A 144,179-nucleotide genomic window follows, 5' to 3' on the forward strand; every position below is an offset into this window, starting at 1 on the left:
AGTAATTTCAACTGAATGTGAATGGGATGAGCTCTCTTATAAAATAGAAGTGTATAGCAATTTGGATTAAAAGTCCGGAATCCTACAATATATTGTTTACAAGAAACACATTTATAGCAGAATGATATATTTAGAGTAAAGGTAAAAGGCTAGAGCAGAATCTATTATGCTTCAGCTGAATTTAAAAAAACAGAGGGAGTGGTCCTGATCTCAGATCAAGCAAAAACAAAAATAGATCTAATTAAAAGAGACAATAAAAAACTACATCTTGCTAAAGGGTATCATAGACAACCAAGTAATATCAATACTAAGCACCAAATAATAAGCATCCAGATTCCTGCAGGAGAAGTTAAGAGAGCTGCAAGAAGAATTAGACAGCAAAACTATACTAGTGGGAGATCTCAACCTTACTCTCTCAGAACTAGATAAATCAAACTATAAAATAAATAAGAAAGATGTTAAGGAAATAAATAAAATTTTAGAAGAGTTAAGTATGATAGACCTTTGTAGAAAATTTAATGGAGACAGAAAGGAATATACTTTTATCTTGGCAGTTCATGGAACTTACACAAATATTGATCATATATCAGGGCATGAAAACTTCAAAATAAAATGCACAAAGATAGGAATAGTAAATGCATTTTTTCAGATCATGATGCAATAAAAATGCAGGGAGAACTAGACCAAATATTAACTGGAAACTAAATAACCTAATCCTAAAGAATGAGTGGGTGAAACAACAAATGAATAAACACAACTGATGATGTCATCCAAGAGAATGACAATAATGTGAGAACATACCAAATTTTTTGGATGCAGCCCAAACAGTTGTTAGGAGAAATTTTATTTCTATAGATGCTTACTTGCATAAAATAGAGAAAGAGAAGATCAATGAATTAGTCATGCAACTAAAAAAGCTAGAAAAAGAACAAATTAAATACCCCCAAATAAATACTAAATTTGAAATTCTGAAAATAAAAGGGGAAATTAATAAAATTGAAAGTAAGAAAACTATTGAATTAGTAAACAGAACTAAGTTGGTTTTATTAAAAAAAACAATAAATTGATAAATCTTTAGTCAATTTGATTAGAAAAAGGAAAGAAGAAAATCAAATTGTTAGTATCAAAAATTAAAAGGGTGAAATTTCCACCATTGAAGAAGAAATTATAGCAATAATTGAAAGGTATTTTGCCCAACTATATGTCAATCAATCTGATAATCTAAGTGAAATGGTGAATACTTACAAAAATATAGATTGCCCAGATTAACAGAAAATGAAATAAATTACTCAAATAATCTCATTTTAGAAAAAATAAATTGAACAAGCTATTAATCATCTCCCTAAGAAAAAAATCTCTAGGGTCAGATGAATTTACATGTGCATTCTACTAAATAGTTAAACAAAGAAAGTTTTTTATGTAACTGGGGAAAATAAAAATATTAAAATAAAAAATAAAAAGAATTCAACTATCAACAAGTTTCTAGTAGAATGTAAGCTCTGTGAGCACAGGGATCATTGAATTTTTAATAATTATCTTATTGGTGCTTGGCACAGTGCAGTCTTATTAATGTTTTTTGTTGAATTGTAAAGTTATCAATGGGATTTTAATATAAAAGTATGTTTTTAACCATTATCAAACATTCTAAAAATCTGTGTCCTTGGGGACCTTTTATAAACCTGACCATAGTCACTTAGGCAAAGAGACAAGATTCTAATTTTACCAAAGCTTTTTTTAATGTAGACTATGGGGTGCTGTACCCAACACAATGATTTTTGCACAAAGGAAGAACTTAACAAGAGTTTGCTGTATTGAGTTTATATTTTTTATTTTATTGGGCCCCTTTTCCATCCTGTGGCTTAACTATAATTGGCAAGTGTAAAATAAAATTAACATGAATTATGGAGTTCTCTGACAAGTAGGCTATTTCTGAACTCTTAAGAAGTTTTAATGCCTTCTTATATGCCTTATGCAAGTAAGGCTTAAATCAGCATTTGTTACTCCTTGTAGACCTAAGGTTATTAAATTTGTGTTAAATATTTTACAATACCTAGATAGCTTCCAAATTTTACTTTATTCTGTCTGTCCACAAAAGCCTTGTACTTGTTTGCTGTAATGCTGTACACAAAGAGTGAACCTGTCCAGTAATATGATCCAGGAGCTCCCATGACAATTAAATCCTAGAAAGAAAATAAAGCACTTTATTATCAATGGTAAAGTGTTTTCACCACCCAGACTGAAACAAACAAATTTTATGTGGATATTTAATACATTGGGGGTGGGGAAAGGATGGTTTTAATTCCAAAGAATTTATTAAAAATAAGGAATATAGTGAAGCCATGCAAGATGGCTACTAAGGTTTCAGTTCATTCAAAAGGCTTCTGGAGAAAACTCTAAGAATAAGCTAGTAAATGACAAGTAAAAGTAACTTGAGTGAATTTAAATTTATTTAAATTTTTGCTTAATTTTTTTAAAAAAGTAAATTACTAGTTAAACTAGTAAAGATCTTTTTTTTCTCTATTCACTTTTACATCAGAAAAGCCAGAGGCTTCTAAAATAAAGGATTACTCAAGATGTATCATAGACCAGAGAGAAAGGTATTTTGGAAAACACAGAGTTGGGAGAAACACCCCTTTCTCATTGAATAAATGATTAGTGATGTACCCACAAAACAAATTTCCTCATAATTTTATAGACCACTTCTATTTCCTCTCAGGTTCACACTTTAAGATGGATGTTCTCATTTGGGTCTTGCCTTAAATAGTAGTTTATCCCTTTGTCTTGATCTTTTCCATATTCTTGTTATTCTCATAAGCAGAACACCAAATTAAACAAATTTTGTTCTAAGAGAAATTTTATTAATGGTAAAAATGTAGTTTTACAACTCCTACAATTTGTAACTAATTTTAAAATATTTGGGTAGTTATGTTTTAAATATGGATTCTATAAAATGTAAAAAATTACCCTTTAGTGAATTGAAATCTTGATGTATTCAATAATATTACTTTTTAAAGAAGACCATTCAGGATAAGACATTCTTTGCATTGAATTTATTTATTAGAACTTTCTCAATATATAAATTTAATTTAAAAAATGAAGATTATAATTTAGGCTACTCTAGGAAAAAAAAACATTTTATGCTAAACCTGGCACTTTTTACAATGTCAAAAAGTATGATTAGTTATATAAATAATTTAAGTTATTCATGAGGATTCTGTAATTCTAAAAGGATTGTTTTTTAATATTGTTAATACTTACTTCTGTGTGAAAACTAGATATTCCAGCTTGACATGATGTATACTGTTCTCCAAATTTTTTTAGATGATCTAAAGAAAAATAAAAGGAAAATAATTTGTGAACTATTTTTAAAATAGTACATTGACTATATGTGACTTTATAAACCGCTAATGTTAAAAATTTTAAAGGCATAGCCTTTTGTTATCTGATGTTTTTTAACAAGAATACTACATCAATACCTTTAAAGTTATAAGCCCCTAGGGATTGTTTCCTTCATTGAATTTATAGCTTCAGCACCCATCTGTCTAGCTTAGTGTTCTGTCTCTGGAATTGTGATGAAGATGGAAAAGGTCGATAGAAAGGCAGCAAAATAGTTAAGACAATACAAAGGCAGGACGAAAATAAGGATTTCAATTTCAAAAGGCAAAAGCTAAGGGAAATAAAACTGAAGTCTATAAAATTTTGAAGAAATTGACATGTTTTATGATTGCATCCCTCATTATTTATTCAATTGGCACATAGTAGGTACTTTAAATATTTGTTGATTATCCAACAGATCATTGTTGTTTGAAAAATTCAAAACTATTTTACATTCAATAACATAGGGAGAAGCAGATTATGGATGGACCTCAAATATCCAAACTCTAGTTTTCATGATATTCTACACTATATTACACATGATATTCTCCCTCAAACCCCTTCAATCTTGTCATTTGTAAAGTGAGAGAATGGATAATGTGATTTGAGTAAGGCCCTTCCAGCTATGATATTTAGAGCTCCCAACTTTCATTCTTGCAGAAGGCATAGATTTCATTTTCAGGAGAAGAAAATGAAGTGCCTTCTCCTTAAATTATTTGTATGTGGTCTCATGGTTTATAAGTGAAAGTTTTTAAGTAAATTATTCAAGATTATTATTTAAGATCCCCAATTCCCATTTCCCTTCCACTGAAGAGTACATTCTGTTCTAAATTACTATTTTAACTGAAATTTTAACAGCTATAGCAGATATATTGGGTGATGATTTTTATCTTATGATATTGATCATTTCACTAAACATAAATTACCCCTCACCAATCTAAATGCAATATATTGCAGGCTTAAGGAAGCTTAAAGAAATATAGGTTTCTAGCACTCTATGCCTATTTCAGTATATTAGAAAAATGAGAAATCAAACCATAGGAAAAGAATCCAATCAATTTTACCTTTAAAAATAAGGCAAATGGGACATTTGCTATCATGTTAATAAAAAAAAAAATCAGATGTCCAAATTCTTAGTTTCAACTATTTGCAATGAGTACAAAATAATTCTGGGTCACAAGTCTTTCATGAAATGCAATATTTGCTATTTTAAGCAACATTTTTAATAGGGAGAAGAAGGAATGTAAAAGACAATAGAAAGAGAAGACTTTGAGTGTATGTATGTGTGTTTATATCATATATAAAGGAGTGTGAAAGAGAGGTGGAATTGGTAGATTGTGGATAGAAAGATGACCAGACCAGAATTCTGGTTGAAGAGAAGTTTCAAGGGTGTCCCAAAAGGTCATATATACATTGTTTTTAGTATAAGGACAACCTATATAAGAACTATATTGGGACCATTGTAGAGGAGAGAGCTACAATGTTTCTCTGTGTATTGACTCTTGTATGGCACAATGGCAAAACTATAAGTTAGAGTGCAGCTATATATTCATTTGAAAAACCTGCAACATTATTTCTTCCTATCCTCCACATCTATAAAATAGGATCTGTTTTAAAGTACAAAGCAACATGCTAGGCACTTTAGGTCAATGGTGTCATATACAAATAGAAATAAGGACCATTAAATCCCTGAAGGCTGCATATTGATATAGAAAATCACATATTAACATGATCTATGTACTACTATATATTTTATTTTTATAAATTTTCCTAATTACATTTTAATTTCACTCAGAGTAATATTGGCTGCATGTGGCCTACAACAGTCCTTGCTACACAAAAGCTTCATCATTAATTGAATGAATTAGTAAAAAATAACTCTAGTTACAGAAGGATGACTATAAGTTATGGTTCCTGCCCTCAAGGAATATATAATCTTTACTTCAGCTAGCTTCTTTGAATGTTGGGAGAATTGTTCTGGAGCCATGTAATAATTTTTAACTTTTGGGGAAAAAAAAAACTATCATAAAAATCTTAAACACTACTATTAACATAATTGTTATTTAAATAGAATAACAATATAAGATGTGTTTTGCCCATTATTATGTATGTCCTTTGGACTCCAGAAAGAAAACATTATTGTTAAGTGTTACCAGTTTTTAATTTTCTAAATATTAATGAGTAATGAATCTTTTATGCAGCAAATATTGCTTTCAATATCATGTTGACATTAGTATCTACTCAACTTATTTAAGCTCTGTGTTTGTATTTTCACTTCACTTGTTGACTACAATTCCTATAAGCTGCCTGCATCATAGCTGGATCAAAAAGGAAAAGCTTTTCAACTTTCACTTGAAACTTTCACTTATTTATACTTCTATATACAAGACAGTAAATGAAACAGAAGAAGCAAAGACAGAGATGATGAAAGAGAGAGAGAAAGAAGAGGAGATACAGAGAGACTATACAAGTGAAATTTGCTTAGACTCTAAAGCATTTTGAAAAGTATTGAGATGAGGGGAAAATTAAACAGAGTAATTTTCACGGAAGAGCTTTTCTATTTTGTTAGATGGGCAATGAATTTCCAGAATATTGGAAACACTTATTTTTTAATATAAACTACAGAGAACATATTTTTCTCCACAAAATTAAATATAAATGACACTTAGTTATCCACTTTATTGGCAGAACTCATCCCCTATCCAAATAGAAAAGAGTTGACTATAATAATTATTTTTTCCTTAAGTAAATAAATTGCATTAATTATTCAGAGCTAACTCTACTAGCTACAGAGTATAAAATGAAAGAGAAATAATCTAGGAGTTAAAACAATTTTTAAAAAATTAAATAACTGGTGAAAATGTAGGACCAATTTATTTATATATAAGAAACAATAATTTTCAACATGAGAATCATGAACCAATATGCATCTACATTTTAAAGCAACATGTATTTGCTTTTTGTGATCCAGTATTACAATCTCACCTCACCTTGATAACAGGGAGCCATTCTTTTACTGTGCTCTGTTCTCAAGTCAGGAGGCATTAGATAACAAACACCACTAGGAAGCTTATATTCATTTTTCATATAATATATATTTTTCCATCTATGTCCACAAGCCTGTATGAAACACAAATACAAAGTATGTAACAGACATATCCATGCCATAAATGTTTGTACAATATGGACAAAATCGTCACTACATACCACAATAGTTCCATTGTCTTTTGGCTGTCTGGAAAGACTGACTCCCAACCATTGATTATCTCTTTCTCCTAAACATGTCTTTCCACAGTAGTCTCCAGCAGGGCTGCCTATAGAATGTACAAAAAGATCACCTTCCATAGTTATCTTGGAAAAATATTATGCTACATCAGCTAATAAAAATAGGTATACAAATTTAAGAAATCACATGTTAAATTAAACTCTTTGTTTTTCCATTCTGTGTTCAGTGTTTATAAGACTTCAGGGTTAGATAAAACAGTTTAGAGAAAGAAAAAAACAAATATGGTGTAGTAAGAGGTACTATAATGTATTAACTATAGTGATAGATCTGGTATCTTGCTGACACTGCTTAATTCAAACCCTGCCTTTGACATCTACTAATTGTGTGGTCATGAGTCACTCTGAGCCTCAGTTTCTTAATCTGGAAAATGAAGGGCTTGGACTAGATACCCTCTGAAGCCCCTTTAGTTGCCAAAGTAAAGGTCTAACTATATTACTTCTTCACTCAACAATGTTATAGCTTCAAGTATGTCCCTTTCAAATTACTTTGTATTTAACTGATTTTCATGTATTTATTTCAGCAACTAGATGGTACAATGGATAGAATGCTGGTCCTACAGTCAAAATGACTTGAATTCAAATTCAGCCTCAGATACCTACTAGCTGTGTGACTGTCGACAAGTCATTTAATCCTGTTTGCCTCATCTATAAAGTGAATTGGAGAAAGAAACGGCAAGCTACTCCAATATCTTTGCCAAGAAAACTCCAAATGGAGTCATGAAGAGTAGGTTCCAACTGAAATGACTCAACAACAAATATATTTGTTTACCCATTTTATGTTTATGCAGTATATATTTATATATGTACACAATTTGTCCCTCATAATAATGTAAGCCCCTTGTAAGTAGGAATTGTTTCTTGCTTTATCATATGTTCCTAGTGTCTGGTGCATAGGAAGTACTTAATAAATGCAAGTCCATTGATTCTTCTTTCTCTTTAAATTCCAGAGGAAAAAAAAAAAGAATGAGTTATCATAGGAAGACTCAGCATACTGTGAGCTTTGGTTATTGGAGTTTTTAACTTAGTTTTTATATCATATTGATCCATTTTTTTTTGCTCACCTCATTTAAATTTCAATGTATGTGAATCATTACATTAACCATACTGGAGTCACTTTCCCTATAAACCTGGCCATTTACTTAAGCAAGGCTTCTTAATCTAAGGTCCATGAACAGATTTTGGAGGCTCCATGAAACCTTTCTCTTGGATAGGGAAAATTTTTTTGCATCTCTTTATTTTCACTAAGCTCCAGGTGAAACTGAGCATTTCCTTCAATTATTTCAAAACAATTTTCTTCAAAAGGGTGCTAGGTTTCCACCAGAATGTCAAGGAAATCCACAAAGGACAGACACACAGAAAAAGGTGAAGAATCCCTGGATTCTAAAGGAAAAATCCACATTCACAGGACTTGATTACATGTTTAAGGCTAATATACAAGATATGTGATTCCTTCACATGCTTTTTCATCTCCCATCTCCACGCAGGAGCATAATCTTGCAGTTCGAAGACTGAGGGATAAGCTTGTATTTGTTTGTTCTACAAAAAAGATGTCAAGGGAAAACAACTAAACCATCAAACACAGCTGCCCTGAGCAAACAGCACACAAAAGCCAATCATGTAGCCATCAAGGAACAATGCAGTATGGTTTTACAACAGCATTGTTACATAAGTAAATAGGTAGGAGAGTCCATATGCAGGCAGAAGCTGTATTAATCATTTATTCCTATGCCATTCAGATATTTCCCCAAAGACGGTGCATAATTTTTATTTAGCATAGCATGGAAAAATGCAAAAAAAATGCATTTGAAGGGATATAGTTTAAAGGAAACATTTTCATTTTACTTTTCTACAAAGAGCAATATTCTACAAAGAGCAAAATGGAAACAATCTCTTTATTAAAATCAAGAATGGCAAATAGTAATGAAACATTTTCTGGTTTAGGCAAAAATTTCAAATATAGAAAATTGTAACTAAAGTTTATGGCTGTATCTACCTGATGCCAAAAACAAAACTATCTAGATGGTGTCCAATTTCTAGTAGCCTGATTTGTTCATTCAGTTACCCATTTGTTTGATTCTCAAGAAGATACAATTTAATGTAAAAACTATTACATTAGTCATGTCACCTCATAATATATACATATATATCTATTTATCTATATATAAAAAGAGATTTATATCTATCTCTACACACACACACACACACACACACACACACACACACAATGGGATAATTTGACCCCTTTGTTTTATAGCAATAAAGCAGTTTGTTATAGCAGGAAAAAAAAATCACTGACTCTGAAACAGGAGACTTTGATTAAAATCTCAACTCTGAGTTCCTGGGGAACAGCAACTGTTTCACATCTTGTTATTTGTAGTTCCTGTTCCTGTTCCATAGTAAGTATTTAATAAATGCATATTGATTTATTTGTTTGACTCTGAGGAAGTCATTTAATTGTGATAGATCTCAATATCCCATCCTGCAAAATAAGGAAATTAGACTAGATGGTTGCTAAGACCTTGTCCAATTCTAGGTCTAGGATCCCATGAAAGTGAGACTCTGAAAAGTTGTTAATTTACCTCAAACCACAAGTACCACACAAGTATCCAGTGGTAAGACTTGGTCCTACAATTTTACACAGAACTCTTCCCCATTATACCAGCCTCCTCCCCTCCTCCCTTATACTTCAACTACTTTAAAGATACTTTAAGGATGTCTTTCCCTCAGGATCTCAAGACCTTTTAGATGAAAATCAAGACATCACCCATGATGACATTGCTCTTTTTTGAAAATGAAGAATGAATAACAATCTTTATAAGAAATATACAAGAGTGAGATCACCACTCAACACACCCAATTTTTATCAAAAATATGATTGGTAAGATTAAAAAACACTTTAAAACTTCATTTTATTTAGTAGGAGGAAAGTTTTGAGTATAATTAGAGTCACCTAATTAGGGACACTCATTTTTTAACCTGAAATACATTACATAAGCATGGAAACAGGATAGCATTCTAAGAAATCAATGCAAGACCCTCAAAGGCAAGAATTATTTTTTTCTTTTCTGTTTCTGTTTCTAGCACATAGAAGGAGCTTAAGAAATGCTTGCTGAAGTTTTGGCCCCAATGAAGAAATGTGAGAATATATCTCCCTCTCTTCCTTGAAAAGGTTGGAGCCTATGGTTATGGAACACTGCAGATACCATCAAACTCAAGTAATGTACTGAATCATTTTGCTGAACTGCTTCAACCACCACTCTATTTTCTTCCTTTTTTAAAGGAAGGGGTTCAAAACCTTTCTGTGAGTTGCAGACCCCTTTTGCAATGTGCTGAAGCCCACAGATCCCTTCTCAGAAGGATGTTTTTAAATGCATAAAAATAAAATGTATGGGATCAAAAAGAAACTAATTATACTGAAAAACAGTTATCAAACTATTTTTAAAAAATTCCAAGTTAAGGAATTCTGTCTGAAAGTATGGTTCTCTGGAAAAAGGGACCTGGAAATAAATGAAATCAATAAAAACTTTAAAAATACAAATTGAATTGCATTTATTTAGATACTAAAATATGCTGGCATCAATCATCTTTTTTCATGCAAAAAAGAAATGGACATTTTCATTCTCATGATTATAGGTGTATTTTTATGCAATAGGATCCTCCACATTTCTAGAGTTTGAGGATAATGGCCAAGTCCATTTTCAAATTTTATCGATTTAAAAAGCCTTATTCTAGTTTGAAAGTTGTTATATTTATAGATCTTTATCCTTGGTTTCAACCAGAATGAAAAGTAGAAGCCAAACATTAAAAAGAATGATATTCATGTGGCAATATAGTACTTCTGATTTGGCCAAATCTGAAGATTATTGGAAATGTCAAGAGAAAGCTAATTCTGTTATTTTTTTTCTGACAAAGGAACATAAGTAAATTCAGATTATCTTCATATTTTATCCAAATTCCATACTGAAATGCTTTATAACATGATTTTCAATTCAGTTCATACTTTACCCTATTAACTCCTAATAAATCAAATCAGTTTTATAATTTTAAAAGTACTTTCTATGGCTTAACATAAAAGAGGTCAGCAGGAATTAACATGTAATAACTTTCCCTGCTTTTATGGAACTGAAATGACTAATTCTAAGCAAAGCTGAATATAGTTCCCTAATGGAAAAAGTCACATAGAACTATATTCTCCTCAGTTCATGCTGTAGATAAATCTCAAAGAGTCTCATTTCTCCTTTGGAAAAAGAAAATGTGAAATTGTTTATTTAATACTTGAGCTTTTTCTCCACTGTCTTGTTCAAATCTATGCAAGTACTTTGGGTAAACATTTCTGAGAAACAAAATATAAAAGTATGTTACTCTTCTGGCAGCTTCTGGGAAGTTTTGTCTCATGGTTAGCTAGAAGCTCTAGATTTCAAGGCAGTTATAAACTTTGTGGATACCAGTTTTCTAATTCATTAAGTAAATCTATTCAATTAGATATCTAAATTGCTTCTATCTCCAAACTCCTCATGCCATCATAGAGAATGTAAATTATAGCAGAACATAAAACTCCTTGAGTACCAGAACTATTTCACATTTGTCTTTATATTTACAGAATCTATCACAGTGTCTATAAATGGCAGATGTTTAATAAGTGTTCAATTACTGATTTATATTCATTAAACAATTAATTTATTATTAATTATTATTATTATAATCATTAAAAATTAATTTAATGAAATAAAATAAATATTTATTGATTGGCATGCTTTCTTATACTTTGCTATTAAAAAGCTTTATATTAAAACAGGACAGACCACTAAGATGAATCTATGTATAATGGAGGGTTTATTTACTATTTTCAAAATTCTTTCTTATGATTTTTTTCTTCTGTTTGCTCCAAATACATCAATGGTATCATTTCATTTTTCAGCCTGGTTGAACTTCTCTTGGATTCTTCTGACTTTTCCACTATGCCCCAGGAAGCTCATTATTAGGAAATCTCATCCATCATCCTGCAAAACTCTATCAATTTTGGCACTCTATCTCATCATCACCTTCCGTCATTCTCATTAGGATGTGGAGCCATGAATGCCCAAACCTCTACTTAAGGAAGGAACTAAGTTCAGATATCTTCTCATTTCTCATTTGATTATACTACTCAGGGACTTTATGCTTCTTCTCCTCAGATTTTGCTACTCTCTGACTTTATGCTTCATGTCTTTGTGTCAGATATCTCTCACCATCCCCACCCCCACATCTCCTGCTTTTCAGCCTTTTGTGGGTAGTATCCTTCCCCCTCCTCTAAATTAGATTGTAAGCTCCTTGAGGGCATAGATTGCCCCAAGTTCCAGTAAAATAAAGAATAATGATGATCTCCAATTGAATGTAAGATCCTTGAGGGCAGGAATGGTTTCATTTTTGTCTTTGTATTTCCTAATATCCAGTACATTAACAAATGCTTATTAAATGTGTGATTGATCCTCATTTCCAAATATCTAGTTCATTTTAAAATAATATTAAGGTTTGATTTTATTAACACCTATGGCTTCTAAATGTTTATTCCAATTTTTTTTATCAATATATCAACAAACGGGTATTAACAGAGGGAAGCTATTCTTATTTCATATTTTTCATGAAGTTCACCACTCAAAATAGTCTTATATGGAGAGGCAATGAAGATACTTGTTGAGAGAAAAATACACTTTGTATTGGCCCGAGTCTTTATTCTTTTCTTTCTACAAGTCCACAGTTGCGCTCATCAGAAAAAAATCTGCCTAAGGCTACACAAGTTGACTTTCTGACAGATGAAATCAAATAACAGTATCTTGTTACTAAATAGCCAGCAGAGGGAGCTCTCGGTGTTGTAAGAATAGGCAACATTTATGACCTCAAATAATAACCTGTATGTTAATATGACCCTCCTGGAAAGTCTTAGCTTTTTTTCCTAATCCACTCTTTCTCTTTAACCTTAACTTCTTAATCATTTTAACTTTGGATGTTTCCTTCACCTAATAAAACATTTTAGCAATAGATAGATGAGAGATGTGTTGATAATTAACTCAAACTAAAATATGTAGTGAACATCAAAAGAAACTATGTTATGTAGAAAAAATATAATTTCCAAGTTGAGGGAGTTACATAGGAAATGACTGAACTTTTTATTAAACTACAATTTTAAAATTCTTTTTCTTTAGCTTGGCTATTTGCTAACAAGATTTTAAATATACTATAGAAAGTGGTCAAGCAACAACTATAAATCATGTATTCTCTAACAATGATTGTCAATGGATTTTGGTGCATTCAAAGAATGACAAATTATAGACCATTTACTGGTTAAAGATACTAAATTTACATGAGCTAAATTTCTTATCAACACAATACTATATAATATAGTCACGTAATTTATTCTATTATTTGCAGCCAGAACTTTAAATATTTCCCAAAAAAACCTCACCATTCTCTCCTATTTAGAGAAGGCTATTCTGGATTTAGCAAACCTTTCTCTATATGGTTCAAATAGAATTCTATCTTTTATCTCCATAAGTTTCCAGTGGTAATTCTACATTTTGGAGTATGTATCTTTTTCATCTGTATCTCGTAAGATCCCTCTTATTGACTCAACCCTCAAGTATTACATTCTACAAAAATAATCTCTGATCATTTAATTTTGATTACCCAACCAGTCCTACCTTACTCATTACTTTGTACTTAACAAACTTGTATTTATTCTCTTAACACACTTATATATGTACTTTTATATGTATTTGTTCTCTCCTCCCTCCACATCCCCACTCTCCAAGAGAGTGTTAGCTCCTTTAATTGATAGATTCTTTTGTTTTTGTATCTCTAGTGCCCAGCACATACTATTACTACCACTACTACTACTATTACACCACACACATACACACACCCACACACCCACACATACAAACACCTATTATTTGAGCTATTGAAATAATATAATAATTTCCAATCCTAGGAAAAAAGGGGTCAAGTTCTTAATGCTTAGGATACTTTAGATTTAAGCCTTTTTTGAAACTAAATTAAATATAATACAAAAAAATTTATAAAAAAATTCAAAAGTATGCCATATTTTTGGTGTCCTTGAAATAATCATGATCAGACTTTTAATTTTGACTTGTCTGTTGGTATTATTAAATAGAAGGAAGCCCTTACTTAAAATATTATGCAAAATTTGTGAATCTATAATTTAAGAGTAACATAAGGAGTCTGGGCAGCAAATCTGTAGTGGGAATTCAAGAAAAAGGATATAGTTTAAAGCACTGGACATCTAAAAGCCTGCTTAGATCTCAACATCACTCTGGGACTTTGCCCCACCATTCTTTATTAGTGTGGAATCAATCAAGTTATAAATGCCCTGAGACTCAGACTGAGATGAAGAACACTGGTATCATCTGAACCTTTTCAGCTAGCACTCTGACATACTCAGGCATGGAGCAGAGGGAAAGTAGAGGGTGAGGAGGCTGAACATGCAATGATGTGATCATAAATATTTTTTTCAAATTCTCTGTTAAAACAGATTCAAAGAACTAACAAAAGAAAGCTCTACTCTAGAAGACTATTAGAGTAATACAACTTTAAGTTGAGAAAAATCTTAAAATAATGGGATTAAGCTGACACAAGAATAATATTATCTTTTCAAGAGTGTTTGATTTAAACAAATTATTTCCAATCTCCAAGGTATAACCATCATAAACTTCCCCACAGAAGATGCTTTAACTAAAAGAGAGAGAGAGAGAGACTATATGTGTATATATAAATATACACTTATGCATGTGAATAGTATATATGTGTCCATGTAGTATGTATAGTTTATATGAATATGTATGTTCATTCATGTTCTGACACTAAAAATTCTAAGGACTCAACTGTAGTTATTTCCTCCAATGACCAGGATACAAGCTACCCATGCCTACCTATTCTGTGCAAATTTTATCCATGTCTTCCTATGGGGAGAGTACTTATCCAATATATTGGGAGTCATACTTGTGTATTATAATGATATTATTATATTATAATGATCTCCATCCATTACTTACTGCCTTCTTAAGGCTGATTCAGTTCCATCTTTCTTGGTTCACATCCACAATCTTCTTCAAATGCTTTATTCTGTCTTATATCCTTCTACTCTCCCTTTCTACAACTGACATACATACACATCCAATTAATTATCAGCATTTGTAAATTCTACCTCCATAACATTTCTTCTTTCCTCTCACATGCCCTCTCTATTAGTTTACACTCTCATTATTCCTAACCTAAATTGTAATAGTCCTTAGGCCTCCCTGTTTCTTAGCCCCCTTTATAATTTCTTCTTCTCTAACATATCAAAGAGATGTTCTTAAAATGATGGCCTGACCATGCCATTCCCTTGCTCAAAAAGTTTTAGTGACTCTGTTTTGATTCTACAATAAAATATAGGTTTCTCTACATGCCATTGAAAATCTTTCACAATCGGTCTGCAATCTATCTTTCTAGGCTTTTAAAAAATTACTTCCTCTTATTTACTTTATTTTCCATCTGAATATTCCATTTCCTTCTTTTTTTGTCTTTGTTCAGAGTGTCCTCCATACAAAGAATGCTCTTATATACTTCACTTCTGCCTCTGAGAATCCTTATCTCCTTTCAAAGTTCAGTTTAGGTATAATCTGTAAAAGGTATGTCAGATCAGATCCTCCCAAATGGTGATGTTCCTCTTCCTCAATTTATTTTCTACATATTTTATATTCGCTTATCAATATACATATCGTTTGCCCCTTGAAGAATAGAGGATGCTTGAAGACCCAGTATTTGATCTTTATGGCTCTAGCTAGCACTTAGCAGAGTAACTACTATGTTTTCTGTACTTAATAAAATATATGTTGAATTAAGTCATACTGATTGCCTCTCTCAGTGATAAAATCTGTTTCTAAGTACTCTGAGGTTTTCATATGATATTAGGATGTCAGAACTGGAAAGAAACATTAGAGATTATTTGTTACAGAGGCAAATCTCTGCCCCTCTTCATTCAGATTCCCCCTCTGTTGTTTGGCTTATGTAGTTTGGCAAGGGGGCCTTCATTACCCAGAACTGATTTGGTTTTATTTACAGGTACTGCCAGCTCCCAAGCATTCATTCCAAACACAAGAAACTTGGACAGAACTGATCCAGATACATGACCACAATGAGTTAGATATCAGTTCCTCAATATTTAGCTTCATGATTTTGCCAAAAAGATTTATTTCTTAATTATCAAGGATGTCATCCAAAGTACAAAGGAATGATCAAGCCAGTATTAGGCAAAAGGTGGAATCTGAAATGGATTATAGAAAACTACCAACAGAAAACTAAAAGGAATGGAAATCCCTTGAAAGCCATAACTTGATAAATTGCTAGAAAGCAATAAACTCAGTGAGTTATGCTACTCTAATAAATGAAGATATTAATGGTACTCTAGACTTTAGGATGGATGACTTTCAAAGTGACATTTATAGGAGTCATGGGTCATTTCATTTCTTAAAAGAAATAAAAACAGATGAGAGTTTTCAAAAGGAACATGTGTGGAATTCCCACAGCAAGATATTTGCCTTTTAGTGACAGAGTTAGCAAAGATAATCAGACAAATGATTATTGCTTTAGTAGTGCAAATATATTCTATTATATAAACCAAAAGTTTAGTTTGGAGAATAAAATTTCTAGAGAGGAAGGCAGTGGAGAAAGAAAATAATAAAGGGTACCTTCTAATAGATCATAATTCATGATTTTAGGGCTGGAAAGGTCATTAGTTACTTTGTTCATAAGTATTTATTATGTACTTACCACATCTTCATTCCAATCAGAAAAGGTTAAGTTTATATAGGGATACTGGAGTAAGCAGTAAAAAGGTAAGACTTCTATGCACATGAAGGTCAGGAAAAGTTCCTGTAAGAATGTTTTCATATTGATTGATAAATTCCTATTTACTCAGAGGACAATAATCAAAAAAGTTCATATGACTACAACTATTCTCACAATGTATTTTAGGGTAACTGAATTCTACAGTCACAAACCTGAAGTACAATAAGATGCTAATGTTGTTTTTGAATCATCAAATAAAAGTTAAACTGCATTCAGTCTTAATTCCCATGATGGATACATTTTACTATAACTGAATTCTTTAAAAATTGTCAATCCACACATAGCATGTAAGTTAACTCTCATCTAGCTAAAACATTCCATTTAACATTATCAGAGTCAATAAATCTAGAAACAGTGCTTCTCTGAACAAATACTCTGGTGAGAAGTGAAGAAAATTCTGATCTTGGCAATGGACTATCAGCAATGTCACGTGAGGACAGCAATAGAGTTAATGGTTCTACTTATGGCAGACCCAAGCCTCAGTATTACTAAGACAATCATCTAAAAGTTTAAGGTTACTGTTGTTCAGACACTTCAGTTATATCTAATACTTTGTCTCCCCATATAGGTTTTTTTGGCAAGGATACAGGCATGGTTTTCCATTTCCTTCCCTAGTTCATTTTACAGATGAGAAAATTGAGGTGGCAGCAGATAGAGCGGTGGGTCTGGACTTTAAAAAAAAAAAAAAAAAAAAAAAACCTCATCTTCCTGAGTTCAAATCAGACGCTAGCTATGTGACCCTGGACAACTCATTTAACCCTTTTTACCTCAGTTTCCTCATTGTAAAATAAGCTTGAGAAGGAAATGTTAAAATATTCCAGTACTATTAAAAAAAAAAAATCTCATATTGGCTCACAAAGAGAAAGTCAAACATAATTGAAATGACTGAATAAGAACAAATTGAGACAAACAGGGTTAAATGACTTGTCCAGGGTCACAAAAAGACACTAATAAGTGTCTGAGATCAGATTTGAACTCAAGTCTTCCTGCCTCCAGGCCTCTAGGCTACTGTACAACAAAGAAGAAAAGAACATTAATTAATAAATTATTTAGCTAAAATGATTTTTTATTAATTGTATCCCCAGAATTTAGCACAGTGTCTGGCACATAGTAGGCATTCAATTCATATTTACTGGATTGGATTGAATTAGACAAACTGGGGCATATCATTGGGCACAAACTATCCTGGAAGAGGCATAAAATTCCCAAATGTGTTACAAGCACTAGGAATCTGGAGCTCCCTTTGCTTATAGATAAGGGAAGATGGAAATAAGGAAGATAGAAAGAATCCTTCTCCCAGAATGCATATCTATAATCTATGATAATTTTACTCTTGATATTGAAATATGCACTAGTGGAATCACAGAATTTAAGTAAAAATGATGTTGAAATGGATGAATTTGTTTGAGTCATCCTTCCCCTCTCATTTTACAGATGAGATAGATAAGAGAAGTAAGATTCACCCATTTACAGGATGGTTTAGTGACAGACTGGAGTTTCTCAGTCTCAAAATATGTGTATTTAATATGTGAATTCTAGGACTGGAAGGAGGCTTTAGGATAAGGAGTAGGGATATGGTAGAAAAAGCCCAGAGGAAGTACCCTCTACACTTGTTACCTCCTTCTCTGACTGGATAGCTTCTTGAAGAGCCCTCATTTTGTAAGGATGCCCAATTCAGTTATGTTTCATTGCTTTCCAAGCTGTACTTTGGACTTTTTCTATCAAATATCCATAGCAGTACCTCTGATGCCCCATTTTCAGATTCTACTTATGCAATATCTATAAGCTTCCCACTTCTGTTTGTATTGTTAACTGCTAAACACAGTGCCTATCATAGAGGACTTTTTAATATTTTATTTTATTTTATAATAACTTTATATTGACAGAATCCATGCCAGGGTAATTTTTTTTTACAACATCATCTCTTGCACTCGCTTCTGTTCCGATTTTTCCCCTCCCTCCCTCCACCTCATCCCCTAGATGGCAAGCAGTCCTATATATGTTAAATATGTTGCAGTATATCCTAGATACAATATATGTATGCAGAACCGAACAGTTCTCTTGTTGCACAGGGAGAATTGGATTCAGAAGGTAAAAACAACTCGGAAAGAAAAACAAATAGTTCACATTCGTTTCCCAGTGTTCTTTCTTTGGGTGTAGCTGCTTCTGTCCATCATTTATCAATTGAAACTGAGTCTTTGTCAAAGAAATCCACATCCATCAGAATACATCCTCATACAATATCGTTGTTGAAGTGTAAAGTGATCTCCTGGTTCTGCTCATTTCACTTAGCATCAGTTCATGTAAGTCTCGCCAGTCCTCTCTGTATTCATCCTGCTGGTCATTTCTTACAGAACAATAATATTCCATAACATTCATATACCACAATTTACCCAGCCATTCTCCAATTGATGGGCATCCATTCAATTTCCAGTTTCTAGCCACTACAAACAGGGCTGCCACAAACATTTTAGCACGTACAGGTCCCTTTCCCTTCTTTAGTATTTCTTTGGGATATGAGCCCAATAGAAACACTGCTGGATCAAAGGGTATATCATAGAGGACTTAATCAATTCTTATTGATTATATTGACAGAAACATATTTGGAAGCATGAAACAGCAGAAAGTACAACGGCTCAAAAGTAAGAGGACTTGAGTTTAAATCCTTCTTCTTATTTACATGATCTCAAGTTTCAATCTTCCTAAGGCTCAGTTTGATGATTATAGGCTATTATGTAAAATGCAGAAGCTCAGTAAATTGATCTGAGGTGGCTATTCCTTTGTGCTGGGCCCAAAGCTAAGTGTCACAAGGGCAAGACTACATTGCATCAGAAATGAAAAGATGTCTCAGGATGCTAACTGTTCCATGCTTCCACTTTAAACCAACTGGCCCATTTTAAAAGGGAAATCTTGATGCTAGTTTCATGATTACTGATAGATACTATGACAGTTTGTATTATGCTGAGAATAACATATTTCTCATTTATGGTATATTTCAAATGCTGTTTTTATTTATAATTCTATTTTTTTTTTACTTCTGTTCTCTACCTTTACTTGTTAAAAAGAAAAAAAGTGGCATGGAAAATACAGTTTTTATGGTTTAGTGGAGAAGCCTGGAATTAAGCCCTATTATCTAGCCAGTTTTTTTAGGGAGGATACACTCAAGTCTTGCTAAAAAACGTGGATTAAGTCTACCACTAAAATAGGAGTGGTTCAGTGTTTCACTCTCAAGAAACTCTTCCTTGTATTTCAGCAGGAACCTTTCACAGCACATGATAAGAATGTTACTTCTTTTTCTGACCTTAGTCAAAATGTTGCATTATAATAAGAAAAGATATTTTGTTTAAAGGTTACATGATAATTGATTTCACTTAAGTACAATAAAACTTTTAAGTTAACGGATTAAGAAATACTTTCTATTTTTAATTAATTAAATAGAAAATTCATGTATTTATCCTTTTAGGAGACAAATGGCAACTTTGTTCAAAGCCTCAAAGTAAAGCTTCAATATTTAATGAGTTAAATAAACAGGAATAATAATAATTGATTTTTTAAACACTTTGTATATATTGAAAAATCACAACAATTTTGTGAGGTAGATACTGTGGATATTGGTTATCTACAGTGTACAGGTAAAGAAACTGAGATTCAAAAGGGTACCTGGTTTGTAATAGCCTTTTGGTCATAAACAATTGTATCACGATAGGATTCAAAGCCAGATCTTTTTGGTTCCAGGTATACATAGAACTCATTCCCTTAATATACTACTCTGGGCTGCTTCACATTCATTCACATATTTCAATCAATATCCTTCATTTATTGACAGTAGCATAAGAGGTCAAAAAATTCCATCTTTGACTCTGCATCTCCACTAGAAACTGAGGCTGGTGACTTTGCACAGTTCATCCTCACCTAAATCCAATTTACTTGTTTGTCATGGCATTACCTCCCTAATATCATGGTCTTCTTTGAGAATGAAGGACAAACAACAATGTTTTGAGCCTAGTACTTCATGTTGACTAAATTGTGTAGTTAAGTAAATAAATTCACTCCAGAAAAACACTCCAGAAGTAAATGAAACTTCCAAAAAGGTGGGTAAAATGCTCATAACTAGGAACAAGTTCAAACTGAAATATCTACAAGAATCCCTCTGTGGTGTATTAAGCTACCATTGCTTTCCCCTAATCTCCCACTTTCTCAGCTAAAGGTCATGATCCTGACTGAAGAGGAGGATGAGAGGACTTAAGAGGGAAAACAAGATATGGTACTCTTAAATATTGTCACTAGCATGGCTGGGTACCCTGCCCAATTCTTAAAGCTTAGAGGGGAAATGTGAGCAAAAATTCCTGACTAATACACAAACCACTGCTTTCTTAAGCAGAAGAATTCAACACCTCACTATGTGAAGTAATATTACTTTTAAATGAAATATGGATCACGTTGACCTATACTTTTCACAGTTCTTGAAAATATATTAACTGGTCAAAGAAAAAAAAAACAATTTAAAATGTTTCTTGGCTGATTTTAAAACCAGAATATTCAATTATATTAGAATACTAATATTGGCAACAATAGAGTTGTTATTGTGAAAAAGGGAGAATAGTGTCTTCTGTACTATTACTGACTATCCTTCAAGGCAAGGCAGACTGTGGAAGCAACAATTCTGAACAGTAAATAAGTTTCCCAAATTGTGTTATTGGGTTTACTTTAAGTTAATTCTTTTCTTTTTCTAATCATAACAGAAGCTTATTCCTAGGCAAAAATAAACCCTTTATTCCAGTAAATTGGCTCCCTTCTCAAAAGGGGGGAAAGGAAATTTCACAAAAGCATTGTCATTAGTCCCTCTCTGTCCCTTTTAAAAATCTATAAAAATTCCACTCTTATCATAGAAATCACATTTTGGTGATACCTTAGGTTTCAGTAAAAATACTCAATAATTCACTTGACTTATAACTGATGAAAGTTGATCATATTAAGTGGGAAGAAAATTCAGGGCAATTATAATTCAGGTTTCCTGGGCCTACTTCTCCCAACATTCATAACCAGAAGGTTAAAGAACTTCCATGATTCTAGGATCTCTTTAATTGGCATTTTTGGCCATTCTTTCTCTCCTTTTTTTTTTTTTTAAGTTAAACTTGATTTTTTTGTTTTGGCAATTGGGGTTAAGTGACTTGCCCAGGATGACACAACTAGGATTTGAACTCAGGTTCTCCTGACTTCAGGACTGGTGCTTTATCCATCCACTATGCCACATAGCTACCCCAGTTAAATTTCTATTGATACCTGTTGTAATTATGTCACCTCATTTCTAAATATATTTTTTTCTTGCTAGCCAATGAACCATTGTATATAACAAAGAGTAATAAAAAAAAGAAAACAACACAAAAGAAAACAAAACAAAATAAGGGAAGTTCATTAAGTAAAACTAGCCAACATATCAACAGAGTGTGACACAATATAAAACTTGTCATATTCAGAATCTTATACTACTGGAAAAAGGAGGCAAGTAGAGGGAGGTGGCACATTTAAAAAATTTTTTTGCATGTGTCATTTTTTTTGCAAGGCTTAAAATTCTTTGTCCATTTGCATGAATTAATCTTTACCTCATCCCTGACCAAATTATAATAGTAAAAATAAATATTTTATTTCATCATTATTATTACAAAGTAAACTTAATAATGTACTCTGATCAGGTTTTTTTTCTCTGATTCCAGGAAATATCATCTATCTCTGAATAGAGTTACAAAAACATCCAATAAATCATTCTCAATTTTTTTTTTCTACCAAGGCTCCCTTTTGGCATTTGATCAACTTTACAAAACCTTTTACATTTCTATTACTTCTTCCTGTTCTAGACTAGGTTGCTTTACCTTTTTTATATTCCTCAAACATCATTTTAAAGTTCTTTCCCTTCTCTCCACCAATTGCCCCCCCATTTTTTTCCTCCTCATATGCATTTTGATTACCATCTCGATCTTGATAGTCCATATTCCAGTTCTCTTCTACTGGATAAATATTTTGTAGGTTCTGGCCTTTAAAGGACAATTTTTTGTCCCTCTAAAATAAAGCCCTCTTATATCCTGCATATATGAGCATAAATCTCACTTGGAAAATAAATCCTCAAACAAGACACAGAGCTTATTTGTGGCCAAAGACAATCTTGTTGACTTTTTATCACTTGTTATCAGTTTCAGACCTGTAATACTTTTATTCGTGTGTCTCACTCTTTCCTAGTCATTCTCTCTCTAACCTAATCTAGAAGAGCTAAAAGTTAGAGAGAAACTTAACAAATAATACCTTCATCTGATTTCCAATGAAGCACTTTTCTTCAAAATGTTCTGATGTGTGTATCTATCTTCAGCCTCTTCTTTAATACTTTCAGTATAGTGTAATTATAGTGTAATCCATTTCAATTTTTATGTCACAGTTATTTATATTGAGCCATAATGTGCTTCACTATAATTTCTACCCAGTTGTCCAGGTTATGTCCTAAGGAGGTATTCAGAACACTTCCATTCCTTGATATGACAGCCCATTAATTATATTAGAAAAATGATCATGTTTCTCTATCACTTTTTTTTCTTTTCCTGGTTAAATATTCCCAATTGGGGATATAGTTTTTAATAACAGAGTAGAAAGACAGCAAATTTAAAGTCCATATATTAGGATCAAAATCCCAGTTCTGCCACAACTACCAGTATGGTCATGGGCACACTTGACCTTTCTAGACCTCAGTTTCCTCATGTATAATAAATGACCCCTGAGTTCTCTGCTCTTTCATTCTATGATCCTTCATTAGGCTCCTATATGCTATGAGGGAAAGAAAGAAGGAGATAAGGAAGAAGCATAAATGAAGGAAGAATAAAGGTGAGGAAAAAGGATGGAAAGAGAATGGGAGAGAAAAGGAAAAGAGAGAAGGAAGGAGGAAAAGTAGAATGGGAGGAAGGAAGGAAAGATTTATAAAGCACTACTACTATGTGCTTAGTAAATAGTAAAGTTACTATTCTATTTCCATTTGCTATTTACGATTTCTTAATAAGTAGTAATGGAGAGTTTTCTAGAATTCTAGGATTTCTTTGCTTGGGATTTGATTCTCTTTCCTTCCTCTGTTCCTTTCTCTTTTCCCTCTCCTCTTCCCCTCTCCCTTCCTTCCTCCATCCTTACCTTTCTTTCCCTCCATCACACTTTCCTTTCTTCTTCCCTCCTCTTCCTTCTTCTCCTTTTCCCTGTCCCTCTCTTAAAAAAGTCAAACTTATACTGATACCTTTTCTTTTTATATCACCTCATTTCTAAATATCTTTTCCTCCTACTACCCTATGAAACATTCCTTGTTACAAAAAAAAGCAATTAAAGAAAAAAAAGAAGTTCATCAAAACTAAGTGAACACATCACTAAAGTGTGACAATATAAAATGCTTCACATTCATAGTCTCATGACACTGGGAAAAAAGGAGTGTGTGTGTGTGTGTGTGTGTGTGTGTGTGTGTGTGCGCGTGTGTGTGTGTGTGTGTGTGTGAATTTTTCAACTTTTCCTTTTGCATTTTTGAATGCTATGTTTGAAGGGCTTAAAGCACTTTCTTCACTTATATGAATTAATCTTCACCTCATCCCTGACCAATATTCTTGCCCCCTACTATTTCATTATTATTATTACCAGGTAAACTTAATATTGTATTCTGAGCATTTTTCTTTCTGATTCTAGGAAACATCACCTATCTATGAATGACTCTACAAAAACACTCATAAACCATTCTCCACTTTTTTTTTCTATCAAACCTCTCAACCAGCATTTAATCAAACCTTACAATATCCCTTACATTCCTGTGCCTTCTAAACTTAAATCCTCCCTCCTTTCTTTTCTTCTTCCCTTCTCCCTCTCCTTTTCCCTCTCTCTTTTTTCCCTCTTCCCTTACCTTAAAAGAATGCTACTATTCTAAGAGCTTTACAAATATCACTTCATTGATTCTCATGGGAGGTACCATGATGATACCTGTTTTATTACTAAAAAAGCTGTATAACATAGACATCAGGCAGTTTACTCAGGGTCAAACAGCTACCAAATGTCTGAAACTGACTTTGAACTCAGGTCTCCCTGACTTCAAGGCCCAGAGACCCAGAACTCTCTTTCCTATTTCACCAGCTGTCTCATTTTATTTATAGGGATTGTTTAGGAACTCAACCAAAACTCAAAAAGTGGTCTAACAAATGTAGATAATTTTGGGACCAATGATAAAACTGGTTTAACAAATAATAATACTTACACAGTCAGAAATATGTCTCTCCTTTTATAGAAGTCACTTTGAAATGCTATAAACTTATAAAGGAAGAGGATGAGAAACTAAGACAATGCTATTTCAAGAATTTGGGGGAACTTTTCTTTTGAAATTGCCTTAGGGCCTATGACACACTCTTCTTTTTGAATAAAAATAACTCATTTATGTAATCACTTCAATTTAAAAATATATTTCTCACATAAACCTATAAGACAGCCCATGCAAATATCAGTGTATCTACCTTTAAGAAGGAGAAACAAAAATATCAGAGAGGTTGGGTGACTTCCAAAGGTCATGCATCTGAGTCAAGGCTTGACTAAATCTTAATCTAATATAAATTATACTGAATTCCTCAAGGTATCTCTCCAAATGTTCATCCTTAGACAGCAAGTTAACTTTCCTTTTTCTTTTTTCCCCAAGAGTAGTGTTGGCTCAAAACTGGTAAACTACATGAATGAGCAAGCAATGGATAATACAAATTTTGTCTTTAAAAAAGTGTATATTACAAGGGAGTAAAAAAAAAAGATGTATACTCATGGATATAATTTCTTCTACTATTATATATCCTTTCTTGAATTGGAAATTCATTGCTTTATATTCTGAATCCTCACTGATATTTTGCTGGGCAAATAACAATGTTCTGTTTTGTTTTATTTTATTTTATTTTACTTTTCTGTCTTTCTTTTTTCTATTTGGTTTTTTAATAAGCAGAATTTTTAATGTTCACCAAAAAGTCTACATAAATAATAATAAGATAGATAATCTCATATGACCCACTAGCTACTTCTGAAAGCAATTTCAAAGTTAAAATGCCAAAATCATCTTCAGTAATTGAAACATCACTGAAATGTCTATATAGCTATCAAGGCTAGAAAAAGAGAACACTCATTTTCCACTTCATTTCTGGTATTAAAACTATGCAATTTATATGGCCACACTTCATATAATCTTAATGCCCCTTGAATATACCAACTCTATATAGTCTCAGGGACTTAAACCCATAACCCCCATTCAATGCAGTAGCACAAGTATTTATTAAGTATCCACTACTTAGAAGGCAATTCAATAAGCACAGAGAATACAGAATACAAAATGAGTAACAGACTTTGCCCCCAATAAAGATTACTTTCTGTATGAAAGAAAACAGTTTCTTACCAAATATGGCAACTCAGCCATCTTTAAATTGGGACAGAAATTAAGACTTGTAATTTTCTTAATATATGGGAGTTCCAGATAAGAAAACTCCTTCTGCTAATGCAGATTGGCATATTCTCTGCAACTCACCTATGATCTTAGAGAATTGATTAAGACACTTTGAAATTCAGTCAACTTGCCCAGAGTCACAGAGCTATGTATCAGAAGCTAGACAGTGGGTAGAGAGGTAGTATGGGGTGGTAGTGAAATGAAAATTGCCTTGAGAGCCAAAAGACCTGTGTTCAGATCTTGCCTCTGGCACATCTTAAATCATTTCACCAAAACACTTAATTCTTCACTGAAGTCTGAACCCTGGAGATAGCATGTATCAATACACAAGATTAAAAAAAAATTCCTTATAACAATTCTGTTAGTAAGGTATTGAAATTTCCATTTTTACAAATGAGGAAATTGAAGCTCAAAGAATTTGTCACTTGTTCAAAATCACAGCTATTAAGTGTTTGGATCAGAATCTAAATTCAGGTCTCTAACATTGTTCCTTTTACACACGGAGGTAAACGTAATGCCCAGTGATCCCTATTTTTTTTTATTATATATTTATTTCTGTTCATTTAAGTAAGCAAATATATTTAATTCTAAATTTTGAAAAGTATATTAAAATATGAACGCTTTCTCTTTCAGCTGATCCTAGAATTCCTGGGGCAGCATATATTTCCTATTCCTAAAAGGAAGCTGTTGCTGTAGCTTTGATAGCCAAGGCCAAAGCAAGACAATAGGAAGATTTACTTGTTTTCCTTTGAGCTCTTGTCAGCCCTTCTAGTATATCTTCTAATCATAAACAATCCTTCTCCTTTCAGTCTTTTTTTTCTAGAAAGTAAACTTGCCTTCTTAAAGACTTTACTGCATAATTTCTAGTGGCTTCCTCTCAAGTTCCCTCCTCTCAAAAATTGTGCACACTGAAAAAATACATTTTACAAAATGAACACATATCTAACAATATGTTCTGACTTTTGCCTGTGGGAAGGTAAAGTCCTAAAAGTAGAGATAGTTCTTACTCTATTTTTAAGTCACAATCTTCAATTCAATAATAAGATCCTAAACAACTGTAGACAAGATATTTTGGAGCCACTCCTTAATTTGGTTTGGGAGGGAAATTCAACCATATTAAATCCACAATACAGTCTTCAATTGGGTGCTTTAACTCTTTTTTTACTATGGGATGAGGGGAAGCTCTTGCTTTAGATCTTGTAAAGCTGTTCTAAGAAACAATACTTTAAAAACCCAGCTACAGAGGAGGGTTCTGAAGAAACTACATTGTGCTAAAGAAAAAGTTAAATTTAACATCTCTGGCAACTTTGCTAGGGAAGGTTACAACTATGCATCAAGTTTCTTTTCCTTTTAAGTATATAAATGAGGGGCAGGCAACTTTGGGTATTACTTTGTTGTTAATTTTCATTAACAGAAAGTACTGTTTGTGCTTGTACCAAAACTGATGCTAAATAAGATGTGCTCCTAATTCTAAGGGCAATTTTTGATTCCAAGTTAATCCTATTCATAAAGTTGGGTGATTATAAAATTCCCATTCTTGACTTAGAAAGATCCAAACTCCCTCACTTTCAAGAAAGTTTTAAAACTATTTCACTTTACCTCTGGACTCATTTCAAAGTATGTTTCATACAAACTTTACAAACATGTGCTTGGGCCAGAGGAGCACTAGCAAAGAAGAAAGGGATCCATTAAAACTCGTCCTTTTAAACAATCAATATCTTCTTCAGTATCTTCTCTTTTCAAAAGTTTTGAAATGACTATCTTGAGCAGAAGGCAAAACTCACTGTGGGTGGAAACACGTAGACTTCTTGGTAGTTAAGGGGAGTGAGAGCAGCTGGGGAAGAGGGAATCCCAGTGAGTTAATACCAAAATTAACTAAGCATTACAACCAGTTTCCAAAGAAATCTTTTTGCTTTCAGGTACAAAGAGTGGCAATTTCCCTTCTGAACTCACCCAACTGTAGTTGTTCGCAAGTCCGATTAGGATTTTCTCCGATCTTGCATCTGAAAATTGCACCAGGGTTGACCACTGAAGCGTTGGTTTGCCAGTTGGCGGTGGGGGCTCCCACCACAAGCCTAGCTCAGGAACACACACGCAAGCGCAAAAATAGAAACGGTAAAAGATCATCCCACACATCTTAGAAGCTAGGCAAAAGGGGAGGTGGAATGGGATGGGGGGAGCACGCGACCCTAAATTCCCAACTTTTGACTCGCGCTTCAAGGACCTGCAACCCTAAAACACACTTTCTGGTCACATAACAGGCGCTCAATAAATGCTTGCTGATTGATTGGCTCCCCACGATGTGCTCACTTACTAGGATGCCTAATGTGTTCACCTCCTACCGTACCCAAAAGAAGTAAGGTTCCACTAACACTCACTCCTCCCCCTACCCCCGCCTCCGAGCGCTTCAACTTCAATATAAGCTTGCCTCTAGGACAAATTCACCAAGGGAATACCTATCAACAGCCCTGGCACTGTAGGATGCCTGTAACAGTCTCTCGAGCACTTTTCTCCTTTGGGAGAAAAAGTTTTAAGCAGGGAATCACTTCAAGGCACGGATTTCAAAGCCTCCCCGCAAATAGGAAACTGAAACAAATGCACTCACCATCTGTTGTCCCCATGGCTGTGCAAGACGACTGAATAACCAAACAAGGTCCCTTTGGGTCCGTTAAAGAGCAGAGGGTTTTCCGTGTCCAAGTTGTAGGGATGGATTCTCGGGATCTGAAGGCAGAGAAGGATAATCACCGCCTTCCAGATGGCCACTCCTGGGGAGCCAGCCTCTCGACCTTCTTTCCAAGCCATGCTCTCCCTGTTCGGGACATCCAACAAGCCGCACACAGCTCAAAAGTTGTGCACGAACAAACAGAGAAGAGCGCCCCAAGTGCACCGCGGACACAGCCGCGTGTCTCCGGAGCCCCGCCACCCGGCTCAAGCTGGCGGCTAGGGGTGAAAGGGGTGGAGAGGAGGGAGGAGGAGGAAGTTCATAGCGGGCGGAGCGTTTGCAACGGCCCCGCAGGTTCCGTGGGATCTGGTATCCCCACGCCCTGTTTCTGTATCGAGAAGTTGGGGGCTCCCGCCTTGCCTCATAGATCAGACTGGGTGGGGTCCACGGGTGTGGTAAGGAATTGGAGGGGTGTGAGATCGTGAGTCCCTCTCACCCGTCCCCCTATCCCAGGCCCGACTGGCTGCAGAGGGCGCTAGGAGATCTTTGAAGTTCCAGATGTGCTTCGCATCCAGCTGCTCTGCCTTAATATCAGATGGGATGTCTAGACTTGGCCCAAAGTCCTGGATGGGACTGATCCCGTTTAGTTTTTTTTCTTGGGGAACGAGAGAGGCTGAATCCGGAGAATTTTGTTTTCTTCTTTTTACAAAGAACTTCTCCTGGTTACAAAAACTGCTTAACTTTGCTGCTTGTAGAAATCCAAAGATTGGGGTAGTTATTCAAGTTCTTCCAACCAACAATCCTATCGATAATCCTTTTCTTCAGCTATGAGTAGCAAGTCCAAAGGAAGGGGATGGATGAGTGCCGAAAAGGCGGGTTCACATAGGTACCAAAAATCAAACGGCAACTCTTCTGAAAAAGCAAGAATAGCAGTGCTGGTGTTAAAAAAAAAAAAACAAACAAACAAACAAAAAAAAAAAAAAAAACACTATTCACCTTAAGATATCTACCCCCATTTGCGTACTTCCCCGCCACCCCCTCCCTCCCGCTTCCCTATTAGGTCAGTCAGTGATGTGTGAGGGGAGACATTGAGAGTGGCACATGCTGCCTGTTGAAAACTTTAATCCGGGAATAGAGATGTCTAGACAAGTTGTTACAGTTAAACTTTCTAATTTCACAAACCTGAAAGTAGTGTCCTGCCTAGGCATTACACATGCCTTTCTAAATACCATCCACCACTAAGAAATAGGAATCTAGTACTGGGACCCAACTGTACTTAATTTATCTTGAGAAGAACAAATCCTCTCTAGTAGTGTCTCAGGGACAGAATTTTGAAATTATCCACCAATAAAAAATAGCTTCAGAAGTAGTGAAAATTATTTTATTGCTCCGGTTGTCAGGTGCTTTATAAATAATATTTGAATGCAAAATCTTTGCCAAAGCAAGGCAAAAGCAAACTCTTCCTGAAATTGCTTAGTTGGTGGTACAAATGAAAGTGGTCAGGTTTGATGAGTAAAAATTGTCAAATTAAATAAACCTGAAAATAAATTTTCTTTCTCTGGGGAAAGATGAACAGATGAAATATGTGATCTCATACATTTTTATTTGGCCTCAAACACTTGATCTTACTAGCTGTGTCACTTAACCCTCATTGCTTCCCCTCAAAAGAGTTAAATAAAAGTCTAAGGCTGTGGTATCAAACTCAAACAAGAAGAGTCCTGCAAGTCACATATTGATGTAGAAAACCACAATTTGGTATTTTAATCCGTTTTATTGTTTTATTTATTTTATTAAAATTTTCTTAATTACATTTAATCTTGTTTGGTTTCTTGTTTAAGAGGCATGTTGACACCTCTGGTGTGGGGAACATGTAAGAAAAATTATTTTCCATATCTTTCTCTTTTTAAATGGATCCAGGTGCCCATCCCACTTTAGTTCCAGAATGAAAGATACAATTTCATAAAATTGCAGGGCTTTTCAACATCTAGCTCTTCAACTCAAGGCATTGGCAATAAAGAAGTGGCAGCTCTATTTTCAAGCCATAAGCTTCATAAAGTTTGAGTCACCATTTTGACCTCTGTATTTTTTGTTTTAATATAATATTTTATTATATTTCATTATGATTATAATTAATAAAAATGTTTCTTTTTTTCTCCCATTCACGAAACCTCAGTTAAAATAAAATCAACTTAACAAAATTCATCTAACAATATAGTTAAGACATTTTTACTTAGGCTAGGATTTTATCCCTGAGTGGTGGTTCCCAGCTTCCTTCTTTCCTCAGAAAACAGATGAATTTAACTGGATTCACAAAAAAAAAAAGCAGGTGATTTGCTGTCCTGTTTTGTGAATAACTTCACTACTGTGCTGTCAGATGGGAGCAGAGTATGTCTAAGACCACCACCAAGATTTCATCTTTCTTATCAGCTCATGAAGTAGTACAGATATTCCTTTCTCACCTCTCACCTTTCTCCCCCAAATCAGGTTAGGTAGAGAGGGTAAATGAGAGAAGAAATGAACAATTTATGAAACTATGGGTTTATTTTCAGATACAACTTTTTAATATGCACTCTGGAGCCTATCCAACCAACCCAGCAAGAAGTAGATTCCATATTTCCACACTCCACTTTCCTCTTTCCTGTTCTGGATGAACTTTGACACATGAATTCCCAGTTCGTATGGAGGAAATCCAGAGTTATTGACTGAGGTCTTACTTGAGTTCTCAGGGTTTCACTCTACTTCTCAAAAGTAGCAACATCTAGAAGTAACTCTTGACCATATCACTCCAATTATCCTTCCTGACTTTACCAGGCAGATAAGGTCACTTAGATAAGCAGAAAGTCATCAATTATATTACTTCCAATACACTAGAAGACAACTACACAGTGGATAAAACAATGGACTTGGAGTCAGGAAAACCTAAGATACAATCATGTCCCAGATATTTAATGGCTGTGTTGTGCTGATCTAGTTATTTAATTCAAATTCAGTTCCCTCATCTGTAAAACTCATATAATAATTCTAGGACCTACCTTACAGGATTGTTGTGAGGATCAAATGAGACAGCCTATGTAAAACATTTGTAAAACTTAAAATGTTATATAAATACCAGTTATTTTCATCATTATTCTTTTTATTTTTTATTACCATCTGTTCTTCCACTATATCTCTTGGAAATCTGATCTGCCAAGGCACATTAAGGACTCCTAGGTTTTTATATTGGTCTTGCAGCTGATATGTGTTGTCTCACCCAATTAGAATGTGACCTCCTTGAGACAAGGGAGGGACTGGCTTTTCTATTTGTATCTCCAGCACTTTGCACAGTGCTTGAAAATTATTTTCTTTCATTCACTCTTTTAAGAATGGTCAATGTGTATGACACACTGACACAAGTTGTGATAATGGAAGCATGAGGCCTGAATTTAACCTTTTCAATGATTTAGAGAATAATTCAGTCTTTCCAATATTAACATGCTATAAATTTAATGTGATGCCTACAAAACTACAAGAATGGCCCCTTTTAGACCTTATTAATGGTAACAAAACAAAAGCAGTTCTGCTGTAGTCTTCCTTTAGAAAGATACTCTAGGAATGCATTTAGAAGCCATACTTGCCTAAATAGCTTTAAAGGGATGGCGATTTGGCTCTGGTACAATTAAATATTTGAGGCCTTTCTTGTAATTTCCCCTACTCTTAATGGTTTGGGGAGTTCCTTATTATTGTAGTCAGTACATTGAAAGAAGACTCATTAACTACCAAACAGTGCTAGTAGTCATTTCTGCATATCTGTCTACATTTGTTAGGGTCACTCATCTTTTCAAGAAATATTTGTTATGATTGTTGCTGTGGATGATTGTTGCTGTGGGTGAGTTATAGAGCTGTGAACCACAGAAATGTATGGATATTTATTTCCTTTAAAAGTTTGCATTCAAAATAAAAGATCATTAAGGTGATAGGAATTAGAGCTAGAAGAGATTTCTGAGATCATCTATTCAGGTCCCTCAAGAGGAATAAGTGGAGAAAGCATGGAAGAAAAGATATAGACAAATAAGGAAAAAAGGTGATGCAGTATCATGGAAGCCAAAAGTAGGTTTTAAAAGAGGATGGAATGATCAAAGAATGTGAGGAAGGAGTATTTTGAAGGGCATTTAATATCTTTAAATATTTTCAGTGGGACAAAGAGTGGATGGTCAGTCTTTAAGAGGTTAAGAAGTCAGTGAATGTGCAAGAAGTGGAGATGTTACATGTTGGCTAGTAATTCAGCTGTCAGTGATACTACCTCAAGAAGTTAAGAAACTCAAAGACAGCTTATTTTTGTTTTGTTTTATTTTGGTTTGCAGTATAAGGGCTGCCTAAGCAATGATATGGAAAATGCACAAAAAATGGGGTTCAGTAAAAGACCAACATCCTAGAAAAGGCAAGACAGATCAGGTCAAGAGCAAAATTAGAAGGTAGTGATCTCACACACACACACACACACACACACACACACACACACACACACTTTCTTCAAAAATACATGGGAAGGAGGAGAAAATAGTCAAAGATACAAACAAAAATTAATTTGGACAGGAGGGATTAATGAGATTTTTTGAAACAGGAATCAAGCTAAAGGTGCTCAAAACTTGTGGGTGCCATCATTTCAGTAAAATGCTAGCAAGTACAACTACTAAGAGAGGGAGTAGTGGGTATTATTTGAGACAGCTTACTAGTAAAACTCTAATCAGTCAAGAAGAAATGGATGAAATTATATATATATATATATATATATATGTATATATACATATATATATGCAGTAGGACAACATACATATGTCATACAATAGGAAAAATGCAATAGGAGATATGTTACACTATAGGATAAATGATTATCTCTTCATGACACAATAATTTTATTTTGTTTTCTGCTCTCTTTCCTCTGATCTTGCCATCTAAATTTCAGGGAAGAGATAGGAGCAAATGCTGACAGAGGAACACATAGACCCACCACTAGCACTGACCAAAAATTAAAATATCCTGAAGAAGAAATTAACAAAAGCCATGATATCTGGGAGAGGTTGACATCCTGGAGCCTAGTTGAAAGTTATTGGAATTGAGGTACTATAAGAGCAAGCTAATAAAGTCACTAAAGACAGTAATAGGGAACAGAGTAAAGAGGAAGTCTGTGAGCCATGGTTATATAAAAGAATCAGGCTCTCATATCTAAAGAATTGCTTTTCTTTTAATTTTCTTTTCAAAGGATTTTGTATTTTATAAGTCTAGTATATCTACTAAACTTCATTCTTATTCAATAATTATCAATTTTCAAATATACATATATTTGCATGCAATAACATTCAAAACAGTCTCTGGTAACTTCTGTCTTAAGATTTTGTGGCTTTTGCAAAGAATTCACTGAGGCTGGGGGAAGGGAAGGAGGAAGGAGGAATGTCAGGCAGAGTGTTCTCTGAGACTTCCTCATTCCCATATGCAGAAGTCCTTGCCTTTGGAAAATAGACAAAAGGAGCCCAGACTGACACATTCTGAACACCCCAAGGACACAGGCATAGCTTCCCTTATGTCATTCACAGGAATACAAAAATGTCATAATTAAAGCATATATGCCTGGTTGGGGGGTGAGAAGACAATGAACCATTGTCTCGTAATCTATCAAACTTAACCTGGAGCTTCCTTCACTACACTCTCAAACCCAAACTCTAACTCACAGAAATCAGGAAAGGTTTTCCCAAAATAAATTAATGTTCTTTCTCTCTAACTTTGGGCAGCTTCTTCATCTCCTTAGACTTATTTTTCTTTATATAAATTATAGGGGTTGAATGACCTTTAGGGTCCCTTCCAACTCTGACATTCTTTATGATTCAGTTTCCCTTAACTATCCAAACTACAGCCATCCTAAGTAAAAAGTAATGTTAATTACTTCATTGGATATGAATTTTAATTTTAATAGCTAAGCATTGGTGAAAAGTTCTCAGAGCAAGTTTTCTACCTTCTCCACTTATATAGTCTTTGGTTTTTCTATCCATTCCAAAATTCTGCTAAATTCTGCTTCTCTCTCTACTAACACATAGAGGTACAACTCTTTCCTTCAAGAAGCTTGTAACCTTGTAAAGGGGAGAAAAAGACATGTTAATATATTTTCACAGGTAAATACAAATCAATGGGATATGTATATAATATAGATACTAATAAGGTAATGCATTGTTTCAAGGAAGAAGATTCTTATCTGCTATAGATCAGAGGGGAAGCTTTATCAAGGAGGTGATATTTGACCTCAGCTTAGAAGCTTCTCAACGTAGGCCCTAAGGTGACATTGAGTCCAGGAAGAACAATTAGAAAACTATACAGAGAAAAAGAACTGATAAATAGAAGTCTGTATAGAATTTACAGATGTGTGTGTGTGTGTGTGTATGTGTGTGTGTGTGTAGAACAGAGGGGTGGGAAGAAAAAATGAAAAAATTACATGATAATTTTATTACATATTTAAATGAGATAGCAATTTGTATATGATAGATTTGTAGATCCATGTTCAATTATATTTTTATTATATTATGTTATGTAAATTCTTGTTTTATTCAATAAATCAAAAAGAAAATAAATTTTAAAAAATAAAAAATAAAATTCTCCTGACTAGAAATTAATAGTTTATTATTTTTCAATTTATAAGTAATTAAAATTAATCTGACCTGCTCACTAATAAACTCACTGCTAATTAAACAAATTAAATGAAAAACAAAAAAGACCTTCAATACATAACCGCATACTCCAAACAAATATATTAGTAATATCCAGAAATTGATTTCTGTTATTTCTGTTTTTCATTTGAAATATGTCACCTCTTTCTTAAGAGATAAGTGGCACAATTCATCTTAAGTTTAAAAAAATTCATGCAGGACCAGGTTTCTAGTCTTTCAAAGTTGTTTTTGCCTACAATGCTATCATTATGTAAATTGTTATCCTGATTCTGCTAATTACTTTCTGTATGGGTTCATAAAGGTCTTCCCAGTTTTTTTTCTGAAATTGTTCATTTCATCATTTTTTTTAATTGAACAATAACATCCCACTACATTTATGTGATAAAATTTGCTCAGCCATTCCCCAATAGGAAGATATCACCTTTATTTCTGTTTTTGGGCTAGTAGGAAAAGAGCCCTGTATTTTTGTACATATAGATTATTTTCCTGTTTCTTTGATTTCTTGGCTCAGAAATGTAGTAGAGATATAATTAGGCCAGTAGATATGAACAGTATTGATACCTTTAGGACATAGTTTCAAATTGCTTTCCAGAAGAGCTGCACCATTTCTCAGCTCTGCCAAAAATATCCTGGGACATCTCTTTTTTTCTCATAGCCCCTCTGACATTTGTCATTTATCTCTCATATCAATTTTGTCAGACTGAGAAGAAACTTTATGACACACAGTTTTGTACTACTTAAGAGCTGATAACCTGCCACTCAGTGTATAACTTTTAAAAACTTACTTCCTGTCATGCCTCGTTTCACAAGTAAGAAATAACAGTTCCTCTTATTCTGTTGTTTGAAGCATCAGTTACACAAGTAGTTTTGTCTCCACAGATTTAATAGCTATTTGGTTATGCAACAATATGTCATCAGCAGCTTTATGTGGAAGGTTGAATGTATATACTTGAAAGGAAATCTTTGTGATCTAGAATTTTGCCAATGACAAATGAGAACTTTTCTGAGCTCTCTCATCAGAGATTTGATTTGATTGTTATATACTAAATAGTATATCTTATTCTTAGGCATTAATTATTTCCATGGTCTATTTTTTATTTGGGAGACTATTTTTGTTCACAAAATTAAGAAATTGCACATTTGGGGAATTGTCAATGTTTTCAGAAACTTTGAACTAGAAAATTTAATGTTGCAATGAAGAAAACTGTTGGACTTGGAGTAAAGAAGATCCACATTCCAATCCCACCTCAAAGATGTACTAGCTGTGTAATCCTGGGCAAGTCACCTAATTTTTCTCAACCTCAGTTTTTCTCATCTATAAATGGGAGTAACAATAGCCTTTACCTCAGAGAATTGTGTGAATCAAATGAGATAACATACACCCACAACTTTATAAAACTTAAGATATTATATAAGGTACTACTATGTTTTGTTTTGTTTTAAGACTTAAGAACTGTACTTAATTTAATGACCAGTTACAATCCCAGAAGACTACTTCTTGGCAGAGGTAATAGTCTGTAGGTAAAAAAGAAGACATACATTTTCATATAGATCCCAATGTATAAATTTATCTTGCTTTATTATATTTGTTTTATGTTTTTCTCAATGATATTTTATTTTCCCAAATACATGTAAAGATAATGTTCAACATTCATTTGTGTAAGACTTTGTATTTCAAATTTTTCCCTCACTTCCCTTACTTCCCTCTTCCCCAAAAGAACAAGCAATCTGATAGAGATTAAAAATGTCCAATCCTCTTAAACATATTCCTATACCTGTCATGTTGTACAAGAAAAATCAGACCAAAAGGAGACAATATCATGAGAAAGAAATCAAACACAAACAAAAGTGAAAATACCCTTGCTTCAATCCATATTCAGCCTCCTCATAGTTCTCACTCTGGATGTGCATGGTATTTTTCATCCCAAGTCTATTGGACTTACCTTAAATGATCACATAGTTGAGAAGAGCCCAGTCTCCCACAATTGATCATCACATAATCTTGTTACTGTATATAATATTCTCTTGGTTCTTTTTATTTCACTCAGTATCAGTTCATGTATATCTTTCAAGATTTTTCTGAAATCAGCTTATTCATAATTTAATACTAGCTCTTATGTTGAAACTATTACTGTTAATATGAGAGGTAGAAAGATCATTTGTAGCCAAAAATATTTCACTAGAAACCACTTAATGTGTCCTTATGTAAGAGCACTGAGACATTCTCAGATGGAAAAGTGGAACATGTGGTTCTATCCTGCAAATACTTGACAATCAATTTAGACAGACAATTCAATTCATTGAATAATTGATAAGTAATTCCTATGTGACTGTGTACACTTAGTGCTAGGTGTACAAAGATTGAAATTAAATTGCCTCTGTTTTCAAATTTCCATTCTACTGTGGGAAAATAACACACATGCACACACACATACACACATGTGCATACACATATATGTATGAAAAAAGCAGCTTAAAAAGCTATAAAAGCTATTGACTGCATTGACACATCATTTACTACATCACATGAAGCATGTATTCCAGTGGAGTAAAGCAATTATTAATGTTAGGAGATTTTAGTCAGCTGAGTTTTTCTAAATTTAATTTAGCTTTAAATTTAGTCATGCTTCTTTTCCCCCCACATCTGGCCTAGAGGAAGACAAAGATTAATCTAGGAAAACTAAATGCAAGAGATTAGAGAAGAGAATCAGAAATTGGAACAGCAAATAATCGGATACAAAAAATGCAAACAGAGAATAGAGGTCACATCCTTAAGACAAAGAGCAATTTCACAAAGAAGCAATCCTTAACATTTTAAAAGTTATTTACAATATTTAAGGAGTCCTGTAGGAAAAGACAACACACACACACACACACACACACACACACAGAGTTTGAACAATAATACAAGTTAGCAGAAAGGGCAAAATACAAAGTAATTAAAAGTGTGAGGTTAAAGATGTATTTAATGTGTGTGCATATATATTATATATACATGTAAATCTATAGTGTATACATGTCTATGTATGTGTGTGGGTGCTCAAATTTATCTTTATACTAGTACCTCTGCTTCTGAGGCTTGTTGGACAACTAAACTTTCCAAATTTTTAAACATGTTTTGTATAGTAGTATGTTGTAAGATGGCACAGGCTGTAAATCAGCAGTATGTATCACAAATGTGTTGTATATTTACATAGTAAAGTAAATTTCCGTTGTTTATAAAAACTAGGAAAACTTTGATTTTTGAGAGAGGATGTTGTCCTTATACAATGGTAGTTAAGTAATAAGACATTTTTCAACTATTATAATTTCAGACCATTTTGCTCATAGCTATCTGGAAGAATGTAATAGAACATAAGAATTTTTAATTTTAGCCTATTTTGGAGAACAACCTCAAATACTATTTCTCATATACCATTTTATTCTTGTTCTTTTTGTGTATTTTTAAAAATTTGCAGACTTTGTTGAATCCAGTTTCAAATATTAGATGGGGAGAAGATCAACCTGGATTCTAATCCTACCCTACTAGTAGGTACCTTGGACATGCTTTTCCATTTTTGTACTGTGGTGGGTGAAAAATGAAGTGAGTGAAGAAATAAGGGTTTGAAATTCTGAGAAATTTATTAAGCAATGCATCCCAATTTCTCAACAAATCAGAACAAAACCCCTTTAGCTTTGAACCAGATCCCAAATTCAAGGGGAGACAGATTTTTATACATTAAAAATAATTGATCAAGTAAGATCAATTTAAAAAAAGAAAACAATTAACCAAGATACAAAATTAGATAATCTAATTTCTAATTGGAAAAAAAAAGATTAGGGGGTGGAGCCAAGATGGTAGAGACAATACACATTTCTCTCTGACCTTCTCTACAACCTTCACACTAAATCCAGCATCTGAATTAGCTCTGGACCAGCAGAACCCACAAATATTGGAAGTGCAACAAATTATCAGCAGAAGATAATTTTGAAGATCACCAGAAAAGGTCTGTTTTAATTGGAAATAGGAGAGAGGGAGCCAGCCACTAACACCACAGAATCCCGGGGCAGTGCAGTCTCTGTGGGGAAGTGTAGACCCTGATTGGCAGAGAATCCAAGGGAGGAAACAGACCAGAAAAGGTCTGTTTCAATTGGAAACGGGAGGGAGGCAGCTTAAAGGAAGCAGCTGACCACAAAGGCCAGCACAGACAGCGCAGAGTCCTGGAGCAGTACAGACTCTGTGGCAGAGAATCTATGGGGAGGAATCTACAGGAATATACAACAGTGTTGGCTACTCTGTCCTGGTTGCAAACTAGTAGATCAACAGAGAAGTTATAAAACATCTAACACAAACATAAAAGATCAATAGTGAACCCCAAAACTCCAGAATCTCACATGACCTGGCCACACCCACCCAGCACCAGAAGTAAATCAGCACTGACCCAGCACCGCTGCAGCCCCTTGGAAAACCTCCTCTACCTTAAAGGCAGATCTTAACTTAAAAAAAAAAAAATGAGTAAAAAAGTAAAGAGCACTCTAATGATAGATAGCTTTTATGGCAAAAGAGAAGAGATTTCAAGCATTGAGGAGACTGAAGGCAGATTGTCTCCAGATGAAGGTTATATCACCTGATCCCCATCACACAAGGCTCTCCTAGAAGAAATTTAAAAGGATCTTAAAAGAAAGCTAGAAGAAAGATGGGGAAAGGAAATGAAAAATTTGCAAGAGGGTTTGGAAAAGACAACATTGAAATTATCTGAAGAAAATTCACTACAAAATAGACTTAGTGAAATGGAAAAAGCATATAACTCCTTAAAAGATAGATTTGATAAAATGGAAAAAGAAAGCAACTCCCAGAAAAACAGAATTTGTGAAACATAAAAAGAAAATTACTCTTTAAAAAACAATATTTGTGAAATGGAAAAAAATTCCATAGGACAAAGCAACTCATTTAAAAATTCATTGGACAAATACAAAAAGTAAATAAAGAAAATAATTCACTAAAATTCATAATTGAACAAATAGAAATGAATGATTCAATAAGAAAATGAGAATCAGTCAAAGAAAACCAAAAAAAAAAAAAAAGTAAAATACTTAATTGGGAAAACAACTGACTTGCAAAATAGATCCAGGAGAGACAATCTAAGGATTATTAGATTCCCTGAAATATATGATGAAAAAAAGAGCCTATCTTTCAGGAAATCATCAAAGATATCCGGATATCATAGAAATAGAAGGTGAAATCACCATTGAAAGAATTCACAAAATACCTCCTGAAAGAAACCCCAGAATTAAACAAGGAATATTGTAGCTAAATGTGAGAACTATCAGGCCAAGGAAAAAATATTACAAGCAGCCAGAAAGAAACAATTCAAATACCTAGGAGCTGCAATAAGAATTACTCAGGACCTAGTAGCTGCCACTTTAAAGGATCAAAGGGCCTGGAATCTGATATTCTGAAGGGTGAAGGAATTTGGAATGCAGTCAGAAATAAATTACCCTGCTAAACTGAGCATTTTCTTTCAGGGAAGAAGATGGACATTTAATGAAACTGGTGAATTCCATTTATTTTAGATGAAAAGACCAGAGCTAAACAAACCAACCAACAAACAAAAAGACCTCCAAATATAAAACTCAAGAGAAGCATAAAAAAGTAAAAAGAAAAAAAAAAAAACTCTTGAAAACTGTATTTTTGTTATGGGTATACATGTATAATCTGATTTTACTGTTAAAATATAAAAAAGAAACTAGAGATAGAAAGGAGATTGTAACAGAAAAACAAGGGGAAAGTGGAGATAAAATGAGGGGAAATTATATCTCAGGAGGAAACAAAGAAAACATATTATGATTGAGGGAAAGAAGGGATGGTGATAAATATTGTGTGAATCTTACTCTCATTAGATTTGGCCCAAAGAATGAATATTAAATATATTTTGTTTCACCAAGAAACATCTCTCATCTTATAGAAATGTAAGAGGGGAAAAAGGAAGGGTTAGGCTAAATAGAGGGGAAAAGAAAAATAGTAGGGGGAAAGTATAAGAAAGGGGGAGGACATCTAAAGGGGGAGAACTGCTTGAGTGATCATTAGTAAAATACTGGGGAGAAGGGAAAGGGGAAAAGGAAAGAGAAAAGTCTTATTTGGGCTTAATAAGATGGTTGGAAATAGTAGTTTTAGTAGTTTTAACTGTAAATGTGAATGAAGTGGACTCTCCCATAAAATATAATGGGATAACAAACAGGATTAAAAGCCAGACACAATATGTTGTTTACAAGAAACACATTTAAAGCAGAGTGATACATATAGAGTAAAGATAAAAGACGAGCAGAATCTATTATGCTTCAGGTGAAGTTAAAAAAAAAAAAAAAAGCAGGGGTAGCCATACTGATTTCAAATCAAGCAAAAGAAAAAAACTGATCTGATTAAAAGATATAAGGAAGAAAACTATATCTTGCTAAAGGATACCATAGATAATGAAACAATATCAGTATCAAACAAGTGATGTAGCTTCTAAATTCCTAAAGAAGAAGTTAAGTGAGTTGTAAGAAGAAATAGACAGCAAAAGTAAAATAGTAAAAAAAAAAAAAAAAAAAAAGTAAAAAAGTAAAAAAGTAAAAAAGTAAAATCTCAACCTTGCACTCTCAGTACTACATAAATCAAACCACAAAATAAATTTTGAAAAAAGTTAAAGAGGTAAATAGAATACTAGAAAAACTAGATATGATAGATCTTTGGAGAAAATTGAATGGAGACAGAAAGGAGTACACAGAACTTATACAAAAATTGACCATAATTAGGACATAAAGACCTCAAAATCAAATGAAGAAAGGCAGAAATAGTAAATGCATTTTTTCAGATCATGATTCAATAAAAATTACATTCAATAAATGGCCAGGAGAAAATAGACCAAAAAGAAATTAGAAATTAAATAATATCATCCTAAAGAATGAATGGGTGAAACATCAAATCATAGACACAATCAATAATTTCATCCAAGAAAATGACAACAATGAAACAATATGCCAAAATTTGTGAGATACAGCCAAAGTGGTAATAAGGGATAATTTTTATCTCTAGATGCTTACTTGCATAAAATAAAGAAAGAAAAGATCAATCAATTGGGCTTGCAACTAAAAAAGCTAGAAAGAGAACAAATTAAAAACCCTCAATCAAATACCAAACTTGAAATTCTAAAAATAAAAGTCAAGATCAATAAAATTAAAACTAAAAAGTCTACTGAATTAATAAACAAAACTAAGAGTTGGTTTTGTAAGAAAACAACAAAATAGATAAACCTTTAGTTAATTTGATTAGAAAAAGGGAAGAGGAAAATTAAATTGTTAGTCTCAAAAATGAAAAAGGAGAACTATCCACTAATGAACAGAAAAGTAGAGCAATTATCAGGAATTACTTTGCCCAACTTTATCCCAATAAATTTGACAATCTAAGTGAAATGGAGGAATACCTACAAAAATATAGATTGCCCAGATTAACAGAAGAGGAAGTAAAATGCTTAAATAGTCCCATTTTAGAAAAAGAAATAGAACAATCTATTAATCAACTCCCTAAGAAAAAATCCCCAGGATCAGATGGACTTACATATGAATTCTACCAAAATTTAAAGAACAATTAAGCCCAATATTATGTAAACTATTTGAAAAAATAGGGAATGAAAGAGTCCTACCGAATTCCTTTTAAGACACAGACAAGGTATTGATACCTAAACCAGGTAGAACAAAAATAGAGAAAGAAAATTGTAGACCAATCTCCCTAATGAATACTGATGCAAAAATCTTAAATAAAATATTAGCAAAGAGATTACAGATAATCATCCCCAAGATAATATACCATGATCAAGTAGGATTTATATCAGGAATGCAGGGCTGGTTCAATATTAGGAAAACTATTAGCATAATTGACTATATCAATAACCAAATTAACAAACACTATATGATTATCTCAATACATGCAGAAAAAGTATTTGATAAAATCCAACACCCATTCCTATTAAAAACAGTAGTGAGTATAGGAAAAAATGGACTTTTACTTAAAATAGTCAGTAGCATCTATTTAAAACCATCAGCAAACATCATATATAATGGGGATAAACTAGAACCATTCCCAATAAGATCAGGGGTAAAATAAGTTTGCCCACTATTACCACTGTTATTCAATATTGTATTATAAATGCTATCCTTGGTAACAAGAGAAGAAAAATGGATTGAAGGAATTAGAGTAGGTAATGAGGAAACCAAATTATCACTCTTTGCAGATGATAGAATGATATATTTTGAGAATCCTAGATAATCAATTAAAAAGCTATTAAAAATAATCCACAACTTTAGCAAAGTTGCAGGATACAAAATAAATCCACAAAAATCATTAGCATTCTTATACATCACTAATAAAATCCAACAGCAAGAGATACAAAGAGAAATCCCATTTAAAATAACTGTTGATAATATAAAATATTTGGGAAATTATCTGCCAAGTGAAAGTCAGGAACTATATGAGTAAAATTATAAAAAATTCCACACAAATAAAGTCAGATCTATGCAATTGGAAATATATCAATTGCTCCTGATAGGTCAAGCAAATATAATAAAGAAGATAATACTACCTAAACTAATCTATTTATTTAGTGCTATACTAGTCAAACTTCCAAGAAACTATTTTTCTGACCTAGGAAAAAAATAACAAAAAAATTCATCTGGAAGAAGAAAAGGTCAAAAATTTCAAAGGGATTAATGGAGAGACAAGTAAATGAAGGTGACCTAGGTGAATAGATCTAACACTATGTTATAAAGCAGAGATCATCAAAGTCATTTGGTACAGGCTAAGAAATAGACTAATTGATCAGTGGAACAGGTTAGGTTCACAGAATAAAATAGCCAATGATTATAACAATCTAGTATTTGACAAACCCAAAGCCTTCACTTTTTGGGATAAGAATTCACTATTTGATAAAAAACTGCTAGGAAAATTGAAAACTAATATGTCAGAAAGTAGGCATAGGCTCATATCTAACACCATATACCAGGATAAGGTTGAAATGGGTTCATGATCTAGACATAAAGAATGAAACTATAAACAAACTAAAAGAACATAGCATAGTTTAACTCTCAAATTTGTGGAGGAGGAAGGAATTTGTGACCAAAAAAGAACTAGAGTTCATTATTGGTCATAAAATAGATGATTTTGATTACATTAAGTTAAAAAGGTTTTGTACAAACAAAACTAATGCAGACAAGATTTGAAGGGAAGCAATAAACTGAGAAAACATGTTTACATCCAAAGGATCTGATAAGGGCCTCATTTCTAAAATATATAGAGAATTGACTCAAATTTATAATAGTTCAAGCCATTCTCCAATTGATAAATGGTCAAAGAATATGAACAGACAATTTTCAGATGAAGAAATTGAAAGTATTTGTAGCCCCAAGAAAAGGTGCTCCAAATCACTATTGATCAGAGAAATGCAAATTAAGATAACTCTGAGATACCACTACATACTTGCTAGATTAACTAAGTTGACAAGGAAAAGATAATGACGAATGTTGGAGGGCGTGTGGGAAAACTGGGACACTGATACATTGTTGGTGAAACTGTGAATAGATTTAACAATTCTGGAAAGCAAGTTGGAACTATGTTCAAAAAGTTATCAAACTGTACATACTCTTTGATCCAGCAGTGTTTCTACTGGGATTATATCCCAAAGAGATCCTAAAGGAGGGAAAAGGATCCACATGTACAAAAATATTTGTGGCAGTGCTCTTTATAATGGCAAGAAACTAGATGGATGCCCATCAATTGGAGAATGGCTGAATAAATTATGGTATATGAATGCTATGGAATACTATTGTTCTGTAAGAAACCATCAGCAGGATGATTTCAGAGAGGCTTGGAGAGACCTACGTGAACTGATGCTAAGTGAAATGAGCAAAACCCAGAAATCATTATACATGGCAACAGTATGACTATATGATGATCAATTCTGATTGACGTGGCTCTCTTCAACAATGAGATGATTCAAACCAGTTCCACTTGTGCAGTGATGAAGAGACCCATCTACACCCAGAGAAAGAACCATGTTAACAGAGTGTGGAAAACAACATAGCATTCTTCCTCTCTCTGTTATTTGCTTGCATTTTGTTTTCTTTCTTAATTTTTCTTTTTCTTCCTTCTTGATCTGATTTTTTCTTGTGCAACAAGATAACTGTATAAATATGTATACATATATTGGATCGAATGTGTATTTCAACATATTTAACATGTATTGGACTCCCTGCTAGCTAGGGGAGGGGTTGGGGGGAAGGAGGGGAAATTTTCCAACAAAAGGTTATGCAAGGGTCCATGTTGGAAAAATTGTAACTAAAAATGAAAAAACAAAGAAAAAAGATTAGGGACTTTTCAAGTTAGGAGGGGGAGACCAAACAGATGCAATTCACTGAATTCAGAAAAAGATGTGTTTCATTCTCCTCCAAGTGTCTGCAATCAGAGAAATATAGAAATAATAACTGATTGATCAGCATTAGAACAGTTTTAAAATAGGATATATGGAGTGTTCAATTTCTATAACTAAATAAAGTTTTCTCAAAATATTAAAATTGAAATAAGCCTACAATTGAATAGAAAAGGAACTGAGTTAGTTCCAGAATCCAGTCACAAGATATGTCAGTCTGGTTTGTTAAATTGCCACTAAAACTTGATGTTCTGATCCTCTTAATTTCCTTAATATCTAAGTATTCTCATTTGTATTTAAAAAGTGTATGTTACATTAGTTAACATCAAAAATCAGTATCACCTTTAAAATTTCATAACTCTGAAGCACATATTATGAAAATTTGACCATGTAAATACCAAGCAAATTAATAAAACTAACAGTCCTTGACTTTCAGAGCTTATAATTCTTGGGAATAAATACTTTCATCTAGACTCCTAAAATAATGTCCAAACTCATCAATATAACCATTCACTAAAGCAAGAAGTAAAGCAAATTCAATCGCTAAATACACTTTCACAGGGTCTTAGATTTGGAAAAGGTCTTAGATATTAGCTAGTTCACCCTATTTTTGTACATATATCTCTTCTACCACAAAAAGTCATCTAGCCTTCACTTGAAGAAGTCTAATAATAAAGTTGTCTCATATTGTTAAGTTTCCAATTCTATTACCATGTAATAAAATTTCTTTGGTGATGAATAAAAAGAGGTAGTTCAGTAGAAAAAACTAGGTGAATAGCCCAAGCTTAGACAAATTCAAGAATAAAAACTTTTGAGGGAAAAAAAAACATAATTACCCAGAATGGCTAAGAAAATTGGAAAATAATTTGTCTAAAATAGATTCATATCCATATCTTACATCTTTTACTTGAGTTTTAAATGTATATGAAACTTAAATATGAAATGTGATATCATTTTTTAAAACTAAGGAGACAACTTTCAGGTTTATAAATTGATGGTTATGATAAGGGTTCATGATTGATAGTTGTCCTTTGTACTTGAAAAGGATTAAAATGACATCACTATAGATAATGATTTTGTGCATCGCATGTTTCTTTGGGCTAATTCAACTCTGCTTTGCTCATAGAACACAGCTAGGCAATCCTGTGCCTGTGTCTTCCATGTCATACAATCGATTCTAAAGTTGGAGACTTTGAGAGTGCCCTTGTATGGCTTTTTCTGACTACCTTGTGAGTGCTTGCCCTGCGTGAGGTCTCCATAAAATAATCCTTTTTTTTTGGCAAGCATACATTTGGCATTTGAACAATGTGGCCAACCCAAAGGAGTTGTGTTCACTGCAGTAGAGTTAGAATGCTTGACAGTTTGGTTTGAAAAATGACCTCATTATCTGGTATCTTATCCTGCCAGGTGATCTTCAAAATCAAAATCATCCTAAGACAATTCAAATAGAAGTGATTCAATTTCCTGGCACAATCCAGGTTTCACAGGCATACAACAATGAGGTGAACACCATAGCTCTGTAAATCTTCAGTTTAGTAGCCACTTTTTTCTCCCATGGTTTCCTTCTGAGCCTCCCAAACACTAAGCTGGCTCTGTCAATGCTTGTATCAATCTCATTATAAATGTGGACATCCCTGGAAAGTATACTGCCAAGATAAGAGAATTTAACCACAGCATTCAAAACTTCACCATTTACCATAACCGATGGTTCCACATATGGATGGTATGGTTCTGGATGACGGAAGACTTGTGTTTTCTTAGTGTTTATTGTTAGGTCAAAATTATCACAAGCATTAGAGAATTGATCCATACTTTGTTGCATCTCAGCTTCAGAGCTTGCATTGAGTGCACAATCATCAGGAAATCAAAAATATCATGCACCAACACTCTCTCCACTCTAGTTTTGACTTGTAGTCTTTTTAAGTTGAAGATTTATCATTTGGATGGTAGTTGACTGATTCCATGCTTATCTTCCTTAAAGGACTTTGACAATATGGCTGAAAACATCATGCTAAAAAGCATGGAAGCAAGCACACCACGTGTTTCACTCAACTGATGATTGGAGAAGCTCAAGAGCATTACCAAACAAGGGAGAGAGGATCTAAGACAAAAGGGACTATTTCAATTATGTAAAATGAAGTGATTTTTCATAAACCAGGCCAATAAAGCTAGTATCAAAAGCAGAAAAAAACAACAAACTCTCCAAACTTGGATCATGTTTGATATCTCCGATAAAAGGATAATGAATATAAATCTATAGTGTTAAGATCAATTTTCAGTTAGATAAGGTTTATGATATAGGGAAACATTCATTTTTCAAAAAGGAAATGGCAATTATCAACAACCATATAAAAATGTCCCAATTCCTAAAAAATAAGACTTTTTCTTTATGAATCTTTATGCATCTCACTTCTACCCTCCAGTTAGAGCAGAAAAAAATGTTTCATTCTCTATCCTCTGGAACCAAAATTATGCTTGAATTTAATCTATATTCAGCTGTCTTTTAGTGTTGTTTTCATTTGAATTATAGTAGTCATTTTGTATATTGCTTACTTAACTTTCATCTGTCAAAAGTTCATTTCTTCTCACATTTATCTGTGTTCTTCATACTTGTGATTACTTCTAGAGCAAAAGATTTTTGATGTATGAGGAAGTTTTAGAGAGGAAATGGTACAGGGGATATTATGTCCCCTTGGATATACCTGGAATATCATTAAAGAAAAAGTAGGATCTCAGACTGTTCAATCAGATATATGTTTTTTCCTCCTAAATCATCACTATCTCTTTGTGGGTCAGCTATGCCCTTATGTTTAGGGTTGGTACAATAATGATTATGCTAGCTAACTTTTATTTTAGTACTTGTTATGTGTGTTAAATGTTTTAAAATATTATCTCATTTGATCCTCACACCAACTCTGAGAAAAATTTTCTCATTTAATAAATGAGAAAACAGAGGCAATCAGAGGTTAAGTGACTTTCCCGGATCACATCTAGTAAGGCCAGATTTAAATTTAAACTCAGTTCTTTCTGATTCTTAAACACAAATATATATTATGTCATCTAGCTGGAAGTATATAGCCTCAGAAAGTAAGACACCACAGAGAATATTTATATAATTTATTCTGCAGATGATTTTTCTGAAGGAGTTGATAGACTAACAGAGGATAAAGACAAATAATAATAATGCCCAGGTCCTTCTCATTTTAGAATCTATTCTCTTTGCACATCAAAATCTTAGCTGACTTTTTTCTTATTTTTTCTCCTTCCACAGAATTAATCAATAATACTAGGGTTTTCCTCAATATTTAGCATTGCTTCCCTTCATTAAGTATTCTGGATGCATAATGCATCTTTGGCATAAGCAGCAACATTTTCATATTTACCTGATAAAATGACTTTTCTCACACACTCCTGCCCACTCCTCATAATGCAGACATAGAAGCTAACAAGGTGGATTATCTACTTCAGAAAGAGAAAATTTAGTTTAGGTCACTTTATGAGCAGACTGGAGGTAGTAAGATGGGTCATTGACCTACACCAGTTAATTGTGAGTAGGGCAATCTTCATTTAATTATAAGAGGTAGATTTGGACCAATGACAAAAACTATCCTACTTCCTCTTCAATCAAAAAACAGAATTCTGTTTTGTAGTGTAAGTAGAAATAAGCATGAACTGAGAATTAGAACTAGATATATTGAAATAATAGCTTTAGAAGAAAAAGTGTTGTTTCTGTTCAGTCACGTTCAACTCTTTTTGTTACCCTATTTGGGGATTTCTTGGCAAAGATACTAAAGTGGTTTATCATTTTCCTTCTCTGCTCATTTTACAGATGAGGAACTGAGGTAAACAGAGTTAAGTATTTTGCCCAGTGTTACAAAACTGATAAATGTTTGAGACCAGATTTGAATTTAGTAAGATGAGTCTTCCTAACTTCAGATCTGACATTTTACCTACTGATCTATTTAGCAAGAGAGAGAGAGAGAGACAGACAGACAGACAGACACACACACACACACACACACACACAGACAGAGAGACAGAGAGACAGAGACAGAGACAGAGACAGAGAGAGACAGAGACAGAGAGAAACAGAGTGAGATACATAAAGAGACAGAGATAGAGACAGAGATATAGAGATTCAGAGATGGGAAGAGACAGAGAGAAACACATGGAGAAACACAGAGTGACAGAGAGAAAGAGAAAGGAAGAGAGGAAGGAAGGAAGGAAGGAAGGAAGGAAAGAAGAAAGAGAAAGAAAAAATATCTTTTATTATATTTCATCACTTTTTTTACTTTTACTACTAGCAGTCATGGATCATTAGTATAAATCCTATTTTTCATTATCTATGTCATTTCACTAGTGAATTGTCCAATTAGGCAGCTAGATGGTATATTAGAAAAAGAATACTGGATCTTGAGTCAGGAAGATCTGAGTTCAAAACTTCCTGACTGTGAAACTCTCGGTCTCTGTAAGCCTCCTGTTTCTTCATTTGTAAAGTAAAAATAATAGCACCTATCTCAGAGTATTGTAATGTAGATTAAAAGAGATTATAAGTGCAAAACACTTTGTAAACCTTAAAGCACTATATAAATGCCAGCTATTGTTATCATTTAGTTAAACTAGACAGATCATTTCATTTCCTAATTCAATCTGTTATTATTTTTATCTGGTTGCATCCTTTAATACATCTTAATCAAAATAAGATTACTAACTGGAAAAACCAAACCCCAAACACTGAGGTACTCCCCATTTGTCTAAGTAATTAGTTACCATTTTAGTTTTACTTTTTCCAAAATCCATGTCACTGCTGCACAGGACTCCTTTCACCCTCCCCCTTCCAATATCTCCAGCAGGTTGTCATCTTTTACATCCAAAGATTCCAATTAGCACCTAAAGCCTGAAGCCCACTACAGTGTGAAATGGTTACTTTTTTTAGCAGCAGTTGCACATGGCTGATGCTCCATGATACTGAACTGTATCATTTGACCTTATGGTCCTCCCTCCTCAGGCCTTTTTCTTTATCTCTAGAAAGAACTAATTGTATAATAGTAAAATGTTCAAATGTATGAGTAATCCCCTTTTCTGCTGAATTTCATTTAAATAATAATAATTAATTTTTCCTTAGATCTTCTGTGGTTCTTTGCATTTCTCCAGTGGACTAATTTTGCTATTTTATATTATTTACATATGTCCCTAAAATCTCCTTAAGGCCATAAATTCTTTAAAGATAGAAACTGCTTTTTTTCTATTTTTATCCCCTTCAGTGTCTTTCACAATAGGTACTTGACATATATGGAAGGTTTCCAAACTTTTTCATTATTCAATATATAAAAAAAAGCACACATCACCAATAAGTTCATATAATTTATTTATAAGTTATGTGCTATTGACTATATATATTAAATATTTGCAGAAAATATAAATTAAATGACTAACACAAACTCAAAGAAATATTTGATCCTAGAGTTACTAGAGCTATCGAACTTTATTGAGTAGAGAATGACACTGTCAGAATCATGTTTTAGGAAAATAAATTTTGGTAAGATGTACAGAGCATTGAAATTTAATTTGGATTTTAATATGCTTCTTTGCTCTGCTCTCTTGTTTCTCTTCATTCTTGAATCTAAATCAGTCTAAGATCCTGTTTTCTCTCCTCTTTGTCCCCAGCTTTGCTGTAGCTCTTCTTGCTTTGACTTTCCCCAAATTGTCCTTGATCGTGGTGTATTATCCTGGGGATGATTTTCTGTAGTCTTTTTGCTAATATTTTATTTAAGATTTTAGCATCAATATTCATTAGGGAGATTGGTCTATAATTTTCTTTCTCTGTTTTCAATCTACCTGGTTTAGGTATCAGTACCATGTCTGTGTCATAAAAGGAATTTGGTAGGACTCCTTCATTCCCTATTTTATCAAATAATTTATATAACATTGGGGCCAATTGTTCTTTAAATGTTTGGTAGAATTCACAAGTAAATCCATCTGGTCCCGGGGATTTTTTTTAGGGAGTTGATTAATAGCTTGTTCTATTTCTTTTTCTGAAATGGGACAATTCAAGCAATTTACTTCCTCCTCTGTTAATTTGGGAAGCCTATATTTTTGGAGTTAGTCATCCATTTCACTTAGGTTATGAAATTTATTGGCATAAATTTGGGCAAAGTAACTCATTATTTCTCTAATTTCCTTTTCATTGGTGGAAAGTTCTCTCTTTTCCTTTTTAAGACTACTAATTTGATTTTCCTCCCTCCTTTTTCTAATCAGATTTACCAAAGGCTTATCTATTTTATTGGTTTTTTCATAGAACCAACTCTTAGTTTCATTTATTAGTTCAATAGTTTTTTTTTTATTTTACTTTCAATATTATTAATTTCTCCTTTTAATTTTAGAATGTCAAATTTAGTATTTGATTGGGGGTTTTTAATTTGGTCTTTTTCTAGCTTTTTTAATTGCAAGCCCAATTCATGGATCTTCTCTTCCTCTATTTTATTCAAGTAAGCCTCTAAGGATATAAAAATTCCTCTTATTACCACTTTGGCTGCATCCCATAAATTTTGGTATGATGTCTCACTGTTGTCATTATCTTGAGTGAAATTATTAATTGTGTCTATAATTTGCCATTTCACCCAATCATTCTTTAAGATGAGATTATTTAGTTTCCAGTTCCTTTTTGGTCTATTTACACCTAACTTTTTGTTGAATGTAGTTTTTATTGCATTGTGATCTAAAAAGAAAGCATTTACTATTTCTGCCTTCCTGCATTTAATTTTGAGGTCTTTATGTCCTAATATATGGTCAATTTTTATGTAGGTTCCATGAACTGTTCAGAAGAAAGTATACTCTTTTATGTCTCCATTCAATTTTCTCCAAAGATCTATCATACCTATTTTTTCTAATATTATACTTACCTCTTTAATTTCTTTCTTATTTGTTTTATGGTTTGATTTGTCTAATTCTGAGAGTGCAAAGTTGAGATCTCCCACTATTACAGTATTGCTGTCTATTTCTTCTTGCAACTCTCTTAACTTCTCCTTTAGGAAGTTAGATGCTATACCACTTGGTGCATATATGTTTAGTATTGATATTGCTTCATTGTCTATGCTTCCCTTTAGCAAGATATAGTTTCCTTCCTTATCTCTTTTGATTAGATCAATTTTTGCATTTTCTTGATCTGAGATAAGGATGGCTACTCCTGCTTTTTTGACTTCCAGCCTTTTACCTTTATGTATGTATATCTGTATGTATATCCCTGCTTTAAATGTGTTTCCTTTAAACAACATATTGTAGGGTTCTGACTTTTGATCCACTCTGCTATCCACCTCCACTTTTTGGGAGAGTTCATCCCATTCACATTTACAGTTAAAATGATTAATTCTGTGTTTCCTGCCATCTTGTTATCCCCAGATTATGCTTTTCTTTTACTTGTCCCACCTAACCCTATTTCCCAGTTTTAATCTTATGTGCCCCACTTATATCACACCACTCACCCTTTTTAGTATCCCTCCCTCACCCCTTTGGTTCTCTTCCCCTTTCTTGTACCCTTCCCTTATTACTCTTTTCCTTTTCCCTTTTTCCTCTCCCCCTTTTAATGAGGTGAGAGAAAATTTTCTGTAAAACAAATATGTTGATTATTTTCTCTTTGAGCCAACTCCGATGAGAGTAAAGTTCACACAATGTTCCTCCCCCTCTCTAAATTTCTCTGGATATGATAAGTTTCCTTTATCTCTTTGTGGGATGTAGTTTCCCTCTTTTTATCTCCCCTTTCCCCCTTTTTTAACATTATCCCTTTTCCATTTCTACTTCCCCTTTTTTGTTATATCAGTAAAATCAGAATATATATCTAATCTTTTTGTATATCCAAAACAGAAATACAATTCTCTCTCTTTTTTTTATTTAAATAACTTTTATTTTTTATTTATTTATTTTTTTAAAATAACTTTTTATTGACAGAACCCATGCCAGGGGAATATTTTATGACATTATCCCTTGCACTCACTTCTGTTCTGATTTTTCCCCTCCCTCCCTTCATCCCCTCCCTCAGATGGCAAGCAGCCCTTTACATGTTAAATAGGTTACAGTATATCCTAGGTACAATATATATGTGTAGAACTGAACAGTTCTCTTGTTGCACAGGGAGAATTGGATTCAGAAGTTATAAATAACCCAGGAAGAAAAACAAAAATGCAAGTAGTTTATATTCATTTCACAGTGTTCTTTGGGTGTAGCTGCTTCTGTTCATCCTTGATCAATTGAAACTGAATTAGCTCTCTTTATCGAAGAGATCCACTTCCATCAGAATACATCCTCAAACAGTATCATTGTTGAGGTATATAATGATCTCCTGGTTCTGCTCATTTCACTTAGCATCAGTTCATGTAAGTCTCACCAGTCCTCCCTGTATTCATCCTGCTGGTCATTTCTTACAGAACAATAATATTCCATAACGTTCATATACCACAATTTACTCAACCATTCTCCAATTGATGGGCATCCATTCATTTTACAGCTTCTAGCCACTACAAAAAGGGCTGCCACAAACATTTTGGCACATACATGTCCCTTTCCCTTCTTTAATATCTCTTTGGGGTATAAGTCCAGTAGAAACATTGCTGGATCAAAGGGTATGCACAGTTTGATAACTTTTTGAGCTCCAAATTGCTCTCTAGAATGGCTGGATGTGTTCACAATTCCACCAACAATGTATCAGTATCCCTGTTTTCCCATATCCCCTCCAACATTCCGCATTATCTTTCCCTGTCATTCTAGCCAATCTGACAGGTGTGTAGTAGTAGTAGTATCTCAGAGTTGTCTTTTTTCTGCATTTCTCTGATTAATAATGATTTGGAGCATATTTTCATATGGTTAGAAATAGTTTTAATTTCTTCATCTGAGAATTGTCTGTTCTTATCCTTTGACCATTTATCAATTGGAGAATGACTTGATTTCTTATAAATTAGAGTCAATTCTCTATATATTTTGGAAATGAGGCCTTTATCAGAACCTTTGACTGTAAAAATGCTTTCCCAGGTTATTGTTTCCCTTCTAATCTTGTCTGCATTTGTTTTGTTTGTTCAAAAACTTTTCAATTTGATATAATCAAAATTTTCTATTTTGTGGTCAATAGTGATCTCTAGTTCTTCTGTGGTTATAAATTCCTTGCTCTTCCACAGATCTGAGAAGTAAACTATCTTATGCTCTTCCAATTTATTTATAATCTCATTCTTTATGCATAGGTCATAAACTCATTTTGACCTTATCTTGGTGTACGGTGTTAAGTGTGGGTCAATGCCTAATTTCTGCCATGCTAATTTCCAATTTTCCCAGCAATTTTTGTCAAATAATATGTTCTTATCCCAAAAACTGGGGTCTTTGGGTTTGTCAAACACTAGATTATTAAAGTTATTGGCTGTTTTGTTCTTTGAACCAAGCCTATTCCATTGATCAACTAGTCTATTTTTTAGCCAATACCAAATGGTTTTAGTAATTGCTGCTTCATAATATAATTTTAGATCTGGTACAGCTAGGCCACCTTCATTTGATTTTTTTTTTTCATTAATTCCCTTGAAATCCTTGACTCTTTTGTTTTTCCATATGAATTTGGTTGTTATTTTTTCTAGGTCATCAAAATAGTTTTTTTGGGAGTCTGATTGGTATAGTGCTAAATAAATAAATTAGTTTAGGCAGTATTGTCATCTTTATTATATTTGCTCACCCAATCCAAGAGCATTTAATATTTTTTCAGTTGGTTAGATCAGACTTAATTTGTGTGGAAAGTGTTTTGTAGTTTTGCTCATTAAGTTTCTGATTTTCCCTTGGCAGATAGATTCCTAAATATTTTATACAATCAGTAGTTACTTTAAATGGAATTTCTTTTTGTAACTCTAACTGTTGGGTTTTGTTAGTGATATATAAGAATGCTGATGACTTACGTGGGTTTATTTTGTATCCTGCAACTTTGCTGAAGCTGTGGATTGTTTCTAATAACTTTTTAGTAGAGTCTCTGGGGTTCTCTAAGTATACCATCATATCATCAGCAAAGAGTGATAATTTGGTTTCCTCGTTGCCTACAGAAATACAATTCTCAAGAGCTCCTTTTACTTTTCTGCTTCTCTTGAGTCTTATGGTTGGAGATCAAATTTTTTTGTTTAGTTCTGGTTTTTTCCTTAGAAACAAATGGAATTCATCTATTTTATTAAATGTCCATCTTCTTCCCTGGAAGAAAATGCTCAGCTTGGCTGGATAGTTTATTCTTGGCTGCATTCCATGTTCTTTTGCCTTTTGGAATATCAGATTCCAGGCCCTTTGATCCTTTAAGGTGGAGGCAGCCAGATCTTGGGTGATCCTTATTGTGGCACCTCGGTATTTGAATTGTTTTTTTTCTGGCTGCTTATATTTTTTCCTTAATTTTGATAGTTCTGAAATTTGGCCACAATATCCCTTGGTGTTTATATCTTAGGGTCTTTTTCAGAAGGTGTTCGATGAATTCTTTCAATGCCTATTTTACTTTTTGGTTCTATCACCTCTGGACAGTTCTCTCTGATGATTTCCCATAGAATAGTAGATAGGCTTTTTTTTCATCATAATTTTCAAAAAGTCCAGTAATCCTCAGATTATCTCTTCTAGATCTATTTTCCATGTCTGTCATTTTTCCAAGTAGTTATTTCATGGTTTTTTCCAATTTATTATTTTTTTGGTTTTGCTTGACTGATTCTTGCTGTCTCAATGAATCATTAGTTTCTATTTGTTCAGTTCTGATTTTTAATGAATTATTTTCTTCATTAGCTTTCTTACTTCTTTTTGTATATGTTTTAAATAAGTTGTTTTGTTCTATGGAATTTTTTGCCATTTCACTATTTTTTTTTTTTAGTGAATTATTTTCTTTTTCCAATTCACAAATTTTACTTTCTAGTGAATTTTTTATCTTTTCCAATTCACAATTCTTACTTTCCTGAACTTTTTTTTTTACTTTTTCCAATTCACAAATTCTATTTCCCTGCACTTCCTGGGAATTTTTAATCTTTTCCAATTCATATTTCAGCAAGTTGTTACTTTCTTGCAAAGCTTCTCTTCCCTTTCCCCATTTTTCTTCTCTCTTTTGAGACTTTTAATGGTCTCTTCTAGGAGAGCGTTATGTAAAAGGGGACAGGTAACATTCCCTTCTGGGATATTATCTGGAGACTGTTTGCTATTAGTTTCCTCGGGGTTGCAGACCTGCTCTTTTCCTGTATAGAAGCTATCTGGCTCCTTTTATTTTTTTTACTCATTTTTAAAAGCCTTTAGGGTTTGCCCTCAGGGCAAGGGGGTTACCAGTTTCCTCTGCAAAGCAGGGAAAGATGTAAAAGGGCTTCAGGTATGGGAGTGCTCTGGGCAAAATCCCCGCCCTTCCCCCCACAGGAAGTGATTTAGCACAGTGGAGCTAGGCAAGTGCCCAGTGGAGAACTCCGCTGTGTGGTTTAGCCACTGCCCTAAGGCTAGAGATTAGGCAGTGAAAGTATTACTACCCGAGGCCAAAGCCCCCTGTGGGGCTGTGGGTATTAGCAGTTGACCAGCCCAGTTCAACCTGGAAGGGTCTCTGCCCAGAAGCAAATTGTGAGGCAAAAGTTCTATTGCCCCAGGCTGAGCCTCCCACTGCGCAGATTAGAGACTGCCCTGGGCTGTGCCCCCTTGCTCTGCAGGTTTGCAACTGCCCCAAGGAAAAGCCCTGTACTGCAGGTTGGGGCTGCAAGATTGTGCTGCAATCTATGTTGTCACTTCCAGTTTGGGGTTCTACTCAGTCTGTCTAGAGCTAGTTCTTTTCTTGCTTGTGCTGATCTTCTCCTCAGTCCCTCAGGACAAACCTTTTCTGATGAAATTCCAGATTTTCTTCTGCTGGTGAGTTGTTGTATTTCTAGTCTTCATGCGTCTTATCACTTGAGCGCTATTTTTGAGGCTGTAAACCTAGTTTCAAGGGAAATGTTGACTAATTTCAAAAGGAAAATTTGCTTGTTTATTCTCCTAGCTCTTTATAAGAATACAAATAATATAATTTCAAGTAGAAATACAATTTAATAATTACAGGTTACCTGTATACTTCTCAAAGTATATTTCTCTCTGAGGAGAAAGATTTTGTTTAATTTACTTTTAATTGATATATTCAATTCAGTTTAATTCAATAAAAAATTCATTAACCCAACAAAAATGTATTATGTACAAACTCATACAAGGCCTTATGCTGGGCAATGGAGAATACAAAGATAAATAATGCAGGACTTTGTCCTCAGGAATTTTATTATTTAGTAGAGAGATTAGATACATCCACAGATAATTAGACTATAAAATACAAAATGAGAGAGTAAGAGATGTACAAAGTGTACAACACTACCTACTAGGTAGTGTTTTAGTGGGTTTTTCATTTTCATTTTCTTTTTTGTTTCTTCAATCAATCAATTTAGGCAATGGATGAATAGTTGGTATTGATAGCTCAGTGAAATGTGAAGGTGGTGAGAAGGTTGCATGAAACAATAGGTCTGGACGCTCATAATCCTTTTCTGTGCATGATTCAAGCAACATTTGTAAATTGAAGGGTTTTTATTTGCATATATCTGATATCAGATAGTAACAAATGTGTTTGCTACGTTAAGGTTGTGAAAAGTTGACATAAGGTATTTTGTTTCATAGAGAGGTATGTGTCTAGGTTATAGTGACATTGAACAGATAATGAAGTATGATAACCATTAGCTCTCTCCTTTGCCAAAATGTGTTTTGTCACCCTGGTTTTTTGATGTCCATAAAGTGAGATTGTCCCTGAATAATTGCATGATCAGAGAACTATCTTTGTGAGATTCTTCATTTAGTTTATCCAGTTCAGTCATCACTTCCTCAAAGATCATTTATGTTATACTTCAATCTTTTTCAGGTGAATTTAGTATCTCATAGAAAAAGACGGACAACTTGAGAGCCAAGTCAAGTTGAATCGGGTGTGTTGGCTATACTTATTTCTTACTAATTTCAAATGTTTCCTGATAAGCCTGTTGGTAATTTGATATTGTCTTTTTTTTTTTATTATTGTCTTCAGATGCCACCTTAGAAAAATATCTGACTTACTCACATTTCATCTTTAAGTAGAAGGTCTTACTTTCTGGTTGTCCAGCACTGAGAATAAGGTACTTGTCCAAGAGCTCTAGAATGTCATCACAGATATCCTGCAATTCTTCTATGATTTTCTTTCTGTATTCTTCTCATTTCTCTCTATCTTCTGCTCAGTACTAGGGATCACTAATAAGGAAGATTATCACACACTTACTACATTCTTATAGGCTACTGAGAAGCCATATCTCTCTTCAATGGACGGTTCATACCCTTGCCCAGTGACTGCCTTCATGGCAGTATCCATACTTTCATAACTTTCAAAACTTTCAGCCTGCTTAGTCAGTTTTGCTTTCTGCAAAAATTCACTTTTATCATAATTATCATCATGGCCATTCTCATGATGTGGGCAGCACAGTGACAAGATACTTCCCTACAGTGGCTCAAATTCCACTTACTGTGAGACTTAAGCAAGTCACTTAGCCTCTGCCTGTCTCCATTTCTTCATCTACAAAATGGCCTTTTCCCTTCTAATCATCACCAAGCACCACCTTGATACTTGTTTAACTTATTCTCATAAATTTTATGTAGATTAAAAAGGAATAATGTAAGTCAATAGTTATTATGCTTTTTGACTCTTGTTGGGATAATAATTAAGTCCAAGTAGTTTTTTTTTATATTTTATTTTATTTTATAATAACTTTATATTGACAGAATCCATGCCAGGGTAATTTTTTTTTTACAACATTATCCCTTGCACTCGCTTCTGTTCTGATTTTTCTCCTCCCTCCCTCCACCCCCTCCCCTAGATAGCAAGCCGTCCTATATATGTTAAATATGTTGCAGTATATCCTAGATACAATATATGTGTGCAGAACCGAGCAGTTCTCTTGTTGCACAGGGAGAATTGGATTCAGAAGGTAAAAAAACAATTCAGAAAGAAAAACAAAAATGCAAATAGTTCACATTCGTTTCCCAGTGTTCTTTCTTTGGGTGTAGCTGCTTCTGTCCATCATTTATCAATTGAAATTGAGTCTTTGTCAAAGAAATCCACTTCCATCAGAATACATCCTCATACAATATCATTGTAAAAGTGTAAAGTGATCTCCTGGTTCTGCTCATTTCACTTAGCATCAGTTCATGTAAATCTCTCCAAGCCTCTCTGTATTCATCCTGCTGGTCATTTCTTACAGAACAATAATATTCCATAACATTCATATACCACAATTTACCCAGCCATTCTCCAATTGATGGGCATCCATTCAATTTCCAGTTTCTAGCCACTACAAACAGGGCTGCCACAAACATTTTAGCACATACAGGTCCTTTTCCCTTCTTTAGTATCTCTTTGGGATATACGCCCAATAGAAACACTGCTGGATCAAAGGGTATGCACAGTTTGATAACTTGTTGGGCATAATTCCAGATTGCTCTCCAGAACGATTGGATTCATTCACAGTTTCACCAACAATGCATCAGTGTCCCAGTTTTCCCGCATCCCCTCCAACATTCATCATTATTTTTTCCTGTCATCTTAGCCAATCTGACAGGTATGTAGTGGTATCTCAGAGTTGTCTTAATTTGCATTTCTCTGATCAATAATGATTTGGAACACTTTCATATGAGTGGTAATAGTTTCAATTTCATCATCTGAAAATTGTCTGTTCATATCCTTTGACCATTTATCAATTGGAGAATGGCTTGGTTTCTTATAAATTTGAGTCAGCTCTCTATATATTTTGGAAATGAGGCCTTTATCAGAACCTTTAACTGTGAAGATGTTTTCCCAGTTAGTTGCTTCCCTTCTAATCTTGTTTGCATTAGTTTTGTTTGTACAAGGCTTTTTAATTTGATATAATCAAAATTTTCTATTTTGTGATCGGTAATAGTCTCTAGTTCATCTTTGGTCACAAATTTCTTTCTCCTCCACAAGTCTGAGAGATAAGCTATCCTATGTTCCTCCAATTTATTTATAATCTCGTTCTTTATGCCTAAGTCATGGACCCATTTCGATCTTATCTTGGTATATAGTGTTAAGTGTGGGTCCATGCCTAATTTCTGCCATACTAATTTCCAGTTATCCCAGCAGTTTTTATTGAATAATGAATTCTTATCCCAAAAGTTAGGATCTTTGGGTTTGTCAAACACTAGATAGCTATAGTTGACTATTCTGTCTTGTGAACCTAACTTTTTCCACTGATCCACTAATCTATTTCTTAACCAATACCAAATGGTTTTGGTGACTGCTGCTTTATAATATAATTTTAGATCAGGTACAGCTAGGCCACCTTCATTTGATGTTTTTTTCATTAATTCCCTTGAGAGTCTCGACTTTTTATTGTTCCATATGAATTTTGTTGTTATTTTTTCTAGATCATTAAAATATTTTCTTGGAAGTCTGATTGGTATAGCACTAAATAAATAAATTAGTTTAGGGAGTATTGTCATCTTTATTATATTTGCTCGGCCTATCCAAGAGCACTTAATATTTTTCCAATTATTTAAGTCTGACTTTATTTGTGTGGAAACTTTTTTGTAATTTTGTTCATATAATTCCTGACTTTCCTTTGGTAGATAGATTCCCAAATATTTTATGCTATCAACAGTTATTCTGAATGGAATTTCTCTTTGTATCTCTTGCTGTTGGATTTTGTTGGTGATGTATAAAAATGCTGAGGATTTATGGGAATTTATTTTGTATCCAGCTACTTTGCTAAAATTGTGAATTATTTCTAATAGCTTTTTAGTAGAATCTCTGGGGTTCTCTAGGTATACCATCATATCATCTGCATAGAGTGATAGTTTGGTTTCCTCATTGCCCACTCTAATTCCTTTAATATCATTCTCGACTCTTATTGCAGAGGCTAGTGTTTCTAATACGATATTGAATAATAATGGTGATAGTGGGCAACCTTGCTTCATTCCAGATCTTACTGGGAAGGATTCCAGTTTTTCCCCATTGCATATGATACTTACTGATGGTTTTAAATATATGCTCCTGACTATTTTAAGGAAAAGTCCATTTATTCCTATGCTCTCAAGTGTTTTTATTAGGAATGGATGTTGAATTTTATCAAATGCTTTTTCTGCATCTATTGAGATGATCATATGGTTTTTCTTTGGTTGGTTATTGATATAGTCAATTATGCTAATAGTTTTCCTAATATTGAACCAGCCCTGCATTCCTGGTATAAATCCTACTTGGTCATAGTGTATAATCCTGGGGATGATTTTCTGTAATCTTTTTGCTAATATTTTATTTAAGATTTTAGCATCAATATTCATTAGGGAGATTGGTCTATAATTTTCTTTCTCTGTTTTCAACCTACCTGGTTTAGGTATCAGTTGTTTTATTTTGTTTTAAGGCACTTTTGGTATCTACTCCTTTTTTTATATTTTGAGAATTGATCCTTCAGTGAACTCAAAATCATGTCATCTTCAGCAAGGAACTCCTCTGTGTATAGTTATTCTGATCTGGAATAACTCTCTGATCTGGAGGTTTTCCCATTCTTTGTCCCCCTCAGGGCTACTTCTGCCTCTTTCATCCTATCTTTAAAACAGTTATGTTGCAGTCTGAAAGTATTCATGATATGTATTTGTAAAACAACCTCTATAATGATAGCATCAATTTAAGAGCCTACATTGGTTTTAAAGAATGAATGAGTAGAGAAATTCACAAAAACAGGCTTTGATCACAAAGGATTCATAGTTTAATGGGTAGACAATCTACAGACAACAATGAATAAGCAAGATTTATACAGGATAAATAGGAGATAAGCATTAACATAGAGAAAAATCAGGAAAAAACTTTTTTTGTAGGGTGGAATTTCAATTGGAATCTGAAAGAATCCAGAGAAAGAGAAGATTGAGATGAAAAGGGAGAGAGTTCCAGCCATGAAAGACAGCCAGTAAAAATGGAATCAAAAGATATAGTATCAGGAGTGAGGAATATCTAGGAGGCCAGTGTGATTAAGTCATAGAGTATGTGGAAGAGAGGAAGGTGTAAGCTGAGTGGAAAAGCAATGAAGGATCCAAGTCATGATGGGCTTTAAAAGTTAAAGGATTTTGTATTTGAAGCTGGAGATAATATGGAACCATTGGAGTTTTTTGATCAAGGAGATGACATTAACAATGACTTAGGAAGATAGATTTTATTGCTAGGAGATAAATGGACTGGGATGTTGAAAGGCTTTGAAATAGGAAAGAACTAAAAGATAGTTGTTGCAAAAGTTCAGGCTAAGGTGACTAGGATCTGCATCAGGATAATGACAGAATTTCAGAGGAAAAAATTGGATATATTCAAGAGATGATAAAAAAGGGAAAATTGAAAAGACTTGATAACAGATTAATATGAGGCATGAAAGATGGTGAGGAATTAAGTATGACACCTATATTGTAAGCCTGGACAATTAGGAAGATGGCAGTGTGCTCATAGTAAGAGGAATTAGGAAGAGGCAAGGGTTTGGGGGGAAAAGATAATGAGTTCAGTTTTAGATATATTAGTTTTATTTTTTTTTAATATTTTATTTTATTTTATTTAATAATAACTTTATATTGACAGAATCCATGCCAGGGTAATTTCTTTACAACATTATCCCTTGCACTCATTTCTGTTCCGATTTTTCCCCTCCCTCCCTGCACCCCCTCCCCTAGATGGCAAGCAGTCCTATATATGTTAGATATGTTGCAGTGATATATTAGTTTTAAAATATCTGTGGAACAATCAGTTTGAGATATCCAATAGGCAATGGAGAATGTGAGGAAGAACAAATATTAGAATCAAAAGCATAGAGATGATAATTCAATACATGGTAGCTGATGTGATTACGTAGCAAAATAGTATAAAGATGGAGAAAAAAAAGTCCAGAATAGAGCCTCGTGTTTAACCTATAGATAGCAGACACAACCTGTTTGAAAAGCTAGCAAAACAAACTGAGAAGAAATCATCAATCTTGATAGATGTGTAGAATAAGGAAAAAATAGTGATCAATATTACTGAAAGGAAGAGAGATTAAGAAGGATAAAGATGAAGAAAAAGCACAAATTTGTCACTTAAGAGATCAATGGTATCTTTGGAGATAATAATGAGATCTGAAGCTGAATGATTAAATCTAAGGCCATATTGTAGAGAGTTAAGCAAGGCAGCAATGAAAAGGTGCTGTTTGTAGACAGGTTCTCAAGTTTTTTTTTTTTTTTTTAATGTGAGAAAATAGATTTAGGTATATATACTACACACAAGCCTTATGTCTCTTACATCATGAATATTTAAGACAAAAATCAAAAACTAGTGGACATGGTTCACCAAATAAAATGACAAAATATGAAACTAATGTTATCTAATATTCAGAGAATGATTCATTACTGTTGTCAGAGTCATTTATGAGTCAGCACTATATGTATAGTTAGATCACCAATCTTTTAGAGAAAAATTAAAATTATTTCAAATCTAAAAGGAAGTATAAAAATGAGAAAATTATTTGAGATGCAATGAAAGCAACTCTAACCTCACTTATTTAAATAAATTACTGATGATGAAAACAGGAAATGGATAGAGGAAAGAGCATTGACATCAATTGTAATAATTATTTATTCAAGTTTAATGAACACAAAAAAATTTTTTTCTATAACCAAAAGACGAAAAGATCTTAAGAAACCCCTTAGTAAAATTTTATTTACTTGCTAAGCAGAAAGATATGATAATCAAGTATAAGATTGCATTATAATATAAAATATGTAAATATAATTCATTAATATTCTCATAAACATGAATTATGTGAATACATATATTTTATGATATATAAAATTTCATTAAGTACTGTGGTGTTCTTTTTCTTTTTTATAATATAAAATAGTTCTCTCTGGGAGCAGATTTCTTGGGGAGGTTTTCTGGAGGCAGCCTTAGTTTCAGTTGAAAGTAATAATCATTCCAAATACAGCCAGCTGATAAAATCCAAACATTTATTTTCTCCTTCCTTGGGCCTGGGTAACTTTCTTAGAGACCTCAGCTTTCCTTAGTTCAGAGAGCTCTCCTTGCTAGTCTTTTGCCTGTAGCTCAACTCCGACTCTTGGCAATCTTCCAAACTGACACTCCTCCACTCTGAATCTTCAGTGGAGAAGTGAAGGAAGAGAGCCTGCCACTACAGTGGTGTGAGATGGGATGAATGAATCTGGTTGCATCTCCAAGAGTGGGCTTCTTCTGAACTGACTGACTGACTCATTGAAGCTCTTTCTATGCTCGATGTAAAAGGTTGATTCCTCCTCCAAGAGAGTGGGATTGTGGGTTTCTGACTTGTGAATCTCATACTGAATACTGACTTGTGAATCTCCCAAAAGTGTAAACTCCAATGAGTACTTAAATACATTAGTGAGCTAGAGAATTTGCTAAGTACCATGCTAAATTAGGATGTTGTAAGGATTTTAACAAAGTACAATGGAAAATTATGAGTGGTATCACTTCACAAAATAGAGAGAAACTGTGAGGGAAAAACTATTTAACGAAAGTTTAGTAAGAGACCTGACTAATTAAAACTAGTCTGAAAGTATTTAAGTATAAAACTTAAAGGAAAATAAGAGATTAGAAAATGGAAACTACAGATTATTATAAGAAAGTCTCTTTTTATTTTTTATCAGTAAAGACTGTGGAGCCACCACATTTAATAAGGTAAATAATATTTTTTTCATTTTACATGATAGGAAACTGAGGTTCTAAGAGGTAAGTGACAACCTACATAAAATAAAGGATTAGTCAGAACTTGGACTTGAATTCAGGTCTTCTTAATTCTAGTTTAATTCTCTTTCCACTTTAAAATGTTGCCCCAAATATATCTTTAATGCTATACAACAATCTTTTTAGTCATCACTCATTACCTCATTTCACTTTCCATGGTGGCTATTTCAAACCTTTTTTAAAAGTATTTTTATTATCTCATTTGATATTTAAAATGTAGTTTTTATAAAATGAAATTTTCCTTACCTTGAACATTCTAGTGAGGACGTAATATTAACATTGTTTGTAACAGATGGTCCCAGATCTCATCCTATTCTATTACTTTTGGAAGTTTTCCCATGTCATCTTCATAATCTCCACTGTCATCCAATAGCTCTTCTGCCCTTTGTGGCCAATTTGTGGGAAAAAAAATCATCTACTATAAATGCCTCATTTTCTTTCCTCTCTTTCACTTCTTTTTTTTGGTAACTTTAACATTTATTTAATAGTTTTCTTTTCCCCCGGTTGCATGTAAAACTTTTTTTTTACATTTGTTTTTAAAATTTTGAGTTCTAGATTCTCTTCCTTATCCTTGGTTCCAATACCCATTAAGAAAGCAAATGTGGGGGCAGCTAGGTGGCAGGAGAACCTGAGTTCAAATCTGGCCTCAGACACTTAACACTTCCTAAGTGTTATCCTGGGCAAGTCACTTAACTGCAATTGCCTCAGGGAAAAAAAAAAGAAAGCAAAAGTGAAGTTATGCAAAACATTTCCATAAAAGTCATGTTATGAAAGAAAATATAGATCTCTCAAAGAAAACAGATCCCTCCCCCTAAAAAACACTCAAGAAAAATAAAGAGAAAGGAAGAAAGACAAATCAGAGAGAGAGAGAGAGAGAGAGAGAGAGAAAGAGAGAATGCTTCAGTATGTAATAAGACACAATCAGTTATTTCTCTGGATATGAATAGAATTTTCCATCATAAATCCTTCTGAATAGTCATGGTTCATTGTATTGGTGAGAATAGCAAAGTCATGCATAGCTGATTATCCCAAAATGTTGCTATTACATTATACATAGTACATTACTCTGTGTTCATGGAGGGTCTTTCAGGTTTTTTTTTTTTTCTGGGATGAATGATCCCATTCATCATTTCCCAAAGAACAATAATATTCCACATAAACAATCACAGACCACAATTTATCCAGCCATATACAAATTAATGAGCATTCCCTTAATTTCCACTTTTTTTTTTGCCCTTATCTGCTACGATTTTACCCTGAGCTGCTATGAATATTTTTATACATATAGATTTTTTTCCTTTTTTAAAAATTCATGCTTAATAGTGGTATTGTTAGATGCAAGATATGCACGATTTTTTAACTTTTTGGACATAAATCATATCTTTTGATCATTAATCAATATGGACATGGGTCTTACTTTTTAAATACTAAAATGTATACTCATAAAATGAATACTCAGTTCTCTTTATGTTTGAGAAATGAGGCCTTATCAGAGAAAGTTGCTTTAAAATTATTTTCGCAATTACTACTGCTAACTATGTTCCCTTCCATTATCTCTCTCCTTTCACCCTGTCCCTCTAAAATGGCATCTCTTCTATCACTCTCTGTCTTCCTATATTCCATTCCCTTTCTAATATAAAAACTTTTCTTGCCTCTTTTTGTGGCAGATAATTTATACCATTACACCTCTCCCTTTCCCTTTGTCTCCATACATTCCCCTCACACCCCTTAATTTCATTTTTTTAAAGATATTATCCCTTTATCACATCTGTGCCCTCACACCGGTATACTTCTTCTAATTGCCATAATAATGAGAAAGTTCTAATGAGTTACAAGTATCATCCTCTCAAGTAGGAATGTAAAAGATAAACCTTATTAAGTTCCTTATGTTGTTACTTTCTTGATTATCTCCTTATATTAGAAAATCAAATTTTCTATTCAGCTCTGATCTTTTCATCATGAATGCCTTAAAGTTCTCTATTTCATTAAATATTTACTTTTCCCCCTAAAGGATTATTTTCAGTCTTGCTGGATATGTGATTCTTGGTTTTAATCTTAGCTCCCTTGCTTTCTAGAATATCATATTCCAAGCCTCTGATTCTATAATATAGAAGCTGCTACTTGAATTGTTTCTTTCTGCATACTTGCAATGTTTTCTCCTTTAAATGGGAGTTCTGGAATTTGGCTAAAATACTTCTGGGAGTTTTATTTGGGTTCTCTTTCAGGACGTGATTAGTAGATGCTTTCAATTTTTATTTTATCCTTTGGTTCTAGAATATCAAGAGAGTTTTCCTTAATAATTTTTATAAAGATGATATCTGGGCTCTTTTTTTTATCATGATATTCATATAAACCAATCAGTTTCAAAGTATCTCTCCTGGATCTATCTTCCAAATCAGTTGTTTTTCCAATCAAATATTTCACATTACCCCCCGCCCCCCATTTTTCTTTCTTTCTTTGTTTCATTTTTGGTTTTGTATTATTGCATCCTGATTTCTCATAAAGTCATTAGCTGCCATTTGCTCTAGTCTAATTGTTAAGGAATTATTTTCCTCAGTGATCTCTTTTTTTTTCCATTTGCCTAATTTTGTTTTTTAAAACATTCTTCTCATTTGATTTTCTTTTGGAACTCTCAATTCTCTTGCTAATTTTTCATCTAGCCCTCTTCAAAATCCCTTTTGTGCTCTTTCATAGCCTGAGACCAATTCTTATTTTCTTGGAGGTTTGGATGTAGAAGCTTTGGTTTTGTTATCTACAGAGTGTGTTTTGTTCTTTGTCACCAAAATAACTTTCTATGATCAGAATTTTTTTTTGTTGTTTTTTGCCCATTTCCCTAGTCTATTACTCAACTTTTAACTTTTCATTAAAGTAGAATACTCTTTCTGGGGTGGAGGGTACACTATCTCAAAATGCAGGTTGCAGCTTTCTATAGAGATTTTTCTAGGGAATTAATTAAAAGCACTCTTTTCTGCCCTGGATGTGTCCCGCCTCACTGCTGCTATAAGATCTAGTGTGCCAAAGCAAATGAGTCCTTCCTCAATGCTATTAAAGAAGCCTTCTGTGAGCTGAGGGATCACTCCTACTCTTGGTTTGCTGGTTTCCTAAGGCCCTCTCACTCTTTTGACAACTCTCTCCAGAACTCCCAGGTCATCTTTGTGATTCTGGGCTAAGAGGTTGGGAAGCTATCAGTACTACGACTGATTCAGAAAGCTCTAGACCCATTCCTGCTTTGCCGGCCTTGATCTGGATTATACAGGAACATTATGGCTGGACCCTGGTGCCACAGACCTTTTCTGCTGACTTTCTAAGTGTCTTCAGCTGGAAAATGTTCTACTCTTTCAGTTTTTGTGATCTAATGCTCTAATATTTTTATAAACATTATTTAAAAGAATTTGAAATGGTTTGGGGAAGAGCACAGGGAATTCCAGCCTTTACTTCACCATCTTGGCTCTGTCTCCCCAAACCTTTTCTTAGCTCTCCTTGGCTTCTGTATCACTGTATTGATCATGGTTTTCTTCTAATTTCTTTGGAAACTATTTTTCAATCCTTTTTGGACTCTTCTTTTTTCTCTTCTCTGAATATGTGTCCAGAAATACTCATTTTTGACCTCTTCCCATGTCTCTATACTTTTCTTTAGACATATCATCTACTTCCATATCTTCAATTTCCATTCCTTTGCAGAGAAATCCCTTATTTTGCTTTAAATTTTTCCCACAAGTGTTGTCTCTTTAACTGCCATTGAGTATCTAATCAGCAGCTTATATTAAAAAAATCATTCATTCTCTTATTCAATAAGATTATACTAAATTTGCAGGAAGAGCTAAACATTGTAATAGACACCATAATTCAAAAACAACATTGAGTTTTTGTAACTAATTGCAATCAATGTGAGGAGCTTACATTAATCATGTCTTTCTCTAGGAATCATTCCTCACATGAACTTTCCTATTGTCTGCTAATGGTACCACCATTCTGTTATTCACCAAGTTTTACACCATATTTTACTTTGACCCTTCTCCGATCATTACTATGTGGTGACATACAGTAAACATTTAATAATGTGTTTATTTATTAATTGATTGATCAATTAATACATTTGATCAATTGCCAAATCACATTGGCTTTACTCCCACAGTATTTCTAATATCCATCTACTTCCCTCCATTTAGCAGCAATTACCTTAGTTTAGAACCTTAATTCTCCTCACTCAAGTTATTATAAAGGCCTTCTTTTTAATGTTTTTTGGATTCAGGCTCTCTCCCCATTTACTCAGGCAATTCATCCTTTAGAACTCTGTCTATGTCATCTTCTTAGTGCAACAATCTAATAATTTTATTTCTCCATTCAAAAATCTTTATTGGCTCTTCATTCCATTCCATATAATGTAAATCTGGTATTTAAGACTTTATATAGCCTAGCTTCAATCTTTTTTTCAGTATCGTATCATATTACCCCCTTATGCTTATTATGCATCCCAACAAAATTGCTCCACTTTTTCTTTTTTGACTCATCTCTCTGCCTTGCATACATTGTATACCATACTTGGAGAAGACTTCACATAGCTTGTCACTCTCCATTTACTAAAATCTCATCCTTCCTTCAAAGTAAAATTCAAGTTTTACTTTATAGATCCTACCTTGAAATCCTTGCTGCTGATGAAAGAAGGAAAGTGATTACTTCTTCCTCAGTTTTTTCATAGCTCTTTTCCTCAACTTTTTTTTTAACACTTTTCTCAGTTTTTCTTGTATCTTAGTTATTTAATCATATATCTTTGATCATCATGACTTTGATAATAGTTTTTATTTAGTGCCTCACATGTAATAGGCATTTAAAGACATGGTTAATATCTTTTGATTCATGCTAAATTGGATTTAAGGGATGTAGAGGTACTAGGAATTGTGGCCCTCACTCTCTCTTCCAGAATCATCAATATCCATTTGCAGGAAAAATGTAAAGATGATTGCTAATAGCCCAGAATACAATGGAGGCATATGGCATCTTTGATGTCTAAGCAAACATTTGTTTCATCTGTCTTCTTGGACATCAGACCAAATTGTTCTCATTCACCTATTCTTTCAGAAAAGTCTTTACATGCTTGGGATAGATATCCCCCTAACTAACTGATGCCTTTGAGACTTTACTGGATGTGACTGCTGTCCATGCTATAGCTTCCTGGAGCCACAGATGAGAGTTGAGTGAGTCAGATAGACATAAAAGATGGAAAGCAGCTCTGAAAAGGGCTTAGCAGCTTTCACATCAGAGGAATTACTCTTTCCTTCACACTCTTCACACTAGACACTTAACAAAATTTTGTTTAAAAAAATGATTGAGTGAAGAAACAACATAAATGATTTAGTTTTCTAATAGAACTATTATGAGGGTGAAATCCAAGTATATAAGTGGACATTTGGGAATCTTCTAACCCATTTTACTAAAGAAGAAGTGACTAATCCTATACTAACTCCATCCCACAGGTCTCCAGTGGTCTTAAATGACATTTCACTTATTCCTGAAAGAACCACACCCCTATTAGTGATAGATCAGCTCAGTAAATCAGACTAAGGATTATGGATTATTATTACCCCAATAGATCAGTAAGTTTTCATTGTTTTTCTATATTAACAGGAATAATTTTTGCCTAGTGAGTCATTATGCAAATAAATGTATGCCATTGATTACAAGAGGAATTTCATGGGAGCATCTGGATGGACACAGGCAATCCACATTACTGGAAAAGCAATTCAGGGTTATGCCTTCCTGACAATGCAGATGACAACTGATATCTTCCTCCATGGACAGCTGATACCATGTCCATTTATTACTTATTGTAAGATATTTTTATGGTTCTCAGAACTGGGTTTTCCATTTTATGGAAGCTGCTAAGTGCTTCTAATGAATCAGATCTATTTAATGATGATACTTGATGAGTTTAAAGCTGTTTTAAATGAAGGGACTTTTAAAATGTTTGCTGAATTCCCCCCTCCCCTTTTATTAATGCTATGGTTATTGCATATCAACATTAAAACATAATCATAATTTTCTAGTTGATTTTTTTCTGTAAGAAAGCCATTTAAATATTCACTTACGAAGCATATGAGACAAAATGAAAAGCATTAATATTTGAATTACAAAGGTCATATAAGGAACAGCTAGAAGTAAAAGGGGTGTGTTTCAAAAATATTAATTAATGGTGTTGCTTTGTGAGTAAAATTACTAATGAAAAATAAGGAAATGATTATAAAATAATTATGCTTATGAGGCAAAGACATTATCTGAAAGCAATTCAAGCTCAGCCTAGCCAAAAGAAGGTTCAGTTAATACTAGAATTTTGGAAAATTAATAAGGGCACAGAGTGGAAGCTTAGAAACTAATAAATATTTAAAATAAATTGTAACCCATGAAGAGCTCATAGCAATGTAAAAACATGGAGAACCAGGGCACTACAAAACTCTACTGGCAAAAGATTGCTATTTCATCCTTATTTTCAGATTCAGAGATCTAATGATGGGAGCATCCTATTAAAATAGGAAAAAAAATCTTCTACAATAGAATTGAGAACAAAACAACATGTTTAAAGACAAATTCTCTCCTCTGTGGTAACTCCTAATCCTGGCTATAAAAATATATTTTACTTACCCATTCGCAGAGTTATTTATCTCAAAGTCTGTTTTGATACTTCAAAACAAATGATATTTTGTGATACTTCAAAGAATTATGATTTTCTTGTTAAGAATATAATCTCTAATTGATGCAAATAATATCCTTTTCATGATTTACTGGATATTTGAATGAGTTTCTGTGATTCCCAGATTGTATTAACTAGAAATCAACTTATGGAGTATGTTTTGTTTTATTTGTCATATTTTAGTTAATCAATTGGAAGAATAGTGAAAGTGAATTCAAACTATGGATTCTATTTGAAAATTGTTAGCCATTTTAAATACCATGAAAGTGTGAGTTATAGAGTAATAAATCCTAGAATCATCAAGGGAACTTAGATTCCATCATTTCCAAACTCATTTATTATACAGATGAAGAAAAAAACTTGATGTACATAGACAAGAAATGATTTGGCTCAAATCACACAGCTAACAAAAAGCTGGGAAAGAAACCCAGTTCCTCTGAATCTAACTTTAGTTATTTGTACACTCTCTTTCCTCAAATTACCTCATATTTACTTATCTATTCCCAATAAAGTGTTAACTTCTCAAAGGAAGGGAAACACTTTTTTATTTTGGTTTTTTCCTTCTCCTTTCCTCCTTCCTCCTTCCTCCTTTCTTCTTCTTCTTCTTCTCTTCCTCCTCCTCCTCCTCCTCCTTCTCCTCCTCTTCCTCCTCCTTTACCTCTTCCTCCTTCTACCTCCTCCTCCTCTTCCTCTACCTCTTCCTCCTTCTACTCCTCCTCCTCCTCCTCTACCTCTTCCTCCTTCTACCTCCTCCTCCTCCTCCTCTACCTCTTCCTCCTTCTACCTCCTCCTTCCTCCTCCTCTACCTCTTCCTCCTTCTACCTCTCCTCCTCCTCCTGCTCCTCCTCCTCTTCCTCCTCCTCCTCCTCCTCTTTCTCCTTCACCTCCTCCTCCTCCTGCTCCTCCTCCTCCTCCTCTTCCTCCTCCTGCCTCCTTCTTTTCTTCCTCCTCCTCCTCCTCTCCTCCTCTCCTCTTCCTCCTGCTTCCTCCTCCTCTTCCTCCTGCTTCCTCCTCCTCTTCCTCCTGCTTCCTCCTCCTCCACCTCCTCTTCCTCCTGCTTCCTCCTCCTCCTCCTCCTCCTCCTGCTTCCTCCTCCTCTCCTCCTCCTCCTCCTTCCTCCTCCTCCTCCTCCTCTTCCTCCTCCTCCTCTCTCCTCCTCCTCCTCCTCCTCCTCCTCTTCCTCTTCCTCCTCCTCTTCCTCCTGCTTCCTCCTCCTCTTCCTCCTGCTTCCTCCTCCTCTTCCTCCTTCTCTTCCTCCTCCTCCACCTCCTCTTCCTCCTGCTTCCTCCTCCTCCTCCTCCTCCTCCTCCTGCTTCCTCCTCCTCCTCCTCCTCCTCCTCCTCTTCCTCCTCCTCCTCTCCTCCTCTTCCTCCTCCTCTTCCTCTTCCTCCTTCTCCTCCTCCTCCTCCTCTCTCCTCCTCTTCCTCTCCTCCTCCTCTTCCTCCTCTTCCTCTTCCTCCTTCTCTTCCTCCTCCTCTCTCCTCCTCCTCTTCCTCTTCCTCCTCCTCCTCCTCCTCTTTCTGCCTCCTTCTTTTCTTCCTCCTTTTCCTCTTTCTTTCCTTAAGATAATGCATTACTGTTGTGGCTACACTTTATTTTCAAAAACTAGATCTAAGCCATTATTGTTGAACAGTATTGAGGAATGTTCTCTCTGTGTTTCAATGGTAACCCCTATATTATTCAAGTGAATATGCTCATTACCTAATCTATTTGGGCCAGCATGCTTTAAGTATATTTCCCTCTTCTGATTACCATTGAAGATAATGCCTTGAATGCTTTTATAATGATTTATCTTATATTTGAGCTCTATTGTTGGCTCTCTATAAGGTTGGAGAGCAGGAAAGGAGATTGAGGCATCATTTATTAAGGGCCATTTTCGCTGGAATTTCTTTCATTGCATTGCTAGTTTATTGCAGTTTATCTTTTTGGAAGACTTAGTTACAACATTTCCAAAGCATTTATAATGCTTTGAAGGAATGTAGTCAGGATGTAAGTAGGTCACTATCAATAAGCATTTATTAAGCATCTGACTATGGTAAATCACTGAATAAACATTTTCTCTTGGGAAAATGTTTTTGGATTTTCTGTAGTAAAAATGCTTTCACTAAAGAATCTTATCAAAATACAGTTAATATTGTCCCAGTAGAAAACACTTATAACTTTATTGATTAACTACTACTTTTTTTTTTTCAGAGACTTAAAAATCCAGAGAACTTGGCAGTCAGTACTTCGAATAAAATGTAATGTAGGATGTGCTATACTTTGAAAGAACTATGATTTTGCCAATTTGGTGTATATCACATCTCCTTTTTCTCTTCCTCCTCATAGTTCTCCTTTTCTTCCTCTTCCTTCTCTTTGTTCTCCTCTTCCTTCTTCTCTTCATCTTCAAATTTAGCATTTATAAAGTGCTTTAAGGTATGCAAAACACCATCGCAGTTATTATATGATATATGGAACAGTGATAAGGACATTACTAAAGTTAAGTTATTGATATAAAATCTCTGAAGGTCTGATTTATGGATGAAGAATTAAATCAATTCTTCTTATCTCTAAAGAGCAAAACCAGAAATATGGGTTTAAAATTGCAGAATGCCTGTTTTAGGCTTGATATAAGGGGAATATTTTTTAATCATTCATATTCTACCCTGGTGGAATGGGCTGCCTCAAGAAGGAAGAGCTTCCTCTTCCTTGCACTTCTTTTTTTTTTTTTTTAATTTTATTTTATTTAATAATAACTTTGTATTGACAGAATCCATGCCAGGATAATTTTTTACAACATTATCCCTTGCACTCGCTTATGTTTCGTTTTTTTCCCCTCCCTCCCTCCACCCCCCCCCCCCAAGATGGCAAGCAGTCCTATATATGTTAAATATGTTGCAGTATATCCTAGATATAATACATATTCTTGCACTTCTTTTAACATGGCCAAAAAGCCTGCTTCTGGGAGGTGTGGGCAGTAGGAATTTTCATTTATGTACCATTTAAACTAATTGATCCTTAGGGCAGTTCTTCTGATTTTGAAATTATATTATTCTGATTGTTGATAATTTAACTAAAACCATCCTTGTAAGTATACCTACCTATGTGATCTCAGGAAAGTCAATTAATTCCTCTAGGTCTCAGTTTTCTCATCTATGAAATGAGATAGTTAAATAAAATGGCCTACAGAATCCCTTCCAATTCTAAATCCATGATCCCATTGTCTAAAATAATCATCTGAATTAAAAATATTCTCCTCTTTTGGAAGAAAATAGATTCAAAAATTCATCTCTGTGAAAATAAACTGGTTAATCATATGTAGAAATGAAGTGCTCTTTTATACATGGATGCTCAATAGGCTTAAGAAGGCATTTAGATGAATAGATCATATCCAAAGGGAAAAAAAAGTGACTGTCCATCCAAAGCAATTGTTTAATTAGTAATCCATACATAATTTTCCAAGTTGCCAATGCCATTTTTCAGAAAATAAGCCATTAATCCAGATAACTATTTCAGAATCAGGAAATTATGTGGTAATAGCTTGAATTTCTTCTCTCCTTTTCCCTTTTTACATAGATTCTTCTTTATCTAAATATACTTTGAGGATTTTTAAAAAGATTTGTTTCCATGATACAATTCTATCTTGATTTAATTTCCTAATTGTTTGATTCTTCTCTTTCAGTCTCTTTGCAGGATCTTCCTTTAGGTTATGCCTAATAATGATGGGTATCCCCTAGGTTCTGTTCTGAATCCTCTTTACTTTTCCATATTATTTTACTTCATGATTTCATCAGACGTCATGATTAATTTATCATTAATGCTGAGAACTCTCAGATCTGCTTATCCAGTCCTAACCTTTCTTCTAACTCCTAGAGTTACTTTTCCATCTTCCATTTTGATATCTCAAACTAGATGTCCCAGAGATGTGTTAAATCTCCATATAGAAAATTGAGCTTAGTATTTCTTTCTCACTCCCAATTTGCCAAGTACACTCCTGTTCTGAACTTCTCTATTAGTGATGAGGGTACCACCATACTTTCATTTAACTAGGCTTACAACTTAGATGTCACCCTTGAGTCATTATCATATATCCAATCTATTGCCAAGACCCATCAATTTTTCCCTTTCTAATATCTCTTTTATATACCTACTTCTCTCTTTTGACACTGCTACCCTACTGATGCAAGCTTTCATTACCTTACTATAGACTATTATATAAGTCCTTTTGGTTGGTGTCCCTGACTATACTCTCTCCTCATTTCAATTAATTCTCTAATCAGCTGTCAAATTGATTTTCCTAAAGCACAGATTTAACCATGTTATTCCCCTGCTCAAAAAACTCCTTTGGTGTCTTATCACCTCTAGATTAAAATATAAATTCTTCTTTTTTGTCTCTCATAACCTTACCTTTTCCTATTTTTCCAATCTTTTTACATCTTAGTCTCTTCCAGATATTCTGTAATCTAATTATGCTATTCTCTCTGATATTCCACAAGACACTCAATCTCCCGACTTCATTCATTTACTGGAATTTTCTCCTTCCTCATCTCAGTCTTCTGACTTCCTCAGCTTCCTTTAAGTCCCAGCTAAAAATCCCATCTTCTACAAGTAGCCTTTCCCAATCCTCCTTAATGTCATTGTCAAAACTGAAAAATAACCTTAAATTTATCTTATGTACTTTGGCCATACAGTTATTTTCATATTGTCTCTCCCATTAGAATATGTATTGTATGAAAACAGGGACTGCTTTTGCCCTTCTTTGTATCTCCAATACTTAGCAAAGTGTCTTAGACTTCATAATTAGGAGCTTAATTGATAGTTACTGACTGATTATATTCCAACTATTATTACTCTTTTCAGAAATGATTGTCTTTTTGTGGGGGGGAATAGGGTAAAAGAAGAGATTTTATTTTCCCTACTTTAATATGTATTGCATGAGAAGCAGCTTTGCACAGCAGATAGAAGGTTTAGAGTGGAAAAGACCAGATTTCATTAGCCTAATACATATTTTCTTAGTGTCCATGGGCAAATTATCTGAGGTCTCAGTATCCAACCAACTAAAATTCTTAGAGACCTGACATTGATCTTAACTGAGCATTGAACTTAACTTATATTCAACAATGGTGTTAAGTACAATTCTAATGAAATTAAGGAGTGTGATGCTTCACAGCAGGAGCCATTAGGGCATCTCCCATCTCATGACCCTCCCCCCTCAATTAACCCTTCATGGGTGGAGGGAGGAGAAGGGGGAAGGGCAGTAACACAATCAGCACTACCTATGAAGTAGCCTATGACAAGATTACAAAAGGCACTAGTTAAAGCTAAAAAAGAAGGACAGGATATATCTGATTTGATAAATGTATACCCTGTTATTGAAGAATTTAGCTCTTCAGGTCAACAAAGGAGAAGATACACTCCTTTTGATTTGGAAAAAATCAAGGATTTGAAAAAGGGTTGCACTCTTTATGGGGCTGCTGCATCATCTTATGTTAAAATGGTATTAGAGAATTTGGCTTATGAAATTTTAACCGTTAGTGATTGGAAGTCTATAGCAAGGATTTGTTTAGAACCTGGACAAACTTGTTGTGGTTTTCAGAGTATAGTGAACTATGTAGGATACAAGCCCAACAAACTAGGCAAACTGGAGTTAATATACAAATCACTTTTGACCAACTAGCAGGTAAAGGTCAGCATGCAGACATTTTAGCACAGATTAATTACCCTTTGATAGCATATGAGCAAATTGCTGCTGCTGCTATCAAAGCATGGGGCTCCCTCCCAGGACAAGATAGAGGGGAAGCCTTCACGAAAATAGAGCAAGGTCCAAATGAACCCTTTGCTGATTTTGTGGGACATCTGCAAACAGCTGTCATACGAATGATTGGAGAAAATGTAGCTACAGGAATTATGATAAGACAATTCGCTAAAGAAAATGCTAATGAGGTTTGGGGACTACACAAAAATGCTTCTTTAGAGGAGATCATAAGACACTGTGCCACAGGGGGCAAAAATGCTTTTTATACCCAGGCTATGATGCAGAACATGGGAAGATAGGGTCCCTCTTGGCAAGGGACTTCCAGAGAGACTTGTTGATGCTTTCAGTGTGGTAAAGTTGGGCATCTCAAAACTCAATGTAGGCAAAGAGATAGAATGAAAAGACAGGGTGAGAGAACAAGACCCAGAACTCCATGTCTAAAATGCAATAAGGGCTTCCACTGGGCCTCAGAATGTAGATTGACCCAGGGAAATGAGAGGTGGGGCCCAGCTCCAAGACCTCAAACAAAAAACAGATGAGGCATGATGGCAGCCAAGTTTACACCCAGAAAGTCTTTAGAAGTTCAGGACTCTGTTATGATCAATCAGCAGAGAAGCAATCAGATGGGAGAAAGGGATTACGATTGGGGAGAATACAGGCTTTTTAACCCAGCAGAAAGACAGTGTCCAGTGGGAGTAGCTCCAATATAATCACTAGGTGATGTGAAGAGAACCAGAAAGTGGTTAATAGAAGGGACTAGGTAGGTTAACTGCTTGGGGGAGAAAGTTTGCTTGTATCTCTACAGATGGAGAAAGAATCAGATGGATGCCAATGAGCCATATTCACCTTGTCCATTGGAGAGACACATACAAAAAAAGAGAAAACCCTCAAAACAAAGGAGAAGACCTGAAAAACATCTGACACTGAAAGAGCATGGCTGATAATAAGACTGATACAGGACTTCAAAACTTGCAGGAATTATTGGATTACTGACACATGAAGTAATGGACAATAGATTGGTTTTGGACTATTTGTAATACTTATGGAAATGTATAATTCCTCATGTTGATTCATGTTGCTTGTTTTGTAGTACCTCCCATGCTGATGAATTTATGTATAGCTGTTTCAAGTGAGACCCTTCAAAAACCCCCTAATCTGGTTTGATTCCCCATTTTCCTTTGGTTTTCATCTCCCTTCCTGAGACGTCAGGGAAGGCATGATCACCTCCTTTTATGATGTTTTCACCCCCTTTGTTCTGAGAAGTCAGGAAGGGCATGAATACCTATACCCCTTCCTTTTGGGGTTCTCACCTCCTTGAGAAGTCAGGGATGGCATGAATACCTATGTTCTATAACAAAAGAAAGCGGGAGATGTTATGGGCCAGAACTCTGAAGTTGAAACAAGGATTCTTACAGGGTGCTAACAAAGTGGAATTGATAAATACAATGGTTATCTAGTTTAACATGGTGATTAATAGTTCTCTAAGTTCAGTATGATTGATTTAATCTTACAACAAATAATGGTTTCCTAGTGGTATAATGATTGGTTTATGCTTAGAATAGAGCATATAAGCCAGGGGACTCAGAGACAGATTCATCATCCACCTTTGTGGTGGCTGGAGGCTGAAGCACAAGCCCTCAGACTCTAAGAGATTCATTCATGCCATCTCACACCACCATGGTGGCAGGGCTCTCCTCCTTAGCTTCTCCATTGAAATCAAGCCCCCAGAAGGCCTCTAAGCAAGCTAGGTGGGACCCAGGAAGGATACAATGAAGAATTTGGACTTTGAACTTTAACAGCTGACTATTCTTGTGGTGATTACTGAACTGAAACGAAGGTTGCTCCTAAGACTTCCAGAAAATCAAACAAGAACATTATATAGGCCAGGGAGATTATGATAAGGTTAAATTGAAGACTCAAGATATCCCTGCTACTAAAATAATATATATTTTTAAAGTAATGCTGGGTAAGTGAAATGACCTCTTAAAGCTTTAATTTCATCCTTGGTAAAATGTAAATTGGATTAGATGAACTCTAGATCACTCAACTGGCAAAGATTTATTTTGCACTTACTATATTATAGATACTATTGTAGGCCTGGAAATATAGAAACCAGAATACAGTGCCTCCTCTCAAGGAGCTTGCATTCTGTCCTGGGAGAAAACATTTATATAATTAGTTCATAACAAAGTAAAATTTTGTTAGAGCACTAGCACCAGGAAGTTGGACTATGGCTCTACAATTCTATCCATTATTGGAGAGTTATCAAGCAGGGCTTGACTACTTTTGAAGGATATTGTAGAAAAGACTTATGGGTTTCAATATGAGTTGAGCTGGAAGACCTCTGAGGTCATTTATACCTGTAAAATGTTTGTAGCTTCTTTTTTTTTTTTAATTTTTATTTAATGATTACTTTATATTGACAGCATTATTCCTTGCACTCGTTTCTTTTCCGATTTTTTTCCCCCTCCCTCCCTCCACCCCCTCCCCTAGATGGCAAGCAGTCCTTTATATGTTGGATATGTTGCAGTATATCCTAGATACAATATATGTTTGCAGGACCGAACAGTTCTCTTGTTGCACAGGGAGAATTGGATTCAGAAGGTATAAATAACCCGGGAAGAAAAACTAAAATGCAGATAGTTCACATTCGTTTCCCAGTGTTCGTTCTTTGGGTGTAGCTGCTTCTGTCCGTCATTTATCAATTGAAACTTAGTTAGGTCTCTTTGTCAAAGAAATCCACTTCCATCAAAATATGTCCTCATACAATATCGTTGTCGAAGTGTATAATGATCTCCTGGTTCTGCTCATTTCACTTAGCATCAGTTCATGTAAGTCTCGCCAGTCCTCTCTGTATTCATCCTGCTGGTCATTTCTTACAGAACAATAATATTCCATAACATTCATATACCACAATTTACCCAGCCATTCTCCAATTGATGGGCATCCATTCATTTTCCAGTTTCTAGCCACTACAAATGTTTGTAGCTTCTGAAGTACATGTTCTGATTTTTCTATATCTTCCCTTTTGTTATAAAATATTCAATCATAGCATGTTACTACAAAAAGGGACCTTGAAAATTATCCAATGCAACCCATTATCTTACAGATGCAGAAACTGAGGTCTAGAAGTGAAATAACTTTTCCAAAGTCACACAGATGATGCTCCTTTAGAGGAGGAGAAGGGGGAATTAGCAATGTGAGCAGCTGCAACAAGACGCCAGCTAGCAGTCTCTTTCTGCTTCTCTCTCCACCCCTCTGCCTCCACCCACCAAAATCGCCATTTCCTATACAACACATCAGGACTTGCACAAAGAGTGGGCAGGGACCATGCTTTCTTTAAGCATATATATTAATAGAATATGGTCCAATTACTATTTAGCCTCACTTGCTTGGGACCTCAGTGCATCAACTCGAGCTTCAGCCCATTACAACAGATAGAAAATATTTGTTCTGAAATTTGAACCAAAGTTTGATTCCAAATAGGTCATTCTTTAAGGACATCTCTTTCCAGCCTTTGAGGATATTATATAACATTTTGCTATGGACTAATATTTGAATTAGTGAATTAATTAAAATGTTCATTAGATTCATATTCATCCAACAATTATTTGTTGAGTTTCTACTATATACACAGCATTATACCAAGCACTATCTATCATTTTCACATGTCATATTGAGCACTCACAAACATAAACTGTTTTGTATTGGGAAAGATTTTTCTGTCAACACATCAGTCATGTTCTCACTAATATTTTGAGACCAGGTTTATCACTCTGTCAATAAGCACTTGACTGGTACAATCAGCATCTATTAAGAACCTCTGTGCAGAGGACTGGAGAAGACAATTTAATAGAAACAGCACTGTATTTGGAGGCAGAACACTTACATTTGGAGTCTCTTCTTGGGTTCTAGTAAAATATGATTTCAGGCAATTTATTCAGTCTTTAAACCTTTGGAAATCAGTATAAAATTGAGGATGATAACATTTGCACAAAGTCCCAAGGACACCACTTTTTGTACTGTAAAGTTTTATACAAGGATGCTATTATTGTTAGAGTAGTCATTAATTTCAGCATAATGTAACATATGTAGAAATAATTTTTGCTCGAGAACTAACCAGAAAAGTATAAATTTACAGTAACCAAGTCATATATTTTTTAAAAAATTCCCAAACTTTAATATAAACTTTTTAGATACAGTCACAAATTCTTGGTATAACATGGAGAGACAGTTTCCTAATTGAAGACACTGAACATTTTTCCTGTGCTCTTTCAATCCTTTGATGTTACTAATCTCACTCCTGTGACATCACTCAATCATGTTATATCATATCATTAGCCTTGCCTCCTATGACATTGTCCTCACTCTTTACCCTGATTGCTAACATCATGTGACATGTTAATTATATTTTTGCCTCTCTCTTGTGACATTATTAAGCCCAAGCCTATTGATGTCATCTGGGAATTTTCTCATGCAGACCTCATATAAGCTTTCCAGTAACATCAGAAGTGATTTTCACTAAGAGGTTGTGATTCTGGTTTCAAAGTATCTACTCTATCTTAATAAAAGTCTGAGAGTTGGCTTTAGATATTTTGATTTTATATGCCAAACTTTACAATGAAGAACTCACAATTTATCAATTTTCATTGTTCTTTCAATTTCAATTCAATTTTTGGTAGTTGGTTCCTTGGGGTTTTACAAAATTGGCTTTGTTTTTGAAGCTGCTAGATGGTATAATACATGATGTTCTAAGGATTCCTTAGTTCAAATTCTGCCTCTGATATTAATGACCATGTTACCTTGGGGAAGACTCATAATTTCTTTCGGTCTCATCTTTAAAGTGGGGATATTAATAGAATTTAATTGGGTGACCCCGAGTTAAGTCTCATAACCCTTCTCACAATCCCAATCTCTTCAGGATTAATATGAAAATTAAGTGAAATAATATTCAATAAGTGATTATAAATATTACATTCTTATGTAAATATTAGATACTATTTTTTCTGTAGGATTTAAAAATATATCTTTCTATAAGATTTGAAAATCTTCTACTTTCTGGATTTTACAAAGTAAATCATTTCTAAAGTATTTATGATTTACAAAGTTGGTCTTGTTCCATTGGATCCATGAATCTCTCCCATGAGGTTTATTCATAAAAAAGGAAAGGAATGAATCCTACTCCCAGATCATTCTGAAAAGACTAGCCAGCTCTTGATAAATCTGGCTTCAAAAGCTACTAAAAGTTTTCAAAAATGTAGGACTAAGCTGGGAACAAGACATGAGTGATGACACTTCTAAAGAAACTGGTTGTGAATTTACTGATTAAAATGACAATCCGTCATTTGGCACCTCTGGATACAACAAAGGAACATGATTTGATTCATGCACATAGCAGGAGTCCCAGTTTGGGAATGGGGCTAGGCAAGAGCCACAGCCACTCAAAAATTGAGTTCTGATGTAAGTGTGATGACTCCCAACTAGCTATAAATACTTGGGCTTTTAAAGATTTGCATAACCTGATTCCTTCATAACTTATAATTAATCCTATGATCTGACTTTCTTGTTCTTCTTCCTATATGACATCTATAGACCAACTTAGTGAAATATTTTTCTGCTTACTCTATTTCTATGGCTAAAATCTTTCCCCCTTTCCCTGCACTTCTTAGATTCTCTGGTTTCCTTCAAGCTCAAATCCTACTTACAGGAGTATTTCCTTGTTCTTCTCTCCCCCACTTTTAGTTCCTTCCCTTTGAGATTACCTTTTTCTTATATTCTATAAGTAATATATATCACCTTTTTTGGCATGTTTTTCACCTGCTAGATTGGGAATTCTTTGAGAGCAGGGAAAGTAGTTTTGTTTTTCTTTATATCCCTAATACTAAGCATACAATACAATATATAATGATATATCTTTGATTTCAAGGACTTGTTTAGCCATTCAGATACTTCATTATTGATAACAAAATGGCTGATACTTTGTAGACTTGAAAACTTTCTGATGGGGTTATCAAAAATATTTCCCTATTCCTGTTGAGCTTTGAAGCCACTTACTCATTTCAAACATTATTCAAAAGCACAGAACATCTGATTCATCTTATCTTTCCATAACATTCAGGCATGCTTTAAGAAAAAGTTAACACTAGATGTGTCTGCTTATGGGCATCTACATTTGGAAGTTTGTTGTTCAGTTGTTTTTCAATCAAGTTCAACTTTTTCTGACCCTTTCAGGGGTTTTATTGGCAAAGATACTAGAATGGTTTGCCATTTCCTTCTCCAAATCATTTTTGCATGTGTAGAACTGAGATAATCAAGTTAAGTGACTTTCCCAGGTATCTCAGGCTAGATTGAATTCAGGAAGATTAGTCTTCCTGACTCCAGACTTAAAGCCACCTTATGTTAGGTAGCAATTTTATACCTCTCCTTTTTTATACCACAATTTATACATATGATTATAAAAAGGAATATTTGGAGCTACAAAGATAGGACCTTCCTGAAGTTACTAGTCTTGTCTTAATAGCCATTAGAATATAAGCTTCTTTAGGGCAGAAACTGCCTTTGTTTTTCCTCATACATCTAACCCTTATCACAGTACGTTGAATATAATTAGTGCCTAATAAATGACTGTTGAATGATTATTAACAAGGCTGTGGTAACAGGTTGATTGGGCAGCATTGTTTTTCAGCATCCCTGATTCTTGACTATATCTTTATCCTCAGCATATAATCTGTGGAATCTATGCTGAGCTGATTCTTATGAATCCATTTGGAGGCATGGGGAAGAAATTATTTTTTAATTAATTAAAGCTTTTTATTTACAAAACATATGCATGTATAATTTTTCAACATTGACCCTTGCAAAACTTATATGAACTGATGCTAAGTGAAATGAGCAGAACCAGGAGATCATTATACAAGGCAACAACAAGACTATACAACAATCAATTCTGATGGACATGGCTCTCTTCAACAATGAGATGATTCAAACCAGTTCCACTGGCTTAGTGATGAAGAGAGCCATTTACACCCAGAGAGGACAGTGGGAACTAAGTGTGGACCACAATATAACATTCTCAGTCTATCTGTTGTTGTTTGCTTGCATTTTGTTTTCTTTTGCAGTATTTTTTTTCTTCCTTCTTGATCTGATTTTCCTTGTGCAGCAAGATAACTGCATAAATATATATACATATATTGGATTTAAACACATATTTTAACACATTCTCCTCCTCTCTACCCACTCCCCTAGATGGCAGGTAATCCAATACATTAAATGTGTTAAAATATGTATTTAAATCTAATATATGTATATATATATATAATATATATATATATATATATATTATATATATATATGCAGTTATCTTGCTGCACAAGGAAAATCAGATCAAGAAGGAAGAAAAAAAATACTGCAAAAGAAAACAAAATGCAAGCAAACAACAACAGATAGACTGAGAATGCTATATTGTGGTCCACACTTAGTTCCCACCGTCCTCTCTGCGTGTAAATGGCTCTCTTCATCACTAAGCCAGTGGAACTGGTTTGAATCATTTCATTGTTGAAGAGAGCCATGTCCATCAGAATTGATTGTTGTATAGTCTTGTTGTTGCCATGTATAATGATCTCCTGGTTCTGCTCATTTCACTTAGCATCAGTTCATATAAGTTTCTCCAGGCTTCTCTGAAATCATCCTGCTGGTCATTTCTTACAGAACAATAATACTCCATAACATTCATATGCCCCAATTTATTCAGCCATTCTCCAATTGATGGGCATCCACTCAGTTTTCAGTTTCTTGCTACTACAAAAAAGGACTGCTACAAAAATTTTGGCATATGCAGGTCCCTTTTCCTCCTTTAAGATCTCTTTGGGATATTAGCCCAGTAGAAACACTGCTGGGTCAAAGGGTACATACAGTTTGATAACTTTTTGAACATACTTCCAAATTGCTCTCCAGAATGGTTGGATCCTTTCACAGTTCCACTTTTCCCAGATCCCCTCCAACATTCATTATCTTTTCCTGTCAACTTAGCCAAACTGAGAGGTGTGTAGTGATATCTCAGAGTTGTCTTAATTTGCATTTCTCTGATTAATAGTGATTTGGAGCACCTTTTCATATGACTACAAATGATTTCAATAAAAATTATCTATTTTGTGATAAAAAATGATCTTTAGTTCTTCTTGGTTACAAATTCCTTCTTCCTCCACAGATCTGTGAGGTAAACTATCCTATGTTCTTTGTTTATAATATCATTCTTTATGTCTAGATCATTTCAACCTTATTTTATTATATGGTATTAGGTGTGGATCAATTCCTAGTTTCTGCTATACTAGTTTCAAATTTTATGGGGAAGAAATTCTAAACAAATATCTTTTAAAAATATTTCTGTCTTTCAGACTCCTTTAGTTGAAGTTAGCAAATTATAACTTTAAAAAAATCCAAAGGGCTATAGGGATTTGTACATTTGAGGAGCCTCCCTCAGCTTTGTAATATACACGTCATAAAAGCAACATTCCCAGGACCATTTTGATAGACCTCAAACAAGATTCATAGGTCTCAGAGGAAAACTCTTGATATCTGTGAGTGGGCAGCAGATGCGGGTCAGAGAAGCTTTCTATACAGAGCAGGGCTGATAAGCATTCTATAAGCATAGAACCTTACAGCTTTTGTGGTGTTCTGTTCACTTGATGTCAAATTCTAATTTGTCTAGGAATGGATCTCAGAACTTGTGAAGTGTGATACATAAAGAGAGTATCAATCTGGTACCAACTCTCTAAAAAATGACCTTGGATTAATTTTTTTTTAGATCCTGGGCAATCAAGGTGACACTTTGGTGAAGAATCCAAATTCATTTTTACTAATATTGACAAAGCCATAGACAGAAGAGAGGAATACAGAGATTATGATTATCGAACAAATTAAATTTCAATAAAAATGGATATTTAAATTTTTTGTAATTGTTGTTTTAAACCCAGATATAGCAGTTAAAAGTAGAAAGATTTTCCCATATTGTGAAAGAGAATTGAGTCACTAATTTAGTTGGAGATGAAATATTCTTTTAATCTCTTTAATTACTAATAACTACAATGGGATCTTGAGAAATAATAGATTCATAGACTGCTAGAACTTTTAGTAACTTTAAAGAAAGAATGTGTTAGTAAATGAATAATAAAAGGCTCTGCTGCTTCTCCCCCCAAAATGTATATACAATACAATTTTAAATTTAACCTGTATTATTCACATATTCTTTTTGTTCTTAAAACTAAATAATCACCAAATAATAACTCAAACCCTGATTTGAGATGCTTGCCAAATTATGATGTGTAAATGCACATATTGAAAATTTAACAGTTGGCTTTTGTATGGCAGAATGAGCTGACTCCAGTTAACCCCTACTTGAAAGGTCAGTTATTCCAACTGCTTCATCTTGTAGATAAAGAAATTGTGACCCAGAGATCTTACATACTTTGTCCAAAGTCATGCAACTGCTTAATTGTAGAGCTAGACCTCAAACCCAAGTCTCCTAATTCCTTCTTCAAGTGGTCTTTTACATGCTTCTGCCTATTGTAAATTCTGATGTCTTGTTATGAAATATTTCTATCCTGTATATCTTGTAATAATGTGATACTCTAAATATACCTAGAAGAGGAAGCATCATAGTTATTTCCGTCCCTCAAATAACCTAACAAAGTGTATGGAAAAGCACCAGACCAACTGGTGTTCAGCAAATCCAAGAAGAAACCATATTGACTCAATTTTCCAGTATAGGTCATATAAAGGCATAAAAAGGTAGTTAGAGCCCTGGGAGTCCTAAGGAGGAAGGCCAGCCAGGAAAACTTCTGAAGAGCCTCTATTATAAACACCAGAGGCACTCTATATCCAAATTGATGTTGGAAACCTAACCAAGTTCAGACTAGAGTACAGAGATCAGATTTTGTTCTCCTAGGATATGTTGAAAATTTGTAGCTTTTTACTTATGCTACTCCTATCTTTAAAGAACACAGCACTTAATACCTAGTGAAAACAGTAACGTGACCTAAGAGAACCAAACCAGGCCTCAAATTTCTCTCCCAAATTGTGAAGGACCCAGCTCTAAAACAAAGTTCCAGTGCAGAAAATGAGGCTAAAAGAATTGGTGAACAACAACAACAGACAGAAACCAATGATAACAAAGGTAATATGGAGGTAAAGATTTCTAGGACAAACTGAGAAGAGAATAACTTCATAATAGCTATAAGAAAAACCTCAAATAACACAGATTGACCACAAGATCAACTGTGAAATTTCTTAGAGCATAAATGAAATAAGAACTCAAAAAGAAAGTAGAACAAACAGCTTAGTGCAAGAAGTGTAAAACCTTACACAATTAATTGATTCCCAGAAAATTAGAATAGATTTAATGAAAATTAATGATTCCATGATGGAAAAAATATTGAAATAAAGTCAAAAGAACATAAAAATAGGGAAAATATAAAATACTTTGTATAAAAAAACAAATGGTTTTGAACTAGAGACCATTACTGATCACAAAATAGAAAATTTTGATTACATCAAATTAAAAAGCCTTTGTATAAACAAAACTAATGCAAACAAGATTAGAAGGGAAGCAACAAACTGGGGAAACTATCTTCACAGTTAAAGGTTCTGATAAAGGCCTCATTTCCAAAATATATAGAGAACTGACTCAAATTTATAAGAAATCAAGCCATTCTCCAATTGATAAATGGTCAAAGGATATGAACAGACAATTTTCAGATGATGAAATTGAAACTATTACCACTCATATGAAAGAGTGTTCCAAATCATTATTGATCAGAGAAATGCAAATTAAGACAACTCTGAGATACCACTACATACCTGTCAGATTGGCTAAGATGACAAGAAAAAATAATGATGAATGTTGGAGGGGATGTGGGAAAACTGGGACACTGATGCATTGTTGGTGGAGTTGTGAACGAATCCAACCATTCTGGAGAGCAATCTGGAATTATGCCCCAAAAGTTATCAAATTGTGCATACCCTTTGATCCAGCAGTATTTCTATTGGGCTTATATCCCAAAGAAATACTAAAGAAGGGAAAAGGACCTGTATGTGCCAAAATGTTTGTGGCAGCCCTGTTTGTAGTGGCTAGAAACTGGAAAATGAATGGATGCCCATCAATTGGAGAATGGCTGGGTAAATTGTGGTATATGAATGTTATGGAATATTATTGTTCTGTAAGGAATGACCAGCAGGATGAATACAGAGAGGACTGGCGAGACTTACATGAACTGGTGCTAAGTGAAATGAGCAGAACCAGGAGATCATTATATACCTCAACAATGATATTGTATGAGGATGTATTCTGATGGAAGTAGATTTTTTTAAAATAACTTTTTATTGACAGAACCCATGCCAGGGTAATTTTTTACAGCATTATCCCTTGCATTCACTTCTGTTCCGATTTTTCCCTTCCCTCCCTCCACCCCCTCCCCTAGATGGCAAGCAGTCCTTTACATGTTGAATAGGTTACAGTATATCCTAGATACAATATATGTGTGCAGAACTGAACAGTTTTCTTGTTGCACAGAAAGAATTGAATTCAGAAGGTAGAAATAACCCGGGAAGAAAAACAGAAATGCAAGCAGTTTATATTTATTTCCCAGTGTTCTTTCTTTGGGTGTAGCTGCTTCTATCCATCTTTGATCTGAATTAACTCTCTTTATCGAAGAGATCCGGAAGTGGATTTCTTTGACAAAGAGACCTAACTGAGTTTCAATTGATAAATGATGGACAGAAGCAGCTACACCCAAAGAAAGAACACTGGGAAACGAATGTGAACTATCTGCATTTTTGTTTTTCTTCCCGGGTTATTTTTACCTTCTGAATCCAATTCTCCCTGTGCAACAAGAGAACTGTTCAGTTCTGCAAACATATATTGTATCTAGGATATACTGCAACATATCTAACATATATAGGACTGCTTGCCATCTAGGGGAGGAGGTGGAGGGAGGGAGGGGAAAAATCAGAACAGAAATGAGTGCAAAGGATAATGTTGTTAAAAAATTACCCTGGCATGGATTCTGTCAATATAAAGTTATTATTAAATAAAATAAAATAAAATATTAAAAAAAAACAAATGGTTTAGAAAATAAGCTAAAGAGAGCTTTTATACACCGAAGCAGAGAGAGACATATATGTATGTGTAATTATATACATATATATGTATGTATATCACTAGACTATGAAGAAATCATAAATGGTGGGTAAATCCAATATGGCAGAGTAAAAGGAAGCAAAAATGTAGCTGACTCACTTTCACAACTCCTCCAATCAGATTATAAAATACACAAAACTGAATTACAGTGGAGAAATCCAGAAAGTGTTACAATGAAAGTTTTGGTCCAAATCAGCAGGAGAGACAGAGAAGGCTGCAGACACTTGTCAATAGCGTCATTGCAGGAGATTTGAATGATATGAAGAACAATCCAGTGCTTAGGAGAGGGCTGCACACCAGTATAAAAAAAGGTCGCAAGACTATACTGAGTAATTTCCAAACCCACACAAGCACACTGCAGTGGGGTAAGATGTTAATTGGCAGCTTTGTCACTTTCTCCCCGATCTTGCTACTCCAGGTAGGGTAAGAAGGGACTTAGGCACAAGGTAGAGAGGCTCAGGATACTATACTAAAGAAGGAAATTCAGAGGTCAACAACAGTAGCAGTGGTGTGACTCAGACCTCAGGTTCAAAACAGGGTCTCACTTTTAGTGTCTAGTCCAGCCTTCAGAAAAATCATCAAGGCATGAAACCTAGACCAAAGGGAAGTCTATTACCAACATAGTTTTTCAGTGGAATGATGGCTATCAACCAACAGTTGGAAATATATCAACTCAAAGAAACATGTTAAGTTGGGCTTTAGGTCCATATTCATTGTGATCAGGATCTAGAAGCAGGCTGTTTTTGCCTAGACCCAAACCCAAATCAGTCACTAGCAGAGCTCAGACAAGGAGAGAAAGGATTAAGACTCTCCTAGATTACACTACTTTGGGAGCACTGAAACTTACAGGTTCCCAGGGCTGAGATTTTATGATAGCACAACATTCAATACTCCAAGAAAGCAGCAATAAGACTAGCCCAGACTTTTCTCCCAAAAGTGTTGTATCATCTAAAGTCCAAAGTCAGGAAATAGTCTGGAATAATTGACATATATAAAAGCAACTGCACTACAATGAGCTATTATTGTAACAGAATACTTAAGGCACAAACTAGAAGAAGAAAATTGCTCTAAAACATTTAAAAACAATGCCTCAGAGAAAAACACATTTTGGGCACAAACTTAACTTGAATTTCTGAGAGAGAAGGACTAAAAGGGTTAAAACTGTTTTTTTTTTAATAAATGGAGTAATTATATTTAAATAAAAATATTTAGAAAAGAAATGAGAGCTATAGAAGAAAGAAGGTACAAAACCTTGCCCAAACAATGAACTCCTTGAAAATTTGAATAGTCCAAATAAAAGACAATGACTTCTTGTGGCAACAAGAAATATCAAAATATCCAAAAAGAAAAATCAAAAGACTGAGAAATGGAGGAAAACATAAAATATTTCACAACTAAAATATTTTACCTAGAAAATGGGTCACAAAAGAAAAGATACTAATTACTGGATTATCTGAATACTATGGCCAAAAACCAGAGCCCAGACATCCTATTTCAAGAAATCTTTTTTTAAATAGCTTTTTATTTACAAGTTACATACATGGGTAATTTTACAGCATTGACAATTGCCAAACCTTTTGTTCCAATTTTTCCCCTCCTTCCCCCCATCCCCTCCCCTAGATGGCAGGATGACCAATTCATGTTAAATATGTTAAAATATAAATTAAATACAAAATAAGTATACATGTCCAAACCATTATTTTGCTATACAAAAAGAATCGGATTCTGAAATATTGTACAATTAGCCTGTGAAGGAAATCAAAAATGCAGGCGGGCAAAAAATATAGGGATTAGGGATTCAATGTAATGGTTCTTAGTCATCTCCCAGAGTTCTTTCACTGGGTATAGCTGGTTCAGTTCATTACTGCTCCATTGGAACTGATTTGGTTCATCTCGTTGTCCATCAGAATTGATCATTATTTAGTATTGTTGTTGAAGTATATAACAATCTCCTGGTCCTGCTCATTTCACTCAGCATCAGTTCATGTAAGTCTCTCCAGGCCTTTCTGAAATCATCCTGTTGGTAATTTCTTACGGAACAATAATATTCCATAATATTCATATACCACAATTTATTCAGCCATTCTCCAATTGATGGGCATCTACTCAGTTTCCAGTTTCTGGCCACTGCAAAGAGGGCTGCCATAAACATTCTTGCACATACAGGTCCCTTTTCCTCCTTTAAGATCTCTTTGGGATATAAGTCCATTAGTAACATTGCTGGATCAAAGGGTATGCACAGTTTGATAACTTTTTGAGCATAGTTCCAAATTGCTCTCCAGAATGTTTGGATGTATTCACAATTCCACCAACAACGTATTAGTGTCCCTGTTTTCCCACATCACCTCCAACATTCCACATTATCTTTCCCTGTCATTCTAGCCAATCTGACAGATGTGTAATGGTATCTCAGAGTTGTCTTAATTTGCATTTCTCTGATTAATAGTGACTTGGAGCATCTTTTCATATGGCTAGAAATAGTTTCAATTTCTTCATCTGAGAATTGTCTGTTCATATCCTTTGACCATTTATCAATTGGAGAATGGCTTGATTTCAAGAAATCTTAAAAGAAAATCTCCTAGCTCTGTTAGAAACAGAAATCTTAAAGAACCTCCCCAAATGAAAACTCTTAAGATCATCAAAGCCAAAATCCAGTGCTTCCAGGAGAGAGAAAAAAAGTATTGTGAGCAGCCAGAAAGAAAGAATTCTTGTATTAAGAAGCCATGTATTCTCACACATGAATAGCAGCTATGAATGATAAAGCAGCTGAGAACTTGAAAAACAATATTCCAAAAGACAAAGGTTATGAGCCTATAGTTAAAAATAACTTACCAGCAAAACTGAATTTTATATTTGTTATTTGTCCTTTGTTTTCTAATAGGACTGATACTATCAATGGAGTGGTTTTGACTTTCCTGTGAAATTAAGTGAGACATTTGCTCAGTCATTGATCTCACACACTCTTCTTGAGTCATAGAACTCCAGCGACAAGAATCAAGACAATTTGACATGGCCCAGGATGCATCATTTGACTTTAGCATTTTTGATATCTGATTGAGTGTACTCCATAGAGCTTGCTTCAACTGCCTGTATAGTCACAGGAACAAATTATTCTCATGCACCCATTTTGCAAGAAATGCTTAAAGCTAGACAACTCCCAACTCACTGATAGTGTTGAGGTCTGTCAGTTACCCTCACCTTTCTCAGCTCATCTGCCAAGATGATTTTACCAGGCTGTGGTCATTGCACATGCTATACTGCTCCCTAGAACCATAGGTAAGAATTGAGTGAATCAGGTGAACCACAAAGGTAAATAAACAGCCCTAAAAAGGGTTCAGTAAGCCCTCACACCAATGGTGCTAGTCATACTGAACATTTCATACACCCACACAACAGGGAAGGAAATGGAATTTTCGTGAAATAGAAGACTTCCAAACATTCCTGATGAAAAGACCGAGATTAAAGAGAAATTATGAAGTATAAAGACAGGAATAAAGAGAAGCATATTAAGGTTAATATCAATGGACAATGATAAAGGATTAAATAAGAATAAAGTACTTACATTCAAATATGGGGAGCAGATACATGTATTCTCTCTGAGCTCTATCATTATCATCCGAGGCTATAGAGGGAATTCAGTTAGACTAAGCCTGCAAATGATTTTATTATGTCTGGATGATTTTAAGAAAACAATAGAAAGAAAGAAAAAGAGGAACTGATAGGGAGAAAAGGAAGACAATTAGGAAAAATTATCTCATATGATCAGGTTCCACAAGTAGATAGCTACATGAACAAGAAAAAGGGATGGGTGAGTAGCTGACATATGAATCTCACTTTCATTTAATTTGTTCAATATAAGGAAGAATATAATCACATACATATTCATACCTTGGGTAGAAAAATCCATTTAACACAACAGGAAAACAGGAAAGAAAGGGAAAGAAGAAAGAAATTAAAGAGAAGGCAGATGATGAAAGGATTGGTACTGTGGAAAACAAAGCATGGTGCTTCAGTTCAACTTTAAAAAGCAGGAATTGCAATCATAGTCTCCGACAAGACAACAGCAAAATCAGATTCAATTAAAAGAAATAAGCAAGAAAAGAAATAAACGGTGAAACTTCATTATGCAGACAATGAATTAATATCAACATTCAACATATATTTGTTAAATAACATTGCCAAATAGCATTACTTAAAGGGGAAAAAAAAGTTAAAGAAGTTACAGGTAGAAAAATATAGTAAAACTTAATAGATGGAGTATTCACTGTATCTCTTTCATATATAGGAAGGATATAGCCAAAGAAGTCTTCAGAGGAAAAATTCATATCTCTAATCACTTCTATCAATAAAAAGAAAAAAAAAAAAAGAAGAGGTCACTGAATTGGGCAAGCAACTACAAAACCCTTTTTAAAAGCATTTTAAAAGCCCTAATTAAACACCAAAATAGAAATCCTAAAAATCAACCAAGAGATTAACAAAATTGAAAAAAAAAGAAGTCCAATGATTTAATAAATAAGATGAAATGTTTTAACATCTTATTCCCAATAAATAAACTATCAGGTAATTTGCTGAATAAAAAGGAGAAAAAACAAATTTCCATTACTAAAAAACAGCAATATACAGGAACTAGGGTTATACTGGCAATGTTCTACAATTGGCTCTCCAAAACAACAACAAAAACTAATGAACCCAACATATTTTTAAGTCTAATCTGCATTATTAATGTTTTCATCACCTTTTAGATATAGACAATCAACAAGACCACAATCAAAACCAGATGCAGCATTTTCCAGTTTCTAAGCTGAAAATTTAACAATACATTCACTCAAGCCAGCATATCACTAAAGTAATCTTTATAAAAATATATTAGTAGGTATATCCAGAAATTATCATAAGTTCTCATTTCCCTGGTCTGATGAGAACTTCATTTTGGTATTAATGTTTGGTATACATTAATAAATTATAAATTCTTTCTGTTAATCTCACTATCCCATTCATATTACATTAAGGCTGATGTATTGATTGATAACTGGTACATAGTAAGGCTATGTCCTTGGACTTGAATTTGTAAATAGAGTTCAATACTTAAGAACTGAAAGAAACAGAGTTGGAAAGCCATCCAGAGAAAGGCTGATTTCCTGTTAGAAAGCTGAATCATTCATTAGTCCCTTCCATGGCCTCCAGGCCTCAGGTGTTTTTTTTTTTTTGTTATAGCTAGATGTTGAGAAGTTCTTGCCCAATGCTGAGAGCTTCAGGAACTCTGATACACAGCATTGAAATGGTAGGGGGAAGTACCTAGGAAGTTCTTGAGACAAGTAAATTAATTTCTATATTAAGGAACTGACAAACACAGAGGGACAATGCAATGATATGTCATAGCAAGCAAAACATTACCCATAGTAGAGTTTAAACTTCTTGACGTATCATTTCCATATTGGTCTTTTTTTTTTTTTTTTTTTTTAGATTTTCAACATTTAGCATAATGCCTTGTTATGGGCCAGAACTTGAAACAAGGTGCTACAATATATTGTATCTAGGATATACTGTAACCTATTTAACATGTATAAGACTGGTTGCCATCTGGGGGAGGGGGTGGAGGGAGGGAGGGAGAAAATCGGAACAGAAGTGAGTGCAAGGGATAATGCTGTAAAAAATTACCCTGGTATGGGTTCTGTCAATAAAAAGTTATTTAAAAAAAAAGAAACTATATATGATTAACAATTAAGACTTTAAATGAGTGACTAAATCAAGGAAACATTTTAAATTTTGTAACATTTTACATTCTTTTAAAAAATACTATTGATTTGTTTTAAAAATTACTTTTTTTATCATTTGACAATATAAGGAGTAAATGGAATCTCTCAGTTCATTGGACTAAATGTTTTTTTCATTTACCTAAAAATCTCAATATTGGAAGTGTTATAGTCGCATTTGTTCCATTTTAAGGCCACAATCTTAATTAAAGACCATTTTCATAATTAAGAAAAAGAAGAAACAAGGTGCTAAGTCACTAGAATTGATAGAGACAATGCTTATGTACTTAGTTCACACCTTTAGAGTTCACATATTTAAGAGAGTTCACACATTAGTTCACACGTTAGAGTTCACACCTTTAAGAGAGTTCACACATTAGAGTTCACACTTTTAGAGAGCATATATAAGCTAGGAGTCTCAACTAGAATTGACTTTTGGGAGATTCACAATCAGAAGCCCACAAGCCCACTCTCTGAGAAGCGGAGTCAATTCATTCCATTTTCCTCCTTTGTGCTGGCTGGAGGCTTTGGATTCAGAGAGAGCCAGAGACTGAAGCTGGAAGAGACAAAGTCTAGCAGCAAGAACTCTCAGAACCAAGGAGAAAGATAGGCCTCTAAGAAAGCTAACCGGGCTATTTTGAAGGAAACAATAAAGGATTTGGACTTTAACTCCTGGATGCATTTGAGGTGATTATTACTTTGAACTGAAAGGAAGGCTGCTCCCAGAAGCCCTCAAGAAACCTGCTCCCGGAGAACATTATACTCAAGAAAAGAACATTACAATACCTGGAACATTTGTTTATTTTGGTCTGGACCTGTGATGTCATTGGTATATTTCCCAGTGAGGAAATTCCCTCTATCAGTAATGGTCAGTACCTACTTACAGAATTGCCTGAGTGATTGAGAGGGAACTTGATTTACCCAGAGAAACAGTCAGTATATTTCAATATTGGGCCTTGAACCCAGATTTGCCTGACTTAAAAGCTGCCTTTTTATCTATTATAAAACAATTATTCTCATATGGAACAAAATAGTAGGCACTTAGCATATGTTGAGTGAAATTCTTGAAATTAATCATTGTGGGGATTGTTTAAATTTTGAGACGGGGTAAACTCTGGCAAGCTAAGATGCTTTTCCATTTTTTGGAACATTCTCAAACCCAGGGTAATACTGCAAATTTGGAGGTTGTCCAAGGTCCTGAAAGAAGTGGAGTTCCTTAGAGGAGAGGGTAACCTTCAAGTAGCATATCATTTGCTTTGTGAGATATTGTATTATAAGTCTGGAAGAGAGAAGTTTCTTAGAAGAACTTAGTAAAGGAAAGAAAGGGACTCACATGTGCAAAAATGTTTTTGGCAGTCCTTTTCATAGTAGTAAGAAATTAGAAACTGAGTAGATGACTATCAGTTGGAGAATGGCTGAATAAGTTATGGTATATGAATGTTATAGAATGTTATTGTTCTAGAAGAAACAATCAGCAGGATGATTTTAGAGATGCTTGGAGAGACTTACATGAACTGATGCTAAGTAAAATAAGCAAAATCAGAAGATAATTGTACCTGGCAACATCAATAGTATAGAATGATAAATTCTGATAAACATGACTCTTTCCAACAATGAGATGATTGATATCGGTTCCAATGATCTAGTGAGAAAGAGAGCCATTTACACCCAGAGAGAGAATGGTGGGAACTGAATGTGGACCATAACATAACATTCTCACTCTTTTTGTTGTTGTTCACTTGCATTTTGTTTTCTTACTTATTTTCTTTCTTTTTTGATCTGATTTTTTCTTGTGCAGCAAGATAATTGTATAAATATGTTTAGACATATTGGATATAACATATTTTTAACATGTATAACATATTGGATTGCTTGCCATGTAGGGAAGGGAGTGGGGGAAGGAGGAGAAAATCTGAAACCTAAGGCTATGCAAGGGTTAATGTTGAAAAATTATCCATGCATATGTTTTAAAAAGAAAAAGCTTTAAAAATAAAAAAAATACAAAGTAATCCAATGAAGAGAGAAGAAAAGTTGTCTTTACATTAAAGGAGTCAAGTAAGAATCTTTGCATTTGTTGTTGTTCTTGGATTAAGTAAAACTATTCCTAGATTGTTTTATTAGGTTGAGTGATGGCATGGAAGGTGGAGATTTTATTATGTTCTTAATTTTTAAAATGTTTTTGTGTTTGTTTTGGAGACAATATTGTATAATAGACAGCTAGACTTGGTTTTAGGAAGAATTGAATTCAAGTCTCAACTTGGACAGAAATTAGCTTCAGAGGGAGATGTTGACCTGTGTTGTAAGAGTTTCCTGATCTAGGTGTTTCCTCTATAAGTGAAATCATAGAGCTAGATTGTTTTAGCAAAATACTGGACAGATTTTGTGAGTCTCTTTCTTCTCTACTTCCCTCTTCTCCCACTCCAACCCAATATGAGCTCAATCCCTGCAAACCTCAAACTTTAGTTCTATATTGTAAGTTACTTTTAGATTCACTGTACCTCATTTCATTCATTTTTATAAAGGAATTCTAGTTGTTATACCATGTATTATATTCAAAATATACTTTAAAATGGTAACAGGTGGACTTATAAAAGTAGTTAAGCTGTATTAAAAAGTTCCTCATTCTACATTCTAATAATAAAACCCAGACAGATTTGGTTTAAAGATTAATTTATGGCAACTAAGCAGGCTTAGTTTCCTACACTCAATCCGATATTTGACAGGTGTTAAATATTTGTTCTAACCAAGAGTTTATTTTGAACACAGGAGAATTACATTTACTATCTCTGCATGATACTTTGAATTGGCACTCACTGGAAAGATTTAACCAGAACAATAAATGATATAAAAATAGAAAAGGCATAAATTAATGCACTCTCTTGGAAACATGGAAACTTTTAAGAAACTCAAGAGGAAAAAAGTGATTCTTGAGAGACCTTGCTAAGCAAAAATATTACAAATTGAATTACTTTTAATTATATTCCTTTTAAATATGTTGTTAATCATGTCAGTGGAACACATAATTTAAAAAGAAGTATAGCTCTTTTAGATTTTCTGATTAAAATTATTTTAATAATGCTTATCATTTTGAGATACTGTCTGCTATGTTGGAAAGAATGCCAGTCTTTGAGCCAAGAATACCTGGGTACAGGTCTTGTCTCTGACTCTTTGTTGTTGGTGGTCCTTCATTTTTGAAAAGGACCAGTGACATGGTGGGGTGATGATTTGGTTTGCCTGTAAATTGGATTTAAGTTAGACAGACTTATACACATTCATCAGCCTCATTTTTTATTTCAGTCTTGTAGTCCAGTGGCAGAACAAAAGTTAAGATGTCTGGTGAGGACTCAAAAATGACCTTGTCATCTTTGATGCATGACTGAGCTCTAAGTACTCCACAGAACCTACTTCAGATACATTATGGCCATCGGAACAAATTCCTTTCATTTGTCTATTGCACTAGAGGAAATCGTCACATAATTGAAGTACTCATCCCTCTGATTCACCAACAGGTTTAAGACTTCAACCTGATTTGGTTACCCTCAACCTGTTTTAGCCTATCTGCCAAGATGGTTTTACTAGAGGGTGGCTCCTTTGAATGCCACAGCATCTTGGACTACTTGTGATACGTAGCATTTGTGAGAAGCAGGGCAAGTTCCTTTCAGTGCTGAAGGCAACTCTCCAGGATTGTAAATTAAGGATCAGTTTGCATTGGTAGAGAAAGTTATCTATCTAAAGCAATGAAATCTTAGGCTAGAGCCAAAAATATAAATACTTTGTCATTTCATAGATGTTTTTAGCAATTAGTAAAAAGAAGTCCTACAAATAATATTAATAGTTCTTATTCTTCAGAGTAATGAATAGTTTGGGGACTCTATTATATTGTGAGCTCCTTAAGAGCACAAAATTTTCCCATAGCACTTAGCAACGTATAGGTCAATAGTAAGTATTTCATTTATTTAAGTAGTTTATTTTATGTATTAAATAGTTTATTTATTAAGTAGTAAGTGCTAAATAAATTTTTATTGATTGATTGGGTTTTTAAATGCTGTGTCTTTAAATATGTAAAGATGCTACTGCTGACATTCACTCTGAGTTGTTTTCCCAGTGATAGTGATTGTAACTGCTGATTTACATCTGTAAATTATTTGACTCAGATAAAATATGACTTGGTTTGGATTTGGGCTGTTGTTGGGTTGTTTTATTGTTTTATTCTGTTTTCATATTCAGGAAGAAGACCTATATAGAGAAGAAAGAGCATATCCTTTGGCCTCATTAGCACCTTGTTTTACTCAGCTGAGCCAACTAGCAGAGAATAGATTTTTTTTTTCTGAATCTAGATATAAGCAAGGCTGAGACACTTCATTTGCAACAGGAAATGTGGGTCAAAAGGGGTTTAATTTGTGATCAGAGTGTATGTAAAGATACAGAATAGATTGTACCAGGTTAATATAGATTCTCATACTTTGTAGTTCAGAATTCTGTCCTAATAGAAGCAGCTTGATGAGGCAGAAAGGACATTTGGCTTGGGTCAGAGCAGTTCAGTTCAGATTTCAACCCAGTCTTTAGTGTCTTTGTAAACTGGTCCTTAACTTCCTCCTCTGACAAAGGAAGGATTAGCAAGATGATATCTGAAGTTCCTTCCAATTTATAATCTCCATTCCTTTGCTCCTTTGAGAAGGATTCATAGAATGTCAGAGTTGGAAGCTCAACTAGTATAAACTCTTCATTTTATAGATAAGGGAACTAAGGTCTTGCAAAGAAACATAATTTGGGTAAGCCAGTATATTCATTTGGTAGAATTCAATACAATATAATAGTACACACACATTCCAAGTGGCAGACTTTTTTTTTTTTTTACTAGCATAGTGTCAACTACTTGAATATAGTCAGATTTATTCTATTTTGCTTTTAAGCCTTTCATATTTCAGCTGCATTATTAATGAGAGAGAGAGAGAGAGAGAGAGAGAGAGAGAGAGAGAGAGAGAGAGAATGAGAATATCAATCCCCTGCTTTTATTTAGGCTTAGATTTTGACTCCCCTTGAAGTTGTGCTCCTAAGTAATTCAATTCTTAAAAAATCTGAGTACCCTGGTTGCAACTAATAATCTCATATTTTCTATAAACTTTGACTTATACAAAAGGAATTTGTGTCCTACCTCATAACTCCTGTCATTAGCTTTATGACCAAATATATATATATATTCAAGACTAAGTTAATTCCTATTTGTGGGGAGAGGTAAAGAGAAGTCAACTATTCTAAGATTGGGGTTCAGTAGTATAACTGTTGGAATTGTTAAGGATTTTCCTTTTGCCTCTGTTTTGCCATAAAGGGTCTCTTTCCTTACATATTTATAAGAACTTTCCATCCTAATACAAATGTAGTTACATTTACCTTTAGTTGAAAGCTAGGCATTGCTTGAGATTTAAGAAAACCTTCATATATGAAAGTGTTATCTTAGAATAACAAAATTTCAGACTTGAAAAAAGACCTTGGAGTTTATCTAATTTATCTCCTCTGTGTATGAGCAAGGGTCCCTTCAACAGCTTTCCTGATAAGAGGTCATTCAGTCTCCATTTAGAGAATTCCAACACCTATCTCCCCAGATAGCCCACTCCCCTTTTGGATAGTTTTAATTATCAAAAAGGGATTTGATTTGCTTCTATATCAAGGTAAAAACTGTGTATCTTTAGCTTTCACCAATATTTTTCTATTCCTGATCTCTGGGGCCAAGCAGCAAAGCTAATTCCTATTTCTTAGCATTAAGATCTAGGCAGAAAATGAGGGAGAACAAGGGATAGTCTATCTCTCAGATCTGTGGAGAAAGAAGGAATTTATGACCAAAAAAGAACTAGAGAATATTATGAAATACAAAATTTTGAATATATTAAATTATAAAGTTTTGTACAAATGAAACTAATATTGCCCAAATTAGAAAGAAATCAGAAAACTGGGAATAGTTTTTATATCCAAGGGCTCTGATAAATGCTTCATTTCTAAAATATTTAGAGAATTGACTTGTTATAAGAATACAAGCCATTCTCCAATTGATAAATGGTCAAGGGTTATGAACAATTTTCAGACAAAAAAAATTAAAGCCATTTTTAAAAAATTAAAGGTTTTTATTTTCAAAACATATGCATAGATACTTGCATTGACCCTTGCAAAACCTTGTGTTCCAATTTTTCCCTCCCTTCCCTTTCCCTTCCCCTAGATAGCAAATAATCCAATATATGTTAAATATGGCAAAAATATGATAAATCCAAACTATCTTCAAAAGTTCTGAATTCTTCCAAGAGAATTTGAAACTGATTCCGAATTTTAATCTCTTGAAAAAGATAAATTTGTTGAGGGAAGATATAAAGATAGTTTATTCAAAATAGCAAATAAGCTCTGTCTTTGCAGCAGACCACAATATGTAATAATCTGTACATTTTTCATTCATTAGAATCTATAAGTTAATCAACAAATACTCATTATATTCCTGTTATGTGTTAAGCATTTAGCAAGGGAATGATACACTTATCAAAAATAAATAAAATTAAAGTGAAGAAATCCTCTTTGCAAGAATTTTACAACTTATAATGCTGATTGCCCAAACAAAATGATTTGACAATCAAATGAAATTTTATCCTTACGTTTTAAAAATATATGTCTATATACACCAACCCAAATAGTTCTATATACAGTGAAAGACCTTAACATGTAAGTTTGTGCTCATTAATTTATTGATGAATTGTGGAAAGGAAAAGGATAATGAAAAATATTTTGAAAATTTTTCTTTGGGATTAACTTGTAGATGAGTCATGCTGGCATATCTAGAAGACTTTCTTCAAGAAATGAATACTAAGGTATTTAGGGAAGTGTTAAATCAACTATTTTAATGGAAACAAAATAACTTTATTAATACAGAAGTCATCTCTAAATAAATTGTTGGTGTGACATCAGCTCATCACCTAATTAGAATGAAAATAAAATTATTCACATTAAAGAAAATAGAGTAAAAGACATTTTATTGAATAACATTATAACTCCAAATTTACCTTGTCAAACAGTATTGATGCTTAAAAATAGAAAATGGATAAATGCAAGGACCTTGACTCTGACTGTAATCACTTCTTAGAGAAATTTGTCCTATATAAAACAATTGTCACTAAGAACAGGCCCAAAGAGCCTAGTTATTTTCTGAGCCAGGAAACACCTGATCTCTCTGCAAGTGGAGAGATATGGCAATTACGGGCAACATCAACTTGAATATAAAATCACTTAGAGAGCTTTAAAGAAAAGGATGAACAAAGATTACATATTTGGCACATCTCAAAATAGTGAAAAGCAGTGATTAGGAAAACAAACTTTCAAAAAAAATTATCAAGATACCCAACTAAAACATCACCCCAAGATTATTTATAGATGAAATCAAAAGTAGAGATAGAAATAGAAAAATAGCTTATTTATGTACTTTATTCAAAAGTGAAGGCACAGCTCAGCTAACTAACACAGTGGATAGAGCACCAGCCCTGAAGTCAGGAGGACCTGAGTTCAAATCTGGTCTCAGATACTTAACACTTCCTAGCTATGTGATCTTGTCAAGTCACTTAACCCCAATTGCCTCAGGAAAAAAAAAAAAAAGGTGAAAGCACATTTTGTGCTTTTCCTCTATTGTGTTTTGGATTACTTGCCCCATGTAGCAACATGACAAATTTTATATATAATGCTAACTATAAACCAAAATATTAATGAAGGGTAATTTTTAATCAATAGAGATCAATAGCTATATCCATTTCAGGAAATGATTTTTTACTAAAAACTTCATTTGACAAAAGGGCTAAGTTTTAAAATGATTTTTTTTAAAAAAGTGGTGTTAGGTCAGATATATTGACAATGGAGGCTTCCTGTTTATCAGGTTTTTTCCCAAAATTCTACTCCTGGAAATATCCATAAATATAGATAGCTCTGCTTGTTTGGGGGAGCTTATAGGAAGAAATGGACAGGAGGATCATGTTCTCCCCACAGCTGTACAAACAAAGGTATTTCCAATGTGAGGAATTTTGACCATTGTGAGGAAATATGCCCAACTGAACCAATGCATATGATTGAGATGGGGATGCAGGGTTAGCCTCAATGTTAGAATGCTAAATGTATGTGGCATGTTGAGAGAGTATGACAGTTAAGTCATTTTAGGAATATTCTCTTTTATGAGCTCAGATCTGTTTCAATATCCAGTTCTATGCATCACTTACATTCCTTCACATTGAATTTTCCCATTTTCTCTTGGTATTTGTCACATTGTCAACCTATTATTATGATTCTCCAACAAACCTTTTGCTTCTGGTTCCTACCCATTTGTCATCTTGTGATGGCTAGACATGTTTACTGTTCATGTTCCTTCACTTACTTCTTATACAAAACTGCCCATGCCATTACTATGATAACTACACCCAAAACTGGCTGTCCTGTAAGTATTGCATCTGCTGCATGAAGGAGCATCCAGGGTTCTTGGCCTAGCCTGTTACCATATCTTAGAAAAGTACAAGGTGATTAATATAAAACCAAGTGATTTCCCAAAGCCAGGAAAGTCCCAGAAAGAATGATACCTGACTCCTTTTCAAAATGTTCACTCTGGAAAATTAAGTGCTTATTCTGATTTAAATTCATTACAACTCCTTCATTGTTTTCCTTGTTGCCATACTAGCTGTGCTTGTTGAATGTTTGTCTTATAAACATATTTAATTTTCATCATGGATTGGAAAGATTGGAGATATAAAGATAGTACAAATCACTTATCAATGCATAAAAATGACAGATACAAATGATATGGTCATCAAGTGTTTTTTGGTGGCAAAGCAAAGGTTGGACCTCCAAGGACTACTGGGAGTGACAGTCATGGAATCCTCTGTTGCCTTAAGAAATTTGTTCTCTGTATGAATAAGGGAAGCTCTCTATGTCTAAGAGAATCACAGGCATTGTGCTTACTCTTTCGAGGTCTAGAAATTGTCATTATAGACAGACAAGCTTTGTAGACAAACAAGATAAGTTGTATACATATAAACCCAGGATATAGGAAATGAGAAATGTGTGGGCTTTGACTAGACCATAATTGGGTGGATCAAACAATCAGTGATTTAGAACTATAAAGGAATTATATAAGTGAGTCCAACTTGCTCATTTTACAGATGAGTAACTAAGATCTGGAGAGACTAATTGACTTGACCAAGCTTACAAAGGAAATAACTTCCAAAAATAGAATATGAAACTCAGATTTCATGTCACACTGTACTCCCATATCACTCTTGTCTCTTGGTTAGGCAAATTTCATGAAGGACATGTGAAAACAAAAGTTATTTGAATAATAGTTTTAAGATACATTGGTGAACTGTGGATTTTGAAGTGGCAGAGAAAGGAAGAAAACATTTATTAATATACTATGTGCCAGGCATTATGATCAGTGTTGTATAAATATTACATGTATATCTATATGTATTATCTATATAACAACTCCTGAGAGGTAGATGCTACTATTATTCCCATTTTATAATCGGGGAAACTGAGGCAAACAGTGTTTTAATGACTTTCTCAGAGTCTACGGTTATTGTCTCAGATTAGGTTTTAATTAAGGCCTTCATGATTCCAAGTCCTATCATCTAGTTACCTATTCTAGGTGTCAGTTACAGATCAGGAAAGTAGTCATATGTTGGGAAAAGACATAGAATTCTTGGAATAAAGGGAAGGGACATTAAGATATAATTATCTTAAATGTCATCCTAGGCAAATTCTTTTTGAAGAGGGACAAGCAGCCCATTTCCTATAGAAGCTGTGCCTTGCATAGGGGATAATAGGCAAGGTGAAGGTCCTTGTATGACAGGGGGATGGAATCCTAGTGTTGGTGGCTGAGGCTATTAAAAAAAGACAATTTTAGGGAGAGAGAGCAAAAGGGTTCTGTAACAGACAAAATTAAAAAGACACTATAATGTAATGGGGAAGTTAGATTTGGATAAAAATTGAAATGTGTGAAGCAAAGAGAATGACATTGATTTAAAAACAGTTGTGATTCTTTATTTTGATAAGTTAGTGATAAAGTAGTATTTCTTGCTGTTATAAAATCAGAAACAGGAGAGGATATTTCAATTTCCCTTCCCATACAATAATTTTAAGAAATCATTTTGAAGGAAAGGAGTGATAGGTAAAGGAAAACTTATAGGATTATGGAATCATAGTTTTATCATGAAGTTGTTGATTATAAATTCAGGATATAAGATCAAGTGACATCATGACTCAATGGCAGAGCCATCTTTGAATCCAGAAAGACCTAAATTTAAATCCTACTTCTGACACATTCTGGATATGACACTGGGCAAGTCATCTCACCTTCTTAGTGTTCTAGGCAATTCTCTTAAGATCATACATAGCAGAAAAGATGCTGGCTTAGATGAGTAAAAAAAGACTTTCCTCACATGTAAGTTTCTTATACCAAATAAAAAACAGGTCTCTATCCCTGTTCTCTAATATTGCTGATTCTGAACTCAGAGTATGAAATCAGTAGAATTTTCTTCATCGGGGAATCTGGGAAGAAGAAACACAAATTCATGGACAGATGTGTGAGTGGTGGCCCTGCTTGACTGGGAATGTCAAGCATGCTTGCTTAAGAAACAATTGGCATCCATGAAGGCATCAGTATTCAACATGCACTCCAGGATGCTCTTCGATTACCTTGGGCTCTGAGCCAGTCCATTTCTGCAACTTCTTGATTTCCCTGGCAACAGCCTAGCAACAGCAGAAGTCTATCAGACTGTGCCTGAGGGGAGTTTTTGTGTTATTCTACCAAAGCTAATACTGAAGTCTAACATATTCTTTATAACCCTTTTATGGGTAACTGGCTACCTTCCAGCAATTGGTAACTCTAAATCTATGTGTGACATGAGAATTCATAGATATATGTATCAGGATTGATAAAATTTCATGACCATTCAATGTTGGAAAATCAGACATCCATGTCTGTTGGTAATCCCGTCCCAATCTTGCTCTTGGTGGATCTCACAGAAGCTAAAAAAGGTTTCTAAAATGCTAGCCTGGTTGTTTTTGCCACAATTCTGTATAAAGATGAACTCTCTACTCCTCTCCCTGCCCCAATTTAAATGAGTCAAGTGAAAACTCTGGCTAATTGGTGTTTACACCAGCACTGCCACATAGACCAGCTGCTACTGATGTCAAATGAGCTACTCACATAACAGGCCAACAGGCAATGTCTGATCTGGGAGTACTTGACAGAAATCAGTCCAAGAGTGGTACAGATGATTTAATAAAGTATCATAAAACATTTAATTACCTTTTTTTCTGGCAACTACAAAAAATAATTTTTACAGCAAACAAAGTATATTAGCCTAGAGTTTATGGACTAGTAGTGTTGCTTTATTTGGAACATGTTAACTAGTTTCATTCTCCCTTATAAGATCACAGATTTTGAGTTGAAAGGGATTCGAGAGGCCACTGAGTAGGCATAATTAATTGATAGAGCAATGGACCTGGAAAACTTGAGTTCAAATATAATCTCAGGCACTTACTGGCTGTATGATTCTGGAAAAATCATTTAAACTCTCTCAGTTTCCTCAACTGTAAAATAAGCATGTTAAAAATCCCCACCTTATAGATCAAAATGAGATTTTTGTAAAGTGTTTAGCACAGTATCTGGCATATATAATGGGCATTCTGTAGATGCTGGTTATTATTTATAAATGAGAAAACTAAAGCAGGGAGATGTGAAGTGATTTACTTAGGATTACACAGCATCAGTCAGAACTGTCAAGATTCTATTAGGAGGAACAAATTATACACTAAGTTAAGCATGGCAACAATCTCCCATGCTTATAACTGCCAACAACTCCTTTTACTTGTAACTGCCAAGTGAACCAAACCAGGTATTCCACTATTGCTCCTGGTCATGCTAACCCTATTCTATGCTCCACTGAACAACCATAAAGATCAATGACCCTAGTGACTTGGAGACTGTTGTGGTCCAGCCATGGATTTGGAGACTCTACTCAAGATCCAAAAATGTTTATGTTGTGGTCAAGTTGTTTCTGGTTTTCATGCTTAAAAAGCCTACTCCTGCCTCCTTATTAGGAAAGAGAAATTCCCTTGCAAGTTGTTCCCCTCACTTTGAAATTAAACTTCTTTTTGATTCCTGACTCTCCTGTCTCTAACCTCTTTCTGATTCTAGCCATCAAAAAGTTAGAGGCTGGCTCAGTCTGATTTACATTAATTGGTGTCAGAAATGGGATTGAATATAGATTTGGGCCAGTGGACTCTCTAGTATCAGCAAGAACAAACCAAGCACATTGAAGATTTATTTTTCTTCTTCCTTTCACACTACCTAATCTGGTGAGTCTTCTTCATTTGTCCTAGTGTTTGAGCTCCCATTTTGGTTGAGCTTGCTATTCTTTGTAAGAAAACCTCTGGGACCTTCCAGTGATCCAATTCATCTTGGATCTGTATGTTAAGGATAAACTTTCTTCATATTGTGTATTCCAAACGAACTATTTCTTCCTGCTCTGTTTGGCTCTGACTTGCAAGCAAGGTGATTCTTACCTGTTTTTCTCTAATTTTGGCCTTTCTGCAGACTAAGAAAATGTTCAGTTAGCAGCATGCATCTGTTAGACTGGTAAACACATTCCTAGTTGTGGAGTGTGTCTGTGCATTTTGTTAGAATTATTTGTGTTTATATCTATCTTTGTGTAGATTCTGTTATTTTGAAAGATTTAAAATACAGCCAGTCAGAAAAAAAAAAAAAAAAAAAAACTATAGCTATAACTAGTTTAGGACAATGGGAAAGATTAATGAATTTTTAGACTTAAAATCTCAGTAAGCAGGAATAATTCTTACTTTAGGCTTTCTGTGGGAGTTTGAGTTATAAGAAAAGAAAAAAAAAAACACAAGACACTTTTCACCTGTCATTTCAACACTTTGGTTTTTTGGAATTATAGGGGAGAAAGTCAGATAACCAAAGTCTGTAGAAATGCTAAAAAAAAAAAAAAAAAAACTTGGTAGATTTTGGAAGTTTGACATTTTATCATTTAAAATTTTTAGGGGAGAATTCCTGAGATATTGGGCAATTCCAGGAACTGGAATCTTAGTAAGTTCTGAAATATATTAGTAAGTTTTAGGGTACTACTCAGTAGAATTTGTTTTGAGAAAGAGTAAGGAATAAGTTCTAAAAGTTTTAAAAGTAAATAACAAGATTAATAGCTTCCTTGTTCTAGATAAATGAAGGAAGGCAAGTGGTTTAGAAGTAATCTAAGAGTGGAAAAAGTATTGTAAAATTTGAGAGACTATTATAACAGAAATTGTGTTATACAAAGCTTCCTTTTTAAGCTGGAAGTTGTTATACCTGAATTGGGCTTTTAAAAGGATGTATTAAAAATAAATATTAGAAGACTGTTAAATACTTAACAAGGTGTATAAAAATAATAAGAACAATGAGAGGCTTGTTATAATAGTGAATTTTCATTTGAAAATTCTTGGCTATTATGAAAGTGGCTTAAAGCTGTAGCTTCAACATATTAATGATGAGTTAATGATCAGATATTTGTTGTATATCTGAAGTTTCAGAATATTGGTACTTTTAATTTTTTAGTTAAGGATAAGTGCTATATTAATTGTTAGGGAAACATCAAGAATGATATTCAAACCCTAAGATATGGCCAGTGAAGATTTGCAACATAAGGTAAAAATTGCTGGGATTGTAATGTCTCATTGTTTTGAGCTTTATTTACAGGGATAGTTGTCTGAATTGTCATGAAACCAACAGTAGGTAGTACAGAAACCTGCAGTCTGGGAACTGCTAAAGATGGATGTCTCTGTCTGGGAAAAGTTTGGGGGACAATCTTGGCATGGCCTAGTTAGGATCTTCTTGACTCTTTCACAATTTTGTTATTTTCTTTCTGAAGAGGAAAAAATTCCCACCTAGTTAATTCTGAGCCCTTTTTTGATAACCTATGACTATATAATTGGTTGTCAGATATATTTCATGCCTGGAATCAATCAAAGCTAAGGGAATTTTCCCCTTTTATGGTATATGACATTGTTATAATTATGTACCTCTTTTTTCTTTTATAGTTAATTTCTATAATCAAGAAGTTTTATAAGGATAATAGCAAATCTATTAAGTAATAAATTGATTCTAGAATATCACTGAGTACTATAATAGGATGCAATTATGAACATTTTACCATTTTAGCCTATTTCTATGGACAAATTATAATATAGAGGTGATAGCCTCCAAAAGGAAAATGATTAGAAAAAGTAATAAGATAAATATGTAATGTTAAAATTTTCTAACTTAATGGAATAATACATTTTGAGAAAGCAACAGAATTAAACTTTTTTCTCTAAGAACTATATACATATGTATATATATGTATGATTTACTTCCAAATATATTTATCCAAATTTCATAGAAATTCAGTTTTTAAATACATTTTGGTAATAAATTCTCAAAATTGGATTAAGGATTTTAAACATAAATTATAATGATAATGGTAAAAAAGTGAAGTTATTTTCTCATTTTTTTTTAAGTATCTGATAATCATAAAAAGCAGAAGAGTCCATTTTATGGTTAGTCCATTATAATTGATTTTTAATTAAAAATTCCTATATCATGTACAGGATTTAGGGAGGAGTAGAAACATCAAATGGCTATGCTGAAATTCTTTGAAGTTTCAAGACTGAAGAATCAAATTCAAATGATTATATTATATTGTCAGAATTATATAGGAACCTCTAGATTTAGAACCAGAAAAGCAGAGCCCCTTTAGAACTGTCCTGAGAATAAAATCTAGTGTCCAGGAAAAACTATCTAGGCACCAGGTAATTACATGAGACAGTCGAGACTCAAAATGTACCAATTGAATGGAAATTGAGAATGGGTAATCAGAATACAAGGATATAGGGTTTTTGGTTGCTTTTTAAAAAATATGTTTAAATTTTTTTGTGGTAACATATAAATCTACCTTCTTAAAATTAGTCCATTGTGAGTTCTCTAAGTAGTTTGATCTGTAATGTAACATTAATGTTACCTTATTTAAAGTATTCATGATTATGAGTTTATGAAAACCTTTATTTCACTGTTGGAATTGAGTCCTGTGTATTTGGGAAACTTGACTTCTAAATGCTGTTTAGAGATTCTTAAGCAATAAATATCTTAAGTATAAAAAATGATGCAAGGACTTTTCTCCCAATTGTATATCTCAAGCAATCCATATATCTTACCTGAAAACTGGCAATCCAATATTGTTTCTAAGGACTTCTACCCAGTCCTTCTGACTACTTGCATAGCTGCCAAACTTGTGGGTGTACATTCCTGAATAATCTGAAAAAAGCCCCTATTCCTAAATGGACAGCAGAACCCTCCAGGAACTTCAAAGTTTATCTACTACATACTCAGAAGCAGCTGACATCCAGATGAAAGCTGTCCCAAAATTCTAAACAAGGACTGAATATACTGTCCTAGTCTTTTTTCTTTTCTCTTTTGTTATGTATCCATTCACTAAGATGCTGATTAAAGTATGTATTGGCATTTTCTCTGTCAACATTCTTGGTCCTCCTTTCTTTTCTGCTTATAACTATGGTAACAATGATACCCAGAACACAATTACTCAATAAATCTACTTAAAAAAACTTGATCTCCTAGAATAAAAATGCATCAGCCAAAGCCTACAATTGTCCCTCAACTTAACATCTTGTCCTGGCCCAAATAGTCTCTTGTGTTATCTTGGCTTATATCTCCTTCTCCTTTATTTACTAAAAGAGTAGGAGTTCTTTCAGACCCCTTCCTTTTGCCCAAAAGGGGAAAATGTTTAGATACTACTGGACTTGGAGAATATTTACTCAAGACCTAAGAATACCTGTGCTGTAGGCAAGCTATTTGTAGTTTTCATGCTTTAAATTCTTACTCCTGCCCAAGTAGGTAAGCTTCCCTTCTTAAGAAGGAAGATTTCACCTGCAAGCTGTTTCTCTCACCCAAACTTCTTTCTGATGCGCGACTCTCTTATCTAAAGCCTGCTCCAGCCATTTGTAGGTTGGGGTTAATTCATTCCAATTGATAGGACTCAACAAAGATGTTATTCACTTTAACTTTACCATTTTATCTACTACTTCACATTGATGTCCCTTCTATTCAGGGATAATATTGTAAATTCAAATAAGCTTTAATCCTAGTAAATAATGAGTCAGGAACAAAAAACTATCACTTATTCTAGAATTGCCTTGTGGATAAGCTGTCTTCTTCAGCCTTCCATTCTAGACTAGCATCAAAGCATTTTACCATCTTGAGAACAAATAACTTTGCAATCATATTGTCTAGGACACCATAAGTCCCTTTTTATAAGTTTTTAATTATAGCTTTTTATTTACAAAACCTATACATGGGTAATTTTTCATCATTGACCCTTGCGAAATCTTCTGTTCCAACTTTTCCCCTCCTTTCCCCCACCTCCTTCCCTAGATGGCAGGCAGTGCAATACATGTTAAATATGTTAAAGTATATGTTAAATACAATATATGTATACATATTTATATAGTTATTTGCAGCACAAGAAAAATCAGATTCAGAAAGAATGTAAAAATAACCTGAGAAGGAAAATAAAAATGCAAGCAAACAATAACAGATAGAGTGGAAATGCTATGTTGTAGTCAACACTCATTTCCTATAGTTCTTTCTCTGGGTGTAACTGGTTCTCTTCATTATTTAACAATTGGAATTTCAATTATTTCATTGTTGAAGAGAGCCACTTCCATCACATTTGATCATCATATAGTATTGTTGAAGTGCATAATGATCTAGTTCTGCTCATTTCACTCAGCATCAGTTCATATAAGTCTCTCCAAGACTCTGTCTGTATTCATCCTGCTGGTCATTTCTTACAGAACAATCATATTCCATAACATTCATATATTATAACTTATTCAGCCATTCTCCAATTGATGGGCATCCATTCAATTTCCAGTTTCTTGCTACTACAAAAAGGGCTGCCACAAACAGTTTTGCACATACAGGTCCCTTTCCCTTTTTAAAGATCTTTTTGGGATATAAGCCCTGTAATGGGCCAGAATTCTGGAGAAATGTACTTGAAACAAAGATTCTTACAACAAGGTATTAACTCAGTGGAATTGATAAGACAGTGATTATCTAGTTTAGCACGTGAGTTCTCTAGTTCAGTATGATTGATTTAATCTTACAACAAATAATGGTTCCCTAGTGATATAATGATTAGCTTATACTCACTATATTGTAATGATGTAATTGTAATAGAGGATATAAACTGGGGACAAACTCAGCCACAGAGAGACTTCAAGATAGAGACTGTCCTGGTGACTCTCCTGTACTTCCTCCACTAAAACCAAGACCTATTCTGGAGGGCCTCCAGAAAGCTTTCCGGGCCCCACGTGAAGGAAACAAACTGTGAAGGAGATAATAAAGACTTTGAATTTTATCCCTGACTATTCTCATGGTGATTATTCAGTAAAAATGAAGGCTGGTCCTAAGACCTTCAGAGAGCTAACCAGGACATTACATAGCCCAGTAGTAACACTGCTGGATCAAAGGATATGAACAGTCTAATAACTTTTTGAGCTTAGTTCCAAATTGCTCTCCAGAATGGTTGGATCCATTCACAATTCCACCAACAATGTATCAGTTTCCCAGTTTTCCCACATCCCCTCCAATATCCTTTTTATAAGTTTTAAGAACCCCTGATGCTTCCAGAATGAGTTCCCTTCTAAAATTATTTTCTCACTATAGATTGCCACAACAATTTCTTTTATCCAGTTTCTAGAACAAATTGTGTAACTGAGGAAATAAACTTATCCTGGGGCCAGTTTTTCCTGATCCAGTATGCTGCATCTAACTGCCTGAATATAAATTGCTGGGAATATGTTAATAACTTCTTCTGAGGACTGACTTTCTAGAGGCTAGAACCTTAGCTGTTTTTGTTATCAAATTTTTTTTCTGATATAACCTATGAAGTTATTCCCAGGATAATGTTTTTAAATGAATAAAATAAAATATATAGGATTAAAAAGAAAACCAGTTTCATTGAAATAAAGTTATCAGTATCTATGTGTGTGTATGTGTGTATATATATGAAATGTATTAAGTTAATGGACTTTAGGTTAAGAAGTAATGACCTAGTGTCAGGACTCTAATAATAATAATAATAATAATAATAATAAATGGCATATACAGCAAATAATAGCAATTTTATCTCTCTAATTATAATGTGAGGTATTTCACCACACATGAAAAGGTTAAAGGAAAGAAGTCTAATAAAAGAATCATAATTGACTGAGGAAGCAAGATGAAGACAGAAAAAAAAAAAAAAAACAAGGAGACTTTTCAGAAAAAAAATCAAGAAAATATATAGATCATGATAGGACATGATCTCTTTATAATAATGAGATTCAGGATGCTAATGTATCTTCCAGTATTTCTAAGAGCATGAGTTAAGTATTTTCTGCCCCTAGCCAATAGCTGTGCATTAATTCATTTTAAGTGCACACTATAGAAAAGCCTAATAACTAAGTTCAGGATTTGACTACTATTATACTGAAGGAAAATTCCTTCCTCATAGGAAACTGATCCTCTGTTCATTACAGACTAATTTGTTTATCAGACATAAAATGCCCCAACCTCTGGATTTTATCTTAGTCTTTGCCTCTCTCTGCCTCTGTCTTCCTCTTTTTCTTCCTTCCTCCCTTCCTTCTCTGTGAGATTACCTCTCATTTATATGGTACATATCTTATTTGTTTGTAATTGTTTATATATTGTTACCCCCACTCTATGGTGAGCTCTTTGAAGGGAGGGACTGTTTTTGCTTTCCTTCGTATGTATATTAAAGTAGGAAGGGCAATTCCTGGCATATGATAAAGTATGCCAGTACTCAATAACTGCTCCTTGACTGCTTTTTTCCCCCTAAAACAAAGGCCTACTTGTAACATGATTTGAGATGCTTCAACATGTTAAAAAGAAAAAAAGAAGTTAGAAGGAAATAAAGGGTATACTCCAGAGGGTTTTTAACTTCAGTTTCTGTTGAGGCAAAAAATCATGGTTCAGAAATACTTAGAGTAGCATGGACCTCCATTTACTTATTTAGGGAAGAAAATAGAAATCTAAAATGAAAAATAGACAGGTTAAAATTACTTTATATGAGGAAATCTAAACCATGGAACCCTAATACTTTGCTTAAATTTTCTGCATCCTATGCCACTGAGTATTAGCAGTACATTAGGCAGAACATAAAACATGTACCAACACAGACTCTGCCCTCTTAACATAAGATCTAAATACTTAATCCAAGTTTCTTAAAAGTACAATATCAGGATCCATCAATATTAAAATTTAAAACTCTGGCAAATGTTATCCACAATAACATTTAAAAGCTACTAAACTTTATATGAGTTTGTGATTTAGTCTTTTTTTCACTTGTAAAATGTAGTATTTTGGTGATCAGGGCAAACAAAGGATTCTAATAACATGAACAACCACAGACTGTTTGCTTAAAATGTCACCATGACCCAGATTTAAGAATTTCCAAAAGAAGATACTGTTAAATTTTTTAAATGTGGGAGATTTTTGTAACTTACTGCTGTATATTCATATTGAAAAGATTTTGCTAACTGATTTATCTAGGTGATGTGCAGTTCACACACACACACACACACACACACACACACACACACACACACTCCTAAAAACTTATCCTTTGATCAAGCATAATTCATCAGCTTCACATGCTCAACCCTCACTTCTATTCCCACCCTCTTCTTACTAGTATAGTTAGCATTGGCTAGATTGCCTCTACCATATGTAAGGTTGTGGTTCTCCAATCTTTTTCCTGTCCCTCTCTTCAATCCAATTGACTAAAATACAGAAACAATTAACCAGAGGATTCAGCATAATCTTCACTATGATAATGACTCACAATAAAGAGAGGATTTTCAAGCTATAGGTCTTAAATCATATAGTATTTTTAAAGAAAAAATAATAATATGAAATGATTTCTGCTTTTCAAAATACCTTTCCGTATGTGTGCATATTGGTTTTCCTCCTTTCACAGAAAATAGGGGGCACAGGGGATAGACCACTGGAACTAAAGACAGGAACACCTGAGTTGAAATCTGACCTTGGCCACTAATGGCTATGTGAATCTAAACAAATCATTTAACGACTGTCTGTCTCAGTTTTCCCAACTGTAAAATGAGAACAATAATAGTATCTACCTTCCATAATTTTTGTGAAAATGAACAGATAATATTTGTAAAGTGCTTTGCAAACCTTGAAATACTTATACATGCTAACTATTATCATTATCATTATTATTATTAATCCAATTTCTTAAGCTGTCAAATTAATATTACCAAGATACAGGTCAAACCATATCATTTACCTGCTGAAAAATTTTCTGTGGCTCCCTCTTATTGTTAGGATATTGATGCATTTATAATAATAAATATAATGCATCAATAGAGAATTTAAAGCACTCTGTAATCCTACTTCAACCTATCTTTACAGATCTGTTTTATCTTAATTCCTTCATACATTCTATATTTTTTGCCAGACAAGTCCTCCTTATTTCCTGAACTTGACCTGTCAACTCCCTCTTCCATATCATTTCACAGAGGCATGATTTAAGTTCTACACTGGGGAATTTGTGTATTATTCTTTAAAAAAAACATGTTTTATATTGGAATTTTCATGGTACAGTGAAATTGTCATAAGTTAAATATTTTCTCATTCCTTCTCCTCAACATGTTCTCTGCAAAGTTGCAAGACAATTATAATTAGTTTGTCATGCAGAGTTAGTCCAATTAGGGAAAGTCATATCTACAGCTATAATTAAGTCTACATCTCTCCTTCCCTCTCCATTTCCCTGGTTTAGAAATACGAAGTAACCCAAGTACAGCTGATTCAACTAAGATTGCCATTTTGCAGAAAAAGAAACTGAGGCTCAGGTAGGTGAAGTAAGTTTTTGACTGCTACTAATTTTTAAAGATTTTTTCACATTAAAAAATTGACTTCCAAATTCTCTCCCTCCCTTTAGTTTCTCTCACACCTATTGATAAGACAAGCAATATGATACTTCCTGTATATGCAAAATCACATACATATTTCTATATTATCTATGTTATAAAAATCAAGAAAAATAGCGTGAGAAATTTATATTGCAATTTTCAGTTAGTTCATCAGTTCTTTCTTTCTGGAGATGAAGAGCAATTTTCATCATGAGTCCTTCTTAATTCTTTTGGATAATTGTATTGATCAAAGTAAATAAAGTCATCATTACAATATTATAATTACTATGTACAATGATCTCTTGGCTCTGTTCATTTCATGTTGGTCTCAGGATTTTTTGAAACCATCCTCCTCACCATGTCTTACAAACAATAATGTCCCATCATAGTATATACAACTTGTTCAACCATTTATCCCTCAACTTATGGGCATCCCTTCAATTTCCACTTCTTCACCATCACAAAAAGAGCATATATATATATATTACAAATGGAACTTTTTAAAGATATCTTTGAGATACAAACCTAGTAGTGATGTTGCTGGATCAAAAGATATCCACAGTTTTATAGCCCTTTTGGCATAGTTCCTTTTTGGCTATTGTTCTCTAGAAGAGTTGGATAAGTTCACAATTTCTTTTTTTTTCCTTTTTTTAATTTGAAAAAAATTTCTTTACAACATTATCCCTTGCACTCACTTCTGTTCCGACTTTTCCCCTCCCTCCCTCAACAGTTCTCTTGTTGCACAGGAAGAACTGGATTCAAAAGGTAAAAATAACTCGGGAAGAAAAACAAAAATGAAAACAGTTTACATTTATTTCCCAGTGTTCTTTCTTTGGATATAGCTGCTTCTGTACATCATTGATCAATTGAAACTGAGTTAGATTTTCTCTTTGCCAAAGAAATCCACTTCCATCAGAATACATCCTCATACAGTATCATTGTTGAAGTATATAATGATCTCCTGGTTCTGCTCATTTCACTTAGCGTCAGTTCATGTAAGTCTCTCCAAGCCTCTCTGTATTCATCTTGCTGGTCATTTCTTACAGAACAATAATATTCTATAACATTCATATATCACAATTTACCCAACCATTCTCCAATTGATGGGCATCCATTCATTTTCCAGTTTCTAGCCACTACAAACAGGGCTGCCACAAACATTTTGGAACATTCAGGTCCCTTTCCTTTCTTTAGTATCTCTTTGGGGTATAAGCCCAATAGTAGCACTGCTGGATCAAAGGATGTGTACAGTTTGATAACTTTTTGGGCATAATTCCAGATTGCTCTCCAGAATGGTTGGATTCGTTCACAACTCCACCAACAATGCATCAGTGTCCCAGTTTTCCTGCATCCCCTCCAACATTCATCATTATTTTTCCTGTCATCTTAGCCAATCTGACAGATGTGTAGTGGTATCTCAGAGTTGTCTTAATTTGCATTTCTCTGATCACTAGTGATTTGGAACACTCTTTCATATGAGTGGAAATAGTTTCAATTTTATCATCTAAAAATTGTCTGTTTGTATCTTTTGACCATTTATCAATTGGAGAATGGTTTGATTTCTTATAAACTAGAGTAAATTCTCTATATATTTTGGAAATGAGGCCTTTATCAGAATCTATTCCTGTGTAAATATTTTCCCAGTTTGTTGCTTCCCATAAGTTCACAATTTCACCAACAATTCATTACCTGTTTTCCCAAATCTCCTAGAACATTTTTCTCTTTTAATAGATGTGAGGTGGTAACCTCAGAATTATTTGAATTTGCATTTCTTTAATCAATAGAAATTTAAAGAGATTTTTTGGTATCACTATAAATAGCCTTGTTTTCTTCTAAAAATTATCTTTTCATATCCTTTGACCTCTTATTAATTGAATAATGGTTCTTATTTTTATAAATCTGACTCAATTCCTTACATATTTGAAATGAGGCCTTTATTTGAGAAGCTTGGTGCAAAATTCCTTTTCATATTGTTTGTCTGTAGTACCTTTTATCAAAAGGTGATTTTTCTATTTATTTCTTTTAATTCAATGTATTTTATTCTTTTGCTTTGTCTGAGATCATGATAGCTAGCTATCCCAACCTTTTTATAGTGATCATTTTTATATTTCAACTGAAATATAATACTTGGCTCCAGTCCTTTAATTTTTTCTGTGTGTTTTTCTATTTCAATTGTGTCTCTTGTAAATAACATATTGTTGGATTCCAGTTTCTAATTCATTCTACAATCTGTTTTCATTTTAGGGACAAATTTCTCCCACTGACATTCATTTATGATGACTGCATATTTCCCTTGGAGTTATTTTCTTCACTTAGTCTGTCTCTCTCTCTTTCTCTCTCTCTCTCTCTCTCTCTCTCTCTCTCTCTCTCTCTCTTTCTCTCTCTCTCTTTCTCTCTCTCTTCCCCCCCCTGTCTTTCTCCATCTCTGTCTCTGTCTCTCTTCCCTCTACCCATCTTTAAAAGTTGATTTACTTTTGATCGCTGTCTCCATTAATCTGCCTTTTCTTCTATAATCCCCTTCTCTTTTCCTTTTTTCCTCCCTCTACTGTTCTTTTCACTGTTGGGAAAGATTTCTATATACAGCTAAATGTGTCTAATTTTTTTTTTCTCCTTTGAACCAAGTGAGAGGTTCAAACATTGCCTGCCCTCCCTATTCCCTTTCCTACTCCATTGTAAAAGCTATTCCTTGTGTATTTCTCTTTTTGAATAAAATAATTTTTCCTGTTCTTCCTCTCCTTTTCCCTTTTCCCATTGTACCCTTTTTCCCACCCCTTCATTTTCTTTGAGATCACCCCAACATTAAAAAAAACTCACACCCATGTTCTCTATGTAGACTATAGGTGTCCTAATAATGACAAAGTTCTGAGGGGTTACATATATCATCTTCCCATATAGGAATGCAAACAAATTACCCTTATTGAGTCTTCTAGGATTCCTCTTTTGTGTTTACCTTTTTATGCTTCTTTTGAGTCTTGGATTAAATATCAAAATTTACTTTCAGCTAGTCTTTTCATAAAAAATTCTTGAAAGTCCTTTATTTCAGTACATATACATTTTTCCCCTGAAGGATTACACTCAGTTTTGCTGAGTAGATTATTACTTGGTTATAACCTTAGCTCCTATGCCTTCCAGAATATTGTATTTCCAGACAGAATATTGTGTCTACTCTTTTAATGTGGAAGCTTCTAAATCTTGTGTGATTCTGACTGTAGCTTCATGGCATTTGAATTGTTTCTTTCTGAATGCTTGCAATATTTTGACCTTAGAGCTCTGGAATTTGGCTATGATATTTTGATAGTTTTCATTTTGGAATCTCTTGCAGGAAGTATTTATGGAATCTTTGCATTTTTATTTTACCCTCTTAAACCTAAGATATGGGAGCAGTATTCTTTTATATTTTCTCAAAATGTGATATCCTAGTTATTTTTTTGATTATGGTTTTCAGGAAGTCTAATAATTCTTAAATTATCTCTTTTCATCTATGTTCTAGGTCAATTGTTTTTCTAATATAACATTTCACATTTTCTTTTATTTTTTCATTCTTTTGACTTTGTTTTATTGTTATTTTGAAGTCTCATGGAACCACAAGTTTCCACTCACCCAATTATAATTGTTAAGCAATTGTTTCTTTTGTTGACTTTCATACCTCATTTTCCATTTGGCCAATTTTGCCTTTCAAGAAATTCTTTTCTTCAGTGCATTTTTGTGCCTTTTTTACATTTGGCCAATTCTGGTTTTTTAAGTATTATTTTCTTCAGTGATTTTTGTGCTTTTACCAAGCTGTTAATTCTCTTTCATATTTTTTTTTTGCATGATTTTCATTTCTTTTGATAAGTTTTTCCTTTGCCACTTTTTAAATAAAATTTCCAGAAATTCTCATTCAGCTTATATTCAATTAACATTTTTTTTGAGGCTTTAGTTATAGCTGTTTTGATATAGCTATCTTTTTCTGAATTTATTAGTTTACTTTGCCATTGTAGTAGCATTTTGCTGTCAAATTCTTCTTTTTTCCTTTCCTTTGTTGTTTCTTTTTTGCTGCTTGATCAATTTTTTTTTTCTGGGCTCTTGACTTTGAAATATGTTTCATATTATGTTAAAATTTTTCTCTGTTCATCTGAGGATAGGGAGGTACAAGCTTCAGACTTTTTCTTGCTGTTGTTTGCAGGGGTAGTTCTGGGGGAGTGTGCAAATTTTTGCTGCTTCCAAGATGGTGTGATCCAGAAAGACATGTGGTCCTGTTTTACTGGTCTGTGCTATTGTCTATACTCAGAAAGGACTTTCTCCTGGGTTGCAAGTGATGGTGCTTTTCTCAGCATTGGCATTGTGACTGTGTTCTTTTTTTCTTCTGCAACCACAAGCATTAGTGTTTCTCTCTGCTTTGGAAATGCTTGGCATAAATGCTTTTCTGTTTCTTGAACTGGTGACCCACATGTGCATATGTGTAACTCCATTGAGATTCCAAAAGAATCATGCCCTGCCCCCACTGCCAGTGAAGTGTCTCCTTAAATCTTTTTCTGACTAGTTGTCGGATCCTTTTACCAATTCTAAACTGAAAGTCTTTGAAGCTGCTGCCCCAACTTTTACATCCATCTCCAAAGCCCACCACTGGTGTAGTGATGTGCATTCAAGGCCGGCTCCCATCTCTGTCATGAATCTCTTCTGGCAACCTAAGTTGTCTTAGAATGGAAAAATGTCTCATCCCAATCTTTTGTTGGTTCTGTCATTACAGGATTTGATTTGAATGTTATTTTAAAATTGTTTGGAGAGGAAGTTGAGAAAGTTTGGCTTTGTGCACTTCTCTCCCCACCACACACACATTTAAAATTTATGCTGATAAGTATTTTCTGTGAGATTGAATTTTGTTTTCATATGGTTCCATTTTTTAGAATGTTCATTCTTACACTGAATGCAAATCTGTTCCTTAAAATGTCCACTTATCAGTCTAAATTCTAACTTATGAACCCATTCAGAAAAAGTCTTATCTCTCTTCCAAATAATAACCTTTTGAATATTTTTTTTTTATTTAAAAACAAGTACCTGGATGTAAATTTTGGCTTTACTACTTTCTTTTCATGTAATTTCAGCCAGGACTAATGTCCTCTGAACCTAGTCATTGGTAAAATAAGAATGGGATTGAATAACTTTCAACATTCTGCCCAACTCTGAATCCCATATATGGAAATATGGAGAATCAGTAAATCTAATTCTGGTATTAGGTTAGTCACGAACTTACTCCATGACCCTGGGAAAGTCAATTCATTTACATGGAATGCATGTCCTTAACTGTAAATAAAAGTATATAATGACATGATCTTCAAGATTTGTTCTAATTCTCATTTTCTGTGATTCTATATTTTCTCTAAAGTTTTTCTTCTCTTGGGTATACATCTCTGATTTTTTTAACCATATTTCATTACTCAGTTTGGAATTCTTTCATCATCTTCATTACCTTTTCTTGATTGTTCAGTTTATGAGTGTTCCTTTTGATATATGGAGATCACAATTCAACAAAGCTCCCTTCTATGTTCTGGATGTTCTATTTCTAATAATTTGGAGAGAAATTAACATCCCATAGCTAATCCATGTGGAATTTACAATTAGTTAAATATTATATTTTCATATGACCTAGTTTTAATTCATAACACAGTCATATTTTCCCAATTATTTCCACCTAAACTTTTACCTGCAGTCTAGTAAACTCATTTCTGGGGGTGGAGCCAAGATTGCCAGGTAAAGCCAGAAAGTTGCTCAAGCTCTCCCAATTTCCCTCAAAAATCACATAAAACCAAGCTTCTGAACAGAGTCTGATGGAATGAAAGCACTCTACATCTCAAGATAGACTGGAAAAACTTCAGGAAAACTCAGTGTCACTAGGGTGGAAAAGGGTGTTTAGTTCAGCTCAGACAGACTCTGGGAAAGATGGTGAGAGAGTCCTATTCACAGCAAATCAGCAACTAAGACCATCAGCTCTGGCTCAGCAGAGAAGCAGGTCAGTGGGGCAGCTTCCAGTCCCAGCTCAGAAGGCAAACTCTGGGAAACCAGGCTATTTTGTGAAAATAGCAGGTAAAGCCATCCCCTACAAACACAAGGAGCCCCCTGTGCTCAAAGCCAAAGCTCAGAACTGCAGAGGAAGCTTGGAATAGTGTCCCTTTTATCCCAGGAGCAGAGGTCAAATACAAAAGAAAAATAAAGATTAAATATCAAAAGGAAAGGAAAGAAAAGAAAATGAGTAAAAAAACAGAAAAGAACTTTGACCATAGAAAGTTACTTGATAAAAGGAAAGACCAAAACACCAACTCAAATGAGGACAAAATGTACACAGAAGAAATTTCAAAGAATGATATGAATTGGTCTCAAGCCCAAAGAGGCTTCTTGGATGTACTCAACAAAGACGTTAAAAGGCAAATTAGAGAGGTAGAAGAAAAATTGAGAAATGAAATGAGAGGTATGCATGAGAAAATCAACAACTTAGAAAAGAAAGGAGAAAAACTTACTGAAGAAAACAACTACTTTAAAAGTAGAATTAACCAAATGAAAAGTAGATATACAAGCTAACTGAAGAAAACTACATATTAAAAACTAGAACAGGGAAAATGGAACCTAATGACTCTATGAAAAAGCAAGAAACAGTCAAGCAATGAAAAAATGAAAGAAAATGTGAAATATCTCGTTGGAAAAAACAGTCTACCTAGAAAATAGATCCAGAAAAGACACTTTAAAAATTATTTGGTCATGACCAAAAGAAGATCCTTTATCTGTCACTGGGGCAGACAGAGGGGTGCGATTGTGAATAAACTCTGATGTGATAATATATAAAAAAAGAAATTAAAGGGTAGAAAAAAGTCTGTAATGGAAAAAGGGGAATGGGGAGGTATAATGAGACAATGAAATCACATTAAGAGGTGTAAAAGACCTATTACAATCAAGGGAAAGAAGGGAGGGGGATGACCATTGTCTGAAACTTGATCTAATCAGTTTTGACTTTAAGAGGGAATAACTTAATCATTCAATTGAGTACAGAAATTTATCTAACCCTATAAAGATGTAGGAGGAGAAAAAGGGAGAAAAGGCAGGGGCAGGATAAAAAAGAGGGCAGAAACAGGCAAAAAGATAAGAGAAGTGGGGAAGGGATGATAGAAGATAAGATAGTGGGTGGGGTCACTATTGGGACAAGGTGGAAAGAGAACAAAAGTATGGCAAAAAGAAAAAAAAAAGGATAGAGGAAATTAGAGAGCCAGTAGTCATAATTGTGAATATGAGATGAACTCTCCCATAAAATAGCAGAGTTGATTAAAAAACAGAATATGACAGCATGTTGTTCATTAGAAACACATTGGATACAGAGAGATACATACAAAGAAAAGGTAAAAGGATGGAACAGAATTTATTATAATTTGAATTTTTTTTAAAAAGCAGGGTTAGCAATTCTGACCTCAGATAAAGCAAAGTAAAAATAGATCTATTTAAAAGAGATAAGGAAGGAAAATGTATCTTAATAAAGGATACCATAAACAATAAAGTAGTAACACTATTAAATGTGTATGTACCAAGTGGTAGAGCAGCCAAATTCCTAAAGATTTTATATCAGTTATAGGAGGAAATAGACAGCAAAACTATACTAGTGGAAAACCTCAACCTCCCCCTCTAAGAATCAGACAAAGCTAACCACAAAACAAACAAGAAAGAAACTAGAGAGGTTAATAGAATCCAAATTAATTTAGAAAATATATCATACTGAATCCTGATGAGAAAATCCAAGAAAAACATCCCAGTGAATCATTTTTCCAGCTCATGTTAGCATAAGGCAACAGAAATCTGTGGAAACTGGGATAGAGTCTAGACAGGAGTGAATTTCAGTGGAATCATCCAGAACAAGGAAAGGCTGTATATTAGAGCTATCTATATCACTGTATTTTTATTTACTTCATTAAATATTTCCCAAATACATTTTAATCTGGTTCAGGTTATACTCGAGAGTGTTGTAAATGGCACCTCTGAAACAGAGGACTTCTAAACATTACTAATGAAAAAACCAGAGCTAAATAGAAACTTTGACATACAAACGGACATCAAGAGAAACATAAAAAGTAAACATGAAGAAACCATAAAAAGGGATGACAAGGATAAATGAAGAGATTATATATATATATATGTGTGTGTGTGTGTGTGTTTTATATATGTATATGTCTTCTCTGAACCTTTTCATCTTCATGAGTTACAGAGAGTCTCATTGAACAGAAGGCCTCAGTATATGTCTTCATAATTTTTCAAAGAACAATGGTAAGGAAAGAGAAGAAAAATATATTAGAGGAAAGGGAAAAGGAAATTAGAGAAAATAATCTCACAGAATCAAGGTGGGCAAATAAAAGTTTATATAAAGGAGAAAGGAGTGAGGGGACTGACTGACACTTGAACCTTACTCTCAACTGGTCAGCAGAAAAGTAAATACACTCACAGAATCATATATAGAAACAAATTGTACTCAACAGGGAGGTAGGAAGAAAAAGAGAGATGGGAGAAGAGACAATTAAAGGGAGGGTAGATTAAAAGAAGGATTAGTCCTAAGCAAAACAGATTCTAAGCAAGGCTGTACAAAAATATTTTTAACTTTTTATAATGGAAAAGAGTAGGAAACTCTCTCTATTTTTCTCTGTCTTTCTCTCTCTGTGTGTGTGTGTGTGTGTGTCTCTGTCTCTCTGTCGAAATGCTACTGTACTTCAAGAAATTACATTCACAGTAGTGTTTGCATCCATTCGCTTCTCATTTAAAGTCCTCCACAATATCTAGTTCCTAATTACCTTTCCAATATAGTTTCATATTAATTACATTCACACCTTGTCCATTTTAGCTAGACCTGACTATTTGCTTAGTCCTATGCACAATATTTAATTTCCTACTTCCATATCATTGTACAAGTATTCTCTCATGTCTAGAATGCATTGTCTTTTCCCTTACACCTCATTAAATTGTAGTTTTAAAGAGTAATTCATGTGCAACTAACTACATGAAGACTTTTTTGATACTCCAGTGCTTAATATTATTTCCCTCTTGAAATCGTTTTGTGTACATATTTTTTCTTATCTGAGTACTTGCTGTATTCCCTTAGGAAAATGAAAGTTCCCCAGGGGAGAGAATTTTTTTCAATTTGTATTTGTATCTCTAGCACATTAAGCATATAACATATGTTTGTGGAATGGAGGTGTACTGAATTCTTTGCATAAACATTGAAAGATTGTTTCTGGATGCTATGTGTTTTTCAGAATTATTGAAAATTTTCTACTGTTATTTTTTTCTGTATTGTACTTGTCCTCAATAGTATCTGGATTTATCATTTTCTCTAGGTCTTTTCCTCTCTCCCCATCAATTTTCAGTTTAAAACTTTCTTGGTCACATCAGCAAACATCCAACCAGATGAAAATACTTCAAAAAAAAAAACAAAACTCAGAGAAATGGCTGCCTAGAGTCATGTTTTATCAGACATCCAAGCAGTTTTCAAGAACACTAATACACAGACTAGCTTTGTCTTTTCAAAAACAAAATATTTTCTGAAATGTAAAAGGAAAACATTGCCATTTTTAAAGTCTCCCCACAGCTACTCCTCTACATTATGCCCCTTTCTTCCTGTAAATCTGTTCGTTATTCTAATTTTCTATTTATCAAGCTCTCAGACTAATTATATTAAAAAAGTGATTTATTTCTCCTTTGGTTTGATCTAAAATAACTGTTTTCACAGACCTATAAGTGCTATTAACAGAGAATCATTGTTACTATAATGTAAATGAAAACACCAAAAGCTGGTCAGATTAATTGCAGATTAATTATAATCACCAGTCTTAGAATAGATGATGAAATACATCTCCATTCACTCAGTAGAGAGATGAGAGGAAATGGAAGAAGGCTGCATATTCTACCAGAGGTTTTCCTTAACAATTTATAAAGTAGGGTTAAATGAAAGGGAGAGGTATTGGTTATAGAGAAGATATAAAGAATAAATATTACTTAAACTTTAAATTAAGATTAGTCCTTAGCATGGCCCTCTTCAACAATGAAATGAGCCAAATCAGTTCCAATAGAGCAGTAATGAATTGAACCAGCTATACCCAGCAAAAGAACTCTGGAAGATGACTATGAACCACTACATAGAATTCCCAATCCCTCTATTTTTGTCCACCTGCATTTTTGATTTCCTCCACAGGCTAATTGTACACTATTTCAAAGTCCGATTTTTTTTTGTACAGCAAAGTAACTAACTGTATGGACATGTATACATATATTTTACTTCATTTATACTTTAACATATTTAATATGTATCAATCAACCTGCCATCTGGAGGAGGGGGTGCAGGGAAGTAGGAGAAAAGTGGAAACAAAAGGTTTTGCAACTCTCAATGCTGAAAAATTACCCATGCATATATTTTGTAAATAAAAAGCTATTTAAAAAAAGATTAATCCTTAGCATAGCCCACTGGAATCACACTCTGGAATGCTCTCTCTCTTCTACTCTGAATACTACCTTCTATAAAAATTTTTCTCCAACTCTTCTTATTTCTTGTGCCTTCCATTTGTTAACTATTTCCTATTTATCCTGTATATAGCTTGTTCTGCATATATTTATTTATAATATATTTTATATGTTTTGTTTATGTGTTGGCTCTCCCCAGTAAATTGTAAGGGAAATGATGATATTTTGCCTCTTTTTATGTAATTAGCACTTAGCAAAGTGCCTGACACTTTGAGTAGACATTTAATAAATATATTGATTGGTTGACCATCAACAATGCTGAAATGGAATTCATAGTCATAACGTTTTATGTCTAGTGCTATCTTTGCTCCTAACTAAATATGTGACTTTGGGAAAACCTCTTTGAGATGCAGTTACCTTATCGCTTAAATATTTGGGATAATGTGTAATTTTAGGCAATTAACTGTGTCTTTCTCAGCCTCTTCTATAAAAAGAAGAGATTGGATCAGATAGTTATAAGATCCTTTACAATTATAAATCTAAGATCCCATGCTCCTAGTCCCCTTTCAATTCTAAAAATTCTATTATTCTCTGAACAAAAGTCACTTCTGTTACGTCTGGAAATTCCCTCCAGAATAGTGGAAATGATGAAATGAACATGAAATAATATTAAAGAATGCTGGTTAATGGCTTTCTCCTGCCTGGGAACATCTTCCCATCCATAATGACTATGAACTTTAATTCTTATGAAGTGCTAGCTGGTGGAGTATTCTGAAATCTACTTCATACTATACACAATGATATATTGTTATTGTAATAATAAATTTTGAGATTAACTACCACAAAATAGCATTAAGTATTTTATGATCCCTACAGCATGTAAATGATGCACATCATTACTTTTTCAATCTTTGTAAATGGTCTGGTAATAGTCTTTTTGCATTAGAACATAATGTGGATGCATCTTGCTTTATTCCAAAGCTGACTTTACAAGTCATGATCTATAAGCTTTGGACCTGTTTAAGAGTGCAGTCATTGAACTGGTATATGACTGAGCATAAATACTGCTGTTTGGTATTATGCTGGAATCATGGCAGTATTTGAAAAGTACCATTGCTCTTTATGCAGGTAGAAATTATAGTATTAGAGGGAACTGTGATATTGAGTTCAGATGGATATTATTGAACCATATTCAATATTCTTCCATCTGACAGTTTTTATTTTAAGATGCAAACTACTTGAGTCTTGTAATTTTCTCAATTTCTTCTCATTTTTGTATGGAAAAATGGACTAGTTATCACATTAATAATTTTTTAAAGTTTTTAATGGAAACTATTTAAATGACTTTCAATAACATGAATGTCCAATCTGCCCAAGGATTTCTACACCTACCTCCTTTCCTCAGCACAGAGATATGCTGAAAGCAGCTTGAATTGATTTCCAAAGTGATTGTTAAATTTTCAGCATGAACAATTATTTAATTGTTTAATAAATGTTAATGTAGAGCACTTTGACAACCTCTAGCTATCAATTTTATTTTTTTGGAAAAGATGACTGAATTTGGGGAATATAAGTTTCAGAAATCATGATTTCTGTTAAAGCCTGATGACATCTCCAGAATGAGAAGAAGTTTTAGTAGAAAATGAAAAATGGACATCAGTGGAAAGGAATACCTAGATCATATTACCATATGGAAGAAAACTTACTTCCATGTGGACTGCAATATTCTGGAACCAGCTCTAATCAGTTTTCAAGAACCCATTGTACACATCAAAAATCAAGTTGCAACAAATCAGGAGACTTTTTGTTTTGTTGATTGTCTAGAATAAATAAAGTGTTAACTAATATAGATTAAATGTAAATATGTATGGTCATACAACCTCCCCACCCCCAAAAGAGAACATAGTTGTTAAATATTTGCATGATTTGGACTTTTTATATGGGATATCCTCCATAAGTATCAAACAACTTTGGGAAACTTATGTTTTCCTGTTTTATGTCTTGGTTTGATATTGATAACCAAAAGATCATTGAAAAAATTATCTGATTACATCTCAAAAGAATTATTTTGTGATTTCAAGTTGTGAATGGGCAACATCATTAGAAGAGGATCTTTTAAGCTGAATTTGGCTCTACTGACTCAGATGCTTTGGTGGAAAAAATGATGATTTGAGTAGGATATAGTCTTTAAATTTTTCAATCTATTGAGTTATTGATGGTGATGGGGGGTTGGCCCTCTTTTCATTTTATATAGTCATAAAAATAAAGGAAGAGATGACAAAGATAATAAGTTAATACTATATTAACACCACATTCATGCTGTTAGATAGTAATTATGTTGTTAACATTCTGTCATCCCTTCATAAAGTGTGAAAAAAACTTTTTGTTTTCTTAATTGAATTGAAAGGGGCAATTGCATTGACTGCAAGACATGCCAAACTCTTGATAGCTCTTTATTCCCCAAATTTATTTTATTTAAAGAAACAGAATAAGAAAAAAGCAAAGCAGAAAAGGAATACAGAACAAACTAGAACATTGTCATGTGCCCAGCAGAACAGCAGGGATATTTCAAAATATATAACAACAAATTACCAGTTCAAGAACTGCTGCGCATCTTTTTTATTTTATTCATTTTTTTCTTCTTTCATCCCCCACCACCTCCAAGTAGGTTAGTTAAGTAAGTGTATATATATATATATATATATATTATATATATATATATATATATATATATATTATATATATATATATATATATATATATATATATATATATATATATATATATATATACACACACACACACACATACACATACCTCCACATACAGATATACACATATCTTTTCTCTCCCCCCTGATCCTTTAATTCTGCTCCAAACTTTCCTTGCTATTACTAACCTCCTCTCTGCCCTCCTGCCATGTATCCCTTCCTTATCTTCTTCACTCACTCTTTGCTTCCCTGTCTGTCCCTCTATCCTTATTTCTTCATAGATTTTGGAGAGTGCTATATCCTTCACAGTATATATGCTATATTGCCAATTAAACCCATTCCCTATGTGAGTAGGTTTTCAGAACTGAGAGCCTTACATCTTTCTCTAATGTCTCTATTCACATTCTTCCTCTGCACTTCATTTGTATGACATGACTATTTTTACCTTAATTCTGCCCCTCTGTCCCATTTTTTCTTTTGAGTTGTCATATTGTTGATGTCAATCTTAAACATATGTTATAAATTTCCTACGTAAAAAAAAAAAACATAATTCATCCATGTTGAGTTCCTTGAAATTGATTTTTGATATTGGCTCTTATATGTTAAATTTTCTATTAAGTTTGGGTTTGGTTGATAGAAAGCCTTGAAAATCTGCAAGTTCATTGAATGCCCATTTTTTGTTTAATATTATAGATAATTTTGCTGGATATATTTTGGCCACAGGCATAGTTCTTTTGATTGATTTAGATATGATTCCAGAACCTGCAGTCTTTTATTATGGCTGCTAATAAGTTCTGTACAATTATAATTGTAGTTCCAGTGTATTTAATTTTTTTTGTTTTTTTTCTTGCAAAATGTTCTCTTTGATCTGCAGTTTTCAAAATTTGGCAATAATATTCCTATTTGTTTTCCACAAAGAATCTCATTGAGGTAGTAATCAGTAGATTTTTTTCTATTTCTATTTTCCCCTCATGTTCTATCATTTCAGGACAATTTTGGGGGATTATTTCTTGCATTGTTATGTCAAGGTCCTTTTTTTTTTGTTCACAACTTTCAGGCCGTCCAACTATTTTTATATTTTTTCTTCTTGATCTGTTCTCCAGATCTGTCATTTTTCTTATAAGGTGTTTCACATCTATTTTGTTATTTCTTGTCTCTCATAAACATCACAGGTTTGCCCTTGCCTGATTCTACTTTTTAGAATTATTTTCATACTTGAGACTCTTTTTCTCCTTTTCTAGTTTCTAGTCTCTCCTTTTTCTTGGATGGTTTGAATTTTTTTTAATTTTTCCTCAATGTCTGTATTTTGATTTTTGAATTTTTTTGAGTTCTTCTATAAATTCCCTCTGGGGAAGGAACCATTTTACATCACTCTTTGGGGTAGGAGCTTGTTTTATGTCAGGGTCCTCCTCTGAAGAGGAACTTGGGTCTTCCCTATTCATATAGTATGTTTCTATGGAATTCTTTCTTCTTTGCCTGTTCATTTATTTTTAAAATAAGAGGTATTAGTGTAAACACCAATAATCCTGGGGTGGAGAGATGGTGTTTCTGGCTTTATTTCACCTGTCCCCTCTGACCAGAAACCCCCAAACAAAAGCACCACTTTTAGCAAGTGCCCATAGCCTGCAGCATCCCTGCCTCACTGTCTCTGCACTCACCTGATGTTGGTTCCTACTCCCACAGGACCATGTTCTTCATCACAGCTGGATCTGGCTTTGCTAATCAGAAGAGATTTCCTCAGTCTTCCCACTCTCATACTCAGGTTTCACAAACAGTTTGGAAGGTGAAAGTCTCTGTGCTTCTGAATGAAGCTTCAGTCAAATCCTAATATTCTTCCCATTTGGTGTCTCTCCAGATCTGTCATTTTTCTTATAAGGTGTTTCACATCTATTTTGTTATTTCTTGTCTCTCATAAACATCACAGGTTTGCCCTTGCCTGATTCTACTTTTTAGAATTATTTTCATACTTGAGACTCTTTTTCTCCTTTTCTAGTTTCTAGTCTCTCCTTTTTCTTGGATGGTTTGAATTTTTTTAAATTTTTCCTCAATGTCTGTATTTTGATTTTTGAATTTTTTTGAGTTCTTCTATAAATTCCCTCTGGGGAAGGAACCATTTTACATCACTCTTTGGGGTAGGAGCTTGTTTTATGTCAGGGTCCTCCTCTGAAGAGGAACTTGGGTCTTCCCTATTCATATAGTATGTTTCTATGGAATTCTTTCTTCTTTGCCTGTTCATTTATTTTTAAAATAAGAGGTATTAGTGTAAACACCAATAATACTGGGGTGGAGAGATGGTGTTTCTGGCTTTATTTCACCTGTCCCCTCTGACCAGAAACCCCCAAACAAAAGCACCACTTTTAGCAAGTGCCCATAGCCTGCAGCATCTCTGCCTCACTGTCTCTGCACTCACCTGATGTTGGTTCCTACTCCCACAGGACCATGTTCTTCATCACAGCTGGATCTGGCTTTGCTAATCAGAAGAGATTTCCTCAGTCTTCCCACTCTCATACTCAGGTTTCACAAACAGTTTGGGAGGTGAAAGTCTCTGTGCTTCTGAATGAAGCTTCAGTCAAATCCTAATATTCTTCCCATTTGGTGTTTCTCCAGAGCTAGCTCTAAATCTTTAGATCTTTTTGGATTGTTTCAAGAGGATCTCTGTTCTACCCCAAGTCTCTTGATTTTTCATAAGTGTATGTTTGTTTTGTTTTGTTTTTTTAATTTAATTTTATTTAATAATAACTTTGTATTGACAGAATCCATGCCAGGATAATTTTTACACAGCATTATCCCTTGCAATCACTTATGTTTCGTTTTTTCCCCTCCCTCCCTCCTCCCCCCCCCAAGATGGCAAGCAGTCCTATATATGTTAAATATGTTGCAGTATATCCTAGATACAATACATATTTGCAGAACCGAACAGTTCTCCCGCTGCACAGGGAGAATTGGATTCAGAAGGTAAAAATAACTCGGGAAGAAAATCAAAAATCAAATAGTTCACATTCATTTCCCAGTATTCCTTCTTTGGATGTAGCTGTTTCTGTCCATCATTTATCCAATGAAACTCAGTTAAGTCTCTTTGTCAGAGAAATCCACTTCCATCAGAATACATCCTCATACAACATCGTTGTCGAAGTGTATAATGATCTCCTGGTTCTGCTCATCTCACTTAGCATCAGTCCATGTAGGTTTCTCCAAGCCTCTCTGTATTCATCCTGCTGGTCATTCCTTACAGAGCAATAATATTCCATAACATTCATATACCACAATTTACCCAGCCATTCTCCAATTGATGGGCATCCATTCATTTTCCAGTTTCTAGCCACTACAAACAGGGCTGCTACAAACATTTTGGCACATACAGGTCCCTTTCCCTTTTTTAGTATCTCTTTGGGGTATAAGCCCAATAGAAACACTGCTGGATCAAAGGGTATGCACAGTTTGATAACTTTTTGGGCATAATTCCAGATTGCTCTCCAGAATGGCTGGGTTCGTTCACAACTCCACCAACAATGCATCAGTGTCCCCATTTTCCCGCATCCCCTCCAACATTCATCATTATTATTTCCTGTCATCTTAGCCAATCTGACAGGTGTGTAGTGATATCTCAGAGTTGTCTTAATTTGCATTTCTCTGATCAATAATGATTTGGAACACTCTTTCATGTGAGTGTTAATAGTTTCAATTTCTTCATCTGAAAATTGTCTGTTCATATCCTTTGACCATTTATCAATTGGAGAATGGCTTGATTTTTTATAAATTTGAGTCAGTTCTCTATATATTTTGGAAATGAGGCCTTTATCAGAACCTTTAATTGTAAAGATGTTTTCCCAGTTTGTTGCTTCCCTACTAATCTTGTTTGCATTCGTTCTGTTTGTACAAAGGCTTTTTAATTTGATATAATCAAAATTTTCTATTTTGTGATTGGTAATGGTCTCTAGTTCATCTTTGGTCACAAATTTCTTTCTCCTCCACAAGTCTGAGAGATAAACTATTCTATGTTCCTCTAATTTATTTATAATCTCGTTCTTTATGCCTAGGTCATGGACCCATTTTGATCTTATCTTGGTATGTGGTGTTAAGTGTGGGTCCTTGCCTAATTTCTGCCATACTAATTTCCAGTTATCCCAGCAGTTTTTATCAAATAATGAAATCTTATCCCAAAATTTAGAATCTTTGGGTTTGTCAAACACTAGATTGCTATAGTTGACTATTCTGTCTTGTGAACCTAACCTTTTCCATTGATCAACTAATCTATTTCTAAGCCAATACCAAATGGTTTTGGTGACTGCTGCTTTATAATATAATTTTAGATCAGGTACAGCTAGACCACCTTCATTTGATTTTTTTTAATTAATTCCATGAGTGTATGTTTGTTTTGAGGCATAAATATGTTCTATTTATGGGAGAAATCGAGAGAGCTTGAAATTACCAATCTTCCCCACTATGTTCCCAGAATCCTTGCCCCCTGCCTTAAAGCTCTTAAAATGGTTAGTTCACCAGCTGTGGCTATGAATTATGACAGGAGTGAGCCCCAGAAGAATTGTTCTTCATCTCTTAAGAGGAGAACTATCCTTCCCCCATTGTCCATAGTACTTTGAAATGGAGCCATCCATTCAGTACAAAGTATAATATTCATCAGAGACTCTCTTCAGATAGACATAAACAAAGAGAGGTTGCAACTCAAGTTATGAAGCACGTTCAAGGAATAAGAACCCTAACATCAAAGAAACAAACTGGCTATGGATTCCCTGGAGAACTAACCTCCACACTATAGGGTTGAACTGAGGAAAGACAGAATGGGTTTCTATCCAAGAACCTATTGTTCACATGGGTTCAGCTGGTTTTCTTACATAGCAAAAATACTCTGAGGGTCATTAGATGAGACCTCAAAGAGGAGAAAAAGGATATGGAAGACTAGTAATAATAAAGGCCTGAGTTCTTTTGAATTCATGTGTACCTCACTACTATTATACTCTATTTGTAGGCGAACATAACCTAAATTTATGAGATAGGAAGGTTAAATTTTCATAGATGTTGTTCTAATGATGCCATTTTAGTAAATTTCATTACTCTGAGCAATGTGTCTATTGCTGACTATTAAAGGGAAAATCACTAATGAGAGTTTCAACAACAGTATTAAGAGTAGGTATTTACAAGGTATTCCCTACAAAGTAGGCTTATTGGACAGCTAACCCAAGAGCACTATTGCAAGTTGGAGTAATAATTCAAGGATGTTTTACTGAAAATATTTTCTGAAGAAAATTATGAAAACCTTTCTATCCCCTTCTATTTTTATCTAGAATATACCCTTAATCATTGAATAAATGTAGTGTCAGTTGAAAACTGAGAGCTATTTAAAGACCTAGGGTTAAAAAGGCCCAGGTCTCCCATTTTATCCAGGGTCATCTCCAGTCATCTTGATCAATATCCTGCCATTGGATGGCTCTGGAGGGGAAAGTAAGGCAGGTAACCTTGCACAGCTCTCCCTCACTTAAATCCAATTCACTTACATGTTATGGCATTCTCTCCCTGATGTCACAGTCCTCTTTGAGAACGAATGACAAACAATAACAACTCAATATCTATGTAGGTTAGTCTTATAAAGATTTTGTTGAAGTAAAAAAAAAATAGGCAAATTATCATTTGTGTGTGTATGTTAGGAGAAAACATCGGATTTCCCCCATCCCAATCTTTTGTCATTTTGCTTTTTTCATGACTTCTTGAAAACTCATCCTTGAATCTTTTCACAACTATATAACTTATAGGGGAGGGCTGACAGTTGGTCTGTGTATATAAGGTCCTGTCCTGCCAGTCTTTCAATTTCTGTCTTCTTCAGTGCTATTTCCATATCTTCATGTAGCATACCAAGGGCATGTCCCTAATACTATGCAGATTAAGTATTTAATGTATGAGGCAATATGGGACTCCAGGTTTCTTCATGGTGGTAACAATTTTATGTCAGTTAAATTTCTCAATGAAATAGTGGAAATTAGTCAGCATTTTTACTTCCATCCCTTATTAGCTTTATAAAGTACCATCTGTTATTTGAATTAGATTGGATCTAAATTCTCAAATTTGTATTAATTTTTACTCCTTAATTTTTTCTTATTTTTTCCAATTGCATTTTGGCTTCTAAGATTCAATGGATTAAAGGGAAGAGACAAGCCACTCTTTGTACTTAAGGGGGTGGTGATGAAAAGATCAATTTACTGTGGATGAAGTAAATATATAATGATATAGTACCAACAATAATGTGCTGTGGAAGAACAGAAACTAGACATGTGCTTTCATCAGCATAGAGAATTCCCATATGGGTAAATATCCTCTACTAAGCAAAACAGGCTTATAGCTTCTTTACAACTTATCATCTTTAGACAGTCATCTAAAACACTGATAAATTAAGTGACTTGTCCAGACTCACATAGCCAGTACATATTGCAGGTTAGGACTTGAATTCAGATTTTCTGGGTTCACTTTACCATGCATCTTGGCTAGTGGAGTCACTGAATATTAGGATGGAAAACAGTTGAAGGCCTAAAGAAGCAGACTTACCATCTGCTAGACACAGACATCAATTTGTTCAGGGAAAAAAACTATGAACTCTCCCACCTTTGACTATGGAGGAGAGCAATGGATACAGTGCCCTCACGAAACTAGAATGTGGCCTGGAATGTTTAGGGGCATCTGAAAAGATGAAGTTACCAGTATAAGACAGAACAACACTAGGTCTTGGACCATTGAATTTTATGATCAGGAGAGGCTATTCACTGTCAAATTCAATGATTATGACATGATTTCCCTAACCATCCTTAAAGAAATATCAAGGTTACTCAAACCAAATATTGTAATGAATTCATAACAATTAGAATGTCATTTCTGGGCTCCCCAGCTGTGAGATTACTAAAATGTTGCTGCTCTATTCCACTCAATAGAACAGTAAAGTAAAAACATTTACTGCCTGTGGTATTCCAGGGACCAGTTAAAATTGCTTTATAGCCTTCAGTAATGAGAGTGGACAGCAATGTAACAATACATAATAAGGTGAGTTTAGTTTAATGTCCTGAGAACAATCTGCTTTACCCTTATGTCTCAATTCTTTAAGCCATTTCTATTTAAGGTGATTACAAACCATCACTGGTGAGTGACAGCTATAACTGCTGCAGCTTGTGGAAAAAATGGATACCGCTCTGTATTAAGGCACAATTGCCCTGAGACTACAATAGCCATTAAAACTTAAGTAAGGGCAGCAGAGTATTTTCTTTAAACATCTGTCAATCATTCTTTTGTTTTAAAAAGAATGAGGCAAATGAAGGGAAAGAAGGAAGGGAGTCAGCTTGTTGTTGTTGTTCATAGTCCACTCAGTCTCTCATCTCTCACTCTTTTCCTTCTCCCCATTAAATTGTAGGTTCTTTGAAAGCAGAGTTTGTTTGGTGTCTGCCATTGTGCACAAGAAACCTAATGTAGTGCCTCAGACATACTAGCATTTAATAAATATTCACATTTGATTTTTCTGAATAATTGCTAAAATAATTGCTAAAAATTAAATTGGATTGACTTTGGATTTCAACTTCCCATGCTATCTCATCCTTCAATTCCCACAACTCACTGAAAGCAAGCAGTCCATGAAAAAAACTTTGATTTTCTATGTCAGTCAATAGTATTAATATTTAGATTATTTACTAAGAATATATTGATTTATATAAATGAGAATAATGATGTCTTTCCTTCTGAATACTTGAACTAAGATAAATGTTAAACTTAAGGGTCTAGTCTATAATTTCCCCACATGTTGTGCCCTCTCTATCCTGAAAACCTGGCATCTAGTCTCACTTGGTTCTAACTATATAGTCATGAGTAAGTCAAGTCAGTTTTCTTAACTTCAATTTATATATCTGTAAAATTCATCTGGTAATGATAATGATGTCAGCTAGCATTTATAGAACCCTTTAAGGTTTGCAAAAACATTTTTCATATGTTATCTCAATTTATCCTCATAATAACTCAATGAGATAGTTATAATTAGTCCCCTTTTACAGATGACAAAACTAAGTTTGAGAGAGGTAAATGGTTTCTGTAGGGCCACACAGGTAACAAGTATCTGAGGGAGGATTCAAACAAGTTTTCTTGACTCCAAATGAAAAAAGTCCTACCACTATACTATCTAGATGACTAACAATTTTTAGATTATTTAACTTAATGATTTATGAAAATTTGCTTTGCAAAGCTTTATAAATGTTTTATGTGATATAAATGAAAGTTATTAGCAAGTATTATAATCTTAATGTAAATCATAAAAAGAAAAATATTTTTGTCCCATTTAAGTTTATTATGTATTTAGGACTCTTCCATTATAAATTATTGTGCTGGGCTTATGATTACTGCCTTTTTATTCCTTTTACTGTTCTCTAATATCCATCATTAACCTACAAAAGTTTTCCTCTTGGTCTCTGGCTGGTTACTAAATTTGAAGCAGACTGTCTCCCTTATTGTGTTTCTCTTGGAAATGCACCAATACAGACCAGAAAGAATGCTGTAACAAGTCCAGGAAGACACAGATACAAATATTGCCTCTGATTTATTCTAGCTATATGAGTGCTGGCAAGTCAATTTATCTCTGAGCCTTGGTTTTATCTGTAAAGTGAGAATACTAATACCTTCAGAAGCTATCTCATAGGATTATTATGATACTAAAATTAAAAAAGTTATTTAATATCTTTACAAAACTTAAAGCATTGGATAAAATATATTATTATTATGTCATAATTCTTACAGTGACATTGCTATAGATTGCATAATTGTTTATTGCTACTCCCTTATTCCATGAGAATCAGCATTATAGTGGATAGAAACTTGACTTTGGAACCAGAAAGGAGCTGAAGTCTTGACTTTAATACACACTGGATATGTGTATCTGGGCAAATCTCTTAACCTCAATTTCCTGATGCATTTGACTCAGTCGCCTCTGAAGTCCTTTCTAGTTTGGAATCTATAATCCTATGATCTTTGTCTTGCTGCAGACAACTTTTTAGGAAGACAGGCTTCTTAAGAAAGTACAGATCAGTATTAGCAGGATACGTTCCTTATAGAAGCTCCTCACGCTGAAGAAATCACAGGTCCCATAGAATATGTGTTTTTCAGTAGAATACACATGCATGTATGTGTGTACAGTTTGTGTACATGTGTATTATACATGCATTTTGTATGACTTTTATAATATATATGTGTGTGTGTTCCATGGAGATATGTGTGTGTGTATGTGTGTGTGTGTGTGTGTGTGTGTGTATATATGTGTGTGTGTGTGTGTGTGTGTGTGTGTGTATGGAAAAATAATAAATGAAGTCATAGAGATTTTTCTTTATAGCATTTAATTTAAATCACTCTGATTCTAGAAACTGAAAGTTTCAGTTCAAGTTCTTTCTGTATACTTAGTCCAGTGACTGGCACATAACAAATACTTAATAAATGGTTTGTTGACATCTATAATATCATAGACATGAAAAAGTAAGAAAGCTTAGGTGTCATTTAGTCCAATTGCTTCATTTTATCAATTAGGAAATTAAAGCCCTATGGAGCAAAGTGACTTACCCAAAATTACAATAAATATCAGTAAATACTAAAGGTAAGATTTTAATCTGGAGCCTAGAATATTAATTTCACTTTTATTTTTTTTGTTTATAATTTGGGGCAAAGAAATATATTTTTTAAATACCAAGAGAAATTCTGTCACCAGATCAGGTTTTCAGGTTTCCCTAGAAAAAAACATCAAAGAATAAAATAGTTTAGGGTTCATCAGAAGTCTTTCAGGTGGGTTCAGGGTAACTAGCTCATCTATAATGGGACAGTTTTTTCATTCATATTTGGTCAAGTCTATTCCTCTATTCTCATTCTAGATCAACCTTCCTGATGTTTTCCAATTGAAACACTTTACCACAGAGAGAACTTGACCTAATTTGTATAGTCTTCACACTACTATCATTTTAATATTAATGTAGAAGTACATTCTTCACAATGATCCTAATCAGACTTATTATAAGCAGCTAGATGACACAGTGGGTAAAGGGTTTTTTCCTGAGTTTAAATCTAGTCTCAGGCACTTATTGTATAATCCTGGAAAATTACTTAACCCTGTTTGCCTCAGTTTCCTCATTTATAAAGTGTGCTAAAGAAGGAAATAGCAAAGCACACCAGTATCTTTGCTAAGAACATTTCAAATAGGTTTGTGAACCGTCAGATGTGACTGAAATGCCTGAATAACAACAATAATCAGATCTGAGTCATAATATCATGAATTTGACCGTGGAACAGATTTCAGAAGTCATTTTGTCAATAGGTTTCAAATATGCAGAAAGCCATGCTGCCACAATCCTCTGGAGTGCAGTTCAACTAGATATAATTAGAAATTGTTTAATAAAATGAATAAAAAAAGAATATAGATATTTTCTATATCATTGAAGAAAACATTTAAATAGAAATAGACCATTCAACTGTACATAAGAATTCCTATAAATGCCTATTGACTTAGAAACATTAAGCATTTTTATTTATATTAACAACAGTATTTTAATTTATTTAATAGAACACTTTGTATGTTCTATTGTATTTTGTTTATTTGTTGAATATTTCTCAATTATGTTTTACTCTTGCTCCAGGTGTACTTTAGAATGTTGCAATGCAATAGGGTTCTATTTAACATTTCTGTTCTAAGCAACTTTGCCCTAGTATAGATGCTTATGTATGGCTTTATGACTCCCACTTCTACTTGAGTTGTTACAGGTGAGGAAAATGAGGTTTTGCTATTAAATAATGTGCTCAAAGTCACATAGGAAATAAAGAGAAAAAAAATTGAACCCAGGTTCTCTGACCCCAGTTCTAGCACTCTTTCTCCCATGTATGCTCTGGGTAGTAAGATTGCTATTATGCCTATTTGTGGGTTTGAAAACAGCCTAGGAGATATTAAATATTTCAGTTACCATTATACACCCAAATTTTCTGAATTCAAGTTCAATATTCTTTCCTCTGTGCTGCTTCCTCCATTAAAACAAGAGTTATCATTTTTAATAGACCAATCATCACTGCCGCTCTAAAACAAAAATAATCTAATATTCAATTTGCTTGCCTTTATATGTTTCTGGACTTAATCACCATACTAGAAAATTTCTGAATTTCTTATTTGGTTGTATGCTAATTTGTATAGCTAATATTGTTGCATATTGTTTATATCATAATATATCATAATCATAATATCAGCTAATTTCAATGAAATTTTGACTTTAGAGGAAATTATACCCAAAAAAATCAGAATGTTATAGTGTGAGAGATCAGTAGTTAGAGTCAATTTTGATAGTCTCTAGTGTGATAGGAGAAGAATATTTTGCTAAAAAAGAAAAAAAAGAGGTTTATTCATCAGGAGGCCAAAAAGAAGCATCCATTTAAAATATGTGGCATATGTGTAGCATATGGTAGAATCCAATAAATAAACCTATCTAGTTCATCTTGGTTATAGTATCCTTTGGCTATTTTTTGCCTTCTCTAGTTTTTGCACTAGTCAAACAGAATAGAGGAATTGTCATTTTTGCTTCTGGTGGTTATGATGCCCTGTATTATTATAACATCTCATTGATTAGAGTTCTATCTCCACATTTCCAGTGTTTTCTTTTTTAGAAATGTTGATGGAAGAGTCCAACCACAAAATAAATTTTACAGTCCTTGGAATGAAGGACAATTTTAAACACAAAGTAAAATAGCTTTGCTACATTTTTTTGATATCTGTGTGATATGTCTTTTAACATTAACCATCTATATATTTGGAGCAGTCTACAGTCAACAGACCCTTATTAAATGATTACTAATAGTCAGGAACTAAAGCACTGAGGACATAGACAAATGAAAAAGCACAATTTCTTCTTTCAAAGGAGCTCACATTCTAAAAGGAAGAAAAACATGCAAACAACAGAGTGAGTATATACAAAATATCTATCATATGTTTATTTTTCTATCTATATCTCTATCATTTATCTACTGAATATAATGTCTCTATTATCTATCATCTATCTGATTATTTATCATCTGCTATCATCTTTACTTATCATCAATCTATCTATCTGTCTATCTATCTATCTCATTAATGAAAGGTAAACTCAGGTGTACATTTGGGCAGACAAGATGCAATATCATAAAATGAAGCTCTGAACCTGGAATTAGGAAGACTGGGTTTGTGTCCCACCTTGAAAGCTGATTGTGTGATTCTAGGAAAATCATTTGTTTTCTCTCAAACTCAGATTTCCTAACAAAATGATCTATACTTCCTAGTTTAAGAAGTAAGCAGATTTCGAAGGGTTTATCAGAAAATGTACTGAAAAACTTGACTGGGGCCTATTATGTTTTTTTAGTAGTATTTTTGTCACTGTATAATGAAGGTTAATACTTAATAAGAAAACATTATGAAGCACTTTGCAAAACAAAGTTTCATCTAATTGCCAATTATTGTTATTATATGGTCATTATTATTGTTCGAATTATTTTCAATTGATAGATAGCTATAGATAGTGGAAATATTACTGACCTGGATTTTTTTTATTAATAGCTTTTTATTTACAAGTTATATGCATGGGTAATTTTACAGCATTGACAATTGCCAAACCTTTTGTTCCAATTTTTCGCCTCCTTCCCCCCACCTCCTCCCCTAGATGGCAGGGTGACCAATATGTGTTAAATATGTTAAAGTATAAGTTAAGTATAATATATGTATACATGTCCATACAGTTATTTTGCTGTACAAAAAGAATCAGACTCTGAAGTATTGTACAATTAACCTGTGAAGAAAATAAAAAAATGCATGTGGACAAAAATATAAAGATTGGGAATTCAATGTAATGGTTCTTAGTCATCTCCCAGAGTTCTTTCACTGGGTGTAGCTGGTTCAGTTCATTACTGCTCCATTGGAATTGATTAGGTTTATCTCATTGCTGAGGATGGCCATGTCCATCAGAATTGATCATCATGCAGTATTGTTTTTGAAGTATATAATGATCTCCTGGTCCTGCTCATTTCACTCAGCATCAATTCATGTAAGTTTCTCCATGTCTTTCTGAAATCATCCTGTGAGTCATTTCTTACCGAACAATAATATTCTATAACATTCATATACCACAATTTATTCAGCCATTCTCCAATTGATGGGCATTTACTCAGTTTCCAGTTTCTGGCCACTACAAACAGGGCTGCCACAAACATTCGTGCACATACCCTTTCCCCTCTTTAAGATTTCTTTGGGATATAAGCCCAGTAGAAACACTGCTGGATCAAAGGATATGCACAGTTTGATAACTTTTTAAGCATAGTTCCAAATTGCTCTCCAAAATGGCTGGATGTGTTCACAATTCCATCAACAATATATCCCCACATCTCCTCCAACATTCCACTTTCTCTTTCCCTGTCATTCTAGCCAATTTGGCAGTGTAGTGGTATCTCAGAGTTGTCTTAATTTGCATTTCTCTGATTAATAATGACTTGGAGCATATTTTCATATGGCTAGAAATAGTTTCAATTTTTTCCTCAGAATTGTCTGTTCATATCCTTTGACCATTTATCAATTGGAGAATGGCTTGATTTCTTATAATTTAGAGTCAATTTTCTATATGTTTTGGAAATGAGGCCTTTATCAGAACCTTTGACTGTAAAAATGTTTTCTCAGTTTATTGTTTCTCTTCTAATCTTGTCTGCATTAGTTTTGTTTGTACAAAAACTTTTCAATTTGATATAATCAAAATTTTTTATTTTGTGATCAGTAATCATCTCTAGTTCCTCTTTGGTCATAAATCCCTTCTTCTTCCACAGGTCTGAGAGGTAAACTATCCTGTGTTCTTCTAATTTATTTATAATCTCATTCTTTATGCCTAGGTCGTGAACCCGGTTTGACCTTATCTTGGTGTATGGTGTTAAGTGTGGGTCAATTCCTAGTTTCTGCCATGCTAGTTTCCAATTTTC

General features: G+C 34.0%; 1 protein-coding gene and 1 pseudogene across 2 annotated transcripts in view; both read right to left on the reverse strand.

Annotated features, from left to right (window-relative positions):
• ITGA4 (integrin subunit alpha 4) overlaps positions 1 to 30,032 on the reverse strand; it is a 131,204-nt gene extending 101,172 nt beyond the window's left edge. The window contains exons 1-6 of one of the 2 annotated variants that reach the window (XM_051986101.1): positions 28,626 to 30,032; positions 27,974 to 28,095; positions 6,583 to 6,689; positions 6,366 to 6,495; positions 3,259 to 3,326; positions 2,051 to 2,180 (exon numbers count right to left, since the gene is read on the reverse strand). In XM_051986101.1, the coding sequence (XP_051842061.1) occupies positions 2,051 to 2,180; positions 3,259 to 3,326; positions 6,366 to 6,495; positions 6,583 to 6,689; positions 27,974 to 28,095; positions 28,626 to 28,822 (754 nt within the window). In that variant the 5' untranslated portion in view covers positions 28,823 to 30,032. The remainder of the gene's footprint in view (positions 1 to 2,050; positions 2,181 to 3,258; positions 3,327 to 6,365; positions 6,496 to 6,582; positions 6,690 to 27,973; positions 28,096 to 28,625) is intronic. The other variant, XM_051986100.1, reaches the window with a different exon arrangement.
• A 28,488-nt stretch (positions 30,033 to 58,520) lies between these two features.
• Positions 58,521 to 121,662, reverse strand: LOC127557289 (14-3-3 protein beta/alpha-like; annotated as a pseudogene).
• Between the last annotated feature and the right edge of the window lie 22,517 nt (positions 121,663 to 144,179).

Source organism: Antechinus flavipes, chromosome 3 (genome assembly GCF_016432865.1).
Source record: "Antechinus flavipes isolate AdamAnt ecotype Samford, QLD, Australia chromosome 3, AdamAnt_v2, whole genome shotgun sequence".
Classification (NCBI taxonomy): Eukaryota; Metazoa; Chordata; class Mammalia; order Dasyuromorphia; family Dasyuridae; genus Antechinus; species Antechinus flavipes.